The 144,179-nt window shown below is 41.2% G+C and overlaps 1 protein-coding gene and 1 long non-coding RNA gene across 3 annotated transcripts; both read left to right on the plus strand.

Moving 5' to 3' along the window:
• The first annotated feature begins 588 nt into the window (after window positions 1-588).
• LOC137300414 (uncharacterized) lies at window positions 589-59,310 on the plus strand. 2 transcript variants are annotated; one of them, XR_010958083.1, is made up of 6 exons: window positions 589-720; window positions 18,712-18,769; window positions 28,559-28,684; window positions 49,252-49,402; window positions 57,252-57,375; window positions 58,424-59,310. It is a non-coding gene; the product is annotated as an uncharacterized lncRNA (long non-coding RNA). The 2 variants fall into 2 exon arrangements; XR_010958082.1 differs by lacking the exon at window positions 18,712-18,769.
• Window positions 59,311-131,470: 72,160 nt separating this feature from the next.
• si:ch211-243g18.2 (uncharacterized protein LOC559906 homolog) lies at window positions 131,471-141,728 on the plus strand. Its single transcript, XM_067969486.1, has 8 exons — window positions 131,471-132,039; window positions 132,945-133,027; window positions 133,328-133,484; window positions 134,064-134,228; window positions 134,609-134,734; window positions 135,737-135,954; window positions 137,813-137,880; window positions 141,432-141,728. Exons 1-8 carry the CDS (start codon window positions 131,650-131,652, stop codon window positions 141,548-141,550), a joined length of 1,326 nt encoding a protein of 441 aa, XP_067825587.1. The 5' UTR covers window positions 131,471-131,649; the 3' UTR covers window positions 141,551-141,728.
• The last annotated feature ends 2,451 nt before the right edge of the window (window positions 141,729-144,179 follow it).

The raw sequence follows: 144,179 nt of genomic DNA on the forward strand, positions 1-144,179 counted from the left end.
GGAATTATTTAAAATGGCGCATTGCTTCCCCCCCCCCCCCCAAATAAATGAACTAGTGACATCGACAAGGGAAAGTGTGTGAGAGCAATGCAAAGAGAGGAAAAGAATAGAAGGCAAAAAAGAAAGACACAGGAAGGGAGATGGAAAGAATTAGAGTGGAAGAGAAGCAGTTGCAGGGAGAGAGAATTTTCTTTTACTTTTGTCGGCGAACAGTGCCATGTGAGATTAACTGATGTTTATAAAATACACTGAAGTTTGCGATGGGTTTTATTTTACACCGAATTTTTTTTTGTCTGCAGAGGCTGTCATGATGGACACCAATGACCACTGCCCTCCATATAGTTAATGTGATGACATCCATGCTGAAGGAATGATAGTTGTTATTTAATAAACTTCCAGTGATTACTTGATAATCAGCAGTTGATTACCAGGAAATAATTCTGTACATATTACAACTAACAAGGTCTGAACATATTATAAGGTAAAACCTCTTTTTAAACTCATGACCATGACATAATAGTGCACTTTAACAAAAAAAAACCTTTAACTGCCACAGCCTGATCTGCAGATCATTTACACAGATCAAACTCCTGGTTTGAAGTTTGAAACTTTCTCCGTTCTAAAATCAACCCACTTTAGGAGTTTAAGATTTTCTCCTGTAAAAACAGCAGGCATTTTATTACGCGGACCCGGACCAGCAAAATAAAACACAACTGACAAGTATGTATTGATATATTTTATTTTAACAAAAGCATTGTGTATTCAACTGAAAGTTCAAAAGATTTTACTCCAGAACCGTTAGTAGATTTGTACTGCTCTGTATAGTTGTGCCAGTTCCCAGAATGTGACAAGAAACTATTGTATTAAATTTTCAATTAACAATGGGGTTAGGGAGCTAATTAAATACCTGGTCACTTTTCCACAGATGCATATTATTTAATCGACATATTGAAAAGGTTTCCACACATGAAGCACTTAATAGAATAGCTTTCATATTAATTGTTTTATTGATAAGATCTCAGCCATAACTTTATTGCAAAGGGAATTGGACTGTATAAAACTTTCAATAAATATTCAGCATATAAAAAATATATGAAACAAAAATAAAATAACTACAAATAATAATAAACATTTAGGGACTTTATACTGTGATGGGATTTTAGATTACTATAAAACATGTTTCTTAATAGTGCTAAAGTGTTCTGCGTACTTTAAATAAACAACAGTGATTTTAGCATACAGGGACATGAAAGAATGCAGAGTTGTGGTACTTGGAGCACACATGTCAGCAATTTTACTGCCTTGTGTATTTTGGCTTTTATAAAAGCATTTCAAAGTAAACGAATGAAGGAAAATCTTATCCTCCTGGCAGCTGTGTTTCCAAGCAAATTGCTTTCAGCTGATCCACAGCACTTTCAAACTTGGTTGAAAAATGTCAACAGATGCATTTTAATACAGTGCAAAAGCAGAACAAACCCTGGAGGTTCGAATGAAAAGTTGCTCCTTTTATTACTTCTTCCAGCTTTTGGTTTGGTTGCATTAAATTTTAGTTTTGATTTGATCTACAAAACGTGTGAGCACAGGTTTAGTGAAACCCTCTGAATTACAGCTCCAGGGGAAGTGGCTCTGAGTTTTCTCCACCCTTTGTTGAGTTCCACATTTGAATTGTAACATGCTTCCGATACAATGAAATCATTTTATAATAAGCTCGCCCACAATAAAACTCCTTTAATCCCATGAAGGTTGTTAAGTGTTGAAGGAAGTATACCAATTGAACATAATGGCATCCGGGGTTACTTGGGACCTACCAGCAATGAATGTGTGCCACGTGACTGCCTGTCATCTTTTCATGAGCCCTGTGACTACCTGTCGTCCTTTCGTGTGCTTTGGTAACATCAATTGCCTGACATCCATATTTGCATTGATTTTAAAAATGCAAGAAGATTTTGTGGTTATGCTACACTCTCGTAACGTAAATAGAATTGAGATCAGAAGTTTGAGAGATTCCCAAGAGACGCACCGTGATGATCCAGGCACAAGATGACCCACTTGCAATGTTGTTGCTTACAACGTTGTCCTGGTCATTATGAATATTTGTTGTTCCAGGGTCACTCACCATTCACCTACTATGTATAATAAAGAGTTTCAGAATTCACATTACAAGTTGAGTGACTTAATGTGCTGCTGATACATTGAAACTCACAGTGAAAACTCTAATATACTGAAAGGCAATCATAGTAAATGAGCTTTTATCATGATTGGAATTCTGCTTTATCAAAAATAATGTCCTTTTTAATCCTTTTTTGTTATTGGTATTCATTTTGCTTAAATATCCCATTCTATTTCTGCCAATCTTTTGTGCACCCAGTCACTACCAGCAACTCATGCCCTTATTGTGTGCTGCTTTTTTTGCACAAAATAGTGTAAAAATGAATTGTGCAACTTATTGCATTCAAACTCTGAATCAGAAATCTCCAGTAATTTTCCATAAATGAGGGACATGTATTTTTTTCTTGTAAATATGTTAATAACCATTTGGAAAGAAATAGGTGTTACTGTTTTTATTCATATAAATTAAGAATACAGCCTTTATATTACTGGTTCCCATTTCACTTTAATGATGACATTCCAGGTAAATACTGGCATCACTGAATTTGGAATGAATTATTCACTTAGCAGTATGACAGTTCTCACCATTAATTTTGACAGAATAATTTCTACCAAATTTTAACTAGGCTCTACTTTGCAATTTAACATTTAATGTGTTGCTTGCCAATTGGCTGGATCACTTCATATTACTACAATCAGCCAGTAACTCTTTATGTATCGTGCTTCTGATCCTCACAGATTCACCGATGCTACACTATTGGAGATAGTTATTGCAATACAAAGAAAACCAATAATAGAACAATACTAACAATAATTATGTATTCATCTTTTATGCACATGTTGTTGTGTTTTTACTCAGTTCCCTAATCAATCCATCTCCATCTATTTCACACAAGCAGCACACCTCTGCACCGGAAACCTGATGAAAAAAATTGGAGCTAAAAATGCAGGATCCCATATTCCATAGCAAGATTTGAACTACAATTTTCTTTTATGCCAACTATTTCTTAAATTTGAAATGGATAAATTTCTAGCCTGCGTGAATCTAGAATACACTTGAACCTGCATGAACGGTGGTGCATTAAGTTGAGTTTCTAGATTATGTCTGGATTTATGTTCAGGATATTGGGCTCTTAGCTGAATTGTGATTACCAAACTCCCGAGTTAACCCATGGAAAGATGGTGAAATTTCCTGAATCATCCCTTTGGAGCAGCAAGAGTCTGGTTGGAGTTTAATGGAGAGAACTGAGATTGCATAGCAATTATCAGCTTTTGTATATAGAAGCAGGCTACATATTTATTTTTAATAATAGGGCTTTGATATAATATTTAATAATATGCTCCATTTTTAGACGCCAAGGAAAAATCTTGTTCCTTCTTGCCATCACATTGAATCTGAAAGTACCAAGAAGCAGTGACTGAGATGTAATGCCCTGTGGATATATTGAGAATTCATAAAGACTGGAGGAAGCTATGGGGGAGAAAAAATAGTGCAGAGGTAAAGGATTGAGCCAATGTACCAATAGGTCATAAAACTAATAAGAAAAAACTTACCAGAAATATTTGCAACCAGTTAAATGTTAGTTTGTGAAGGTTGTCATTTTCTATGAAGTTAGGGATGAGCACTTTAAAACTAAGCAGGCAGCTCTGGAAAAAAAAATCTCAGACTGAGCTGGAATGTAAACAGCAATTGACACTACACGGAAGAGTTAGGCAGACATTAGCAGAAGTCTGAAATATTTACTGGTGTGCTTTTGTCGTGGAAAAAATGCCGAGTTTTCGATATTTCCGGCAGGCTTTAAGTATCTTTGACTACTTAACATTATTCACTTTCTAATTTTTTTTAAAACCATAACGGCTTAAAAATCCTGTAAATACTTTGAAATTTCTTGTTCATTATGTATAACTAACATAATATCCACTTTTAGTCATCATTGCTCGGGGAGTTCTGCAAGTGTTTTGTATTGGAAAAATCCCTGGGATTTTTCAGCCTTATTCTTCAAGTATTTATAATGTTACACTTAATTATTCAAACAAGTAAACATAAACTTTCTGTCTTCATACTCTGACACTCAACACCATGATTCTAATATATGCCCTTCACATTTATTTTAAATGATTTAGGATTTTGGAGATGGTACACTGAAACCACCGTCCCGTGATCAACTCTAGATTTATTCACTGGTCTCAGAACTACCTTCTGTGCTGCTAGACCTAAGTCACATTATTGTGTTATGATTAAAAATTTCAGATGTTAAAGGTAACCAGTGACATTTTCAAATGTTATCAGGAAAATTGGGAGGGTTGGACTTCTAGATTAATAAACTAAGACAGCCAAAGCTCAGATTGTAGGTATGGTTCAGTTGAGAATCAGTTGAAAATTGTTCCCAGACAAGTCAGACAAAACTAGGAAGTGATGTCATGTGTTATGATGGGTTGACCTTCTGGATGGTGTCTGAGAAGATGCAATTGACAACCAAGCACACACACTTCAAAATATATGAATTTTAACACAAAATGTTGATGTAATTGTGTAGAAAATGGTTTCTATTCAGTAATTGGGTTGCTATAAAAATGTTTGATATTTCTGACTGAATTATACTTATAAACTTAAACCTGCTTCAGGTTAATTGAAAGTCAGAAATACAGCAGTCATGGAAAGAATGGGTCAAAATCTGAGCATCTATTATGATGTAAGTACGATAAAATCTATGAACAGAAAGTAATCATTTAGCAAGAATTTGTAGCTGAAATAAAATCACTAATGGTCAATGTGGTAGGTCTGATAGTACCATAGATGTTTATAGCACAGAAGGAGGTGATTTGCCCCATGGTATCCAAGCCAACTCTTTTCTAGAGCAATTCCCACTGCCCTGTGCTCTTCCCATAGCCCTGCTATCTTCCTCTTCTTTAAATATTTATCCTGTTTTCCACTAAAAAATACAATGTCTCTGCCTCAACCGCTTCCTGCATGCTCCACTCAGGCTTTTGGGTTCATCAGTAGCCTAACCAGTGGTCCTAAAGGGACGGCTGGAGGCTGCCACCAAAAAGGTAAGTATTTTCCTTTAAACTTATCTTCACGTAGAGTCGAGTTGGAGAGCAGGACTACCAGCCTACGCTAGTCCTTTCCCCACCCCTTGCAAGATTTACCTGAGGGCCGCTGCTGACGAGGCAACTGGAGCATATTGGTCCTTTTCGAGCTGCCTCTGGACGTCCTAAGCTCGCTGGAAATATGCATATGAGGCTTGAGGCCCAATTTCGGTTGGGGTTCGAGCCTCTGGCTACTGGTGTGCGCTCCCAGAGTTCCAACCGTTCCATGCCCGAAATCAGGCCGAAATAAATTTCTAACCCATTGTGTTGCTGTCTGCCAAACAACTTTTAATCCATGTTGCTCCATTTCCTCTTATAGCATACGTCTGAACTTTTCTTACAAGCTGCTTGTTTGACACCTTTATCATAAGCATCCTGAAAATCCATATACATCATGCCTACTGCATTTCCTGTTTCTATATAATGGGTCATTTGTTTTTAAAAGAAAACTTGACTTGTCTTTAACAAATCCATGCCGACTATCCTTGATTAACCCATATGTCCCGGTTGGGGATTTTTGAGCACTCTTTTCTCTGCACAGAAATGATCTGGCAATGAATTATGTTTAAATGTTGTATTTTAAAATAAAGTGAATTTCAACAGGTTTAAAAATAAGCGCAGGCTACAGGCCTTGACGTTGTGTACAAAGAGAAACCAACCAATTTGTCAAAAGTTTCAGCTCAACGCGTACTTCAAGCTGAGACAATGAGGGTCAATTGTCTCATCGCTGGCCCATTAATCCAGGATGGTCCTTACTCATTTTGAAAATAGTAGATGTTTTCTTAAAATTCATACCTCAAGGTTTTGGAGGGGGCGGGGTGGGGGGTGGATTTTATTGACAAGGCCACTGACGCATCACTGGGGAAGAAGTTCGAGGAATTGCACTCCCACTGGCTGGAAACATAAAGAGAAAAGGACAAAGAGATCCATGGGCAATCGGTCAGCCAGCTAAGTTTGGGGAGGAAGCTCATCTCTAGCCCAGAGCTAGTCAGGGTCAGAAGGTTGACCAGAAAAAGTTAAGTGAGCCCACTTATTGGGATAGTATGGTGTATTTTTAACATTATTTTTCTTGTTCCTGAGGAAGGTTCTGTATTGAATTGAAGCAAAGTGACATTTGATTACATCGGTTGCTCTGTACGTTGACTGTAAAATAAAGCAGCTTAATGATTTGTGTCTGGCTTTGTCTCACTAAGTGTTTCAGTCCACATTCAGAAATATTGGAGAAGTGCACATGTGGGCACATACAAAAGACATTAGGGTAATTTTTCAATTGGCCGCCTGGGCAAAAATTGATGCTGCAGCTTGGCCGCCCGTTATAGAAACCACCTGATTTTCATTTCCGCTGAAATTAAAGGGAATGAAGATCGGACGGTTTCTATCGCGGGTGTCTCATCACAACACTGGTTTTACACCTGGGCACTGCATTGAAAATCTATCCCATGAGATCCAGTTCATATCACAAGGTGATCCTCCTTTTACACCCTTGGGTTTTGTTATTGTATAATTAGACGTTTGGCAGTACGTAAGGACCACGTATGAAAGTAACCAGCGCTGCTGTAGCCAGGAGACTATCTAAGACAGACCCAAAATTTGTAACACTCTTGCATTTTTAAATGCTCACTAACTTTGTCTTGAAATAGTTTGATTTGTGGTTTTATCTTAAATGGAGGAGGATGTGGTGATGAAGTTGTCCCACCTCCCTGTCTCTCCCTTCACATTGAACAAGCTCAAAGATTAGACAGATCAAAGTTTGGGTTGAGACTGATTAAAAGTCAAGATAGCAGCCGGACCATTTTGAATTCCAACAGTAAAATACCAGAAGTTAATTTAATTCAGAATTTACAGATCTGAACTACACTGGTAAACCCTGCAAAACAAAACTGTCACTGCTGGAAGTACACAGCAAGTCCATCAGCAGCTGAGAAGAGGAAAGGGCAGGCTAAAGTTTCAGGTACAGACCCATCCATTTTGGTGCATCCAACATTTTCTGTTTTATTTCTGCAAACTCCTTTCTTGGTCTGATTTTAAAAACAAAGATATTGGAGAAATGTTGAATGGAATTTCAACAAAGCAAGGATGGGTATCTGTGGGTTTTGTTGTCACTCATCATTCTCCTGCAGTGTTTAACCATTCATTTCACTAGTATTTACCTTTTTAAAGAACAGTCGCGATTGCTTGAATGACAATATGGTGGGTGGAAGCTGTCACATATTTAAAGTGGTTATGACAGATTATAATGCAGGGGGAGGGACTTCTAAAATCTTCCTGACTGGTCACATTTGGACTCTGATTTGCAAAGTGATATGACAACTGATTGGAGTTTGGAGTTTGCATATCATTTTATTTAAGGCCTCCTCCACAGCCTTTACAGATCTGAAAAATAAATAGCTTGGCTGATCTCTATTGTACAATCACCATCCGAGATCATTTGTACAGTTAGAGTATGTTGTACCTCAGTGGAAAGTGAAGGTGAGTGGAATATTTACTGCCCAAGCTGGCATTTCAACAGGTTTCGACTGGTAAAAGCTAGCCAGATGGATATGGCCACTATCAAGTAAATATCAAATCCTGGCAAGTATTTGGCTTCTTACTAAAACACAATATTCAAAAGTCTGAATTCATTTAAATTCTAAATTTGCTCTTTCCTCTTTTTGTCACTGTCCCATTGCATGACATCATGAGCTGAACAGTTAGTGTAAGGGACCAGATGGTGTCAACCTGTGACATCAGTAGGAAAAAGAAAAAGAAAGACTTGCATTTATACAGTGCCTTTCACAACCCCAGAATGTCCCAAAGAGCTTTACAATCAATTAAGTACTTTTGAAGTCTAGTCACTGTTGAAATGTAGACAATGCGGCCGACAATTTGCACACATCAAAGTCCCGTAAACAGCAGTGTGATAATGATCAGATCATCTGTTTTATTGATGTTGGTTGAGGGATAAATAATGGCCAGGACACTGGGGAGAACTCCCCTACTCTTCTTCACAATAGTGGCATGGGATCTTTTATGTCCACCTGAGAGAGCAGACGGGACCTCAGTTTAACATCTCATCGAAAGACGGCACCTCTGACAGTGCAGCACTCCCTTAGTTCTGCACTGAAATGTCAGCCAGGATTTTTGTGCTCAAGTCTCTGGAGTGGGACTTGAACCCAACAACCTTCTAGTGTGCTGACACCATGACAGTCCACATGATGCTCGTGGAGCAGCACGAGTATAGCCGTAAAATGGAAGCTGTGTGTTTAGATTTTTAAATGTTTTAATATTGTAAAATTTAGTGAAGGATTTATTATTGTCAGAATTGTATCATTAGTAATTGAGCCCAAGGATTTACTTATGATCACAATACAAATATAGAAAGCCAATAGCTACCATATAAGGGAGTTTAACTGTATGCTTATCTGTGAATCTAACAGTCCAGTTAGGTAGAAAATGTTTCACAGATGTATCTTCAGGAAAGTTTGAAGATTATTTTACAGTTTTTATTTTAAACCTTGCCAAGGCATATAATTCTAATTAAAAACACAAAACATCTGAATTAAAAAAAAACCATCTGTACTATCAAATTTATAAATCTTTTTATCTAACTGCAATGTGTTGAGAGAAAGAAAAACAGCATGAATTACCACAGAATATGGAAGGTGTTTGTTAAATCTCAGATTACTTAATAATGTCCAACAGTTGTCCTCATTTTCAGGCCTCACAAGATCCTGATTCCAGAGAATACTTCGTAAACGTTATTCTTCTATCCATGAGAAAAAAACATACTAACCCGAGCACGTTTATTAACTCCATTTATAAGGTGTGGTAATTGGGATCTCTTTTTTTAAAACACAAGGAACCGTGCGCTCAAATAACTTGTCCTGCAATTTTTTTCATAGAGATAATACCACAAAGCAGTGAGGTTAATCGGAGGTGAGATTACTGCTAATTGAATGTTCAGTCTAACTGCAGTGCCAACACAAAGAAAAGAATTACATTAAATACCATGTAAGATGGGTGCTGATTTTTTCAATGCCAGAGTCCTTGTAGAACATAGATCTTAAGCAATATTTACGGTATATTAAATCTTTTTTTTTCCTGATTGGTTGAAAATCCTGTGTCCTGGGCCGTTTGTTATCAACCCACATTTAATCCTAGGTATTAGGTGATAGTCTCTTGTGAGAAAATATTTTTCTCTAAAATTAGTAGCCAACTCGGTTACAAAGGGATAATACACAAAATATTCCTTTTCTTAGAGTTATGGTGAAAAATGAATTATTTTGGACTCATTTCAACAGACTGGGAACAATCAAACAATTTGTTTTGAGATTTTTTGAAATCAATCCTTTAGAGATTAAACCCACTTGACGATTTCAAAGCTTGACTGGCTTTTTGCACTGAGTAAGCAGAACAGAGTAAAGCTTTTCTAAATCTAATATATACTTCCATGGTACAAATTTGGTCTTAATCAAACTTATTAATTTTTTTTTAAACCAAAGAGGCTGCACCTTCAAAACAAGTAAAACATTGCAGTAAAATCAATATAGACGCTGTCAGTAACTATGTCCCAAAAGCAAACTTTAGAATATGTGAATTGGGCCTTTTTTAAAAAAAAACACTGATCCAATTTTCTCCTGTTTATTCCTCTTCTGAAGCTATTGCTAGGGTACGTTTCCACGGATACCAGGCACCCTATGGTACCTTGACCTTTACGTGCATGAGCTAAACGAGTTTCAGTTGACAATTCGACTCCAGGGGGTGAGATAATCATAAGCCTGTACCTATCCTCACTTGATATGCACACAGGGGAAGTGATCACATTTGGGAACCCTGGCTGATTTTCCCCTCCCTAACCTGGAGTGCTAAGACTAATTGTAGCATCTCTAAGGTTGCCCCATGAATTCAGTCTTTGTAAGTGGTGTACACCTGTAAAAATTGACTCAAATTGATAAACAATAGGTTACTCATACCATAGATTGATTCCTTATTCTACAGTTAGACTGTTTCTGAAATTGATATTCATTGCTCTATAACCAAGATTTATTATTAAACAGTTAAAGTGTAGAGGTCATTTTCTTTTTTGTGCTAAGATGTTATTTTATTCAATTATGTTCTTACTTTCAGATGATTTTTAAATTTCATGTTTATCAATCATAAACTTGAAGACTGTTTAGTCCATTTAGTTCGTTCTGGAAGAGCTTTAGTAACATTATCCCCTGCCTCCCCCAGCCATCTATAGTGAATCTAGAGTTAAGAGCATTCTCTGCTGTAATTAATTCTACCATAACAGAAACCTGTACAGATGGATAGGCACAGTATTAACTGCACAGGGTAACAGCCTCTTCCACATGCCACTACTTCAGAATTTTCAGAAGTTTCTCCCTAGCTCAAGCTCAGCTTATGGTTTTCAGTTTCAGATTCATGTGCTTAAGTCCAGGCTTTAACTGAAAGAATGTATCTCTCATATCATCAAGTGCATTCATTTACTTGGATCTCGGTCATTATCACTCTTGCATGTATTTTCTAATGAGAACAATCTGAGCTTCAGAATAGTTTGTTTGAGTCTGTGAATCATTAATGTTTCTCTCCTTTCTACCTTTTCAAGTGCGTCCATGTTCTGTTGAAGGTAAGGTGAGCAGAACTGGATACAATCGTCATACCAGCGATTCTAGATGTTTGCCATTAGTTTTATGACTTCTATGTGCATTAATTTTCCAAAGTGACTTGTTTGTTGGTTTCCCAAAGCCAGACATGTTATAGAAAGAAAGCAATCATGAACAGCAGAGTTCAGCGGTCAAGGTTCCAGGTCTGAGGGGAGTTCCAGCAGCACCTTTAACACTGGCAGTCATTTCTATTTTGTTCCAAATGTCAGGAAATCCTGTCATTATTAACTTTGCCCCTTCCAGCCACAACGCAGCACCTTAGCATTACTAGAGTCCAGTTTCATGCTGCAACCACTTAGGGAACATAAACAAACAAACATTGCACCAGCATCGGATTCCTACGATTATAGCAATTCCGGCCACAAGAACTAAGACTTGAACTAAAATCCAAAAGTAAGTCTTGGACTTAAGCACATGAATCTGAAATTGAAAACCATGAGCTGCGCTTGAGCTAGGGAGAAACTTCTAGAAAAAAGGTTTTAATAAACACGAAACCAACAAAGAACTTTCAAAAGTTTAAATGTTTCGAAATGGGAAATAATTAAAAATCAGCCTGAAAACAAAACACTCATAGACAAAAAGGTGTAAGTAACTCCCTACTCTCAGTACAATCCTGATTAGAAAGGACATATCATTATACTTAGTGTTTGAAGCAGCTATGTAAAGAGAACAAATGACATTTGCCACCCTAGACAGTTATTCATTTCATTTGGTGACCAAACATCAGGTGAACCCATCATTACAATAACAACAACAACTTGCATTTATATAGCACCTTTAACATAGTAAAACATCCCAAGGCGCCAGCAAACTGGAGATCAAGGGATTGTTAAGTAGAACATCCAGGCTATAGATTCAGTAGGTGTGGTAGATTGTGTATGATCTGTGGAAGGAGAGGGTTTTATAGGCAACCTGGCCTTTTCTCACTTCATGCTCTTAATGGAAGTTAAATTCCAAAATGGCTCCATTTTCAACCAAAGGAGTGGAAGATATGTAAATAAATATAGCTGTAATCCACCTGACCATATAGAAGATAAAAGGCTTGCAAACTGCTTGCTTCTTGCCATTTTGGTTGTGGGCTATGTTCTGACAGTGGCTGATACTCTAAACTACGCTGTAATAATTGCAAAACCAATTCTCAGTTGGACCACTAGCTGGTGCTTTCCACTGACAAAGCTAACTCCATCCATTTGAATCCCTTCCTTTCCATTGTATTGCTCCCCCATCAACTACAACGTTTCACACTTGTGACGTACCTACACTAAGGGGGCAATTTTAACCTAACCCGCCCATCCGGAAACAGATGGGATTGGGTGCAATGTTGTTTTACACCCTGCCCGATTCCACTCTCCACTGAAGTCAATGGTGAGTAACATTGGGCGGGGTGTAAAACCGGCATTCCACCTGATCCTGTGGGCTTCCTGCCTGGTGAGTTAAGTTAAAATTACCCTGAGTGTCAGCTTGGATCAGTTGGTAGCTCTCTTGAGTCAGAAGGTTGAGTTCTGAGCCTTATTCCAGGACTTAAGCACATAATGAATGCTGGCTCTTCGGTGCGGTACAGAGTAAGTGCTGCATTGTTGGAGGTGCAATTTTTTGGATGTGACGTTAAACCTGATCAGCTGGACATACAAGATCCCATAGCACAATTCAAAGAAGAGCAGAGAGTTCTCCTAGTGTCGTGGCTAACATTTATCCCTTAACCAACACCACTAACACAGATTACATGGTCATTTTTCTCATTTATGCTTGTGGAACATAAATTGCAAAGGGTGCAAATTGGCTGCTGCAGTTGCCTACGTAACAAGGTCTACGTTTCAAAAGTAATTAAGAAGCTCTTTAGGATAGCCTGATGAAAGGTGCAATATAAATGCAGTTCTTTATTAGCTGAAATCAACAGAAATGACTGATGGAGTACTGCAGAAGAAAATGATGAGATAAGGTAATTTATAATAGAATCAATTTTAATTCAAATTGATTAACCTCAAAGAAGGTCACTTGTGGTAGTTGGAATTTTTAAGCTGACTTATCTACCATAGATGAGATCTTTTCAGTTAACTTAGAACATTGTATCAATTTGCAGCATTATAAATGCAGCAAGGTGAATCAGATGGAAACTGGTATGCCTAATGCATATAAATGTGATTTCTTTTATATATATATATATATATATATACACACACATACAAGGTGGGTCAAAAGAACTGAACTACAATATTGGTCCCAGAGTGTCTAATGACACGTAGAAATAGCAAAATAAAACTAGATTATATATATTTAAAAAGTAGGATTAGTCTTGTAGCATGACAGTTGTATGGGAAAGGTTTCTGAACTGACATTTTTAGAGGCAAGTGATCTGAAATAAGGTTTCTGTGCCACGTGCTGACATCGGCTGTGATTAATGACAAACTACTTCACCCTTCTGCACATGCTGGAGGCCTCTATTCCTATAAGTGGTCAGTACACTAAGAGTCCTTTGAGGCCTCTCCTTGGCAGGCTGCACAAACAGAAACACAGGGAATCCTCTCCCATCGAACAAAATGTCAAGTACTTTAGCTTCACTGAAGATTAATTTTATTGATGATTACAATTTCTCTGTCTCAAGAGGCAAATATCCCTCAGTATTATTGATGATCGCTCAGCATCTGCCATGCTTGGATTTACAGTAGATTGAAGTATTTGCAAGTGTTTATTTTGTTAAAAGTATAAAAATGTCAAAAGCACAAATAAATTCTTAGTTATGCCATTTGAATGGAGCTACATGGTTATATGTGTATTTTTCGATCATAAATAGTGAACTCATTTTGCCAAGAATATGTAAGTGACTACTTTACTTCCAACAAGCCAAATGTTTGGAAATAATAAAAGCTTCCCTAAGACACCACAGGCATTGTACATCAAGCAGGAAGAGATTTATAAAGTGCCTCAGACAAATATCTGTCAAGCTGACTGACCATAAATTCAGAATCTTCTCCAATATTTGGGTACAGTGTGGCCTGTTGCAATCTTATGCATAATACCACCTGGGCATACACACAATCACTGGAGGTGGGGGGGTTAAGGGAGATCTATTTTTGCCCCCCCCCCACATTCTTTGGCATGAATTAATTCCCCTCTATTGTCCTGCTCCAAATCCTGTAACAGGCCTTGACATGATCCCCAACTCTTTATAAGTAGTTGCTCCTTTGTGCCATTTGTAACCCGTCACCCGTGGCCCTCGGTTCACTGTTCCTCACATCTCTGTGCCTCCATTCAAGGCCTTCCCAGGTACGAGAGTTTGGGTTTCAGTGCTGTTCCTACTCCCTTTTGTTGAAATTCAGTATAAGAAGAGCATGGAATAAGGGTGCGATTTGGGGGCGGGGGGGAGGAATTGCCAGCTTTAACTCAACATTTCTCCTAATGGCACAGCCAAAATTGTGAAATTGATGTGTGGGGAATCACAAAAACAAATCCAGGTCCTTGAACTCCCTGGTACAGCATGTCATGTAATATCACTTTAAAGGTTTTTTTTAATGAAATATCAGAAACAGGTCCGCCACCAAAGTTTAATGGGTATATTACAAAAATGATCTCGAAGAGCTTGTTGGTAACCCACTTCACTTTCAGCAGAAGTCCTGGTTTCAGTCATTAAATTCCAACATTTTAGTCCAGAGAAAACAATTCCACCCATTTGTATACATCTAGCATTCCATTCCCATTAATTAGCACCATACGTTGTGACGGTACAACCATGTCTGCCAAAGGAATCCTCCCTGTGGAGAATGGGGTATCCAACAGATGTTTGAATCTAGTATCACAAAGGAAGCTCTGAACTTGAAGGTATTTTTATTAGTGCAAATGTTGCAGGATAGTACCACTCGTGGAGACCCACAACCTCCGAGTGCTCCTCACATGGTTCTACTTTGCCAGTATGCCAGTCACTAGCAGGGCTTTGGGAGGTGCAATCAAAGGCGTTTTCTACACCTCCAATGGCTGCTCTCAGGGTCCACTCAGGTTCTGGGTGTAATCAAACAGAAGAAGTTGGCCTCCTTTATATTGTTGGGTGCTGCTGGCAGGAATGCAGTGCTCCTGTTTCTGCTGGCACATTATCAATGTACGTGCACCTTTAGAAAAAGAAAATTGAATCAGAGGATACTTTCCCCTGTTGCTGCTCTTAACTAATCTTACACTAGCTTTGAAATATATGAAGAGTATTTCAGTTTGACCTCCATTCTACGTGAATAGGTGCTACCTCATTCTGAACTAGGAAGCTGGGAATCCTTTCAAATAGCATCTGTGTGCCTACTGCTTGTCTGACCATGATTGTGGCTAATAGTCACTCCCTGCCGTCCTTCACCTCTCCACTCCACCCTCCTCCACCTCCATCTCTGTTGCCCCTGTCCCTTGTGGTTGCACTCCTATCCACTTCAATGAAACCACTACATCTGCTTACATGGTTTCTCTTTCAATTCAGTCATCTCAAGTGTACACAAGGACTCCATTCTTTGCCCCCTACTATTCATAATTTATACCCCTTGACGACATCATTCCCAAGCATAGAATCAACTTCAATATGTATGCTGACATACCACAAATTAACCTATCCACTACCAAGGCCTGGATGAATCAAAATTTCCTTCAGCTCAATGTCGATAAAACCAAAGCCATCCTTTCCAATTTGTACCTACATGCCTCCAGCTCTGAATCCATCTACCTCCCCAGCTGCCCACGGAGGCTGAATCGGGTAGCACAGAATCTGTTCTGATCATCCCTGAGTGGAGCTTTTTACTCCGTGTCCAGTCTGTCGCCAAGGTCTCATTCTCTCTTGAACTGTGCCTGCTTACATTCCTTCCTCTTCTCTAACACCACTGGAACCTGATTCCACACCTTGTCCCCTTGAGGATCTCAAACGCTGTCCTTACCAGGTTTTTTTTTTACTTCCACCCTTCAGAAGTTTCAGCTAACCCATAACTCTGCTGCCTGACTGCTCTTCTGCACAAAGCCCCTTCCCTCCCCGATCCTTGCAAAACATCTCCGGCTCCTTGTTTTCAAGATCCTTGTACTCATTTTTAAAATCATTCTAAGGCCGCATGCCCTCTCGTCCACCTCAGCAACCTTGTCTAGCCCTACGTTCTATCTACACCAACTCTGAATAACTACTTCACCATCAGAGGCTGATCATTTTATCACTACACCTTGCTCTCTCGAATTCACTGTCTAATTTATCTCATTCCCCCCCCCCACTCCAAAACTTCTAAAACCCCATCTCTCAACTCAGCTTTCAATCTCCTGACCTAAATTCTACTTTTCTTACTTAGTGTCCACCTCTCCCCTTGTGAAGCAATCTTTATGTGAGAAGTCATATGTAAATGAAAATCGTCATAATTATCAAAAAAACAGAAGAGTGAATTTTTCTATGATAGATTTTTCAATTAGAAACATTTCATCTGATGTTTCATATTGGACGTAAATTTGTCACAAGTCACCTGGAGATAGTGATGATTTTTTTTTCAGATCTTTGATATTGTGAGCAGGATTAGACGGGAGGGAATATATGTCAGATGGCATTACAGCAAGGCCTGATTAGAATTAGCAGTTTGTTGTGATTTAGTTTCACTGACAGAACCTGCCAGTCTCACTAGTTCTGCCATATTTGTTTTAGACAGATTAATATCTACTTTAAGGGTGTAGGAACAAGTCACCCAAAGTCAGGACTGTACTCTGACTGTACTTGGAGCACAGGAGTGCTCCTCTGGGCTCCACAGGAATAATGTGGGTCCCTGCCGCCCCAGGCTCCCTCTTCTCCCCGCTCCCCGCTCCCCCCCCCTCCCCACTCCTCATGATGGGACAGCCCCATACATGCCTGCTGGCTGGGTCAGCCCCTGGGCCCCTACATATTGCTCGGCCTAAAGCTGGCAAGCTGCAGTGGGTGTCCATTTGAGACATGCAGTTCACTGGTAGCATGGTAATGAGGTCTGGCCCTCAAAATGGACCGGGCCTCACCCCAGCAAGAGTGGGCGGGCGTTTTGCTCACTACGCACTTGTTCTGTGCCTGGAGTTAAAATCTACTTTCATAACTGTCCAGTTAACATTATATCTTAACTCAGCGGCAATTATATCCCGTTGCCAATAAAGTTACCTCAAGGATTTCAATGCACAATTTTATTTCACCGCCAAGACCAACAACAACAATAACAACTTCCATTTATATAACGCCTTTAACATTGACCAACGTCCCAAGGCTCTTCATAATCAAACAAAAATGGACACCAAGGCAAAGAAGGAAATATTAGGAGAGGAGACCAAAAGCTTGGTCAAAGAGGTGGTTTTTAAGGAGGGCCTTAAAGGAGGAGAGGGAGGTGGAGAGTTTTGGGGAGGGAATTCCAGAGCATGGGGCCTAGATGGCTGAAGGTATGACCACAAATAGTGGGGCGTAGATAGGGGAGATGCACATGAGGCTAGAGTCGAAGGGTGATATCAATTGAAGAAATGGAAAGAATGATAAAATTATATTCTGATGCCCAGCTCAAAAACAGCTGGTTTATGCATTGGAGTTTATAGTTAAGACACCAGATGGAATTTTTCATAGTTTATATCTAGTTTACAATCTTTGAGTAGGGGCATACACTTCACAATTGATAACGGCTGAGTACATTGATTTCTCAGAAACATTTCCCATTTATAAACTCCAAAGGAACCATGGACTCTTTTAAAAGTTGTTGATACTGATCCAATTTGTACAGAAGGATAGTTACCATTTCAAGAGATGAAAAGTAAAAGATATAAGGAAGATAGAATATATGTGTGGTCTGTTTTATATTTATATGTTTTATGTTTATTTTCCATCAGTTTATTGGTGTCATGCTGACACTGCACAATGGAACACAGAGGGATTTATACCTTCAAAATAATGTTTTTATTAGATTTATATATTTCTTCATTTTTTCCAAGTTGATACATTAGGCCAAAGGCTTTCTTACAAGTATGTCCTGATCTAAAATGTTTCAGCACACAACAAACAAAATTACAATTCAAATACACAAAGCCTCCAAGAAAGGCCAACTTGGCTATCTTCCTTGGGTTCTTATAGATGTGAAAGATTAAGTAGTTGAGATTGGAACTGGAATCCCACTTTGAGCCCTTCACCGACAGGTTCAAGATCACCCCTAATTGAGTACAGTGCTGGGTAACAAAGCAAGGAATCTTACAACACCAGGTTATAGTCCAGCAGTTCTGTTGGACTATAACCTGGTGTTGTAAGATTCCTTACATTTGTCCACCCAAGTCCATCACCGGCATCTCCACATCGTAACAAAGCACACACAGATCTTGATCCATTGCCCTGCTAATGTTCCTATACCTAATCCCCAAATTTGTACTATATTACTTTGATCACATTTCCTTTCACCATATACACACTGCTCTTCCAGCTCTCAGAGCAAAATGAAAAATTATTGACATTTAGTTTAAAATCTGAGGCATTTGATGCTGTGAAGTCTTGTCCACTAGGAACTGGACTGAAAGTGCATGGCTAAATCCTTAACAGCCTGCAGAGTCCAGAGACCTTTATTCTACCCATCTGGACTAGCTCTAACAACATTCAAAAACCAGAAAGTTGGGGTCTGAAAAGGAGGTGTATTTAAAATCTCTCAACATGTTTATGAAAAGCACAGGATGGACAGCAATGAGTTATGAGGCAAACATTCAATTGTACAGTTCTGCTGATATTTAAAATTGTGACAGGAAAGTTCAAGAAGCTTATGAATGTCACCACAGTCCCCTAATTGAATCATTCACTCCCAGGCATTTGCTGTTTTTGAAAATATGTAGCCTGTAATTTTTGTTTATTTTTAAACCATACAAAAAGACTTTTATTTTAATCTTGTTGCAGGCATGCTGACAGCAAAAGAGGAACTGCAGCTCAGGTCAAAGATAGTGATGTAGGAGTGGTAGGTATAGTGTCATGATGCCTCGGTTCTGCACCACTATATATAGTATTACTAACCTGCTGCTGCAGCAAAAGAAAGAAAGACCTTCATATAGCGCCTTTCGTGACCTCAGGACGTCCCAAAGTGCTTTACAACCAATAAAGTACTTTTGAAGTGTAGTCACTGTTGTAATGTAGGAAACGCTGCAGCCAATCTGCGCACAGCAAGTTCCCACAAACAGCAATGAAATAAATGACTAAATCATCTGTTAAAAACAACCGGCAAGTTTTCTGAAATGTGTACTCTGAGATCTAAAGAAACTGAGCTTTTCCAATGGCTGCTGTCTCTAGAGCAGTGTGATAACATCAGTGAGGTTAAACTTCATCATGGGGCTACTTCTGGCTGTTGCAAGCTGCATCATTGAACCAGCTGTAACCCTGCTGTAATCACTCTCTTAAACCCTATATTATAGTGTTGCAATACTGTGGAGAATAATCATTTGAGTGTTTTGTTGAAGGGCAAGGCACGTATTTAAGGATTGTTGAAGTGCTTCTATGTTAGTATGCTCGCATGTATTAATTTGTTTAATAGAGTGATAAAGCAGTGTGAGAGGTTGTCAGATGATGCAGCTCCAACTACCAACTACCAAATGTTGTTCCCTGTCAGTGTGGTACCACATAAGTGTTATTACATGGATCTGGAGGCAGTGGCCAGTCTGTATGTGGGAGTCTTTAGATCACATAGTATACGTTTCAGAAAACCTGCCAGTTCTTTTGTCAGCGATCGCAGAAATTTAATTATTTTTAACTAGGATAACGCTCCTCTTTTAAAAGGGAACTGAAGACAGCAGATAAGTGAGAGGCTATTTCCTTCCCTCTTGCAGCACATTTAGGATCACAGAGAGTTAATTACTAAAAGAAAACAGTGTTCCGTTTGTTTCCACCACATGTGTGTCATTACACATTGTAAAGGCAAAATCCTTTATTGGATTAAAGACTTTCACTTGCTGAGGATTGGATGACATGAAGAAAGCAATTTGTCTCTTTTCTAGCCTTTAATAAGACCAACTTGCTATGGCTAGATGGCTAAATCACTTCCTTATTATAATATTGCATATCTTAGAATCAATCGAAGGCCAGAGATTGCTATCAAACACAAATCCAAGTCCACATGTGTAACATAGGAGAATGCAGAACAATATTGAGACTTCACTAAGAGGAAGTTAGATAAGTACATGGGGGAGAAAGGAATAGAAGGATATGTTGATAGGGTGAGATGAAGTAAGATAGGAGGAGGCACGTGTGGAGCATAAACACTGGCATCAGCCTGCCGGGCCGAATGGCCTGTTTCTTTGCTGTAAATTCTATGTAATATGTAATTCTATGTAATAGTAAATGAAGAGCAAATGCATGAACTGTGGAAGTATATATACATCCTATTGGCTTAACCCTTTCCATCATGGCCTGGCTGAAGCCAGCTGCAACACCCATTATATTCAATGTCATTCTTCGAGTTCCAGTAACTAAAGCATAAATCATTCATAAAATTGCAAGATAGATCCAAATGAGGAAGGTCATTTTAGCTCATCCAAAAAGAAAAAGCATGTAGCTCTCCCGTCACAGCATCCAACTATTTCTAGGGTTCTGCCTCCACTACCTGCAAGTCCCATTCCAATCTCGATCATTCTTCGTATGATACAGAACTTGCCTACAATTGTACGTCAGCTTGGTTAGGTTGGTGGAACTCTCGTCTCTATGAAGGTCATGGGTTTGAGTCCTACTCGAGAGATTTAATCATACCAACTAGGCTGACAACTGAGTGCAGTACTGATGGAGTGCTACATTTTTATAGGCACCGTCCTTACAGATGGGACATTAAATTGAGACTCCGTTCAGGTGGACATGAAAAATCCCATGGCACTTTTTGAAGAATAGCAGGCAGTTCGGCCTTCAGAAGAGGCTACATTAATATAAAGCAAAATTGAACTGGACATAGGAAAAACAAATAACTTTTTATTTTCGAGTGGATCGTAGAAAAACCTATTTTCTGATGAGTTGCTTGGTACCATACAGTGCAAATACAATGGAGGAAAATGAAATTTTAGGGCAACTACAATTATTTGGTCTGCATCGCTGTTAAAGGATGAAGATTATTCTCATAACAGATTTTCCTCAGTTCTCATTAGCAACTCTTCAAAAATCTGGATCATTTTCAAATCAGCCTGACCAGTCTGTGGGCAGCAGTGTTCTATTTTAATCAGCCATTTTGATAATTTTCCTGTCTTCATTGAATGTCAGAAACACTTGCTTTGACTGCCCAGTCACATTTTAACAGTGAGGTGTCAATACATCTGTCTGCATTCAGGCTGATAACAATTATAACAACTACATGAGTGAAATGCTATATCAGCAGATGCAAATAGTCAGTTTTCCCATTGCAATAGAAATCCCAGTCATCACAGTGTCACCAGGTGTTGCAACTAAAAAACGGTTAAAGAACTAGCATGATGTTTATCACCACAGCATTGAATGAGCTGCAGTAATGTGATACTATTGGTTTAGTAATAGGGGGACAATTCATTATAATATTACTGTTGCAACAAGAGGGAAGAGTAGCCTACCAGCCGAACAACCTGACAGGCCTTATTTTAAATAAGTCTGGGACTAGACCAGCTGAGTTCTTCTCACAGATGCTCCTCTTCATTCCACCCTGCCCAGCCAAGAAAGCACGTTTCACTTTCAACCAAGAGCTTCCAGCATCAACACTACACAGTAAATAATGCAAGGACGGAATGGATAGTCTACACAGTGACACGAAGCGACTGAGCTATGAAAGTTTCATCTTCGGACATTTTGCTACATGGAATAAAGAAGATTAAAAGGCGATCTAATGCAGGCATCCAAAGGGCTCTCGATAAAGTAAATAAGGAAATAATATTTCATTCCTTCCTTCTGTTTAAAATGCTGACTGCCCTTCCTGAATTTTCTGTTTTTACTCCCGCAATTATACTTTTGTGTACTTACAAAAAGGTATGAATTTGTTTTTCATTCCTAGTAGAGAGACATGTACCACTTGCTGCTGAAATAATTGTCAAAAATAAAGGCTGCAATGGTTCAGAACAAAACTGATTGTGCTAAAATTGAAGAATTAAGTTGTGTATATATTTCATTCTTATCCAGATTTTGTCCTTTAATACATTGACAGTCTTTGTTTGATCGGATCTACTTTTGATAAATGAACGTACAAGAGTCCATGTAATTTTACTGTTGCCATGAAGGCTCCAACAAAAGCAAGTACATTGATTATTTGGGTTTACCCTGTAAAAGGAGCTTATTAAAGCAAATGCGTATGGAGCCCCCACTCACTCACATATACTTTACTTCTATGTAATGCTTTTTGTAGTAATATAATCTTCACACATCAGGATAAAATGGGAACAGTCTGTTATCTGAGATATTATGAGGACAGCCTCCCATATTACAGTCTCTCATTTCACCGTTCTGTCCCCTGTATTGACGCATCTCTGTCCTTTATGGCTTTAGTCAGTATTGGTAAAGTCAGTCCTCTTGTATGTAAATGCGACTGTGCAACCTTTTCTCTAATGTACGTAACTGAATCCTACTCCAACGCAGGTCTATCGAGTGAAATTTAAAAAACAATTGGGTGATTGATTTCAGAGAAACCTTTGTATATAGTGAAAGAAATCAGTCAGCTAAAGGAGCCTGCGGAGCCAGAACTAATTTGTGCCTTTAGAAAGTCTCTAAGAATCATCTTTTTAATGTTTTATTTGGAAGAATGAAACAGTTTACAACAATCAAGAAATAATTGCTGAAAACGCTGAAGGGATTATGGTGCTGTGGAATTTGAGGTTCTGAACAATATTTAATTGGCTATTAAAAAGTGCTACGAGTAACCCACAGCCAATATGGTCCTTTGCTACTTGAAGCATCCATGTGAGAATCTGGGTTCTTGATTTTCACATCATTGAGACTTCACATTAGTTTCTTTCCCATTTAAACGAGCAAATGTTCATCACCAGGCAATAGGCATTTGGGCATTAATATTAGAAATTTATCAATATAAAAATCTAATTGAGAGTAATAAATATATCAACTTCAAATCAAAAATTGTTTTTATAGGACAGATATGAGGGAATAAACTACTGAGTTGTGTCAACTGCGTTACTTACAAGTGACATAGGTGCAAATGAGTCATGATGCTTGTAGCACAAGTACTTTACATGAACTATTGATTCCTGATACCTGTAATTCTATTGATACAACACTTAATCCATTATTTTTTATTCCCACATTTTGCCGATAACGTTCTCCCTGAGAACCCTGATTCCTGCTGGGATATAATTCCACAGGCACCAGCACTCCTCCAACAAGTGACCGTCTATCACATGTGGGCCTGGGCAGTAGGTCTAGAGCTGCACAGCTAAACCCAGTCCTACATTACAACAGTAACTACACTTTAAAAGTATTTCATTGGCTGTAAAGTGCTTTGGGGCGTCCTAAGGTCATGAAAGGTGCTATATAAATGCAAGCCTATTTTTTCCTTTTCCTAGTCTCACCGCAATTTCCAGCGGGAGTCACTGAGACTTCGGGAAGCTCGAAATGGATTGTTTTTGTTTGCGGTGAACATTAATAGGCCTTTCCTAGGGCTTCTTTTCCTACGTTCGTACAAAATGCTCATGGTGTACACGTAAGCCAACAAGAAGAAAACCACTGAGCTAAGTCACCAGTACACACTGAGCAGATGTCGTATCAAAAGCAGTTGAAAACAGGAAAAAAAAACTCGGAATTTTTAAGAAAGTGAACTTGATTACATAAATAGACAGTTTCTGTTTGGTCCTCCCTACATCCTGATAATTTAACAGAAACACGCTTCTGCTCACTCAAACTTGTCTCTTACGATAAAGTGGATGAATGACTGTGACTGGTGAACTGCTAATGTAACAATACAGTTCTTCAGTGTGTAGTGAATTTGGATAAAATGATCGAAGCAGTTATTACTACTGCAACATTACTTCTTATAACCCAGATAGACATTGGTCTCAGTCCAATATCCTTCAGATCAGATTATTCACAGGATTTATGCCAGTTGCTATCAACTCCAATGCAAAACACAGAATCCTCACTTTACTCTTGATTTGCTTTCCAGAATTTTAATGATTGTATTTTTCCACAAGAATGCTGAACATACTGTTGCAATTATTACTTTAAACATTAATAAGTCGGTAAAGCTATATTTTGGACATTGTTTTATTTCATTTTTGATGAAAATAATTTAAAATTGTAATTTTGCTTAAAAGTTTTGTTTATTCTCTGATCGCTGCATTCTCGATCTCGTGCAATCAAGTAGGTTGCTCAATTTTAATGTATTGGAAAGGAAAGTGGGGAATCATAGAATTTTACAGCAAAGAATGAGGCCAGTCAGCCCATCACGCCTGTGCTGTTTCTCTGAAAGAGCTATCCACTTATTCCCCCTTTTTCAAATAATAGTCCACTTATCTATTAAATGCTACTATGGATTCTGTTTCTATTTCCGGTAGGGCATTCAATGGGCTAAATTTGGCCACGTAGCCCTGTTGTGTAGGCGCTACGTGGACACCTAAGCCCCGAAAATGGCGTCTGAGATGCGCGCGCACACCTCTGGCGTGATGTGCGCAGGACACCGCCTTAGTAAAGGCTTTTACGCACGTGCACCCAACGAATGCTGGCAGCATGTAAAGTAGGGAGATTATGATGTTAATCAATGTGCAACGCTGATTTGAAGCAGCTGGTGCCATTTTCCCCGCTCCAGACAATGCACCGTCCTAACCTTGCACAACTGAACAGGAGTTAAAGCGCTTGAAGGACCCCCCACCACCGCGATTAAAGGGATCATGTAGGAGTTATAGGTTAGTTGCTGGATTAGTTATTCTGGCTGCTGGTACAATTGTGGGTGCTTGTGGAAGTTTCCTGCACTTGGAGAAAGTCGCAATATTATATAGAGAGGGGTCTGGCTGGTTGTGCAGTACTGTTAGTGGCATTTAAAATAGTGAGCTGAGCAATGTTGCTGCCAGACATGGATGGCCTGCTAGGGCTTCTTCTGGGAATTGAACATGACTGGGAGCGTGCAGAGAGGCCACGCAGAGCAGGACGAGCTGCGAGAACAGGGAGGAAGAGGAGGAGGTGCAGGGCACTCAGCGGGAGGCCACATCCAACGTGGGCCTTCAGGGACTAATTTTCTTACCTAGACGTCAGCGACGACTGCGGATCATGAAAGAGGTCGAGACTGAGATTTGTGAACTGCTTCAACCACAACTGCAGCCTCAGATCAGGGCAAGGGCAGCATTGCCTGTGGCTGTCAAGGTAACCGTGGCGCTTAATTTCTACGGCTCTGGCTCCTTTCAAGCTGCTGCTGGCGATATAAGCAACATCTCGTAGTTTGCAGTGACCTGCAATCTGTTATCTGAGATATTATGAGGACAGCCTCTCATATTACAGTCTCTAATTGCACCGTTCTGTCCCCTGTATTGACGCACGTATGAGGGAGGTCACGGAGGCTCTGTACACACTCAGAAACAGATTCATCACGTTCCCTCCGGACAGAGACAAGTAGCATGAGTGAGCACGAGGGTTTGCTCACATTGTAGGCTTCCCCATGGTGCAGGGTGCCATTGACTGCATGCACATTGCCATGTGTGCCCCACATCTGAACTCGGCCATATTCATGAACAGAAAGGGATTCCATTCCCTCAATGTGCAGCTGGTGTACGACCACACGCAGCGCATCAGCAGGTCAATGCCCGCTAACCTGACAGCAGTCATGACTCCTTCGTTCTGTGGCAGCCCAACGTGCCACCTATATTTCAACCAGCACAGCAAGTCAAAGGCTGGCTACGGGGCGACAAGGACTATCCCTTCACGAAGTGGCTCATGACTCCGGTCCGGAACGCACGCACGCGTACACGGCAGGCGTACAACGAGAGCCGTGCGGCCACACGAGACGTCATAGAGCACACCGTCAGCCCTTGCCACCGCCCATCCGGCGAGAGGAAGAGGCGGAGGAGGAGGGAGTGGAGGAGGAGGAGGAAGTGCAGCAGGAAGTGGAGGAAGAGGCAGAGAGGCAACAAGTAGACAGGCCCTGTCTGCCAGGGCTCTGGGTGATCAGATTAATGAGTGACACCAGTAACCTCAACGACACCTCCCCATTCACCAACAGCCCCACATTCCTTACCTTTCAACTCCCACATGACCATCAAATTGTCCTCCTTATGATTACACATTGCTTCCTCCCTCAGCCCATTGCAGAAATGAAAACCAACACCAAATGCAAATTCAAATCAAAATTTTTAAATTAACACATGTAAGAATTCAAACAAAATGAGACTATTCACCCTTGTGTATTCCCTTAGTGCCTGTCTCTCATGTGCCTTTACCTTTCCTAGTGCCCCTACGAGGTGCATCCCCAGTGGTTGGAGCATGGGTGGTGGAAGGCTGATGACTTTCAATTGAGGAGAGTGCAGATGGCCTTGGAGGATGACCCCGAGTAGCTATGGGCTGGGAAGGCCCGGCTTCAGGCTGCACCATCTCGGCCTGGGCTGCAGCAGTCTGGCCTGGCTGGCTGACAGGCGATGACTGGCGGAGTGGCAGGGGTGGGAGCAGGAACGCTGTCACTCTGAGAGAAGACAGCAGGTTCGTCTTCCATGGCGTCACTGCCACTCTCCCGGGGCGGTGCCTCAGCACTCCTGGTGATCTGCTGGAGAACAGATTGCTGGACTGCTGTGATGCCCTGGAAGCCCCGTTCCACAGTGGTCCCCAGAGCCATGATAGCAGCAGTCTAAGCTTCCAACGCAGCGGACAGACCTTGGATGGCAGATGTTTGTGCTGCAATGGAAGCTGTGACATCGGTCATCAGCCGCTGTATCATGGTGGGTTCCACAGTGGGTGTGCTGATGGAGGTGACCACCCATTCCATGTGGGAAATGATGGGCTCCAAGCTCTGCGCAAAGCCCTGTGCCAAGTTGGAGCTGGGCTCCTCCATGTCCCTTGATATTGAGTGCAGGCTTTCCAGTGCACCAAGCATTTGGTTGTGTGCGCCCATCAGCCTTCTTCTGTAGCCTGGCCCATCAAAGTCATCATCTGACTCCTTGGCAGCAGAACCAATGTGAGACCTCGCCCTCCGGCAAGCTGACACCTGCGGTATCCATTCACCCCGCCCCGGCACCTGTGCACTTGTGCCCGGTGTCTCACCGTGTGCAGATCGCTCCTCTAACCTAGTCTCTAAAGTACACGCAGTGTCTGTCTCTGAGCTGGTGGATGCAAGTGTCAGATCGAGTGTCGATGTGCCTGCATCATCACTGTCATCATCCTCTGCCTCTTCTGACGCTGCCGGTTCCAGTTCTTGGGTATCTGAAACGACAAAGGGAGGCGGGTTGAGTTGTGGAGCGGGGAGAGGAGCGAATAAGATGTGCGTGCTGACACCATCTGCAGCACGTGAGTCAGAAAAGATTGTGGGATAAGGGAGATGTAGGAAGCGAGAAGGAGGATTGGGTATGCAGAGACCCTTATCATCGATACCTCCAGCACCGCCAGTGGCCACGACTGCAGTGATGGCCCGTCCAATGATGGCCAGCATGGTCTCCTCCATGTAGGCGTGCCTGTCCTCCCCCAGGTCTTTCCTGCTGCCTGTTGTTATGCGCCACCTTCTCCTGCAAGAAAGAGCGAAGTGTGTCAGTGAGGGTCCTATAAGAAGTTTGGGTGATGTGGCTGTTATGGTTGAATAGCTGCCAGTGAGTTTGACCTGTGAGTTGTGGGTGTGCGGCTTGCAAGAGTGGTAATGTGTGAGGGTGAGATGTAGCATCTAATTAGAAGGATGGAGTACTGATTGAAAGAGTTTGTTGGTAGGCGGGTGACGGGGGGATGTAGTGCATAAAGCAGTGGATGAGGCTATTGGTGGAGTTGGTAGGAGATGCCACTTCACTGTTGAAGTCACTCATCTTGACCACTTGTGTCAAATCATTGAACTTCTTCCTGCACTGCATCCATGCACGTGTTGCGATGCTCCTGGCATTTACCTCGTCCACCACAGCCTCCCACTACCTCTTCAGCATGTGTCTGGAGGGCCTTCTGCCTCCTGCACAAGGCCTTTAGTGCATTGTCGGAGAACCTTGGTGCACGCTCTCTTACAGGCCCAGCCATTCCTCAGTATAGTCCAGCTCAGAGACCAATTCCAGGTCTCCCTGCAGTCACAGTACACCTCCCCTTTAAGAGGTGCAGGCTGCCTTTAAGTAGTGCTAGCCACTCCCAATATCGGGCCCCCTGCTGGTGTCTGCAGCTGATCAACAGTGCAGGTAGCGCTGGCTGCACGCAGCAATCATAGAAATCATCAGGCAGCACGAATGTTACGTGCTGCCTGCATCTCAGTGACCGGGCGAGGGTTAATCGCGCAATGCGATCCCAGCGCCCATTTTCTGGGGTTAACCAATTTAACCCCCTCTATGTCTTAACCGCCTACTGTGAAAATAATGGGATGGAAATTGTTTTAGGCCCGTTTTCGCAATTATTATTTTTGATGAGTCAAAAATTGTGTGGAAAATTATATGCACAGCAAGTGCAAGGCTCCACCAATGTCATATTACCCAGAGTATAGAGCAAAAGTTAAAAACATTTCTCCCCGGCTCCAAACTCAAAGATGAAAAATTGCAGTGCAATTGGGGACTTTTCTGCACATGGTTGAGAAAACCAGGCAAATGATTGTATTTGCATATAGACTAATGTCTGTCAGATAATAAAGCCTATTGTCTCTTTGCGTCCTTAGCAAGATGAGTTAAACCTCTTGTCGTTTTGTATCAACTGCTCCAAGACATGCAAAAGTCATCAGAAGGAAATTCCTTGTGAACCAAGCACCAGGAACAAGCAATCTGACTCAGCAACAGCACCAGATGTGAGTACTGTAACCACAATATATTTCCACAGTTTAAATTACTGATGCTTCTCAGGGCAGCTTCACAATCAAAGGTGCCCACTTTTGCATCACCAGCTCCTTTGATCACAAACCAGTGCTGAATGTAGGAAAAACTAAACCAGCAAAACCCCACGTAAACCATCAGATATCGAGAGCCATCAGACACAAGGTCCTGTAGCACAAGATCATTTTTCAAGAAGTGGCTTAAACGTTTCAGTGTTGACATATAAGGGAGCAGCATGAGGGAACATATCTCTAAGTTCAGAGAGTCACATAGTTTATAAGAATAGTATAACACACATTCCCAATTGGAGGCCATAGCATGTGTATGTGATCCAAGTTTACTTTGGTCTAATGATCACTAATTTGCATCGTATGTAACGTGCATTTGTCTTGGCAAGACAAACGGTTATCCGCACACCAATGGAATGACACCAACATTCATGGTCATCTTTCTGACACTATCCTCTCTGGAATGTCAGTCTAAATCAATTGCAGGCTCACAGCTGCCTTAGAATATAATCTAGTAACCGGACAAAAAGGGCCACAGTCTGTCATCGATGGGAGAGTCTGTCATAATGCTGGATACGTGGCATCGCACTAAAATTAATTCGTGGTGGATTCTTTCAAATTTAGTCAAACACCTCAAGACAATTGGAAAAGACAAGCCCGCCAGCTAAAACAAATGACTTTTTTTTCAAAAGCCGTGCTCCCCCCATGTAGAAAACCTTCCGCGCATTAATCTTTTTTTTTTATTTTGACAAATTTTTTGTTTCCAGGAAGTAGCTGAGGTCAAAGCAGCATCTGTTGCCAGTTAGTTGGACGATGCAGAGCTGCTTTGAGCTGGTTTCCAAGGAGACAGCAGCTGCAATCAAACCTAAATCAGAAATTAACAATGTACCAGCTCTGCGGCAACTTCAGATCAATCCCTGAAATGCACTAGGACAAAACCTGGATAATTTTATCGTTCTTGTTATATTCAGAAATCTGATTCTCATTGCATGCAGTACCTTGCACATGGTTTTGGATTTAAAAAGAGACAGACTAAGGCTAAGAGCATTTCTTTTTATCATATTAACTTATGGATTCCTTCAGTTAGACTTTAAAGAAACAAGTAACAGATTGAACCCGTCTCTAGCAGTTCATATATAGCAGTGGGTAAAGACAGAGCTCAAACTTATGTCATAAACCATGGCACCTGAACCCTGAGACGAGTTCACGGGCTTTGCTGTGACTCGTTCTCTGGTGTTTTAAAAAGTAGCGTAGAAAGGCACTCATTGCTTCATTACTGACCCTCAAAATAAACATGTAACGCCCAGGCATGCCTTTGTATCATTGCAACCTGGCTTCTGCAAGTCAGGAACAGCTGATGCATTCCCTTGCTCACTCCACTACTGACCAAGAGCATTTAGAAATCCGAAAATAGATTACTTAAAAATCTGAAAATAGTTAACTTAAAAATCCCAAAATGTATTTTCAATAAATGCCATTTCCATTGCAAAAAAAATAACATGCAACAGGAAGGGCTAGAATCCAGTACTGTACTGCTCTAGTACGGTTCAGCTGGCCTTATAAGCTACTCCCAATGGGTTATGATGTTATCTGAAGCACCCAACTGTATTGCTTGGCTTGTGCTTTCTGTTCCCGGGCAGTACTTATTATTTAGCATCACACTATTTTACAATGAAAATGTTTCACTGCTGCAGCATTTCTTGTTATTTTCAATAGATTCCCAGTATCATGACAGAGCTGAGTGATACTGACTGGGTTTAATTTTAATTGAGAAACCGAGGTGAAGGGTCATGGCCTGTAGTGAAAGGCACCACAAAGGTCAAAAAGAGTGAAAGAGAAGATGCATTTAATTAGCATTAGGTAACTCCAAGCGGGTTTTAAAAGTCTGACATGGAGGTAGTGCTAAAACCATCCCAGGGGACTTAGTGGTGTCTATTGAGGTGGTCGTGGTACCATTCCAAGTGTCCCTAGAAGATCTACATTCTTTCACTTCAGGTTTTCCAGGAAAGATCAGCATCAGTTTCTAGGAGTTACTGTGTAAGGTATTGTGTACCATATTACAATTACAACTTCTTCCAGTGACCAGACAGCTTTTCACAGGCAGCCTTCTGCCTGCTATGATCTGAAACTTAGAAATCTCATGTGTTGGGTTAGCACGTTGCAGACCTACCCTTTTTTAAAAAAAAAGAGTTACACAGGGGAACGATATATGAGATGCCACATTACTCTCCTGATTACTTCAATAGATGGGAAAGTACCATGCATATATTTCGGCCTAAACTCCAAATAAAGTTTATTGCTTAGGTTTAAATTACAAGGGAAGATGGCTGTGGTTGTTGGAGGTCAATCATCTCAGCCCCGCAGGAGTTTGTTAGGGCAACGTCCTAGGCCCAACCATCTTGAGCTGTTTCATCAATGACCTTCCTTCCATCATAAGGTCAAAAGTGGGGATGTTCGCTGATGATTGCTGAGTGTTCAGCTCCATTTGCAATTCTTCAGATAATGAAGAAGTCCATGTCAGCATGCAGCAACATCCAGGATTGGGCTGACAAGTGCCAAGTAACATTCGTGCCAAGCCACGATCATCTCCATCAAGAGAGATCCTAACCACCTCCCCTTGACATTCAATGTCATTATCATCACTGGGTCCTCCACCATCAACATCCTGGGGGTTACCATTGACCAGAAACTCAATTGGACTGGCCTCACATAAATGCCATGGCTACGAGACCAGGTCAGAAACTGGGTATTCTGTGGCAAGTGGCTCACCTCTTAACTCCCCAAAGCCTCTCTACTACCTACAAGGCACAGGTAAGATGGGTACAGCTGCAACAGCACTCTGGAAGCTCAACACCATCCAGGATAAAGCAGTCCGCTTGATCAGCACCTCATCCATTAGCCTAAACATCCACTCCTTCCGTCACCATGGCTGCAGAGTGTACTGTCTACAGGATACACAGCAACAACTTGTCAAGGTTTCTTTGACAACACTTTCCAAACCCGCGACCTGCACCAGTCAGAAGGATAAAGACAGCAGGTGCACGGGAACACGTTCCCCTCCAAGTCACACACCATCCTGATTTGAACTTATATCGCTGGGTCGAACTCTCTACCTAACAGCATTGTGGGAGTACCTTCACCACACAGACTGCAGCTGATCAAGAAAAAGGCCCACCACCACCTTCTGAAGGGCAACTAGGATATGGCAATAAATGCCAGCGACGCCCACATCCTGAGAATGAATATATTTTTTAAAAAGCTCTATTTATTTTTATAAGTGAGATAGGTCAAAACAGGTGACAAACTACATTAAAAAATGTGTGAATCTCACTTCAAACTGAGTGAGATGTGGCAGGTCTGGCAGCATTACTTGTGGTGTGTATGCCACTAAGCAGCTTTAATGTATGGACTGTGCTGCTAACACTATGTGACAGCACTGCAATGGTAATAAAATTTAGCCCATGATCTTTTACACAAAGCAGCTGAACCTAAGCTAGCCCTGGTGAATAAGTTCCATTCTGTTGGCTCAATAAAATGCTCCAAGAAGCGCATTGAGGTTAAGTATGGAAAAGTTCTAGTGGGTAACTAAGCCAGATTAGATCACTTGTCTGTGTTGAGTTAGCTGGCCAACAAATGTGGTAATTTGTGGGTTGGCACCAGAATAAAATGACCATGAAAGCTGCCAGATTGTCGCAATAACCCAAATGCTTTACTAATGTCCTTGAGGGAAGAAAGTCTGGCCTACGCTTCTCTCCAGTCCCACCCTTTGTGGTTGACTCTTAATGCCCGCTGTTGTAAAAACAATCTCTAGAAGGATCACCACACAGAATATCAATGTGGCCTTGCCAGCGTCACCTACATCCCAAGAACAAATAATAACAAAACATGGCATCAGGTGAGGACAGGATCAAGGTCGCCCATGATGGCCACCAGCAAAGGGGGACAAACACGGCTTTAGTAAAGAGCCAGCAGAGATTAGATTATCTATAATGGATACAGAACAAGGAAAAGTAAGGATATTTAACAGGAGAAAAATATACAGAGTGAATAAGAATGGAAAAAATTGAAATAAATGTAAATAGACATATTAGTAAAAAAGAAAACACAATCAATAAAAAAATTAGAGTTAACAGAATAGAAAACAGAACAAACAGTGTGAAAATAATGAATGTTCATTTTTTAAAATTTGAAGTAAAGATACAGGAAATATGCTAGTGGAGCAGAAAAAAGGTGAAGAGACTTGAAAATTTAAAATAAAGAGATAACAAATATTAAGGCCTTGAAATTACTCATGGAATGGTGGGAACAAATGTTTTATGTGCTCTTCTCAAGTTTCGCTTACTGCTATTTTGGACAGGTTATTTAAATTGACATTTATTTTAAAAGGGCTAACGCTGCTAAAATAGCAGAAGAAACAGTTTCCGAATAACTTGTTAAGGGTTTGTATTCTAGTGTCCCACAAAGTAACCAGGGCTTAAGGGAATTTTCTGATCCACAATGTTCAGATTTCATACCTGAACTTCACTGATCAGAACCGATTCCCCCAGAAAGTAGAAATAGATTTCGGGCACTTTATCGACTGACCACTAGAGGGCACCACAGAAAATAATGATGAAGCCAGGCCATTACACCAGCAACAGTTACCATAAGGGCAGAGGGCAAAGGGCAGAGGGTCATGTTGCCTGAGAATCCGCGCAATCTATTTTCCTGTGGTTAAATAAGAGAATGATATTGGTTTACTCCCAGTCCTTCCTGTCGACTATCACGGAGGTTTTGGATGATGCAAGCAGGAGAGTCTGGATCACCCACTAACTCTGGACGAACTGACAAAGGCCGTCCGATCCTTCGAGACGAGTAAAACTCCCGGAAACGATGGTTTAAGGTTGGAGCTATATTTGGCTCTGTGGGACTGGATAGGCCCAGACCTGCTGGAAGTGTGCGGGGGTATGCTTCTGGCAGGCAGCACGTCAGACTCCATGAGGGAAGGCATCATCACCCTCATCTACAAGCGGAAGGGGGAGAGGGAAGAAATCAAAAATCGGCGACCTATTTCATTACTTAATGTGGACTACAAAATTCTGTCCAAGGTCATCACCAATCAGGTCAAGTCAGCCCTGGAGCTGGTGATTCACCTGGATCAGACCTGCGCTGTACCCGGCAGGAAGATCTCTGATAGCCTGGCACTACTTAGGGATATGATTGCCTACATACAGGATGGGGGGTGTGAACACCTGCCTCATCAGCTTGGACCAGGAGAAGGCCTTTGATAGAATATCGCACACGTACATGATGGACGTGCTGTCAAAATTGGGTTTGGGGAGGGAATCTGCAATTGGATTCAACTGATCTACGCAGACATCAGTAACGCAGTTTCAATCAACGGGTGGGAATGGGAAAGCTTTCCGATCAAATCTGGAGTCAGGCAGGGCTGTCTTGTTTTGGTGTTGCATCGAACCCTTTGCTGAGTCCATCAGGAGGGATGCGGGCATAAGATGGGTGACAATCCCAGGCAGGTCAAGGCCTCCCTGTACATGGACGATGTCGCATCTTCTGCTCAGATCAGTGTCGGTCTGCAGATTGATGAGCATCTGCAACCAGTTCGAACTGGCCTCGGGAGCCAGAGTAAATCGCCACAAGAGCGAGGCTATGTTCTTTGGGAATTGGACCAATGGATCCTTTGTCCCCTTCACTGTCAGATCGGATTACCTGAAGGTGCTGGGGATCTGGTTCGGGGGGGCCGGGGCTTGCACCAAAAACTGGGAGGAGCGTATTGCCAAAGTGAAGCAAAAACTGGGACGGTGGGATTGACAATCTCACTCAATGGTGGGTAAGAACCTGGTCATCAGGTGCGAGGTGCTCTCGGTGTTGCTGTACGTGGGCAGGTCTGGCCCATACCTCGCTCCTGCGCCCCGACAGTCACCCGAGCCATTTTCCACTTGATCTGGAGATCAAAAATGGACAATGTCCGCAGGGACACGATGTACAAATCTCCAGAGAAAGAGAGGAGAGACATACCCAATGCCGCCCTCATCCTGATGGCCATTTGTGTGCGGCTGCATCAAGCTGTGCATAGACTCTCGGTACGCAAACACCAAGTGTCACCACGTGCTGAGGTTCTACCTGTCCCCAGTGTTGCGGAGAATGGGCCTGGCCATGCTGCAACGTTCCGCCCCACCTGTCCTTCGTAGAAATGTTTGTGCAGAAAAGTACCTTTGACCACAAGTCGATCAGGAAGTGGTTTGCACGGAATGTCCTCGAGACCCTGCGGAAAAAAGAGATGGTGGATCCTGTCGGTTGGTTCCCCGAGCAGACTGTCAAAGCCATTTGACAGAACACCTCATTGCCAGAACATTCAAACAAGAACCAAGACGTAGCTTGGCTGGTGGTGAGAAGGGCCCTTCCCGTCAGATCCTTCATGCACTCCCGGCATCTCAGTGCCATTGTGCGCTGTCCCCGAGGGGCTGCGGTGGTGACGAGACCGTCACCCATCTCCTTCTGGAATGTGCCTTTGCAAAGAAGGTCTGGAGAGCGATGCAATGATATTTGTCCAGGTTCGTCCCGAGCACAGGGACGCACACCGAGACAGACCATCAACTCGGTGAAAAACGCCCTTTGGTCTGCCCGAAACTTGCTGGTCTTCCAGTGCAAGGAGCTGTCCACGACCGAGTGTTGCAGACTGACACAGTCCAAGGTCCAGGACGCACTGAAGCTTGGTGCGGCCACCACAAAGGCTCTATGGGGAAAGGCCATTGTTTAGGGCCCTTATATACCGAGGGGCTGGAATCTGAGAAAACCCCCCTCGGACTTAATGTGTAAGAACTAATGAATGTAATGTAATGTACTGAATCTGTAATGTATCTGTAATCAATAGGCTGTATTAATTGTAATGCAATGAAGCACCCTAGAGTGACATGAACTGTAATTATCATGTATGATGTGTAACTGTATTGTTTGAATCATATTTGAATTGTACTGTATGTATCTTGCAAATTGTATGACCTGTATTGTTTTTGTTTGAAAAGTGATATTGCAATCGTATTGTATGTACCTTTACAAATGTTATGAATAAAGTATCATTTTGAAACAAAATGGAAAATTGGTATATCATGTGATGGATAACCGAACCAAATATGTGATTGCATCACTTAATGTATATGCATTCGCTTCCTTGGAGGACTGTAGCTCTTGGTGAGATCCTAAGATGTTTCAGCTTGTTTTCACAGTGATATGAAGGTCCCAAATAGTGCATAAGATAACCTCAGACTTTTGAAAGAATCCTCTTTCTTGTAGTCTCAGGAATTATTTAGCAATTGAAAATATTCTAGCATTTCTCTTAATCTTTTAAGTGAAACCAAAACAGCCCGGCCTGCAATGACCTCCTTTCTCATTAACTAGAGTTGCGTCAGCAGCACCCAACACTTTCAAAACTCCCCCCGCTGCACCACCAAGCCCCGGCAGGTGGGGGGTTAGGATTAAAATCGGCTTGTGCTTATTATTTGATTGAATTTCTTGGATAATAGCTGTTTCATGTGTTCTTTATTCACAAAGTACCACACAGATGAAAAATATCACTGACTGAATGAGAACGAAAATAACACTGTAAATCAGTACACTGCCAACCTCAAGCTATTGCTGCCAAATCTATAGACAGGGCTCGCCGACCACTGAAGGACTACAAACTCCCACCACATACAGCAAGAGCTACTCAGTACCGGGTTATAACATACTTCTGTATAATGTGGCTCATTTAAAACTATTCTCCTCATCAATACGCATTAAAGAAGAAAAAACTTGCATTTATACAGCATCTTTTGCATCTTCAAGATGCCCCAAAGCCTTTATCAGCCAATCAATTACTTTGGAAGTTTGTACACTATTGTTTAATGGGAAAACACAGCATGCACAACAAGATCCCACAAATGAGGCAAACGAGCAGCTATACAGTTGGTTGAGGGTGTGGGAGCTCGATTTAAATATGTTAATTAATGTCCCGCCTCTACCCAGGTGCCCCGATATCCGCCGCTGTAACAAAGGCGGCTGGCGCATGCGTAGCATGTTGGGGTCATGTTTTCGTATTTAACTCTTTAACGCACCCCCCACCCGACCATCATTGTGGGAGGGGGGGGTTTAATATCGAGGCCTATATTTCTGTTGTTTTAGCTACAGTTTTGTGGAAGCAAAAAAACAACTGACGTATATCTTCTCGTCCTTGTCAGCCTGTGATAGTGAGAGCCAGCATCTGCGAAGCAAACCCACAGCTTCTCCCCAATGCTGCTCTCTCGTCATTCCAGAAATTGATTTTGAGATATGTTATCTGTTTAGAGAGAGTTGCCGAGCTGCATTTCGTAATTGTGAAACTGGCAGTTTTCAAATTCTTCTCCCAATCCCTGACACTGGTAGTTATGTGTCACGAGAGAAGTTAGTTGTTAAGATTATTTTTAACAAGGTTTTAGAGGACGAGGCCTTGAGACAGTCCCTTGTGCAGATTTTTGCGTTGAAATGGCGCTATGCTATATTAATGATGAGGGCAGGTATGAAATTTCTTTGTCTGTTGTAGAAAAGGGTTAGTAGCCTCATTAAAACAGCAGACAGAGGAACTTCATTCACCGAGCTCATTGTTAATATCAATGTGATTTCAGCCCTTTTTCAAACGTTTATTCCCCATGTACCTTTTTCTTTACATGTGACAAGAATTTGCTTTTAGATAACTTGGCCAGTAGTTGTCTATTATCTGAAATCTGAAATATAACAGGAGAGGCTGGAGATACGGTCAGGTAGGATGGGAAGGAGAATGGGAGGCACCACCCCTGTTTGCTGCTGCAGATTCATTTTGTCCTTTAGATGCATATTCGTCCATGTTGTCTCCCCTTCCTATATGAGGTGCATCCACAGGTCCAAAGGTGTGGGGAGTCTGTCAGCTCTTTTACAGTATATCAAAGGCCCCCACTGTCCAGCACTGACAAAGGATGGAGTACTTTTTTTTTATTCGTTCATGGGATGTGGGCGTCGCTGGCGAGGCCAGCATTTATTGCCCATCCCTAATTGCCCTTGAGAAGGTGGTGGTGAGCTGCCTTCTTGAACCACTGCAGTCCGTGTGGTGAAGGTTCTCCCACAGTGCTGTTAGGAAGGGAGTTCCAGGATTTTGACCCAGCGACGATGAAGGAACGGCGATATATTTCCAAGTCGGGATGGTATGTGACTTGGAGGGGAACGTGCAGGTGGTGTTGTTCCCATGTGCCTGCTGCTCTTGTCCTTCTAGGTGGTAGAGGTCGCGGGTTTGGGAGGTGCTGTCGAAGAAGCCTTGGCGAGTTACTGGTTTGGCATGCAACAAAAAATTAATTATATATCAGATGCATTTAGTGATGTGAGAGTCATGTAGACTTTTAATGTGTCTCCTGTAGGAATGAATAAGTTTCTGCATCTGTTAAAGTGACAGTACTACTTTGAACCAAAATGCAGAAATATAAAAAAAATACATTCCCTATTTATAGATGACTATACTTAATACCTTGTACAGCACTGTGAAGATTTAGCAAAAAATAGATTAAAGTTACTGATATAGCAGCAGGCAGCATGCCCTGCAACCCATTTAGAAAGAAACAACTTGCATTTACATTGCACCTTATCCCAAAGTGCTTCATATCCAATGAAGTGTAGTCACTGTTGGTGTGTAGGAAAACAATTTGCACACAGTAGGATCCCACAAACAGCAATGAGATGAATAAGCAGTTAAACTGTTTTTTGGTGCAATGTTGGCCAGGGCACTTCCCTACTCTTATTCAAAAAGTGTCATGGGATGGTTTTACTTCCACCAGCCCACACATACGGGGAATCAGTTTACTATCTCATCTGAAAGATAGTGGGCGAGATTGTCAACTTGCCACTCTGGCATACAACTGGCATTGCGAGCCGACTGCCCATTATAGAAACCGCCCGGTTTTCGCGCCCATCGAACGGTTCCTTTAACCAGCGGCCGATCCGCAATGCCAGTTTTACGACTGTGTCACAAGTTGAAAGCCCACCCTGGCACCTCCAGCAATGCAGCACTCCTTCAGTACTGCAGTCCTTCAGTGCTGCTCAGATTACGTGCTCACCTCCTCGAGGGGGGCTTGAACGCACTATCTTATGGCTCACAGGTCAGACTGTCAACCTGACACTTGCAATTTAGGCCACTTCATAATGTTTATGGCAAGATACATCAATATGTCACCACACTGCCTTTCTTTCATTTAAAAATTTTTTTTTGGCCAATTAAGAGGATTCAGGGATCAAAACAAGATTTTTGAAGCGAAAAGGGAGAAAAATAGAAAAAAATAATTTCTCCCTCCTCACCTGAAAACTCTCCGCCAGAATCTGTAATCCTCTAAATAAATTCACAGATGCTGTAAAGAATAACTAAAAATTGGAACTGCCTGGAAATATAGACATCAGCAGGCTCAGCTCAGACTGTATCATAACACAATGCAGCTGCAAACTATTACTACAGGATTTTAAATTGCTAATTTAGGGCAGGCTGGTGGTACAGCATGGGAGTGTGTGGAGCCAGGGCCTGTGAGAGCCTCACAGGGACCTTGTGTGTGTAGAGTCAGGGCCTGTGATAGCTCCGTGGGGGCCTTGTGTATCTAGAGTCAGGGCCTGTGATAGCTCTGTGGGGACCTTGTGTATCTAGAGTCAGGGCCTGTGATAGCCCCATGGGGACCTTGTATGTGTAGGGTCAGGGCCTGTGATAGCCCCATGGGAACGTTGTGTATCTAGAGTCAGGGCCTGTGATAGCTCCGTGAGGACCTTGTATGTGTAGAGTCAGGGCCTGTGATAGCCCCATGGAACGTTGTGTACCTAGAGTCAGGCCTGTGAGAGCCCCATGGGGACCTTGTGTATCCACAGTCAGGGCCTGTGATAGCCCCATGGGGACCTTGTGTATCTAGAGTCAGGGCCTGTGATAGTCCCATGGGGACCTTGTGTATCCACAGTCAGGGCCTGTGATAGCCCCATGGGGACCTTGTGTATCTACAGTCAGGGCCTGTGATAGCCCCATGGGGACCTTGTGTATCTACAGTCAGGGCCTGTAAAGCCCCGTGGGGACCTTGTGTGTGTAGAGTCAGGGCCTGTGAGAGCGTCTCAGCGACCTGTGTGAGCAGAATCAGGGCCTGTGGGGTAGGGGTATTGGGAAACCTGCATATTGTAAACAGTTGGGTACAGTTTTAATTCAGCATTGTCCCAGCGATGGCTCATTCATGCCATTTTGTTTTCTCGTGCTGATTGAGAAGGTAGAAATAGCCAGGTACGGGGTTATTATAAGGTATGCGTATGTGTTCAAGTCCCAAAGACACCAAGCCAAGGTGGAGATGAGGCAATGCATTGGCTAATGTGTGCACAAGTTTGAACTGTTAGCTACACCATCTACCTCGGGGTCCCGTGTGTTAGTACTGGGGGCTACCGACAGCGTTGTGCATCTAATCCATGTGAGTGAGATGAAGTCCTCAGACCTTCCACCTCACGAAGCTCTCTCCCCACTGGATCATAGAGGCAACAACTACAGGCAGGTGCAGTCATCCTCCCCAGTTGGAAACTACAACGAGCTCTAGGAAGCACAAGTGTGGAAATGGAGATGAAAGCATCCACACTAAAACTATAATGAGTAAATTGCTGATGTAACCCTGTCTCTTTATCTACTTTTCAGATTCTCTCCACATTTTACATTGGAAGCTATTAAGCAACCTTCAAACTCTTTATAACCTATACAGCACAGGGCTTCTTCAATGAAATCTGGTTGGGTCTTAACAGATAAAGGTGACTGTACATTATGCATTCTTCTCATTTTTGGATGCTTCTTTATGCACCAATGTGTTTTTCCGTTTTCCCCTGTAGCTGTAACTACCGGTCTTTGATTAGAGTTGCACAATCAGATCATTTTGTGGCAGCATTTTCCTGGGCAGTAAGGGTCTTATCTTTCAACAGCCAGAAGAGAAGGACTGGCTGAGTTAACTCCCCCGTGAATGCACAGTCTCTTGTGCTCTGCATTGCAAATTTCCGTGCGCACGTCACATAAAGCTGCTCTGGCCAATTTTGCTGGCCTGCCCTGGCTGTATGATAAAATTACTATAAATAAAGTACACTCCAAAAAGATGACGTCTAACAAGCTGCACACATCTTTCATGGAGGAACATTATCTGACCCAGCCCTTTGGGACTTTTTTTTTCCACCACGCATACAGAATACAGCTTGGGACACAGCCTGGTTCAACATTGACTGGAATTTATATTATTGCTGTGTTGAAAATACCTGAGGTCCTTTAGGAAATGTTCAAGAGCAACTCTTGAGTATTGCCACAAAGCACAAGAAAATGATTAAGATTCTACATCAGTGCAGATGTTGCGGAGAACTGGAGAACTTCATGAATATGGAACACCTACCTGTCTGGCAGCTGTGAATATTTTGGGAAGGACCGACTCCAGAATGTTTTGTTTAAGGGGAGGGGAAGGGCTTGCAAATACAATCAAATCTCATTAGAACAAATTGGGTTAATATCGACCTCCTATTGCAATAAAACCTTTCCCCTTATTTCAGCTGAAGGCCCATTTAATTTCCTTAAAGTTCAACCCTTCCAGTAACAGTCTTGTTAGGAAGTTCCTGTGCAGGGCCGTAGGATATGTAGAGAATGGTGAATTTACCAGGAAGTGAACTGCAGAGTGACATCGGGCATACCACCTAAGAAACCTCTTCTGAATTATAAATCCAGCTTAAGAGTGATTTAATCCTGTAAAACCTTGATTACTGCGGTGTCAGATTTATTCCACACAAAGTAAAATGGGATTCTGCAAGCACCAACTTGTGACAAAAATCAGTAAAACAGATGTGTTCTCCCCCAGTGGCCTTGTAGGTAAAAGCACTGTCTGGTGCAGGACTAAAGCCATATGGACCAGAGAGTCCCAGCTTCAATCTCTAATCTATGCTTAAATAGCTAGTCTCAGCCAAAAGCACTAGTTAGGGTGCTGAGATTAACTTCACTGTCCCTGGGCTAGGGTGGAGAAAAACCACCCAGGGTTTCCACTTCTAACTGTTCACTGACTCCAGCTGGAAAGTGCGTATGTGGATGTGTGAGGTAACGACACGATCCTGCTGGGCTGTAATGCTCTCTGTGGTTGAATAGCAATACCAAGAGGTTGCTACAAAGAGTAATAAACTGGGGGAGGGAAGGTAACACTCTGGTTCACTTGTCTGCAAGCCACGTTTTACCAAAATATCCCTGCTGAGGCTTTAATAGGAACAATGAAGCAAGCTTTTCATAACCTTAATTTTATTTAATGGTGTGTAGAAGCTCAACTATATGTCAAATCCTGTGAATTTTCTGACACTAAAGTCCTGATTTTAACCTAACCCGTCTACCGGGAATAGGACAGGTTAAAGTCAAACGTTCATTTTATACCCCATCCAATGTTAGCCAATAGAGCGTAAAATTGGGCGGGGGGATAAATCATGCTTCCGACTCAAACCCTCCCCATTCCCACCAGGCGGATTGGGTTAAAATCGGGACTTAAATCTTGGCTATACAATGGTTTTGATTTGTGACAACTTTTTAATTGAAAAAGATGAGGTAGAAAGGGAGGGCAGGATGATAGTGCAGGGGCAGCCCTTGCAATCACAGCACATGCGAATGTTTATCAGTGTGACAGTCATTGAGTTATATGCTGCCTGGCTCAGAAAAATTATGTCAAAAACAATGGACATGGCAGGTTCACACGTAGTAAAGATATGGTGACAGACGAAGTGTCCAGCCCATTAAAACATGGTAAAACTGATAAAAGAATAATTTAAGAACTGTACAGTTTGAGCTTGTCAATTTTCTCAGAAAAGTAAGAGCTTTGAGATCAGGCTGATCTCATTAAACTGAATGATATCGGCCCAGAATTTACTGGGAAAACAACGTCGAGTTTAACGCGGACATCATTAGTCGTGCATGAATCGTCCAGCGATTTGTGGTGAGGGAGAGATAAGCCATGAGTTGGACAATTTGCGCCATTCCGCTGTTAGCCTCGCGAAAACGGGGAACTCACTGTCAACCTCCCCATGAGTTTCAAGAAATTGCTGCATTTGTGCTGTAAATATGAATTAAACTCGCTTCCAAAAGTTGGGGCTGGTACTTAGCAATGTAAGGACCCTTTTAATGACTAGATTTATGTTCCTGTAATGCCACTCAACCTCTCCAGCCCAGAAAGGGAATAATTGAAACTGTGGAGTCTCACTCTTGCAGGTAGTAAATTATTCCTGGAGATTTTTAAAATTTAAAAAATGTTTTCATACTTTTCCTTTCTGTCTCTTTTCTCTCTCTTAATCCAATCTTTCTTTCCCTCTCTTTATTTCTCTTTCTGTACCTAATTTGACAGTCATTCACCGTGTTTCCTTCTCTATCATTCCTCTGTTTCTTTCTCTATCCTTAAATCTCTTGGTTAAGGAGATAAATGGTTGGTCCTGTCATTCACCAAGGTCCCAGATGCCCTGTTGACCTCATTATCAGCTCACACTTCCAGAAATTGCATCGCAAAATATTTTCGAGTTGAAGGGTGAGGAAAAGGAATCTATCGAACGGGGCAAGCTGCGAGATGCCCCACTCCAGCAAATTCTGAACCATTGTCTTGTTTAAAACCTTTATTCATGTTACTGACAAAGCTCAGCAATAACCAAAAGCAATCGCCGCAATGAAGTTTCAACAAGGTCAAACGAGGTCTCTGCAGTTTAATCACAGCTGGGAGAGTTGCCAAACTCTGGTTCTTAACCCCTCTCCATCACTTCGAACAGTTGAGTGTTAGCAGATCTCAGCTGGGTCAGCAGTAGGAACTTTACAATTGACCACAGCGCCTTTCGGCAAATTCAGCCCAAGGTTGCTGCTCCTGATCACCATACAGTGATCTCTACTGTGAATACACATGTGTAGTGGTCAGGTGTGGGTAAAACTGACCTCAGCTGTGATATTCTTTACACAGAGCGGTGAGTATATGGAAACCGCTGCCACATGGAGTGGTTGAAGCAGATTGCATTGACACATTTCAGGGGAAGCTTGATGAACACTTGAAGGAGAAGAGAATAGAGGGATACAGAGCAGGGTGGGAAGAGATAATTAGAGTGGAGGGAAGCTTGTGTGGAGTATAAACACCGGCATAGACGAGTCGGGCCGAATGGCCTGTTTCTGTGCTGTCGATTCCGAGTAGTAATTTATGTAGTTCCCAACAGTTGGACAGCTGGTCAACATTGGTTGTCTAGGCTAACAGATGAATAGTTGTCCTCTCATCTCTCATGACTTGGAATGAATCCAGTCCAACCTAACAGATCAAAGATACCTTCCTGTGTTGGTTGAAAGGGTCCTACATAAAATGGGTTTGGACAACCTCAGACCAGTTCTTAATAAGCGTAACTTAATAGCACAAGGCGGTTTACATTTTATTGCAGATTGACACTAAATTGGTGATATAAGGATGGCCAAGAACATCTCAGTGGGGTGTGTACACCGGTGTTTAAATGGAGTGAAGATGATTGAAAATGAGAAATCTCCTGATACCTCCATTGACAATTCCTGGCAAATGTCAGTCTCTTTTGTTCTTGGCAGTTTCGAAGGAACGCATTGTATTACTTTTCTTTTGACGAGGTGTGGGGTTTGGTTCCCTTTGGGTAATAGAGCAATTCATTTTTTCCTTGCTTATGTCCTTTGTTTGCCAGCTGATGTTTTACATTACACGAATAGCAGATGTCAGGTTAACTGACCCTCGGCCGCCCCCACCCACACGCAGCAATGTGTCACACAATGTGCCAGCAGTCACCTCTTCCTGGCTGTGGAATGCGGGACCTGAGGTGAAAAGGGTTTTACCTAAAGTTGAACCTTTGATAAGGAGCAACATTCCGTAGTTCAAGTTATACTGGAACTATTTAGGTGCTTAACAGTCTATAATTCTTCAGGCAGCTTCACTTGAGAATAAATTTCTATTAAATAAATTGTAATTCAAAATCATTTTCATGTGTGCCCATTGCATTCGGTCCTATTAACTGAACAGCCGTAGCTATTTAGATTACACATTTGACCAGAACCATTTCTGCTATTTGAATAATGAACCAAGTTACAGCAAATTAAAAGTAATAACAACAAAAAAGTTTACATTTCCAAAAAATCCACCATTTCAATCAAAAATTTGAAAGAAATAACATAGTGGAGAATTCGTCTGTGAATATTTGATTGGGAGCTATTACAATATTGTAGAAGGTGATCTGTTAGCAGCAACTGATTGTGTCAGGAAAGAATGGGATTTGCTAGGGAGTTTGTGTATGTTTACTTACGAAGCAAACTCAGGCCAAATGGCAGTGCTTCATGACTTTTCACATCCCCAGTTTGTACAACTGCCTCACTTTCTTAGACTATCTTCCTCATAACCTAATATTGGGCTCTACAAATATTACAGTACAAGCGCATTTGTATGAAATTTCTTTGGTTTGCTATTTTATCGGCTGTACTAACTATGCCTTCTGGAGCAGTGCATCCTACATTCTCATTACCCTTTGTTCAAAGATTTTTTAAAATGTTTTTTAACCTGCTTGTTTCTAGTTTTAGGATTACATCCCCTTGTTCTGAATTTCCCAACTAAGAAGGTGTTGTTCCTTGTCCACCTTGTCAATTCCCTTCATTATTTTAAATATATTTCTAGAATTGTCATTACAAGCATATTTAACAAATATAAGACACCTATAAGCTGGCTAGAATAATATTTTTTCTAAAGTAACAAACCTTATTGAGGTTCTGTACATAATACCACTATAACACTTCACTTACACAAATTGCAACACTAGGAGAAGGGGACCTTCACCTCTGCATCCTGAGTTTGAATCCAGTCCATGCTATTGGGGTGAAAACCTCAATTCTCTGTCAGGTATGAGCATCTTACACAAAAAGAGTTTTGATAGTCTCAACCCAAATCCTGGTAGAGGAAGGTTTGAGGGCAAATCTGTCCATAATGAAGCGCAGATTGCCATTAAATGGAAATCTCACTGAGAGAGGCCAAAAGGAAGGTTGGTGTAGAAAATGCAAGTGTTAACAGTGCTACAATAGGGGGCGCTGTTGTTGAGGTTGGGTCTACCTGCTTAGTACCTCGATGAGCACAAAAATTCTCCAGTTCTGAGGAACTTTCTTGGGCCTGAAACATTGACCGACGGACTTCTGTTTCTCCACAGTTGCTGCCTGACTTGCTGAGTGTTCTGTTTTTGTTTACAACAATTCATTGTGTCGGAGTAGAGCATTCAGTTGAACTAGGAGATTGGAGACGCACACTCCTGTGCGTGCAATAGTCACTTTTTCCTTCAGATTTTGCCAAGGAGTGAAAAATTCACAAGGGGGGCCAACTAACTGCGGTGACAAAGTTCATCCTTAATCCTTACAGACTCCCATTCAGCAAGAGATAGGAAAAAGAAGCTGTTTTGTGTGGAGTAATCAAATGATCCTATGAATTAATGGAAAAAGTGGATTGCAGAATCTTGCATGGGGTTATAGCACTGCTCTCATTTAACCAAATAAATCAGTTCATTCACAAAAGAAATAATCAAAAAAAACAGCATTGTTTCACTAAAAATAAAGTAGAAGAATTTTGATTGGATCCATTTTAGTTTGTCATCACTCAGTTGAAGGGGACGAAGTGGAAATCAGGGGGAAAATTGTCACTGGCCTACTCCCAGGCACTTTTTAGTTACTCATTGCCAAAGGGCCAGGAAGAGGTCATTGTCTTTGGCACAGTTGGTATGTGGGCCACGGAGACCAGGATAAAAGAGGGAGGGAGAATAACTTTAAAATAAAAGTAGGGCGTTTACACACCAGAGGCAAAAACAAAACCACCTCCATTCATCTGCGGCACACCATAATGGACAACATCTTTAACTTAGTAAAATTTGCATTGTGTCGACTCTAGTGTTTGGTGTTGGAGTAAAAGGAGTTTGCTTTACAGTGACATAAAACAGCCTTTGTGAAAACAAGTGTTTAAAGATAATAAAACAGAATCCTCCAGTTGATGCATGGTGCACCTGTGAAGATGGTATTCATTAATCAGCTGTCAGACCCTGGCTATTCATTGGTGCTCACCTACTCAGGGCATTCATTATCCTGAGCGTAACACACTATTTACGAGAGAACATCAGAGGGGTAAGGACACAAGGCTGGTCTGCAGAGAGCTAACACTCAGGAGGCTGAAAGCATCAAACCCTGTAGCATTTAGGTTGAGCATCTGCCAGCCATGTGTATTTATTAGATTGGAATCCTAAAAACCAACTGCAAAGCAGGAAGTGGGAATAACTGGAGTTTCCGAATGCAAAGTAGTTTACCTCAGAAAAACAATCCCAATGAAGTACTTCATAGGAAAATCCCCACTAAATAAAAAGTCAGTGGCTTTTTGCAGTTCATGATGTTAAAGGATCTTTCTTTAAAAAGTTGATTACTTTGTGGATCTGAGGCAATTAAACATTTACATGTCATCAATAGGACTGGTAATAATAAAGTGTGACTGAGTGATGCTAAGCAGGAGTTGGTGATAAAAATAATAGTTTTCACAGTGGTGCATGGCACTATCATGCTTTGCCATGCACTGGCAGCATCAATTTTTCTTGCGGTCAATTCCCAACATGGTGAGTTCCCAATCTCATCCAGAACCATCTGGAATTGTGCTAACTGGAGGTGCACCATATCCTTTAAGGAAGAAGAGGAAAATCAAACAATTTGGATTCCAAATGTATAATTTTCTCAGCAGGCATTGGTGGGACCTGGGAGTAGGTTGATGCATTCCTTTTCAGAGATACGATATGAGACAACCTTATAGAGGAGTGAAAATGCATGAAAAACAGGGGACGGAAGGCACATTGAATTCAGTCCTTTCGTCTCTGGGACCTGGGATTAAAATTAGCACAGACCGATGCAATGAAGACCCCTCTATCTCTTACTTGTAAACGTCTTAATGACATGAATTGAGATGGCCTCTGACATGCATCAACCTACTCCCAGCTGCTAGTGGATGGAGGCCTACAAAACTGCGCACAGCAAGCTCAACATTATCACCTAAATGGACAGTCTCATTCAGTGGTTGGTGTGAAATGGAAGTGTCATGCTGCTATAGGAGGGGGTGCACTCCTGAGGTTGAGCCTAAAATAGATTGTTGGGGTAGAGTAGAAGAAGCTTTGCTGAATATTATATCAGCCTGAACTTGATGGTAAAATGGAAAAGTGTTGTATTCCCTCAGAGCTAACATGCGTCAACTTGTTGAACACCAGGTTCACCAAAAGTATAATTTATTATATTTAGTAATAAGTGGAAAAAACTGGGGATCGATTCAATTGATCAAATTGAATGGAGACCTAAAGGATTGGGGTTTTGAAAAAGAAACATAGTAAGAGGGAGTTCCTTCTGTCAGAAGAACTGTTAGGATGAGTTGCTGAGGATAAGAAAGGTGCTTCACTGGGCAAGAGGAAAACCCAGGGGACAAATCAACCTGGACCACTCTAATGCACTTCCTAGTAACCAATTCAACAGTAGCAGAACCCTGGGAGCATATTAGTTATCCACCCTCTTGATGTGCATCACGGGACATTAATCTAAAGAATAACTAAAAACAGGGGGGAAATATATCAATGAATTTTTGTTCAGAATCTTATTAATACACAGCAGCTGCCATATTAGCTCAGCGTCGATCCATGTTCACATTTAAACTTTTGTATTTGTACAGACTGATCCTCTGAACCTCCTGTCACAGTTTCTAAGCCACAAAAGCGATTTAATTGACATAACATCTGCAGAAATATTCTTGTAAATTCCTAGTTGGTTGTATTATAAACTACGAAAAGAAAAAACTTTTCTTTAAAAAAACTAAGGAAATATAACACGGAATGCTAATTTGAATAAAGTAGTAAGTCTGAATCTTGATATATTTAATCCTAGGTGTAAGATATTGCTGCAATCATCAAAAAATGAATAATGATCGAGGGTGAGGTGCTGGTGTATTGGCCGCACACGTTGAATACAGCTGTACAATTGGCTTCACTACAGCAGTGAAGCATTTCAGTGTCATCACAATTGCTTTCCTGTTCACATCAACTGAAAATGTTCTTGGAATAAATGAACAAAAATAAATTCTAAAACATGATTATTATGCGGCACTAAGAATATTAATTGCAGTTAACTTTGGATAAAACATGTGCCAATAGATCAACTCATTTCCCATTCAGTCCCATTACACTCAGATCATGATCCAGGTCTAACTTTTAAACATGTAATCCTAATCCAAGAAGAACGTGTTCCTAATTATTCATACACACCAAGCATGATCATGCCAGCACATTTTTACAAAATATGTACTATATTTATATAATGAAGTGTTTTAATTTAGACTCTAGCAGCCTGAGTAATTACATGGATTGAGATACAAATATTATACAAAGGTGCTTTCTTTAATAAGCAGACTATAGAAATCTTGATCCAAGCAAAATAATATATAATATAACCGGCCATGTGTTTATTACAGGTCAGAGAACAAAACCAACTCTCCCCAACCAAAGGTGGATTACTAAATGTGGAACTTCTTATCCAAGAAATGTTATTGGTGGATCAGGACTTCCACACAATGGGAATGGACAAGAATAGGATATTACACACTGAATAATGGCTGATTTGAAGTGAGTTACAAGACTGAACCTATTGTAATAGACGGAAAGGGCAAAGCACAAGCAATTTACAGTCACCTGGGCCGTTGAGACTGTGTTCAGACTTGTAATATGATAGAAGCTGGATGTTATTGTATGTAATGTCAACAATTTGCTCTGTATCTCATAATATAAAATTTCACTCAAACTTTGTCAGTCCCTGAGGCCAGTCATGGTCACAGTGACACCTTGTGGTAGGAATGACAATGGGGGCAGCCTTAATATAAGTGTTCACATTATGCGACAATAGAAAATGAGAGAGAAACATGATTTAGTTTGCTCCATACAAAAAGAAAGACTTGCATTTATATAGTGTCTTTCACAACCTTGGGACGCCCCAAAGCGCTTTACAGCCAATTAAGTACTTTTGAAGAGTTGTAATGTAGGAAATGCAGCAGCCAATTTGTGTACAGCAAGGTCCCACAAACAGCAATGAGATAATGACCAGATTATCTGTTATACTGATGTTGGTTAAGGGATAAATATTGGCCAGGACATCGGGGAGAAGTCCCCTGCTCTTCTTCAAAAGAGTGTCATGGGATCTTTTATGTCCAGGGCCCCAGTTTAACATCTCATCTGAAAGACAGCACCTCTGACAGTGTAGCACTGGAGTGTTAACCTAGATTTTGTGCTCTAGTCTCTGGAGTGGGACTTGAACACACAACCTTCTTGACTCAAAGACAAGAGTGCTACCAACTGAGCCACAGTTAACACCTAAAATATACTATTTATACATGTATATATTAAATCTAGGACTTACCATTTAATCAAGTGGTGCTGATCATGCTGTAAACTCAAATAGTGAACTTCAAGCATTGATAAATGCCAGCCAAACCTTGAGATTGCATTTCTGCACTAAGGTTCACTGCTATAGTTGTGGGAAGCTTTGGCCCACATTCAATTGCTGCTGCAATGAGGTGCAGGCTGTACTGTTAGCACAGCTTAAACACCATGTCGATTGTCTCGCAGAGTCGGGACACAGCAGATGCTATTTCTGAAGTACTATTGCAACGTAGTTTATACATTTTGATTTTAGTTTTTAAATAAATTCTTTCTAAAGTTAAAAATGTTACTAACAATCGATGATATTATTGTGTCATCAATCAAGTCCTCATGGATTTATCTGTCTACTTACCTGCTAATGTGTCTTGCAATTCATGTTTCCAGGATGACACTAAATTTAGTGCCAGCAATTTACCATTTTTTACAGCATATACTCTATTTAAGAGTATAATGACTATTTCTCACTTTCCCTACCATTAGGTGGCATAAAAGAGACACAGTGAAAGGTCAATGATGTGGCACCTGGGATTATGTCATATCACACTCCAATATTACTCAACTTCCTCCTTTAAATAAAAATAATATTTGTACCTGTATGAAACGTTATCACATCGAAACATCTCAAACTGATTCACGCAATGATTCGCCGTTGAAGTGCAGTAACTGTTGTTATGTATGATTTGTTCTATTGGTAGAAAGCCACTGTGAAATACACCTGTAAATCTATGCTGGGATTATTATGCTTGAATCAGGAATGCATTTATCCATTTCAATCTTTCCTGGGGAAAGGAAGATCTAATTTCAGGTTTGTTCCTGTTGGGTTGTATCATGCGCTGAAGAGATTTGATTGTTGTTGTCATGTAGCCGATACATTTAAATGCAATATTATACTTAGAAATTATTGACCTTTTTTTGATAATGGCGATCACCTGGAAGGGGGGGAGTGGCACAGTTTTTAAAACAAAGTAAATAGAGTTTCATTTCAGATAAACACAAGTCTGTTCCAAATAGTGAATTCCAATATAACAAATGCCTTTCCATTCGCGCCCATTGTGTAGCATTCCTGATCAAGCCATAGCCGTCCAAAAACATCACTCTGGTCCAAGCATAACATTTCCCCCTAATCATTTGTGCTTTTATTGCAAAGCACTGAATTGTGTCAATCTGTTGGCTAATTTCATTTTAAAGGCATAAACTCATGTTAGATGTCTAAGCTTTTGAACATTTAATCCGCGAGGCGTTTATTGCAGCATATTTTGAGCCTTATATTCATTCAAAACGTCTTATTCACTAGGGACAGGCTCAGGGTTTTATTACTATTGTGCCACGGCCACATAGTGTTAGCATTTGAAGCTATTTAGTGGCATGCAAACCACACACTTGATTTTTGCAGCACACTATTATGGAGGTGCAGCAATGTCACCTTCATTATTGGGTCACAGGAAATAGTAGCAATAAAGCATTCAGGGTTTCTCAGTTCTGCCGATCTCACCTCCTCAAAGACAGTGTGCCAGTGTTGCTACCCACTACAGTGCAGCCTATACTTACAGCCATATCTGTAAAGCAAATTACCTATGATTAAAGCCAAAGTACAATTTCCTCAAAAATATGCTGCAATAAATGCCTCGAGGATTAAATGTTCAAAAGATTAGACATCTAACGTGAGCTTATGTCTTTAAAATGAAATTAGCTAACAGATTGACACAATTCAGTGCTTTGCAATAAAAGCAGAAATGAGGAAATGGACACCTGTGGTGTTCCATACTTCATTCACAAGCTTCTTCACACAAAGGGGAGTGGAAACCTGGAACTCTCTCCCCCAAAGAGCTGTTGAGACTAGGTCAATTGAAAATTTCAAAACTGAGATTGATAGATTTTTGTTAGGCAAGGGTATTAAGGGTTACGGAACCAAGGCGGATAGATGGAGTTAAGATATAGATCAGCTATGATCTAATTGAATGGCGGAAAAGGCTCAAGGGGCCTGCGTGTTGCACCTGTTTGAAACAGTCAACACGGCAGAAAGAGAATGCGTAAAATTGTGGCAGACAACTTTTACTGCATACTGCTTTTTAAAATGGCAATCTTAAAACAACAATTTTGATTTGTTAGTAGTACTTAGCCCTTCCTTTTACCACCTATTTCACTTGCTGCACACAATTTGATGCGCTCTTGATGGCCCCATTTCTTTTACCTTCTCTAGGTATGGATTTTTGACAACCCTCCCCTTGATTTGTTAGCACAGATTGACCCTACCCTCAGTTCAGTCATTCGATTTATTCCGGTTTTTTTTAGACACGTCCAGGGTGTGGAGGCCTGACTGCATATGTTTGCTGCTCTTAGTTTGGTGGATGTGTAGGTGGAATGCAAGGTGCTTTATAAGATGGTTTTAGTAATGTAAAAGAAAAACTGTCATAGAAAAGACTCTCACGTTCACTTATCAGGCAGGAAACACAGATTCCATAACTTCCAATGTTTGGCTGGATTCGTTTAAGAAACATTTTAATCTTATGTTTAGTATGGATGGAGAAGGTGCAGATTTAGCAGAGGATGTTTTGAGTGAATAAAGGGAGAAATTGCTATCCATACTTGGTGGTTATGACATAGGTGATGTCTTTAGTATGCATGAAACAGGTGTGTTCTTTTATGCACTCCCAGACAAAAGGATGGTTTTCAAAGGGTAACATTGCAAAGGCAGGAAAATAAAAGATGAACTACTTAATCCAACATCAAAACCAACATCACTAAATCAGATTATCTGGTCATTATCACATTGCTGTTTGTAGGACCTTGCTGTGCACAAATTGACTGCCACGTTTCCTACATTACAACAGTGACTACACTTCAAAAGTACTTCATCGGCTTTGGGACGTTCTGAAGTCATGAAAGGCGCTATATAAATGCAAGCTTTCTCTTTCTTTTTAATGGTTTCATTTCTGAAAGGGAGATGGCACTAGCTGTTGTTATTGGAAAATTCAAGAATCCTCCCTGCTCCAGAAGCTTTTAAATAAAGACATTTCTGATGACCTAATGCGCAAACAAGAAAAAGAGACATTTGGAGAAATTTATACATCGTGGTCCAAGGAATTCAATCACGAAATGATTGGATAGAAATGATAATCGAACACTTTCTGAAATTCCATATACATGGGGCATAATTTTTATTCGGAGCCGGGTACCCCACACGTCACAGATATTCGAGTGGGAAACCCGGAATCAAATTGAGTGTGTCACAATCTGCAAGGAACCCAACACTGAGCCCTGTGGCACATCAGTGGAAATGGAGTTCCATTCGCAAAGACATCCATCGACTTTTACCCTTTGTTTCCTGTTACTGAGCCAATTTTGGATCCAATTCGCCATATTGCCCTGTATCCCGTGGGCTTTTACCTTTCTGACCAGTCTGCCATGTGGGACCTTGTCAAATGCCTTACTAAAATCCATGTAGACCACATCCACTGCACTACCCTCATCAATCCTCCTTGTCACTCCCTCAAAGAATTCAATCAGATTTATAAGGCATGACCTTCCCTGAACAAATCCATGCTGACTCTCCCTGATTAAACTATGCCTTTCCAAGTGACAGTTTATCCTATCTCTCAGTATTGATTCTAATAGTTTGCCCACCACCGAGGTGACCGGCCTATAATTGTTTGGCCTTTCCCTCGTCCCCTTTTTAAACAATGGTACTAGGTTTGCAGTCTTCCAGTCCTCCGGTACCTCCTCTGTATCTAGTGAGGATTAGAAAATGATCCTCAGAGCATCCGTTATTTCCTCCCTGGCTTCCTTCAATAGCCTGGGAGACAATCCATCCGGCCCTGGTGACTTATCAACTTTCAAGGATTCCAGTCCTTCTAGTACTTCCTCTCTCGTTATGTTTACCTCATCCAATATTTCACACCTCTCCTCTTTAACTACTACGTCCGGATCATCCCTTTCCTTTGTGAATATGGAGACAAAATACTCATTTAACACCCTACCACATCCTCTGCTTCTACACACAAGTTACCCTTATCATCCCTGATAGGTCCCACCGGGCTCAAAAGCAGTGCAATAAGGGCACTCGCCTCATGGGGCTCGATTTTCAGATGTCCGAGCGGGTGCGCTCATGGCGGGGGGGCTCTGAAAATTGGGGATTCCCGGGGCGGGTCCGGATCCCGGCTCCAACCCACCCACTTGTGGGTTTCCCCAGTGACGCGCATAGATGCGCTCTCAGCCCCCGCACGCGGGACTCCCGCCGGCTTGATCCCACTTAAATCAATTAATTGGATACTTCAGGTCATTAGCAGACCTGATTTGTAGGATATTTTAGGAGGGGTGGGATTTTCATCTCAGCTGAGAGTGTTTCCCATACTGGGGGAAACACTCCCAGTTGAAATGGACGTGTTGCAGCCACCAGCCTGTGGCAGCTGCAAAGGTCCATTTGACAGGTTGGGGGGGGGGGGGTGGGGGAGACCCTCACTCATTGCAGGAGGCCACTCTGTCACTTTGGACAAAGTTTGGCCTCTACCACCCTCTTCGTAACACTAAAATTCATTAACTTGTAACCTCAACCCCGGTCTGCAGACACATTTACCTATCTTGCGGACCCTCTCAAATGTACATCTTCTGGATGGGGGCAGCCATAGCTGCAGTCATGACCTCCTTGGAGGACGAACAGCATCACCAGCCTCGCCGGCCACGCAGTCCACCTCTGACATGTGGAGCTCCACAAAACAGTGCTATGACACATCCACCTGCACAGCAGGAGGAAGGGCAACGGCAGAGAGAGATCCGTTGCAGAGGGCACTACCCTCGCCACAGGGTCTACAGACCGAGGCTCAGCTTCCTGGAACTCTCTGAGCAGCAGTGCACACGGAGGCTCAGAGTCACTAGACATGTAGTCATGGACATCTGCAGCCTCCTTCATGCTGAGCTGCTCCCGGCTGGCCCGAGCACCATCTTCTTGCCTGTCGCTGTCAAAGTCACCACTGCCCTCAACAACTTCTCCTCCGCATCCTTCCAGGGTGCCACCGGGGACATCGCCGGCGTCTCTCAGTCGTCTGCACAAAAGAGCCCTGTAAATACACCTACATCCACTCTGCAGTGACACAATGGGCGGCATCAGATGTGGGTCTTCATAGTGATCCTCAGGAAAGGGCATTATTGCACAGACCAGACAAGATTTGCAAAGATGTGGCAGTAGTGGTGACAATATAATATGTAATGGGAGTTGATCAGAAATCAAATATAAGTAAAAACCATGACAAACCCTCTAACACCCTTGTGCATCCCTTTCATGATCACGACATGTTTGCCTTACTCTGCCTACTACACATATGTGCCCTGTGGCTGCAGCACAGGTTGTGGTAGGTTGGGTGAGGCTGACCGTGAAAGAGATGCATGAGAGGGTGAGTATGAGATAGAGCCATGAGATCGTATGAGGATTGGGTTGAGTGTTAGTGGTGGGATGAGTACTGGCAAGGTGAGTAAGTGCAGGTAAGATGAGGATGAGCTTTGAGTGGGTGTGAGGAGTGATGTGATAGAGTAGTGTTGGCAGTGCAGAAGGAGATATGGGGTGGGGGCAGTGATGTGGCAGACGGAGTGTAGGGGAATGAGTAAGTGTACTCACTTCGGCTGACCTACTTAGGTCATTGAAGCGCCTCCTGCACTGTATGCAGGTGCGCGATATGTTGGTGGTGCTGGTGACCTCCTCTGCCACCTCGAGCCAGGCCTTCGTGATGGCAGAGGCAGGCCACTTCTTCCCGTCCGCCGAGGAGAAGATCTCTGTCCTCCCCCTCCTCCTCACCCCATCCAGTGGGACCTGGAGTGAGGCATCATTAAACCTGGGAGCAGCCTTCCCTCTGGGCTGCTTCATGCTGTAATTTTGGCTCCTCTCTGCAGCATCAGTCAGTGGAGGACTGCCCCTTTAAATAGGGCTCCTCCAGCTGACAGCCTATGATGCGGGTGCGCAGTCCGCCCGCTGCGCAGCTTTCCAGCGCGAAACCCGGAAGCCAAGGTGAGTGCTTTCAATTAGACTGCGATCGCGTGCGGAGCACCCCGAATTTACTGGGCGCGTTACCCACGCACCCAGTCGACCCCCCGCTGCCACCCCGCCTCCCTCCTAATATTGAGCCCTTCCCGCCTGCTTTCACTTGACGTGAACCGGAAGCGATGGATTCCCGAACAGGATAGTTAAATTCATTTATGTTTTCCAATACACAAAGTATTAAGTACCTGCAGTATCTCAATGTGGTACATTGCCCATTTTAAGTATCGGCCCGCCGGCTTTAAGTGGGGGCGGGACTTTCTGGTGTCTGCTGTGCACAGGCAAACAAACCTGCCTGGGTTAAACCCAGAAGTGGGCGCATTGGAGCTGGGATGCGGTCCCACTCCAAAAACTTATTACTTTAACCTCCCATCTGCCCCCAACCCACCTGCTCTTGGGGGTTAAAATTCCCCCCGTGACATCTACTGCATTCTCTTTATCTATATAATCATTCAATCTTTAATAAAACTCAATTAGATTTGTCAAGCACGACTTGCCTTTAACAAATCTGTGCTGGCTGTCCTTTGCATTTCTAAATGCTTACAACTTTTATCTGAAATTAAGCGTTCGCACACAACTGATGTAGACTAATTGGCCTATAGTTACTCGATTTATCCTTCTCTCCCTTCTTGAACAAGGGTGCTAAATCAGCTACTCTCCAACCCCACGGCAACTTTTGCATATTTAAGAAAGATTCAAAAATTTTAGCCAGAGCCTCTGCTATTTCCACTCTGCCTTCTTTCAACAGCCCAGGGTGCAGGCCATCAGGGGCCAATGACTTATCCACCTTGGGTTCTGCTGATCTTTTTCAGAACCAATTCCTTTTCTACAGTCGGTTCTGTCACAATACACTTTACACTTGCACGAAACCAGTGATCAACTGTGAGGAGGAGGAATTGAACCAACAGGACTAACCTTACTATCTGTGTACACTTTCTTTCTAAAATTCACATTGCTAATGTGTACAAATGGACCATGGGTTTGAAAACACAACAATAATTGTTCTTTACACAGATGCAAATAAAGGTCCAGAGAGGAAGAGGAAACACAGCTGCACCTGAGCAAATTGTAGATGAGCATACATACACAGGCCGGTGACCGATGGATAACCTAGGCCAGGGCTTTTAAGTCACTTCAGGTAAACAGAAGAATACTATAGCACTACAGACAATCCCTGGTCAGAAAGCTGTACAAGCTGTTAATGGGCTGAACAACCTTAAGCTTTGCAGCGCACATTTCATTTGGTCAATGGTTAATTGGGCATTTAATTTGGAATTAAATAGCTGTAAAATTGGAGGTGCTGATGTTTTAGTTGTATTATTCTAATCCTAAAACCTGTAGATGTTATTACAGCTGCATTGACCCTTCTCACTGAGTGCACTGCCAGCTTTTGTATGAAATCGTGCACAGATTATTTGGTTGGCCTTTCGTCCCCTAGTACTGGACTTGGACCCTCATTTTATGGAATTAGGCTGCTTCTGTATGGTCTGGCTTACACTTGTCTAAACAACATGGTCAGTCAATTGTGTCAGTTAGTTATATTAACAAATGTGTTCATCATTTGAGCTCACAATTATTCATATGTTTTGGTCTCTGATTTCTTATTAATTAGCTAATTAGCCTATTAATTATTCTCACCAGACAGCAGTTATGGGATGCAGTTAAATTCCTGCTATAAAAAGGGAATGATTTCTTCATTTTGCTAATTAGTGTTTGAACATACAAATATGTTGAGCTATTGTCCTCTAACATTGTAAACAATCACTTCTAGACTTTAGTTTTTTCACTAGTTATCACCAAAACCATTCCTAGCTCCAATAGGAAGGGTTGGAGCTACCTGTCACCTCCTCGCACATTAATTCACACATCACAGGAATGTAGGTATTGCAATATTTAGGGGTCATTCTTTTAGAGCAAGGCCCTAAAATAAAAATCCCCAATACATTAAGCTGCAACAAAACAGAAAATGCTGGATCAAAAGCAAATTAAAAACAGAAAATGCTGGAAACGCTCAGCAAGTCAGGCAGCGTCTGTGAAGAAAGAAACAGAGTTAACATTTCAGGTTGAAGAATGCTGGAAATGTACATGGGCATGTTAGCATTCAAAAGAGAAAGGCAGATTAATGTTGGCTGTCTTACTTCTGGAAAGAGTTACACCAGAAAAATTGACCTATCTTTCTCTTTCAGGTACCAACAGACCTGCTGTCCCTTTCCAGTTTTGTACAGAAATTGCTACCATCAGCAAAAATTAACATCTTTATTCAAAGCATTCTTTTGGGGGGAAAAAGAGGATTGCCACTCAAGAGAAATACCCTCTCCATGCAGTCAAATATACTTGGATACAACACCTGAAAATGTGCAACAAATGAGTGTAAGGAAATAACACAGACAACATGGTTAATTCTTAAATTAATTCATTCGCTATTTATATATATTTATATATTGTTGGCCAGGGGCTGCAGAAACTACTGAGTTTATTCCGAACTGCTGACACACAGGCAAAAGCAACTTTTGAACTGAAGTAACCTGAGTTCAGTAGCTGGCCTGAGCTGGCTGGAACCGGTTTGAATTAGTTAATTTTTGTGAAAGACAAAGGAGATGTGATAAGACACAAGTCCTTATTTAGAAAAGGAGTAATGAGGTAATGCTACCTAAGTCCTTGGGACAGAGCCAATAAGGAGAAGACACAGACTAGACGAGCAAGCCTAAACCAACAGGAGAGACAGCACAGCTTGAAGAGATAAGATTCTGAATAAGAATGAAGAATCTGGGGCGTGGAGCCAGAGCGAAGACTCCAGAGACCAACCGTCGCGGAAGTGGAAGAACCTACGTCAGGGACGTAGAGACGACGTCGAAAGAGAGAGAACGGAACGCCTGGCCAGCGTCAGCTCTCCTTTTCGGGTATTATCCTTTATATTCTGTGACCACTCAGGGAGTGTCAGAGAAACCTAGTGGGTGTGCGTTTAGATCCTAGTTTGGGTATAAAATTGTATAACCTGGTGCAAATTGCATGTCTAAATCTAACCAGATGTATACGCTATATATATATGATCTAACGGCGTGAATAAAGCGAGTTGAGAGTTAAGAGAGAATTGACTCTTCTCCTCTTTGTACTAAGCCAGTAACCGTAACCGGTGACCTCCGGTCAACTATATATATATATATATATATAAAAGTCCATTTATATATACTTTATATTCAAATAATCTATAATTTATTATTATTATTCCTCACCACTTACACCGTCCATGTTTATCATGGGCCGCGGCCCATATCGGGCAAATAGCACCAACCCTTCGCCAGTACCAGAGCAGTCGATTATAAAGGCGCCACTTATAAAGTATTAAGCGGCTGACTATTTCATGCCACTCAATAAATTCTTCGCACCTCCATGGGAGAAACCAAATGATGATGATTCGCCCAATGTGTTAATCCCCTGTACTTACCGATTTAAAAACTCCACTGATTTCAGGCAAAGTAATTTCTTCAGGCAGCTTCAATCAGCTGTCCGCACTGTTAACAATTACAGGAGGCAGTTGGAGAGTGGAGACTTCAGGTGTTATCCATCAAGTCTGATTTTTTTAAAAATCTGCATGTGAAATATTTCCACTACATGCAGTGAAATATCCTGACGGCCAGATGTGGTTTTCGGTGCAGATGTGCTGTTGGTTATGTTGGACCACGACACGCTGTTTCATTGCTACAACCTATTACGGTTTTACCGTCCAGCGTGGAGAGCGGTCAAATCACACTAGCACGAATGCACCCGTTATGCTGATAGGATTAAATGAAGAGAAGTGGGAGGAGGCTTTTGTGGAGCATAAACACCAACATCGACCAGTTGGGCCGAATGGCTTGTTTTTGTGCTGTAAATTCTATGTAATATATGCAGTGTTGACTGCATTTGTTAGTATGAGAGTCTATGCACAGTTTTGTATGTAACCAGTCACTTATGTTCTTGCTTTTTATCTAAATTGACATTTTTAATCATTAAGATATTTAAAGCATGGCTTTACTGGAGACATGACTTGAGATAGTGGCTTACTGAAAAGTAAATCACCTCCTGACCTGGTTACTACATGACTAACACCCTTCAACTCAAGGTCTTAGGCAGGCTGATGTCACTCAATAGTATATCTAAGGAGTAATGCCAGGAATCCTCACATTTATGAGGAATTAAATGGCTGCTGTATGTTGCATAAATATCAAGGCTACAGACCCGTATATATTTATTATTGTGCTAGACCCATTGATTGTCAATTAGACTCTGGAAGGATTCGTAAGGTCATCACCATTATGCTGCATGTTTGAGAACTGTGATTAAACAAGATAACACACGTTGTTTATTTTAGATTTTTTAAAGGAATTAATCTACCATACTGCAGCTCCATTTTCCATGTAATGATGTCCTGCAATCATGTGCTGATTACTGTGCGATTCCCTAGTCTCATTTTGTTGTTGGTAGAATCTATGTAAAAGCAACTGCTCGTACCCCAGTGATTTTATATCTTTCACCTAAAGCAGACGTTCTGCAGTGACTGGCTTACAATGACATCATGCAGTATATTTCTCAGTAAATCACCACTTGTCATCATTTATCCCCTACATGTCCAGTCTCACAAGCTTTATTGAACCATTTCAGCAACATAAATTTGTTTTAAGTTTCAACAAGATGCCCCAGGGATAGAAGCAGATTTTGCTTTGTGCTGCTCTTATTGTTGATGCGATCAGTACAATTGTACTTCTGGGTGGCATTCTGAGTCTGAAACAAAACTCCTATCTGTCAAGTACACAACTGTCAACTCTAAATTTAGTGCAAGACCAGCTTATTTTTGTCTCTCCATATTTAACCCCTTCTCTCCTAAATTTGATTTATGTTGCTGACTTTGCAGCTGTTGCAAATGATCGAATAAAGTGTTGAAAAACGAAGACGTTATTTAACTCAAATTGTGTTCACAGGGTAAAGAACACAAAGACAAAATTGGAAAGCCTAAAAATGAGATTAGTGCTGTGTCAATTAAGTTTTTTTTAAAGACAAACAGGATAAATCTTTGTTTAGGAAAGCAATTGAAGGTATTAGGGATAAGTCTGGACACAAATGATAAAAAAAAGGCTCCAGCACTATCGAGACCACGGGAATGTCAGTCACACATGGATGAATGGCGCAGATTGCAATGTTACATTGGTATTAAATTGTGTGTGCAGTTAAGTTGTTAGCAATCAAAGATCTATGGCCAAACTATGTGATAAGCTAAGACATGCGGCTGGATTTTTATATAGTTAAATGCAAAGATATGCACATTAGAACAAGGAACAAGAAAAATGCGTACACAGTAGGGGTGATTCCGCAATCCCGGTGGACAGTGGCACTTGCAGGGGCCACAGCTCATCAAATCACAGGCACCAACCCATGATTTGTGGTTCATTCATTTTAATGGATGGAAAATCATGGCTGCGAGACCGTCACTTCCCAAAACGCCGTTACCTTCAAGTACCCCTCCATGTCACACACCATCCTGACTTGGACATATATTGCCATTCTTTCATCGTTGCTGGGTCAGGATCCTAGAATTCCTGATCCAACATCATTGTAGGAGCCACAAAGACTGCAGCAGTTCAAGGAAAAGCCACCGGCATCATCCGTTGGCAACTAGGGATGGGCAATAAATGCAGCCTTGCCAGCAATACTCACATCCTGTGAACTAAAAGAAATAATTGAAAATTGCACTCCATCAGTACCGTTCCCTTCAAATCATCCCTAGTGTAGGAATGAACATTAGCAATGGGGAGGATTTAGGATTGAATGGTGACCAGTTACGAAAACTGCTACTGATCCTTCACTAAAATTATCCAGTCAATGTGAAACTATCCACAGGGCCAATCATCAACTCGGTTGCACCTCAAAAGCATTTTATTGTAGTCAAACAAGACCTGTAATTCTAAGCTTGTATAGATCAGTGGTAAGACAATATTTGGATTAATGTGTGCAGTTTTGGACACCTCACCTTCAAAAAGATAGTGATCTGTTAGAAGCTTCAGAGAAGAATGATGAGGATGATTCTGTAATTGTGGAACCACCTCCTGAAATGGTTGTTTGTAACTATTTAGCCGATATCTGGGAAAGGTCTGACCAGGCCAGCAATTGCAAAGTTGCATCATTGGTCTCTGCAGGCCTGGTGGGAGCACTTAAGACACTCTTGCTAATCACTAGCAGTCATTCACAGTCCTGCCAAAAGCATGGTCACCGCTATTATTTTGCTTGACTTACCAAGAAGAAACTGTGCAGAACTTTTTCTGAGAAGGTGAGATGGCTGGGCTGAGTCTATGATCAAGCAGAATGTACATGGTCTGTGAAAGAAACAGACCTGAGGTACTGAATTACCTTTTCTTGCTTCATGCTTTCTTATGTAAAGGATAGGTTGTTTGGAGTTGCCTCCAGTACAAGCACCCCACTCCTCCAGGTGTTCCAACCAAACAATACTGTGATTAGCAGAGTTTCCAGGCACTCACCTGGAGACCAGTCTGGATGACATGCCAAATGACTGATAGTCCTACATGCCACACAGGCTGCAAGCCATGCCTGTTAGCAACTGAATCAATGCTCAGAACTGAATGTAATCCAGCCCTCATGTCAACTGTAGTAACTGCAGAGTGGACTGAAATCCAGCAAAGAAGAATCTAATACCCCATGCAAATCATTTCCAGAGCCATACAAATGTAGCATGCCTGATTGAACCCAACCTACACATTAACCACGTCAGTGTGTGTAATTCAGTGCATGCAGAGCACTGATTTTATTGGAGTCTAATCCCTACTTCCACGTCCTGCTGATGCTTTAGTAGGGGCAAGGAGGTTGTGTCATGCTTCCTGTCCCTCTGGCCTTTGTTTCCTTCAGATTCTGAAAGATGTACCTACTTTTGCTTCCTCTACTGGGAGTTCCACATCCTCAGAGACTGCGACTAAGAGCTCTTTTGCGCATGAAGATGCTGTGGATTGTGTCATGACGGAGTGTGTTCCCTTTTGTTGGTGTTAGTGCAGGTTCTTCCTGAGGATGCCTCAGATTCAGTTGATGCCCTTAGAATCCCTGATGGTCAAGGCTGATCTTCAGAGATGGACTAGTTCTGGTATTTCATTATCAACTTTCACTTATAGTTGGGCTTTTATAAGCAATATTGTACACTGGGTTCCCACCTTATAACTGGTTTCAGCACTGTGTGGAATCTCTTTCAGGATGTTTTGACTCACAGTTTTGAATCCTTCTCAGCTTTGTACTGAGTTACAATAAGAAGTGGTGCGGCCTGATTGTTTCAATACACTCCCATAATATATTAGAATTCCTATGTGATAAGGTGCAACTCCAATGACTTTTTTCATTGTATAACATGCTTTTAGTTACTGGGCCTAAGTAACATTGTGTATCATATATCCATGCATGAATGCAATAACAAACAAACAGAATTTAATTTATAATGTCTGCTGCTAAATGGACGGAATAAGTTTTTACAGAAAGCTCTCTCTGAATGTTCTGAAATCTAAGCTTATCCAAAATTTCTGAATATTGTGATTTCATCCCTTTAACATAAGATTGTCAATACAAACTGCTGCCCACTCTTTACAATTTTCATTTCTCATTGTCCTTTCAATGCTTTTCTTCCAACATTTGCTAATATTATTTCTGTATGGTTTCAGTGCAGAATAGTAACATTGGCGCCAGACAAGTGCCAGGCAATGACCATCTCCAATAAGAGAGAGTCTAACCACCTCCCCATCATTCAACGGCATTACCATCGCTGAATCCCCCACCATCAACATCCTGGGAGTCGCCACTGACCAGAAACCTAACTGGACCAGCCACATAAATACTGTGGCTACAAGAGCAGGTCAGAGGCTGGGTATTCGGCAGTGAGTGACTCACCTCCTGACTCGCCAAAGCTTTTCCACCATCTACAAGGCACAAGTCAGGAGTGTGATGGTATACCCTCCACTTGCCTGGATGAGTACAGCTCCAGCAACACTCAAGAAGCTTGACACCATCCAGAACAAAGCAGCCCGTTTGATTGGCACCCCATCCACCACCTTAAACATTCACTCCCTTCATCACCGGTGCACCGTGGCTGCAGTGTGTACCATCTACAAGATGCACTGCGGCAACTCGCCAAGTCTTCTTCGACAGCACCTCCCAAATCCGAGTCCTCTATCACCTAGAAGGACTAGGGCAGCAGGCACATGGGAACAACACCACCTGCACGTTCCTCTCCAAGTCACACACCATCCTGACTTGGAGATATATCACCGTTCTTTCATTGTCGCTGGGTCAAAATCCTGGAACTCCCTACCTAACAGCACTGTAGGAGAACCTTCACCACACGGACTGCAGCAGTTCATGAAGACGGCTCACCACCACCTTCTCAAGGTCAATTAGGGATGGGCAATAAATGCTGGCCTTGCCAGCGAAGCCCACATCCCATGAACAAATAAAAAAAGTTATAGAACTATAAGGAACTTCTGAATAATTTTTGATTTGCAGAATTTTCTGAATTAAATAAATTGGAGAAAGAACATTCTCCCTTTGCATTATTCCCACCTTTTAAAGTATTTTCCTCCTTTCCCTCTTACTTGGTCTGAAATAATTAGTCCACAGTAAGGTAGCACCTCACTGGTGATTACCTTTCCATTGTAACGAAGCTGAGATCAGCAACTCAGCACATGTGGCTCATAAAGCAAACCCATATCCTGTTAATCTGGGACTTAGTACTATTGCTCCAAATAATGCACAATTGCACTGTCCAAAATACTACTTCAAGCCTCAAAGGGTTAATATACCCTTGGAGATATACCTAGGTCTTAGAGGGCTATTACATAAACATTCTGCCTTCCTTTGAAAACAACTAGGGTAACACCTAATGTCAATGGGAAGAAAATGAAGGGGCAGCACAAGATTTATTGCAAAGGAAACACTTTCTCCTCTGAAGCCTGACAGTTTAAGTATTAACAATAGAGGATGCACAGCGTGAACTGTCTCTATGACAAAAAGCTCCAAAAAAGATTTTTTTATTGATCCTCTCTGTTTCCTTATGTTAACTCCCTTCCTGTAAGTTTTGAGATATTATTTCCCTCAAAGATCATGGTGATGTATAATCAGCAGGAATAAGAAGGTGCACTGTATCCTGACTACAAATATAGCTGTGAAAAGGGTGTCATCCTCTGAGATTTATGACTCTGATTAACAGAAACAATGACCACTGAAATTCTGTAACTTTGGATCCCAGTCAAAATGCATGTGTTTTGTATAACCTGAAGTAGAAGACAGTGCTGCTGTCTTTGAAAGGAAGCCAGACCTCGACATGTTGAACAGACATATTCATTAACTATGACAGACTGTTGTGAATTTGCCATATGGTAACCAACAAATACTTCGTTACAGTGTGAGCAACAACCTTAAATCTTTGGATGACTAGGGTACACTTTTGGACTATTTAGAAAATATGGAATATTACTGCAAAAATCACAGTGTAATTTATTCTGAAAAATGTTTAAAAGAAAGAAGATGTTTGAGAGAGGGCAGTAAATATTTTCCCACTTTTTGTCAATATTTTAAGTCAGGAACAGCATGGGTTAGATATGGAGGAAAGCCTTCTCTACCCTGTCCCAACAATGTGATGTGACATCAGCCTCAGAAGTATATTCCCAGTATACACATATTCCTGCTGCCTATGTAAGTGAGAAAGCCAATTTAGTGATGAGCTTTGTGTATTTGCATTCACTAATGCCCACTTTCATTTGAGAGAGGGAAGACTTTTATTTTTGGCCAGATTCAGACCCAGGTTCCAGCACTGAAAAAAAACATTTTGTGCAATTTGTTAAATTCCCATCAATGATTTTCAAAAGAATTTGCACAACCATTATTGAAATGAAATTATTCAAAGCTGAGTTCATTGGTGAGGAGTACTTTTAGAAATGCATTCATTTATAATAAACTCAACTTCATAGATTCATCTGTTTGTCTTGTAACAAACTATATTTTAAAGTCATTTTATAATAGTCTAAAGTGAGACCATGTTGCTGAAGTGATGATGCCATGCAGACTCCCTTTTTCCATTTTCTACAACCCTACCCAACAGATACTGTCCATATAATGGAGAAATGGAAAGCTGAATATTTATTTAATGATATTTATATGGGTAATATGCTTTCCTTTATTGATTCTATAAGGAGTGCTTCTCCTACTTCTACCCTAAAGCTGTGTCTATGTGCTCCCTGATTAGGGAGAGGAACTCTGGTGGTAGGTTATGATATGGTGGTGTAGCCCTGTTGGGATGGCTGTGGCCTTGAACATTGGAAAGCAATGTCCCTGCAACAAACAAACATACGAAATGGACAGGCAGGGAAAGACCAGCTGGTCCATCAAGCCTGACCCACACTCACGATGGCTGGAGCATCATGACTAAAGACTTCCATCCCCCACCCCCTCTTCCCCCTCCTCCATAATCTCCCGGGAGAGTCAAAAAAGCAGAAAAAAACCCAGGGTCAATAAGGGGAAAATACTCTGGACAGTTCCTCTCCAAACCCCCACAGGTGATCGAAATCAGTCGAGGAGATCACATGGGCTAAGTGTTATCTATAAAGACACTTACCTTCTATATGATGCGATCTCTGCCCCAGTCAAGAACCGGTCCAGTTCCCTCTTGAAGACATACAGAGCCTGCACCCACCACACCAGCTGGCACTGTATTGCAGAGGCTCACTATTCTCTGGGAAAAGAACAGCAACAGCTGGAACCACATCCAACAGCATAATGGCTGGTGGGATTTTCCAATATTCATGCACTTCCTCAGTCCTTTGAGGGACCTGGCTGCAGTGGAAGATTATTTGGCCACTATGAGAGGAAGCTGCCCCATCAGACCCTTCTCCTGCCATGCCCCATGGGTTGTACACAGCAGGCTACATAAGAGTAGTCCACAGGGTGTGAGTAAAGCCTGCTGTCACTGTTCTTTCCAGTCACCCAATATGTCCAATCCAGGCCTTGGGCAAAAGGGTGCTCAAGGTTTCAATGACACTAGTTACAGCATTCATGAGGGAACACTGATCAACACTTGTTCCCTCACAGCTTTGGGGATTCCATGCAGATGGTGGCGAAGATGACACTTGCTCTATGGTACTCTCATAAAGCCTCTGGATACTATGATTTTGTACGAGCTATTTCTTGCATTGTCCTGACTTTACAGAAGGTGGACTGAAAAGTACGCTAGCGTGACAAATCTTAACTACAAACTGGTTTATTGTATAAAATAAATAAATGAACAGAATACAATTTTCGCAATGAGATTCAATCAATTCCTTATTGCTCAATGTACCAAAAAAATCAAAATATGTGACTCTTATTATAGGCTACACTCATGTAGAAGTTAGCTGTCCCTGAGCTAACTGGCACCTAGCATCCTCTGTCATGGGCTGTAATTGTTGATATCTAGACCTGGACTGTCTCTATCTCTCTCTCTCTTTTATCAACAGAGAGCAAGATTTATTTGTGTCTCTGATTGCCTCAGACTACCTTTCGAAAGGAAGAGAGAGAAACAAAGACTGTCATCTGACCCTCCCTCAATGCTGGGTGTTGGGGATCAGTCTGCTGAGCTGCTAAAGTTACCCCCTTGAATGAAAAGCCACTCCCTTTGCGTGAAACCTTATGGCATCTGCATGTTTGTTCAGCTAACCCCCCTTCCGAGCACAATGAATGAAAACAAACTGCTATGGGATGTGCACAATAATTTAACATTGTTTCTTAATTAGTACTCCAAATGGCTCTAAATTTTAAGTTTAAAAAGTATTGTACCTCTGGGAGTTAACCCTTTGTAACCTTATAGCAATAACATATCATGGCTCAGAATTATCTTCACATCTCTATACACCTGTCTACGCTGCAATTTCCCCAGGTAAGCTATTGTTTGACTAAATATTGGGCAGTCAATTAAAGTAATCATTTATGGTGATTGTGCTTTCTTTTACTATTAAAATCTCTGAAATTCTTTCAAATATATGCACAGAACTTAATTCTGTTCTCCACGACAGAAATTACAATCTAAGATGGAACTAAATCATTATAATTGTTGGCAACAGTTTTGATTTTATAAATATTCCATTATTCCATTACGATTGGGAATGATCCTGTTTCTGAAAGCTTTGGAATCTTCTGATGGTGTGCTAAAAGTTCAGGGGCCTTCTTGAGCACAGAGGTAAGTGTTCCTGACCTCGAACAGCTTTATTGTGTATAAAGAAACTATAACATGTTGAGAATCTGCAAAATTATGGGCCAACAAAAAATAATTTATCACAGAGTACAACAGAGTCGGAACAAATGGAGGCAAACTTTCTCCAAGAGGACATTTATTCAAGAAGTTGAAGATATGTCCAGCCCTCAATTTTAATTGCTGCCTTTAAAATGTAAATCCAATGTAATAAAATAAGCATTTAACTACAATGACTGTACCTGGTGTAAAACTCATGCAAGAAATCTCAACCATTAACAAAAAAGTAACTTTACTGAAATAAACATCATGTACACAAAGCCTTAAAATAGTCAGTATGTTGCTTCTGTACAGATTTGTTAATAAATCATTGCTACCCTGCACTTGCGGCACTTATTAGCATCAGTTTCATAAAGTACAGTTAAGTTAATGCATGACATATGAACTGCGCTGTTTGAAATGAGTGCAGTGCTGTGTCATGATTGACGCATATGAGAGTCCAGAGATGTGAAGATAATTATGAGCCATACACTAATGAATGGAAGCTTGATTGCAGCACCATCCATCAGAAATTATGGCTCTGTACTCATTGTTATGCAATTATATTCAAAAGACTGCATACTAATATCATGTCATTTTGCAAAGATCAAATTCTTTCAGAAATGGTGAAGCTGGTAGATGTTACCAGACTATTCACAGATTGAAAACATTCACAGCACACAAAAGAAGCCATTATCAGTTCTCATTTATCCAGCAGATTTTTGCGTAGGATTTTTCAAATCAGACGGAGTATAGATTTAAAGGCATTGGCCAATTTTGCTCTGCGTAAGTTCTAATTGCATTTTAACATAGCAGTTAAGTGCAAAATAAGAAGACATTTTTACATGTACATCTTTGTTTATTAATTTTAATTTTAAATTGCAGCTGTTCCAGGTCTCAATAAATTCAATAATGTTAAAGTAAAATGCGAGTGGATAAGTATTTTGCGTGTGTAGTAATTATATATGTACCATTACCAAATTATAATTTTTGGAGCAAATACAGCAATATGAAACAAAATTAAAAGCATGAGCACCATCCTTGCTTTCTAAATCTTTATAACAGGACAGCGCTGTTTCAATGATTCCTCCAATGAATACATGCAGAGCGTTCAGGTTTCTGTTGTTGGCAAGGAGAGATGAGTTTTCAACCATTGAACTGAGATAATGATTCCATTGTACATCAGGGTTGCCAAGTACACTGATGGAATTTTTTATTTCAGTCCATGAGTTTGAGAATGCAGTGATTTGTGCTGACGGGGAAGAAAGGAGGGTTAGGGGTGTTTTTCTATCTCAATCCCACCATTGAGAACAGATACCAAGAACAGAGAAACTCAATGATTGTTCTTTGGTGGATTTTACATTGGAGTTTAAAAAGGCATACAGGAGCTGATTTTCCTGCCCCCCCCCCCCCCTCACATGTCCTACAACATAAGTTGGGGGATTTACTGCTGGACCAAGGCCATATTTCCAGGTTCAGGTGATTTACCTTTTGTGTACACGCGCCAGGCATGCCAAGTCTTGAAAATTTCAATTGACCCCCCAGCCTTTTGGGGGGGAGAGTTCCAGATTTTCACTAACCTTTGTGTGCAAAAGTGTTTCTTGATTTCACTCCTATATGGCATAGCTCTAATTTCAAGATTGTGTCCTCTTGTTCTGGAATCCCCCACCAGAGGAAATAGTTTCTCTGTATCTACCCCATCGAATCCCTTTATCATTGCAAACACCTCAATTAGATCACCCCTCAATCTTCTAAGCTTAAGGGAATACAAGCCAAGTTTATGCAAATTGTCCTCATAATTTAACCCTCTAAGCCCTGGTATCATTCTGGTGAATCTGCGCTGCATCCCCTCCAAGGCCAAACTATCCTTCCTGAAATGTGGCGCCCAAAATTAAATGCAGTACTCCAGACACGGTCTGGCCAAGGCTCTGTACAACTGAAGCATAATTTATTCCTCATTGTATTTCAGCCCCTTTGAGATAAAGGCCAACATTCCATTAGACTTTTTGATTACTTTTTATACCTGTGCACTAACTTTTAGTGATTTGTCTACCTGAACACCTGAATCCTTTTGCTCCTCTGCAATTCCTAGTCTCTCGCCATTAAGAAGATATTCTGATTTGTTTTTCTTGGATCCAAAGTGGGATGACCTCACACTTCCCCACATTGAACTCCATCTGCCAGAGTTTTGCCCACTCACTTAATCGGTCTATGTCCCTTTGTAACTTCCTGTTCCTTTCCACACAACCTTCTGTGTCTCCTAACTTAGTGTCATTCTGTAAACTTGGATACACAACTCTCTATTCCTTCATCCAAGTCGTTGATGTATAAGGTGAAAAGCTAAGGCCCCAATACAGATCACTGGGGAACACCACTTGTCACATCCACCAATTAGTGTACATTCCCTTTATCCCTACTCTCTGAATCCCACCTCAAATATGCATTTCATTTGCATATATCATTTTATCTCTTCTATTTATTACCACAGTTTATCCAGAAACAGAATGACCTAAATAAAATTATGGAGCAAGAATAATGGCTAAGAAAGCTGGAAATTTTGATTGCTGACTTACCCTTCTCGTAATTTAGAAGCTGTGACTTAAACCCCATCCATCCCAAAAATCAACCTCTGCTGTTTCCTCCATCAGCGCCAATCATTCCTAAGAATTTAGGCTATATTCCCGAGCCTGACAGAACGCTTTAACGTCCCTACACAAATATCAGATCCTCTTAACTTTTAAGGTGGTATTTAGTCACCCAAAATACATACAACTCTTTTGCTTGGGTGACATCTTTTATTGTAAAAAAACATTTCTTTTCATGTTTTGCCATCTCAACCACCAATAATTCCACCTTCTCATCCTTCCTGAACCTCTCCTTCCTTTTATCTCCTGTCCCCACCTTTATCACCACGGCAAGGCAGCTTTATATTTGGGAATATTTTCTTCAGGTTGCTAATGGGAGTGTGAAATGTGTTCCCCTGAAGAAAATTTGCCACATTGTGCGCAGTCATGCTTTCCAATATTGTTAATATCATTATCTTACATCTCCTTCCAACCTATTTCAGAGTGGCATTGACAGAGACCTGCATGCTAGTTCCCTTCCCAATTCAAAGGGGAGTAACATTTAATGCAGGAGGACCCAGGATTAGTGCGAAAATATTTAAATATTGGGGGAGTAATAAAATATACAAATTATTATGATGCCACATTAGAATGGATTAAGTCAATCATATCAGAACAAGTAAAATGAAGCTGCATAGCCTACAAAAGGAAGTGAAAGGATTATATGAAAGGTCAGGGTAAATTGAGTCACCCATGGACAATGACCCTGATAAGTCTGTTCATGGATTTAATTAATGTAATCAGGAGGGTTAGTTAATGTTCTATAAATATGATAATGTAATCAGCGACCAATTCATTATATACTTCATAATGGTATTGACACGAACGCTGGGTGTGAAAATATTGAAATGTGTTTGCTGGTTGAATTCAGGTAAATTGGAGTTAACTAAGGAGTTTCAACCTTGGAAAAATTAGGATAAAAGAGCAATGTTGCATTTTCAAAACAGATTTATTAAATTAATATGGAAATAAAGATGTGGATTATGTTAGCTACAAATATGATGTCAAATTGGCTCAACTGTCCTATCCAGTCATATCTTTAGACGGTAAAAATACATTGAACACTATGTACCATTCTTACAATTAAATAAGAAAAATATTGACACAATCTCTGCAATAGTTCACTAGGAATCCGAGTGGATTCAGATACAGGTATCCCAGTGCATGCTGTGTCCCTTAATGTGATTCACGCAACTCTGAATGATTGATTCTTTTTTTATATACATAGAAAGAATGGGGGTAACTTTGACTTTGGGTGATAGTGTAAAACAGGCGATATTGATTCAGGCGAACTGAAGTCAAATGGAAATGAAAAACGGGAGAGATGTATAACGGGAGGCTGATCGCCCATTTTACACTATCACCCAAAGTCAAAATTACTCCCAATAATTCACATGATGCACAAGGATTTTTTGCAGCCAAGTGACAAAATGAATTCTATAGCAGATCAACAGCTAGGACAGGTTGCCAGCAAGAATTGGTTGGGATCAGGTCACTGCACTCATTTAAGAATCAGCCAGTCGCTTTAATGAGAACAAAGTAGGATTGATAGTTTGGAAGGGTGAGGCCAAATAGGCCAAACAACTTTCTTCACCCAAACCTATCTTGTGTGCTTGTGAACCGAGGAGTGAACTGAGTCTTTCAGGTCTGAAATAGGCCATGTTTGATAGACACCATAGATGAGGATAGATTAGTATTAGATTGTGGAAATAATTATTATATACCTAATGCTTTTCAAAGGCTGCTGGGTATTTTTGATGTCTAACTGAACTACCTGAATCTATTTCATTCCCAATATGTGTAGTAACATAATAATATTTTGAGCATGAGACGGCCATTTTGATCCATGTAGCCGACCCTTCCAAACTCCCATTAGTTTCCTCATTGCGATTCTGGCTCTAATAGCTGCATATCTCCTTTCCTAAAAGGAATTCATCCAGGCCTTTTCAGACCCTGCCATGGATTTCTGTTTACTAGAATTTGCATTTCACGAGACTTTCTCAACATTTGTAACTCTTTGGCAGGTTGAGGGAGGCAGAACACCAGCACTTTAAACCATTCTGCTGTTTAAAATTCAAATGCTGGTGAGCAGAGAAACTGACAAGAAAGTTTGCGCTGTTGGTAGGATTGGTTGAAGGATGCTGTGCCTCAAAAATCCCTTGCCCTCATTGCCACACTGTACAGTGCACCTACACACTGGGTCTTCAGCCATACATGATATCTCTTGTGAATGCAAAAGAAATCCCAGCGATCTTGATTAAAGGCCTGTATTGTTTGAGTACAGGGGTGGGGCCCAAACATTGTTGGTTAACATTGTATCTGTTTGCAATTTATTACTGATTGCATCATTAGGTCGTAGCAATTTGTTACAAATATTAAGAAACTCTCGTGAAATGCAATTTGGAAACAAATCAAGCAAATTCAGACAGGTCTGCTGTGAGCAACTCTGTGCACACTCCTGCATCTATTAACATCTGTACTGTACATTTGGCTTTGTAGAGCAATTATTTTAACCTCAAACATATGGTAGGAACAGCAACACGCATGAAAAACTGACACTTGAAGAATGTTGTTCCTATTTCAAGTGAACTTTGTTTAAACATCAGCAGTTTGAATTATACAAACTGGTTAATATGAAAATTGAACACTAAAGGTAAACTTTAGCAAGCCTTTAATTGGTAGTCACACAACTTCATGTACAGATTGTTTGATGCGCACTGAAACCCCCTTATTATTTTCATACATAACCCGCCTCGTGATGCCAACTTTCTCTTGTGGAAGCATGGAACTGTTTTATTGTGAACAATGACCCTTGAAGCCCAATTACCTCATGGTGTGTGTCCATCATGGTTTGCCTGCAAGGAGCAGGAGTTTTAGTGTTTTTAGTAAAGGTGTGGCTGAGTGAGCGTAGCCTCAAAGAAGCAAAATGAACATGTGGCAGGCAAATAGACAAATATGCAAATCAACTGCCAGTTGATTAATTAGTTCATAAACTGGCAGTAGACCCCATCTACTTTTAAAGGCCAGAGTTCAAAACATTGATTTTTTTTCTTTAGTTGGTTAGTAAGATTGAAAATTGATTGACAGCATAGGATTCACATTATACCATCCACAGGATTCAGCAGCATTGAAATCAGCTTCAGGGAAGTCCATTTAATTTCAGTTTTTTTTACTTAATTTCATTTTCTTATACCTTCTTCCTATTTATGTTTTCGTACCTATATTCTTTCTTTCATTTTCACTCTTTTTGTGTTGGGGGTAGAGTATATTGCAAACTCTACTTCATCTCTGTGCGCTGCGATCTACTCAATGGCAGTATACTGCAAACTCTATTCCATGACTGTACACTGAAACCTCTATTCCATGACTGTATACTGCAAACACTATTCCATGACTGTACACTGAAACCTCTATTCCATGACTGTATACTGCAAACACTATTCCATGACTGTACACTGAAACCTCTATTCCATGACTGTATACTGCAAACACTATTCCATGACTGTACACTGAAACCTCTATTCCATGACTGTATACTGCAAACACTATTCCATGACTGTACACTGAAACCTCTATTCCATGACTGTATACTGCAAACACTATTCCATGACTGTATACTGCAAACACTATTCCATGACTGTATACTGCAAACACTATTCCATGACTGTACACTGAAACCTCTATTCCATGACTACACTATAATGTACACTGCCAACTTTACTCCATCCCTGTACACCGTTAGGCTGATACAATAAAACACATCATAACTGCTGCTTTACCAATGCTAATTCAATCTTCATTTGTACCTTTACACTTGATGCTAACTGTGTAATCTTATAATGTACTATTTAAGCGATAATGAATTTGCAGAGCTACAGTGAGTTGTAATTAAGAACAGGCAGCTTGATTGAAGGATGAAACCATAGACTGAATCTTTTAATCAAACTCTAATCCTCAGTCATAACCTACTATATGACCCCAAGTTCATGAATGCAATTTGAGAATTCTTCGTCTTAAAGCAATATTTAAATGATAACTTTGTAGCTTTTATTTTGCTTTTATAATTTTCCTTATGAATTGTGGGTTCTGAGGCAGATCTGTGGTGTTGTGGCAGTTTGACGAGAGCCGTAAGTGGCTCATTGGAATCAGAGTCAACCCGACAGAACCAGTAAAGGTCAGTTAGGATCATTTGACTTTAGACAACAGTGGAAAAAGCACCATATCGGCTCGGCTACCACCCGGTAAACACCTCTCAAGTCAATGGAAACGAAAATCGGGAGAGGTGTTTAACGGGCGGCCAGGCTGATAATGCCCATTTTACGCTATCATCTAAAGTCAAAATTACTCCCAGTGGATCAAAGGCCTGAGATAATTTTCTTGTATATCTTTCTTTCTATCTTCCTTTATTCTATTGCCCACTAACATGACCCAGTAACATTAATGTCACACGGTAGCAGGCCAATTATCATTAGGGTTATAGACACTGGATGTGTGCCAATAGAATTATTATATTCACCAGAGGAGCATTTACACCACTCAGCTCAATTTTAAGATTGCCATTGCGCTGACCCAGCTAGTTCTTCCATTTTTAGATGAATTGCTTGTCCAGCTTTTCCATTACTGCTAACTGCATATTATTTCCTTTCAATCGCGGGATTTAAAACTGTCATCTGTTAAAAAGCCAAAATACTGTTCACAGCTTTTTTTTCTGGCTATACAATTAAAGGGATTGGCTAGGATCTGCTGCAAATGTCGATGTCTATACACTTGCCCTGAGCAGTAAAGTTTGGTTGCTCTTTGTGTAAATTAAGCCAAACTGCTAGGAGGCTTTGCAACTCATCCTGACACCCGAAATAAATCATTTACTTTCTCTTGCACTGTTGCGAAGATGTAAACAGTTTCATTTACTTCACCATCACCCGGTCTCTGCAGTCAGCGATAGAAAGGCTGGGATGTTCCTGTTTTTCTTTTTAAAATCCATATTGCAAAGCAATTCCTAAAATAACCCTAGTTTGGAAAAAACAAAACTGCTTTCACTTCTTTTCTCACTCTGAGTTGTTGTGATTTAAGGTTTTGTTTACCCTTAGAGCTGCCAGTCCGTCACATAGGGATGTGTGAGTATGACGAGGGCCACAGGCTCTAGCAGCCCAGGCTCATAATCACATGCACATGAAGCACTGACCACAGTGTAGGTAGGACAAGTGATTTGTTGCAGCGAGTAATGTTTTTTATCACTCCGATCTGTTTAGAAGCCAACATTTTCATTGCCTCTGGGGCTGTTTATGCAAAGCTGAGATACTCGAGCAGTAAATCACACTACATGCAGCAAGTGCAGAAATTCTTGGATTTGTCATGAGATGACACACCACACCAATTCACTTGCCATAACTATAGGTATAGAAATACCATCAATATTATTTAAATATATCTCAGCGACTAAAGAGAAGTTGAGTTTGAATTTTGGCAAGTAATTAAGATTAAATTAAAAACAGACTGTAGAACTGTATCTTTGATACTCCTTGTGAGGCATGAATACGGAAATATGCATTGAAAACTAATACTTTATACAATAGTGCTGATATGAAATATGCAAGTGTACTACAAGTATCAAAAATGCTACTACGGCATGCCTGTATCATTTTGTTAAAGGTTTTGATGACAGGAAAAAGCAGAATTTGCTTTGTTTTTCCTGTAACAGCCCCAACTTCTTCCAACATGTTTACATAGCTGTTTTTATAATGCCCTAAGTTATATTGGTGCCAGTTTCTAACATGTCATTCTGATACAACTGCCAGTCTACAAGAAGTAAAGGTTGCTGGGATTCCCTGCAGCAATGGTGAACCAACGCGCTGGAAGCTGGAGCTCATTCACCCCCTGGCGCCCATTGTTCTTAGACTCTCCCAATGTGGACATAACAACGCGAACATCACGAAAAATATTTTTTTGATAATGATATCGTAATTCATGCCAAAGCAGTGAGAAGAACTTTAAAAATAGTGACTTAACGAGCTCGTGGTAAAATGAACAACAGAAAGTTGGCACTGAAGTTGCGTTCTTAGGATTAGGTCCTTTGTTCTGAGCATTAAGCAATTACCCAGAGGAGTTCTGTAGCCTTCAAATCTGTTACCTGATACAGGCTTTAAAAAGTCAAGTATTTCAACTCGCAGCACCTTATATGGGATTTCGGGTATCTAGATTTCATGTAGGATTTCAGGAATCTGGGAGACTTGAAATTCCTCTTCTAATGAAAAAGGAGAGAATGCCAGTTTTTCTCCATAATTAATGACCCACTAATGAAATCATGGGCCAGAAATTACTTAAAAAACAACAGCGAGCTCAATAACGCTCATATGACAGCTTCACATTAAAGGGATATCACCGGCTGAAGTCAATGGAATCAATGGACCCATGCCAACTTGCTCTTCTGCCCAGCTGGAAAGTAACTAATATCGCCACAAAACAGGTACACTTAAAAATACCAGTTCCAAACTACGTTTTAACAACTGCCAAACAACTAAAAATTAACTTATTAAAATGTGGAGTCTCATTACTCCTTATTTTAATACTTTTTGGTCATTAAAAAAATTTTAATTAAAAAATTTTTGAAAAAATTTCCACATTTTCCTTCTGTTTCTTTTATTTAATTTGATTATTTCTTACCCTCCCTTTTTTTCGCTGTCTATAACTGTTTTTACAAATGATTTTAATGTTGTACCTTTCACTTCCTGGATTTTCCTTTCCAGCTTGCAGGAACTCTTCGCAGCTTGTCAAATCTGACTGGTCGAGGGGAGCGATCATTGCTCTTGCGTCTCCCATGGGTGCTGGCTTCACAAGAACTAACGCTGCGCTCTCCTTCACTTCCTATTAGAGGAAGTGCACCCAGTAAGGACCACGGTAAGTTAGTGGGTTAGTATAAATCTATGGAGAGGCGAGCACTGTTGAGTCACCGCTCGGAGCAATTTCTGGGCCATTCTGTTTCAAAGCCACACATTCCAAAAGGTTCATGAGCAGATCTTTAATTACGGAGGAAAACAAGCAATGCCCCATTTTCATTCAGGGGAATCTCACTCACTTAGAATCAATAAAATATGTCATTTGTTTTCCGCAATTGCATTTTAGGAACGTAGGAACAGGAGTAGGCCATTCAGCCCCTCGTGCCTGCTCCGCCATTTGATAAGATCATGGCTGATCTGTGATCTAACTCCATATACCTGCCTTTGGCCCATATCCCTTAATACCTTTGGTTGCCAAAAAGCTATCTATCTCAGATTTAAATTTAGCAATTGAGCTAGTATCAATTGCTGTTCGCGGAAGAGAGTTCCAAACTTCTACCACCCTTTGTGTGTAGAAATGTTTTCTAATCTCGCTCCTGAAAGGTCTGGCTCTAATTTTTAGACTATGCCCCCGACTCCTAGAATCCCCAACCAGCGGAAATAGTTTCTCTCTATCCACCCTATCTGTTCCCCTTAATATCTTTATAAACTTCAATCAGATCACCCCTTAACCTTCGAAACTCTAGAGAATACAATCCCAATTTCTGTAATCTCTCCTCGTAACTTAACCCTTGAAGTCCAGGTATCATTCTAGTAAACCTACACTGCACTCCCCACAAGGCCAATAAGTCCTTCCGAAGGTGTGATGACCAGAACTGCTCACAGTACTCCAGGTGCGGTCTAACCAGGGTTTTGTATAGCTGCAGCATAACTTCTGCCTCCTTGTACTCTAGTCCTCTAGATATAAAGACCAGCATTCCATTAGCCTTATTGATTATTTTCTGCACCTGTTCATGACACTTCAATGATCTATGTACCTGAACCCCTAAGTCCCTTTGGACATCCACTGTTATTAACTTTTTACTTTATATATTAAATTTGTTATTTGCATTTATCCGGTCTCCAATTTGCCATAACACCTATTATTATCTCATAGTATTTTTCGAATGATCTTGCTAGATTGAAAGTCAGTCAAGGTGAGGAAGCTGGATCTGTATAAATAGATGACTCAAAAAGCAACCTCCCAAAAAATACCATTTCCCTTTTTTTGAATTTCAGCAAGCTATTCGACAGTGGTGGGCATCACAGCTGAGCCAATGCCAGCCTCAGCTGACACCCATACACACACTTTCGAGCAGGCATCACTGGATTGAAATCAAGAGTGGGGACCTTCACTAATTTTTGTTTCTCTCCCTTACCAGCCAAAGGCACATTTTAGTGACCCTGTTGCTTCCTTTCTGCAAACAGCTAACTGGGCACAGACCAGGGACTGAACCTGGGACCCTCATTACTTGTACAGCTTAGTACCGCACCACATTTACCCACTAAGTCACTGGAGGAGTCATTTCCACGATACACCTTTATAGCTAAACAGTAGAACTATATGGGCATGACTTAAAGGTTGAAAACTGTGTGCTTGAGCCTAACATGAGTTCTGTTGGAAATAGGATTGCTTCAGACAGGATTTAGCACATGTGCCTATTTTTATTGAAAGAACCAAATGACAATCTGGTTAAGTGCACGCAAGTGCCACTGACACATTACAACATCGAATTCATATCAGAATCCAATTTACTTATTCATCTCCAAAAAGCTATTTGAAGTTCTGTAGAAATATTTCTTCATTTTCATACACAATTATTATTTCTATGTTTGAGAAATTGAAAACTTGAAAGCAGCAAGTAGAGATGCGATTTACCTTAGAACAGTAACTGTGCTGTAATGTATAGAAGCCACAGTATTTTCCTGTATACGGGAGCATTATGAATTCCAATATCACTAAACCATCCATAACTATCTGACATGGCACCTGCCAATAAATTTTTAAAAATAGAAAATGATAAAGGTAAAAATCTTTGTTTCTATACAGCATGCACTGGTTTGTGTTCCTGGGACTGGGATCTATATAAGGGATAATTCCCAGCAGGAAGATGTACTCGCAGGGAACGAGGATGGGTGAACTTGGGGCTCCAGTGTTGTGGGCCTATTTCTGATCCACATTCCCTTTTGAGTGTGGCTTCCCCACTAGGATTGTGGGATAGTGAATTTATCTCAAAATCGACTTGAGTTTTGCATTCATGGTTTATGATGCTGACTGAACTCCTCAGTAAGTTGCAGCCTTGTAACCCACTCAGAACATTGTAACACCCAGAATATTGTGGGACAGGAAACACAAGCTCTGCCTGTTCCAATAGTTGAACTAAAATTTTAACATTATTTACTCTGTCCATCGCACATCATGTGTAAAGGATATTAAGATGATGCATTGGACACATTTGGAAGCCAGATGTATAATGTTTGTCCAGACTGATCGAAACCTATTGCAGCAAAGAGAAAATAGTGCATTACGAATATCGAGGCACAATTAATGTAGGAAATAATTAGAACTGCGCGTAAGTTAAAATCTTTAAAAGTAACAATTAGTGACACAAATATCGCCCTTCCAGGTGAAAAACTAATCAACTTGTCTTTGTTGCCTGTAACGGTTGAAATCATTTGCATAATTTATTTTTTTTTTACTTTTAAGGCTTTCCTTTTTTTAATGTTCCTTTTCCCATCTGGTTTCCATCTGTTCAAGATTCCACTGAAGCAAAAATTGAATCGTTTTGAAAATTCCTTATGGGGGTCAGTTTTACATTGGACCCCACCCCCTTTTTTTGAGCCAATTTGCCACTGGTCAAAAAACAATCCGAATGCCTGGTACCTACACAAACCAAACCTTAAACAGGTAACAACCAGCAAACATAAAGTGCATCAAGTATTCGCATTAAACACCTTTCTTATTGCTGCAAGTCTTTTGAAAAATCTAGGCCATTGGAAGACTGACTTTAACAGGAAGACATTATATCAGTTATTGATAGCATGATTAACTCTAGATAAACACATTCCAGTTCCAAACATAGAATGCCAATGGACCGAATCATTCGCATTCACTTCTATTGCATAAAATTCCTGAACGAGGCATTAAATTTCAAAGCTGATCCAACCAGAAAATGTCCCCCCCACCCCACTCCCCGGCAAATTGTTCATGCTTTTGTTTCTTTGTACAGTGAACATTGGCAGTCCAGGACATGGGACTTATCTTTCACACAATAGTAACTTTTTTGTAAAGATCACACTTTGTGTGTAATAGTTTTAATTTATGTTTCATTGCTGACTGCGTGATTAATATGAGCTAGGGTATAAAGATGATAAATTAGAATATTTTCTTATGTGTGTACTATGGAGATCCTGCCCCAAGCATGACATTTCCTGGCAAACTAGTTGTGCATTAATCAGGATTCAGTTGTATGCTGACACTCGCCAGATATCAAATAGCTGCCGTTCACAGGTCCTTGCACTTAGTGGGTTCAATCATCAGTGTTTAAAGAGGGACTCTCGCCATTAGCATTCATGTTAAAATCAAACAGTTACAAGCAATTCTAAGAAGAGAAATGTACTGGACCATATAGTGCTGCTATTATTTTAATAATAATGTTTTAAAGTATCTAATCTTATTATATGTCTGACTTTGTTTGGGTAAGCAGAATGCTGTATTTGGAAGGGTCTTGTTTCCCTATCGAAGAAATAGGAATATCGACACCTGGCAAGGGTCTTTTTTTATTCAAGCTAATATTAAGAAATTTGTTGCTGTACAGAATTGAAGAGACATTCCTGGCAAACCCTCAGAGCTGATGGATTATGCATCAAATTACAAATATTTTCTATCATTTAACAGAAATAAGAATTATTTTCTGTCATTCTCTGCAGCTAAATATTGTAAAGCAGAACAGGTTAAATATGTAGCCATGTCAAATATTTTCTATGGTTTTTGTCTCCAATGTGAGCTTTTACTCGAAAAACAATCAGTTCAACAGGAGAGCTCTTTTTTGTGAAGGCGAGGAATGTGTCCAAAATGTTCTGTGAACAAACTAGAGCAATACTATAGTCTTCAGATAAAAATACAAAATGCCATTCAGTCAGCATCTGAAAGAGAAAAGGCAGGCTAATGTTTCAGGTGTATGCCTTTATCAGAACACTGTGGCCTTATTATTTTTATTTGGTGCATATATTGGAATCTTTGGGTTATAACTTAGCATATAAGTAGAGCTATTTCTTGGCTGAGGTAATACTGCATGTGTTAATAGTTAATAAGTTTCCAATCATACATAATTGACCCAAAACCTACAATAGCTCACAATCTTCACATCTGAAATATAGGCTTATCAAGATTATTCTACGATTTCACTATTCAAGGATATTTTTTGTATTCTCTGTAGACTTCTTCACATCTCATTTCATCCCTTACTTCAACAAATACCATCTCAGTCAAATGCAAAGTACGCATTGTAATGGCTGCTCTGAAGAGTTAGTAGCTTGGCTTTGAAAGAACTGTTACTCATTACCATTCACAAGAAATCTTTGCTTCTCGGATGACAAATTTCAATTTTGAATTACCTTTATAAAATATTGTTTCCCTTGAGGGCACTGTTCACTTTAGAGATTATGACAGTTATTACTATATGGAAATCAAAATAAAGCATCCTTTTGCAGCCCAAGGTCCTTTTTATAAACAGAAACTTTAGATTGATATATGCACGGTCTTTTGCTTCATTTTATTGACCCTTTTACTGGGTCAGAAATTGCAAAGACCCTTCCAAAGTAGCAGCTCTTTGAAAGTCACACTGGAGGGAAGTCCAGTAAATCTGAACTGGGTTAGTTTGTTCTCATTCAGGCATGTTAAATGTGGCCTTGCACCTTTTTGTCACTAAAGTTAAAGATATCATTTAGTTGCAAAAGCCCTAGAGCGAGCTTCCTTTTTATATCACAAGCAATGAACTTTCCTCTTCACATATAGTTAGGGTTGCCAAACCTCCAGGACTGCCCTGGAGTCTCCAGGAATTAAAGACTAATCTCCAGGACACTGCTGTGATCAACCCAGGAGAAAAATCATTAAAACAATTGTATTTTTAAAAAATGTTCTTTGAACATTTTTGTTTACTAGTTTTAAAAATATTGGACATGGGAAAAAAGTGCTGTTTGAATGACAGTCAAGAGTCATCCAATTAGGTAATGAAGAGTCTATTCACTTTCCGATTGGTGCAGGAAGGCTGTGCAACATGAGGATAGACATGTCGGGCGACCAATGCGAGAGTGTGGGGGCGGGGCGATAGGAGGCAGGAGGTCATGTGATGAAACCTCCAGGAAGATGTCCAAACAGAGTTGACAACCTTACATATAAGGATGGATATAATGCCAAGAGCTGTACTGAAGCCCTTTGAAAGGTTGATGGCATTTTGAATTTTTCTGCAACTGTCGTGGATTTGTGACGACAAATTCTCTTTTGGAGATTTATGGAATTTTCCAAGCCTGAGAGGAAATAAACACAAAAGGCTTGTGAGGACAGTAGCTCACGAAGCTTCTGGGATTGATGTTGATGTATCAGGTTGCTCACAGCGAGAGGTGAAGGGCCTTCTGCTCCCCTAAAAGTAGAGAAGGTTGTTTTTCAGCCACATGACCATGGCAGGCCCTAGCAGCAGCAGCATATAGAATTACATTAGGGACCACAACAGGTCGGGGCTAGATTATGACCTTTCGCACTTGGAGGTAGATTAGGGACCACAGCACGTAGGGGTAGTTTAGGAACCAAAGGTTTGAGAAGGAGTATTAGGACCTCAGGATTACAGAGGTGTGCATGCACACTTTAAACTTGGATAATCAAGAGATATGTTGATGAAATAATGGTAAGATCCTGGGCAACATTGAGAAGCAGATTGAACAGACACCATCGCACTCAATATAAGACAAATACAGAAGATGTCCAAGTACAGAAACTCAAGAGAACAAACCAGCAATCAATTGCTTGCAGACCTTCTTTCTTAGGAGGCAAATGTTGTTCTTTCTCATCCTCCTCTTGTATTGGTGCCTGTTGATCATTAGTCAACTGCATGCTGATGGCCACCTTTTCAGGGGTATGCCAGAGGCAGCTGCCAGAGCCTATCTGAACACATCAGAGTTTTGCTTGATCTACACCCTGGTCCAGTCATTGGCCTCATATCATAGCCCAGCCCCACTGCGCAAGTTGTACAGAGGCATCGTGACTTGCAGTTGCAACATAAAGCCCATGTCTCCTGGCAACCCTCCCCTTGGAAGAACTTGGTAAAGCTAAACTGGGGCAGGGTCAACATGAATAATTCTGTCACAAATCACACACCATCTGGACAATAAGGAGGTGAAGGCCCTTTCAGTTTGCTGGATGTTGACTAATTGATGTGTGGGTGTAATTAATTATTCCTTGAACCGATGGGAAACATGCAAATTAGTAGACACCCAGGTGTCTTTGGGTTTACAGATGTTGTCCCATTGCTAAAGTTTATGTACTAGTGGCCGCAGCTCAACAGTACATAAGTCATCTATTCAATAGCTATGTGGACCAAGTAGCATTTGACCCTGAAGTCTCCAGTTGGGGCATGGAAGTCTCTAGTGACATAAAATTGAGACATGTCCTTACCTTAACTAAACTACCACAAGGAGGGCAGTGATGACTGAAGACTGTCCCTGCAGTTCATCATTCTGGGGATGACACAGGAGGTGGTATGACCTCCTTGGACAGTCTCAGCCTTGCACACACTGCTCCTCCATTAGGGACAAGCACCTACTTGTTGATCTGTACACCTTGCTGAAGGTGCAGTTGGTGCAGGTTGTCTGAGTATTCCATAGCCTTTGCTCCCACTCTGCCCTCTGTCTCTTACCTTTGGAATTCAGTCCCTAAACATCTCACCTTTGGAAAGGCTCGAAAGGTGTCTCAACCCCTTGGCATTCCTTACCAAGGTTGAAGGGGCAGGAGATTCAGAAGTGGCAGGTGAAAATGAAGGGAAAGGGAACTCTAGATGCAGGCGTGATTCTGCAGGCAAGACAAAGAATTGGACCCTGATTTGATGGCCGCTGAAGTGGAGGTGATGCTACATGAGGTGGTTACATGGAGGATTTTCCTCTGTTCCATCCCACGGCATCATTCCCCTTAACTCAGACTGTAGTGTGTTTGCGAACAGGTGGAGCCACAGCTGACCATTACTGTTACTGGATGTGCCTGCAGCAGATGACAAAGCATTGCATCTGGCTGTCTAATGACCCAAACCCAGTAAAGACAGGTTACTGTAAAGCAGCCAACATTGTGGTTCGTCATGCAGTCACATATTAATAACACCAGCTTGCTTTGAGAATAGGAGCATCTGCATGGACTCTTCACCTACCCAAAAAGGGTATGTTCACTTCTATCTGTAGATATGGGGGTGCAGGTACCAGTGCTTAGGCACAGAGCACCTCTCCTGCAGCGTGCTGTGATCAGGCATCCCTTAATTGGTGTCCTTTATCCCCCTCTTCAGAGAGGGGGATTCCCTTTAGGAAATGTTGTTTCTTCACACAAAGGCTAGTAGAAACCTGAAACTCTCTCCCCAGGCTAGGTCAATAGAAAATGTCAAAACCGAAATAGATAGATTTTGGTTAGGCAAGGGTATTAAGAGTTATGGAACCGAAGCGGGTAGATGGAGTTAAAATACAGATCAGCCATGATCTAATTGATTGGCGGATCAGGCTGAAGGGGCTGAATGGCCTACTCCTGTTCCTACGTTCCTTGTTCCTACAATGCCAGAAATAGGGCTGGGCGAAAAGAAAATCGGAACAATTGGCACAAAGTCTCATAATCGCCCCAAGTGCCAACAGAAAAAAAACCTGTAAGAAATTGGTCGAGCTGTATTTATTGTAACATTTCTGTATCCTTTCCACAACTTTGCATATACTTACCATTACTTAACAACTCTGGATGGCCATTTCACATGGGCATGATTATGAATAGCTGAACACTGGGAAATGGCTGTAGGACATCTCTGCGCTAAATTAATATTTAAATGGAACTCCCACCAGTTTCTAGCGAGAACTTTTCCACCTGTAGGAAATTGCATGTGACACAAAATGGGCAGAGATCAGGCACGGATCAGATGTCCACCGAGTATTCCAGTCAGTGCTTGCAAATCAGGTAACTTGATAGGAAAATACCCACCAATAATTTCAATGCAGGTCAGGTGCCAATAGAAATTTATTACACCCAACAGAAAACAGCACCACTCAGTGGTATGAGCCGTTAACAAGCCTTTAGTTGGCATTATTAATAGGACTGTTTGAAGGCACATATACACCCACTATTAGTCCCTCATTCCCAGAAGTTAAGAAAAACTTAGCTTGAAGCATACAATTCATGCTCGATCTATTGTTGCTGCAGTTGGGTCATGGATAAAGTTGCTATAATAATGGCACTTTTATGTTTAAAAGCTGCAGCAGACAGCAAATGGCGATCTCCTCGCCCTCAACTGCAGTTAAGAAACATAAATTGCTGTACTTTCCCGGATCCGGTGACAGCAGAAGGCTTTTCTTGGGTTTCATGAGCTGTTGCTGGACTCGCCTGCTCCATTTCTGTTCAGCATTTTATGGCGAATGATGCGGTAATTAAATTAATATTTAAATGGAACTCCCACATGTTTCTAGCGAGCACTTTTCCCATAGGAAATTGCATGTGACACAAAATGGGCAGAGATCAGGCATAGAGATCGCCACCGAGTATTCCAGTCAGTGCTTTTTGGGGGAGAGAGTTCCAGATTTCCACCACCCTTTGTGTGAAGAAGTGCACCCTGACATCACCCCTGAATGGCCTAGTTCTAATTTTAATGGTATGCCTCCTTGTTACTGGATTTCCCCAACAGAGGAAATAAGTAGTAGGCATTAAAATAACAGTAGACGTTCATTCTGTTAAACTCTTTTTTCATAGGGTGGAAAACTTTGAATAGCGCTACAACTGCCCTGCTGACACTATTAGTGTTTTTTCCCTGATTTTTCATCATTTTTAACACCAACTTCCATTGGCACTGGCAGCAGGAAATATACCCCACAAATTCTTGTGCAAACATTGTACAGATAGGAAGTCAGCAACTCTGAGTGTCACAGTCAGAAGGTGCTAACTACTTGCAGTAGTCATGCTGACTGCTACCCCCACCAATTCGTTCCTACAATATACCCAGCAGCTCTGTTAAACAGGCCAGTCCGGGAACTGTTGCATTAGTCAGGCGAATAACAAGGCGTTTGTATACTGCAATGCTGGTTTTCAGCAGTGTGGTACTATGACAGCTTTCTAGCACAACTCTTCCCCCATTTACATTTCCACACCTCACCATTCTCGATAAGACGCTGAACAGAAGTGAAACAGGCGAATTCAGCAACAGCTCATGGGACCCCTCTGCTGTCACCGGAACCAGGTAAGTAAAGTGGCTAATGTTTCTTAACTGCAGTTGAGGACGAGAAGATTGCCAGTCCACTGTAGTTTTTAAACTTAAAAGTGCCATTATTATAGCAACTGTACCCATGACCCTGCTGCAGCAACAATAGATCGAGCATGAACTTTATGCTTCAAGCTAAGTTTTTCTTAGCTCCTGGGAATGAGGTGTATATGTGCCTTCAGACAGTGAAAACATTTATGACAACAGAAAGAAACCTTCCCTTAAGGAATATTCAGCTGCTGTTGGTACTGAGGCTGCTTTGACTGTGTTTCAGTCGTGCCATATCCAGCACACCAGTAATCACCTCAATACAAAGACTAAAATCCTGTTCTCTTATCCAGTCAGTGTTTCCTGTGTCGACCACTGCTTCCCAGCCCCTCCCTCTTCCCCTCATGCCCAATGTGTGCCTGATATTTCTAGCCATCTATTCCTAGGCTTTAGCATTTAGGTCATAATATATATTTCTTAGATGCACGGTGTTTTGTTGACACAGATTTTATCTTGGTCCCAAATTGCTGCCATATCTTTTTTTGTTAACTGCAGGGTTAACTGTTTCTTCCTCTTAGCAAACAGTTTACCCTCGCACTGAGGGCCTCCACCAGCAGCCCATCAATTTCTTGCTCTGAAAATCTGACCTTGGGGAAGTTTTCTCAGCCATGTCTGAGTCTGTTTCAAATTCGAGCTGGCGGAACACGCTTTCGAATGTCTGATACATGTCATTAGTACGCTCAGTGCTGAGAGCACCTTTTACAAAAAGTCGCATTTTTCTCAACTTTTCTGCAAGTCATTCGAAAATAGCAGACTGGAAGAAAACAACAACTTTTGTCCCATCGCAACCCAAGCTGATAAAAAGTTTTAAAAATCAAGCACCACTCTCCTATTTGGATAAATCAGTTGACTTTACCGACTGGTACTTAACACCATTGGCAAAGTTCAAATTTCACCACATAATGTCTTGATAGATACACGTTTCATTTCAGATGTGAAGGTTTTCTCTTGTATAATGCATCTTAGTATTGTAGCTTATTTCTGATAAAGATTAAGTTGTACTTTACCATCTGGAGCTTACATTACATAAGAACATAAGAACATAAGAAATTGGAGCAGGAGTAGGCCAATCGGCCCCTCGAGCCTGCTCCGCCATTCAATAAGATCATGGCTGATCTGATCCCAACCACAAATCTAAAGAACACAAGAAGTCGGAGCAGGACCCGGCCACATAGCCCCTGGACCCTCTCCGCCACCCACAGGGCATTGACCGATCCGAACTCAGCTTCATGTCCAATTTCCTGCCCGCTCCCCATAACCCCTAATTCCCTTTACTTCTAGGAAACTGTCTATTTCTGTTTTAAATTTATCTAATGATGTAGCTTCCACAGCTTCCTGGGGCAGCAAATTCCACAGACCTACCACCCTCTGAGTGAAGAAGTTTCTCCTCATCTCAGTTTTGAAAGAGCAGCCCCTTATTCTAAGATTATGCCCCCTAGTTCTAGTTTCACCCATCTTTGGGAACATCCTTACTGCATCCACCCGATCAAGACCCTTCACAATCTTATATGTTTCAATAAGTACTTTTCCGTCACAGACACAAACACTGGTGCAACATCAGGAGTAGGTCAGCCTAGTAGGATATAAATGTACTTTTTTTATGCCAATCATCAGCGTCTTTGACTTCAATGGAAATAAAAATGGGGACTGATGTAAAACTGCTGATTCGCTATCACCCATTTTACACCATCGAACAAGGTCAAAATCTATGTGATCCACCCTCTAAGTGATGATAACTACGTTGCGTGTTAACAGCGTTAATGTCAGAACATAACTTCAAAAACATCTGTGACATGGTTTTGGAGACACCTTTCTTAATTTCAAAAAGTTAATGTCTGCTTGTCAGCCTGTAGCATCCATGTAATGATTATTCAGTCCTGAGGAACAACTACAACTTGCAGTTGTATAATGTCTTTAATGTAGAAAAATATCCTGTGGTGCTTTACAGAGAATCATTAAATCAAGTGAGTCACATTCAATTCATTTAGAAGATTTATGTTCCAACTCTGCAATTAGGCCAGATGCTCAGTTCTACTTGTGCTGCAAGTTGAATTTTTCAGCTTCTTACTGCATGTAACATAGGTTCCTAAGTAGGATTCCAGGACATAGGATGTTAAATCTTCATGGTCATCAACAGGAGAGAAAATGAAACTAAAAAGGGCAAGCTTAAACCACTAGTAGTAATAATCAACAGCGTGTCCTTAGACTGTCGACTCAAATAAAACACGGGGCCATCAGACAGAGAAAAGGGATGCAGTAATTTGATGATCTCATGGGAATGATAATTGACCTTTGACTCTCTATCGGATTTTACTTTAGAAAAACTAAGTGTGTGCCCCTCCCCCTCCCCACACACACATTCTAATGGCGCTCTGACATTGTGTGTGTTTTACAAATGTTTTAATTCCACCCACAGCATTACACTTACCATGCTTCAACCAGAAGAACTCTTCACCTGAATTGTAGTAAAACCCGTCAGCTGTATATTAATCAAATTTACTTTAATTTGATTTGATTTGATTATTATTTTGATTTGAGTATTATTCTAAATAGGGTAATTCACAATTACAATGATATATTTGATTGCAGAAGCCTGTCTTAGCTCATGGCTAATTTTCATTAGGGCTCAGTGTCCTGTGCAAAGATGCCAAATTAAAAATATATGAAATATTTCAGATGATTATATATATTTTACAGTTTGGGATTTTTTAAGTTATATGCCCCTTTCGGTCCTATTGTTTCTACCTTTACATAGGAACCGGAGTAGGCCATTCAGTTCCTCAAGCCTGTTCCGCCATTCATTTAGACCATGTCCCTGTCCCTTGATACCCTTACCCAACAAAAATCTATTGCTCTCGGTCTTGAAAATTTCAATTGATCCCCAACATCCATAGCTTTTGGGGGCAGCGAGTTCCAGATTTCCACAAACTTTTGGGTGAGAAAGTGCTTCCTGATTTCACTCCTAAATGGTCTAGCTCCAATGTAAAGATTATGCCCTCTTGTTCTGGATTTCCCCACTAGAGGAAATAGGTTCTCTGTATCTAGTTTATCGAATCCAAGTCTTCCATTTCCTTATTATCCATTATAGTTTCAACTGCATCCATCTTGAATAGGCTCACATTCCTCTTTACCACTCTCTTTCTCTTAACATATTCATAAAAACTTTTGCTGTTAGCTTAAATATCACATGCAAATCATTATTCATGTTCCCTTTTTGCATCTCTCATTACTTTCTTTGTATCTCTTTGTTGCTTTTTATAGTTCTCCCAGATCGCTGGATTTCCACTTTTTCTTGCATTTGTATAAGTCTTTTCTTTCAGCTTGATATTGTCTCTTACCTCATTTATTGACCTTGGTTGTTTAACTACACAAGTGGAGCCTTTGTCTTTTAGGGGTGTGCACTGATTTTGTATCGTACCAAATACTTCTTTGAATACCTCCCACTGTTTGTGTGTAGGTTTACCCATTAGCAGTTCAGTCCAGTTTACTGCGGTTAATTCAATTCTCATCCCTTCAAAGTTTGCCTTACTTAAATTTGGAAGCTTGGTTTGTGATTCTCCCTCTCATACCTAATATGCCCAGGCTGTGCAACCCCTACCTTCACTCCCATACCACTAGCAGTCCTCTGATGGACAGCCACCAGGAATTGTGTGAGAACTACCTGGCGCAGACTCCTCACCTGATCTTTCCTCTGCACGCAGGGGGATGCTTAACCCCTGCTCGGCACCTCCCTTTAGCAGTGCATTGTGATCAGGAACTCAGTGCAGTGGGGGATCGATTACATGCCCAGACCCTCAAGATGCTGCTCAACCTGCAGCATTGTCATACAGTTTACTATTTTAAGCCAATTATTTCAGGATTTTCTGTGAAAGAAAGAAGGAAAAACTTGCATTTACACAGCGCCTTTCACAGCCTCAAGACATCCCAAAGCGCTTTACAGCCAATTAAATACTTTTGAAATGTAGTCACTGTTGTAATGTTAGTGGTGACAGTTATAATAAAACAATCAGCACTTACCCAACTGTCATCTAAAAACCTACACTGGGTGTAGAAGTGTGTTATTTTATATCTGGTCTCAGATTCAGAAAGTCTACCACTATTTGCAGGGCTATGAGGAAAGAGCAGGCAAGTGGGACTAATTGGATAGCTCTTTCAAAGAGCCAGCACAGGCACGACGGGCCGAACAGACTCCTCCTGCACTGCAATTCTATTAAAACTTGGCTTAACAACTGAATGCTGCACATCACACACCTCTCTCCCTTTAAGCATCTAGTAGATGGTTGGGTAAAACTGCAGGTTCTGATTGACTGGTCGACAGTTCAATCCTGGAAAAGACATTCTTAAAGTGAGTAGAAAGTCTTAAATGACGGCCATAAGGGAACAGAATAACACAATCCACTCCAAAATACTGATTCAGGGAGAAGCAGAACAAGTAATAGTATACTGTTGAGGGGAGACTTCCTCTGTGTACTAGGATTGGCAAAATCACAAACATGTTCTTTAAAAACATATTTACGAATTCTCCACATACAGCAGAGAGCTCAAAATTCTTTACTGTCCATTGAAAGAATGCAGGACTTAAGAAAGGCTTTCCTAAAATGAAATGTGAATGGTTCATCACTGTTCCATCACTTTAATGCCTGCTGTACTATACTGAGTAAGCTCCAATGTGGCAGGCAACATTGAACTCCAAAGTGCCCATGTATCAGTGATCTTATCACATTGGTACTTGCTTGGTATGCGGTGAAGCTGATTAACAAACAATGAATATCATGGAAACCGCTCCCCGCTGTACACACAATCTCACTGCCGCATTGCTCTCCCATAATCCATTCACTGATCTGTGTCTAAAAGTCAACTACAATTTAGAATTTGGAAACAAAAATGTCTGAACCTCTAAATATGGAGCTAAGCAATTTTAAAGTTCGAGTGAGATCCATTAGGGACCAATTTTTTTCTGCCGATTGCACAGATTATAATTAAAGGAGAATACTACTGCAGGAAACAAAGCACTTCTCTCAGTGACCTTGAAAATATGTTTAACAAATATGCATCTTTCAGCCCAGGGCTGTGCCTGCTATCGCAAGATGTCATTTTGCATCAGGTGGAGAGATAGATTTCCACTAAGCAGACAAACAAAATCAGCAAGTGGTTGCTCTGAAACTACGGAGGTCAGCATCCTTTACTACTTCCCTCTCCCCTCCTCTCTTAAAGGCACTGATTCATGTTGGGGCTCTGTTCCGCAGGGCCTAGCCCCTTCCTCTATCTTACCCAAGTGGCTGTTACACATGTGTGAACCTCAGTTTGTGAGTGCAGGCAGGCCTTGACCATGGGGTATCATGGCCGAGGCCGATACTATCCTTACACAATGTCTGCACAGCATGAGTGACTGAATAGTGATGAGTGGCGTGAATCGTTGCTGGTTTTCTCCCCTCTTTAGCCTAGTAGCCAATAATAGTACCTCAATTGCCGCCCCAGCTGAGTTAGTTGATTTCAAAAGCTGTCACCTTCTAGGCTGTAAGGCTCAGTAGCACACGGGCAAGCAGCGTCCAAGGTGTTTGTGGTCTTTTTCATTCCTAGATAATAAACCAGAGCTCATTCCCAAACACATTCTACTCAGCTAAATGTGTGCACTTAATTAGAGAGAACCATTAAACTGAATTTTGCAGTGTGTCAATCCAAATAACACATTAACAATTACAATCCATCATCATATTGTAAAACGATTACTTCAGTTGCATGTACAATAGCATTCAAGATGACCCCATTATAACTCATTTGTCTGTTTTATGTAACAAACATGCATTTAATGCAATAATGAGACTTTATTTTTTGCAATCTGATCATATTTAGCAAAAACAAAATAACACACAGTCAGTGCAGCATTCTGACAAATTCTTCTCTTTACGAGGCTTTTTTAAACTCTTGACCTGCAGCAATGACATTAATTTTAAAACTGTGTCTCGGAATGATTTCCTGCAGCAATGCTGGTACGACAGCGCCCTCTGAAGGCAAATATCAGAATTAGACATAGAAGCTGTCAAAACAGCTCGCTGAATTTGATACTCACTGCCTGCATCAATTTTATCAAATACTGTGTTATGCACTTTGATATTTAAGCCATTTTTTCATTCTGTAGTCCCCAAAGTATGGTCATGTGGGAATGACCAAAATGCACCACTCTCATGTCGGCCATGGATCAGTTGGTAGCACTCTTGCCGAGAAGGTTGTGTGTTCATAGTTCCCCTCTAGAGAATCTAAACTGACACTGCTAGTGTAATACTGAAGGAATGCTGCACTGTAGGAGGTGCTGTCTTTCAGAAGAAACATTAAACTGAGGCCCTATCTGCCCTCTCGGGTGGACGTAAAAGATCCTTTTGACTTAAAACTATGGATCGCCAGAGGTGAATTTTAGATAGAATAAGGGATGGTCAGGGATGAATTCTAAATAGTCTAACATTTAGGGATGAAGTCTGGGAATTAATTTGTCATTAAGTTGCTTTGGGGTCAGAATGTAATTAAAGAGAATAGCTATAAATTCACATTCTTGTACAATATCAGCTTGGCTCAAACTATTGATTCACTCACATCTGCAGGTTACTTCTGTTGTTTCTATTATGTAAAATAGCTGGTGTTCAGTGCAGGTTAAATTACTGCACAAATGAGGACATAGTTAATAAAATAGAGGGATGGCAATACAGCAAATCAGGTGCTGTTAAATAAAGGATATCCTACAGAAAGTGATCTGCACATTCTCTTTTATGCACATGCAGTACAGATTTTATGTTTTTCTGCTAATACAGCAGATAAAGCACCTTCCCTACATAAAATAAAGGTCTCTGGGTTACAAAGCTTGTTCGAGGCTGTAATACTCGTACACAAATCCTAAAGTTATGAGAGATCCATCTCTTTCCTGTAGTGTTTAAGTATATATGCAATTGCGTATGTATCTAGCAGATGGAGCTTGTCAAGGACATAATGCTGTCATTTATTACGCAGGCTCCTGAACGAGGAGATGTGTGGTGGTCAAGGTCTTGTACATACCAACCATCCACGTTTGAAGTGAACAGTCAGTGTTTCGGATGCCCGGTCACGTCCCCCATCCTTCCCTCACTGCCCCTCCAGGGGGGTCCTATAAGTCCTGTTATTGCTACTGCAGTAAGCCAAAGTGATTGAATGCAACTGCATAATGTTGGCAGGAATTCTCACGAGTTCCAGAATTTCTGCTCGCAGTACGCAGCCGCATTCAATCAGTTCAGTTTACAATAGCAACATCAACATCAGGACTCGGGAAGTAGCCCCACGTTGGCTCTGTGAGAGGGAGAGAAGGGCGGAGGATGAGTGCCAACTTGAACTGGGGGACGGAAGGAAAGTATCAGCATGAACTGGGAGGGTCAGTGCACCTCTGTGAACTCAGTCCGGAAAGAGTAGAGGGACTTGGGAGAATTGGAGCAGGTAAAGTATCTAACGAACTGTGAGCGAGGAGCATGGTTGGAGAGGAACAGTGACTATCGAGATAGTTTTTACGAAAGTGAATGGTCTGTCATCTTTTTTTTAATATTAAAAGTATATCAAGAATGTGGATAGGCATCGATTCTGTTTTGTGCATGACTAAGATAGCTAATGATGAACAGGTCAATTTCAGAATGTGGATTGTGAGCTCCAAATGTAGATTATCGAAGATTAAGTCTTAAAAGGAATTCCATGAATGCGAATTAGAGAAAGACTATGATGTAAATAAGATCAGGAGCTAACAAGGTTGATTTTAAAAATGGGAGATGTTATAAATGAGGGTCACTTTATCACAAATGAACAGCACACAGCAGAATTATCTGATCTAGAAGAAATACAGACAAAAGGCAAGATGAAGGAATGTTCTGATGAGGAGGTATGTCTGGCGGTTAAAGATCATGTAGGCAGAAAAACTGTGAGCAATGAAAAGTATCTCCCCAAACAAATACAGTGACATACCAGAATAGATCAGCTGTGACTCCAAACTTAGATGATCATAGGGTTGCAAGGAATGTGTCTCACTAAGCCTGATGTAATTGGTATGAATGATTCCAAAGACAGTGAGAATGAGATTGTTGGGTGAGAATGAGGAGACAAGTGTAGACTCGCTAAAATCGAGATGCTATTGCATCTCATCAGAATCCATTAAAATGTTCTGCTTACCTGAAGGATTATGTGATCAACAAAATATTTAAGTTAGACTGCATGATATAATGATTTTGAAATATGATTTTATGACATATCCAATCTCAAGCCATGTGTCAGTACTGTCTTCATATAAGTGTGTGCTGTCACTGGGAGCCTCACCTGTATGCAATGTTAGAATCATAGAATGATAAAACACAGAAGGAGGCCATTCAATCCATCGTGCCTGTGCTGGTTCTTATTCCCCTGCCCTTTCCCATAGCCCTGCAAATGTTTCCCCTTTAAGTATTTATCCAATTCCCTTTTGAAAGTCATTATTGAATCTTCTTCCAGCACCCTTTCAGGCAGTGCATTCCAGACCATAACAACTCGCTGCATAAAAAAAGTTCTCCTTGTCTCGCCTCTGGTTCTTTTGCCAATTACCTTAAATCCGTGCCCTCTGGTTACCGACCCTTCTGCCACTGGGAACCGTTTCTCCTTATTTACTCAATCAAATTGTTCATGATTTTGAACACCTCTTAACACCAGACTTGATTTGCAAAATTAGCCTACGTTATTATCAGAGGGTTTAGTAATAGGATTCACTTCAATAAATCTGTTAATGTGTGCTAGAGTTAAACTAGTATTAGCATTACAGTTTCTTCTAGAAGTTTAGTGTTCAAACCACGTATATTACATGTGCTGTCTATTTTCTTAATGACCTCAGTCAATTGTCTCAATTGGCATTACATGTGTCAGTACAGCTACTGCAGCCGTTTCTTGCATTGGTGAAAGAGATTGTTACCCACTCTCATTTAGAGGTGGATTCATGGAGGAGTCCAGCAGAGGAAACCAAATACTGAAACAAGAATCAGATAAATCACATTTTTTAAAATGCGATTTATTATTTTCACCACTAGTTCTGTTGATGAAGGAGATATTAGTAAAATATAAATGGTGGGATATCACATAATAATTAACAGAGAGAGCTCAGAATGATGTACGCTGACAGCATACAAGACAATGGGTTTGGGCTTCCCAATGTTACACGTTAAATTCGTTTATGATGTCTCATCTCTCCCAAGTCATCTATTATGGTAATATATCAACAACACAACATGCATTTATATAGTGCCTTTAATTTAGTAAAATGGCCCACAGTGCATCACAGACAAAATTTGACACTGAGCCACACAAAGAGATATTAGGACAGGTGACCAAAAGTTTGGTCAAAGAGGTAGGTTTTAAGGACATCTTAAAGGAGGAAAGAGAGGTAGAGAAACGGAGAGGTTTAGGGAGGGAGTTCCAGAGTTTAGGGCCTAGGCAGCTGAAGGCCCATCTGCCAATGGTGGAACGATGGAAATCGGGGATGCACAAGAGGCCAGAATTGGAGGAATGCAGAGATCATGGAGGGCTGTAGGGCTGGGGGAGGTTATAGAGATAGGGAGGGGTGAGGCCATGGAAGGATTTGAACACTAGGATTTCACATGAACGTGATGTGAAATAGTATATTAGAATATTCTGGCAAACAAGGATGAGGATACTCATGACCTCTGCTAGCAAGAGGTGATGTGATGTTAGTAGTCGTTTTTGAAGGTCAGACTAGCTCACTGAACACAGCAGCACACTATGTATATGATATAAAAGTAAGTGAAACGAGAAAAAGGGGAAAGTTTTGTGCGTGATTAGCATCTGGCATTGCTTGCTGGTGAGGTTCACAAGGCTCTAATGAAAATGAGCCAATGGATCTTTTTCATCCATATTATACATGCAATTTTATGGTTAAAATGAAGATCACGCCTAAGTAAATGATCACTACAAAAAGTAAAGACAATTTGATTATTTCAACCAAGGGACACTAGGGGGTGCCTCCTGTTCACGTAAAGGACATTAAATAGATCCTGAATCTTAGGCTGTTTACCTCAGTACATGAGTGGCAACTGGAGCTCCGGCTCTGAATTCTGGGTTGACATCCAGCGGGATACTCGCGTCCGGTGGGTGTGGGTGACCCCTGCCCACTGTATGGGTTGTGAGAACCCATAAAACCCTCCTGCTGTATAGGACTAATCACCCACTCGGCCAATATAACAATGGTTATGGCCATGGAAGGAGCCTGTCAGACTGTTAATCAGCCTGCGAATCCTTCCAATACTTCACACTGTTCTCCAAGGGAAGAGTGTGAAGATACAAAAAGAACAACAACCTCAGTATATAAGGATTTGCAGAAATTCTGAGTGATGATAAATGACACTGATGTGAATCTTTCTTCAAGCAAACTCTGGCCACTAAAAGCACTGCAGCAGCACTAGTAGAATTACTTTTGACCCTGTCACATGAAGGCATGACATCATCATGTGCACAGCACCATTGTGATGACATCATAACATAACTCTTTTTATTCCATTAGATATTTTGTGCATCATGGTACAATTTGATGACAACACAATGCAAATGCATTGCACGCGCAGGGTGTGAATTTGTCATGGCCAGACTATGCATAATTTTGCTTCAGGAATGAAAACAGCACAGTGCCACACCAGTGGACAACCTGGATGTCAATAAGAGCCATTTGTACCTTTCAAATACAAAATTAAGTAACAAGTCTAGGGTGTACCTGTCAGTCAGGCAACTGTTGCATTAGTCAGGAGGCAAGCTCGTGATATCAGTTTCCATTATCCAGTAACAACAAACAAAACATGAGCTTCACTGGTTTTGCCAGGGTTTCTGATGCCCTGGAAGTAATAGGCCCACACATGAACACATGCACAAGACTCTGAGCACTTTCAGGAACTGAATACATTTATGCGAACAGCAACGTTTTCATTCACTGAATGTGCAGGACGTTGCTGCTGGTAGGGCTGAAGCAACTGATTGTGTCACTGATTATTGACTGCCGATCAGTTATACAGAATCCTTCTAGTTTGTTTCCCACAATGTTTTTGTTTGTCACAATTTCTCCCTAATTGCTCAAATGGAACTTAAGTGCAATGCAGCAGCAGTTGTGACATTGTGGGAAAAACTGAATGTGTTAAAAATTTGTTCCATAATTTCTGTTAAGGTAAGTATTCATTTTGTTCAGCACATCTCACCAGTAACAGGATAAAAACAAACAGAAAGCACGAGAAGGTTATCTGATGATGGTGAAACACTCAGGTACAATGCCTGCATGACCTACAGCATGTTACTGTGTTCAGAACAGTAAGTACCATGAAGATTTAAAAAAACAGTCAGATGGCAAACCTCACTTCAATGTTTGGAAACAAGCAGAGCAGTAAATTTACCATTGGCTCTGTCAGCTTGTGAGTGATTAATTGATGCAATTATATTTGATTAGCTATGTTTATATTCACAACATCATAACACATGATAAACAAACATAGCGTAACGGTGCTGGTGTGGTTTCAAGCCTGTGACTATATCTCATATTGATTGAAGTCACAAGGTTGCAATGACCTGTTAGGTGCGGAAGCATGTTTTTTTTAATTAAAGTTTTTGTTAATGTTCATGAAGAAGAGTTAGTCTAAAACTAATAATGCAATTGCATTACAGCACTACCAATGTAAGATGAGAACGCATTGTTCATAGAAAGATCAAGCAAAAGCCCAAACATGCTCACCCGTCAGGACAGCTAACTTGACTATATTTGTCAGATGCCTCCTCCACAATACATGGGGGTGGGATTATTTATTTTCATCTGCTCACCTCTGTCATCCAGCTGAAATTACATTAAAACCTCAGGAACTGTGGTTTTAAATTATAATCTGGAATGCACTGCCTGAAACGGTGGTGAATGCAGATTCAATAATAACTTTCAAAAAGGAGTTGGATAAATACTTGAAGGGGGGGAAATTTGCAGGGCTTTGGGGAAAGAGAGGGGGAGTGGGACTAATTGGATAGCTCTTTCAAAGAGCCGGCACAGGCACGATGGGCCGAATGGCCTCCTTCTGTGCTGTATCATTCTATGATGCTATGATTTAGGCAGATTTGACTTTTTAAGCTCTCCCACAGTAGGTCAACCCACTACTACACTTGGCAAAGTGTACTATATAGATACTATCTGAGACTGGAGCTAACCAATGTTTCTGGTCAGGTTTAACAGTAAATTTGGATTGCTGAGGTACAACCCATCTTGGGTAAAGATGGGGGGCAAAGAACTGGGAATCCCCATCATCTCAACACACGGAGCTGTTTCTCTTAGCCACCAAGCCATTGAACAGCTTTGACATGCCTAAGCGTGTTGAAGATGACAATCTCACTTCAAAATCAATTGTATATTGAGCACTACGTACAGTTACTTTAGGTAGCTGTGCTGGTAGTTTAACTGGACAGGCTTCAGGCTTCTATTAAAATCTTCACATGCAGGTTTTGTAGATACAGATGTTGCTGTAAACACTTTATTCCATGTCTGGGCACAGTTAGAATGATGTAATTACTGTTTGCACCAGTGGAAAAATCAGGCCTATTGTTTGTGGCTTCCTTGCTAACAGAGAAACCATCTAAATTATTTATCTCTGTGACACGCCCCTCACTATTACCATCTCTAGCTCTCAACATTTTGTGTTCAGTTTATCTGTTACCAGATACAGTACTCAAAAGTCTGTTTTAGTTGGAGTGAAATAAAGGCGTGAAACAACAGAAGGGAAATTTGAATCTGTGCATTGTTTACATGGAAAGCTGTGGTAATTTTTAAAAATTGCTTATGAGCTTATAATCAGCACTGTGTTCAATGGGACTGCCCATCAATACTAAGGAAAAATGGATCTTGGCACAAAAATGTGCTTCTTTCTTTCATGGATCGCTAATATAACATTTGCATAATTGTTATTTTCAAAATGGAGCTGGGAAATATAATGCAAATTTCCAGTTAGCATGCAAGGACATGTTGCCACTTTGTAATTTGCAAAATAGGTCACAACATAATAAAAGAAAGAAAAAATGTATGTAGCATGGAACTCCAACTGAGGCGTGGGAATAGGAGATTAACCACAAAAATCAAAGCATTTTTGAAAGTTTTCAGAAGCAATTTGTTCTTAAGCAATGTTGCTTGTATAAGTCTCCAACTGTAATTTTTTTATTTCATGTACTGCATGCTCTCACTATGTAGTGATATTCCTACTTGTGTACCTAATACAGCACCTACTGAAGAGAGGGTTATTTCTCTCTAGCTTGAAGAATGGTTGCAGATCTTGATGAATGTATGGGCAGGTCATATGTAAGTATATGGAAATGGGTCTGATTAACATTTCACAATTAACAATTTAATTGTCGGTGAATTTCTGACCGATAATGTAGCAATCCAGGATGCATATGCTTACAATATCTTAAAGGGGTATCATTGTCCATTTCTTTAGAGGCACACAATAAAATGGTAGCCATGATGTGGAGATGCCGGTGATGGACTGGGGTTGACAATTGTAAACAATTTTACAACACCAAGTTATAGTCCAACAATTTTATTTTAAAATCCACAAGCTTTCGGAGGCTTCCTCCTTCCTCCTTCCTACAGGGCCACCGAATATACAAATGGCCAGAACTAAAAAAACAGATGATGTGGAGATGCCAATTAAAAAAACAGAGCGAGAGAGGCAGAAACATCCGGAAGGAAAAGACAGCAATTGACCCGTTATATTAAAAACAGATAACATTTGTTCGATGGTGGGGTAACGTGTAGTGTGACAGCATTGTTCTGTGATTTATAAATGCGATAGGTTCGAGGATTTCATTTCCACATTCACCTGAGGAAGGAGGAAGCCTCCGAAAGCTTGTGGATTTTAAAATAAAAATGTTGGACTATAACTTGGTGTTGTAAAATTGTTTACAATACACAATAAAATGGCAGCGATTGCTTCTAAGTATATCATTGCATGCTACTTGTGAGTGATGCTATCGTGCTGAAAAGTGATGCAAAGTTATCCTGGTTCTTTTCTTTCTCTGAACAAATAAAAGGTTTGCCAAACACTTGAAGAAAAATTCATGGGCCAGCAATCCCAGCAATTGTGCCAGGCTCACACCAGCCAGGAAACTCCACCACTAACCCCCCCATGGACTTTGCAGGATCAGGGGGAGGTTCCCTAATTTTACTGCTAATGGCAGGTGCCCACACCACTGTGGGCACATTCACAGCACCCGCCTGCTGAAGAGGCTGGAAAGTCTGACTGACGACTATTGCCCACACCTTCTTCATACCAATAGAGATGTGCTCCCCAAGGCCATATAAGAGCTTTATAAGGGCTGCTTTAAACCCCAGCCTGGACCCCAGTTGATCTCCATTTCTGCTGGTGATCAAGGAAGCGTTTCTGGTTTGATGAAGCATAGCTCTGCCAACCAGAGCTGGGTCCCAGTGACAGTCCAGGACACAGGAAACCCCAATGGAGGTAGTTTCTACTCCTGGCCCCATCCCCACTTCCGCTAATGGCCATGTTTGGGGTGGCTGGAGACTCCACCCTCAGCAAGCCATGGAGGAAACTCTGGGGGACTCAACGTAACCAGGTCTAGGCCTAGTTCATGGCGGTTCCAGAGGAATTCCTCCAAAGTTACAGCAGGAGTCCGCTGGAAGATTGCAGATTTTCAGACTCAGTGCTCTTTTAAAGCATTTATACCAAAGTGGGGCTTGCTGAGGCAAACAGCAGAAGTTGAACTTAACTTGAGCATGGTGTAAGCTACCTGTCAACTGAATAACCTAGAACATTGTTTTTTGTGCTCAACAGGATGAGAAATGTTAGTACTAGGTAGTGGAGTAGTTTCTACTTCAGGCATCAAGCACTCACAGGTAAGGTTAGATACGTAGTAAAGCTTCTTATACTCTACCCCAGCCATGTCCAGAAGAGCATTCCTTACTGCAACAAAATTACATTTCCCTTTTCTCTCAGTAGCCATCCTGTGGCCTCTTTGAGTGAGATTGCCAATTTGGTGCCAAATTAGAACAGTTTGTGCTTTGGGCTCATGCCCACTAGGAACTCAATTAAGGAATGACATAATGTGCTTTCCTTATGTATTAAGTGAACTGTGTTGTGTCCTGCAATCCATCTGATTTTTTTATGGTGGTGGTGATGAGGGGGGTGGGGAAAGAGTTATGATGACCAATAAAGTGGAGCTTGCAACCAATGCCAGGTATGAACTTAGGATTCACCTCAGTTACTTAATGACTGATGAATAAAAATTTCTGGGGAGCTGTTGAACCGTGAAGAAAAGTGTAAAAAAAATATTAATTCAGCCAATTCACACCCAAGAATTTTCTCAACATGTTGTTCTACTCATGGCAAAAAAAAATTAGATTTGCTTTGGCCATGTCATTTACATTCACATCATGTAGATATTTGTGTTTGATTTAAATTTCTCCCAAATTACAGAAGATGCAAATCAATGGTGAAGTACATTTTCTGCAGGAAAAAGCAATTGTGTAAATTATCAAAAAGGTACAGAATTAGGAGCTAGCATTTCTTTTTCTCCTTTTCCTCTTTAAGGTCCTCAAACATGTCCATTCTCACCTCTCCCATTGTTTCCCATTTGAATCCCTTCAATTTGGTTTCCATCTGAGCTGCTGCACTGAGACCACCTTAATTAGAGTCACAAACAATGTCCTCTGCACTATCCCCCCTTAGCCTTTTCATGGAATTTGACATGACTAACCATTCCATCTTACTTCACTGTCTCTCCACATAGTCCATCTTTGAGTCACCACCCTTGCTTGGTTTCACTCCTACCTCTCCCAATGCAGACAATCCTTCTGCTCTCGCACAGTCATCTGAGAAGAACCCATAGTTCCATCCTTCATCCACTCCTCTATATGCTGCCACATCATCATCATTCACTGCCACAACATCATCATTGGTTTTCTGACAAAACTCACCTCCACCCCTCCGCCACTGTATGTCCAATCTCAAGTGATGAATGAGCCAGAAATTTTGCCTATTTAACATCAGCAAGACTGAAGACTTCCAGTTTGGGTCCCAACAAAAAGTCCACACCTAGCCCTAGCTGCTTGTTTAGGTGGGACTCAATAGTTGGTAACCTTGGTGTTCTGTTTGTCCCTGAGCTGAACTGAACTTCAAACCCCACATCCTATTCATTACCAAGACCACCTATTTCTACCTCTGCAACATTGCTTACTTCCACCTTATCCCATACCTTCATACACTCCACTCACCAGCTTCCATCTCATTAAAAACTCTGCTGCCCATGTCATAGGCTGTGTTGAGTCCTACTCCTCTATCATCCCCATTCTTGCCAACCTGCACTGGCTCCCATCCCTCCAACACTTGAACGCAGAAGTTCAAATGCAGAGTAATTTATCATTAACTACATCAAGATTGTTGGAACACTGATTAGGCTATAAAAGATCTCTGGTGAAACTATTAACACCCCAGTGCAACCTCTCCAGATCTTTGTTGTGTCCTGAGCAACTGCCAGGGTCAGGAGATTTTCATGCTTCTTACAATTGCTCCCAGCTGCACCCTGTTGTTATCAAATGAAAGATATAAAATCAGAATAGTGGGCCCTTCCAGTGACTTTGGGAGTAAATGGACAGTGTGTACTGAGTCAAAAAGATATTTGGTCTCTGTTTATTGGCCTTCATAGTTAGCAGCAGCAGCAGCAGCAGCAGCAGCAGCAGCAGAAGAAGAAGAGCATTAAGAGTTAACCACCTGTTGTGGAACTAGAGTCATACGTATCCCAGACTGGGTATGGATGGCAGGTTCTCTTTCCTGAAGTACATTAGTGAACCAGTTGGCAGTTCTCATGGTCATTGCTCTGGTGGATGCCCACAAATTGCCATATGTATTGAATTCAGTTTCACAACTTGACCTAAGTCAGTTGTGGGGGAAGAGAGATTGGATTCTAAATTCCTGAACAAGAGGAGGCGAATGATTCAAACCCATTCCTGCTCCTGATTGCTTTCTAGTGATTCCAACTGAAAAATGTGTGAGACAATTGGACGAGGAGAGGATTGGTTTCAGCTCTGATAACCCCCACGGATTTTCAACAATTATTGTCAAGGCTCCCCACACAAAGAATGGCCATTTGGACGAGGCGTCTGATTGACCCAATTGAAGAGCCATAGTCTTGCATGTTTTCTTGTACAATTCTAAAAGCATTAAATGAAAGAATGATCCGATTCCATAAATATATTTAGCAGGCCGTGGCTCATAAGTGGCAAGTAACATTCGCGCCAGATAAGTGCCAGGCAATGACCATCTCCAACAAGAGAGAGTCTAACCACCTCCCCTTGACATTCAATGGCATTACCATCGCCGAATCCCCCACCATCAACATCCTGGGGGTCACCATTGACCAGAAACTTAACTGGACCAGCCATATAAATACTGTGGCTACGAGAGCAGGTCAGAGGCTGGGTATTCTGCGGCGAGTGACTCACCTCCTGACTCCCCAAAGCCTTTCCACCATCTACAAGGCACAAGTCAGGAGTGTGATGGAATACTCTCCACTTGCCTGGATGAGTGCAGCTCCAACAACACTCAAGAAGCTCCACACCATCCAAGATAAAGCAGCCCGCTTGATTGGCACCCTATCCACCACCCTAAACATTCACTCCCTTCACCACCGGCGCACTGTGGCTGCAGTGTGCACCATCCACAGGGTGCACTGCAGCAACTCGCCAAGGCTTCTTCGACAGCACCTCCCAAACCCGCGACCTCTACCACCTAGAAGGACAAGGGCAGCAGGCGCATGGGAACAACACCACCTGCACGTTCCCCTCCAAGTCACACACCATCCCGACTTGGAAATATATCGCCGTTCCTTCATTGTCGCTGGGTCAAAATCCTGGAACTCCCTTCCTAACAGCACTGTGGGAGAACCGTCACCACACGGACTGCAGCGGTTCAAGAAGGCGGCTCACCACCACCTTCTCGAGGGCAATTAGGGATGGGCAATAAATGCCGGCCTTGCCAGCGACGCCCACATCCCGTGAACGAATAAAAAAAATTTTTTTTAAAATTAGGGAAATTTCCCGAGCGCCCTTGTTAATAGTTTCTTAGCACCCCCTCAACCTTGACTGCTGAAACAGCAAACTACAGTGAAATTAGTACAGCCTCACTTCACTTTCAGCATGAAGACATTTTTTTACAAAAAGTCTTTTCTGGTTCTAAACATTGGAAAGTGCAGTCTAGGTACTTTATAAAGACACCTTGAGGATGTGTATGATTGTGTTTTGGATGAGAAACAGTTACAGGGCTGTGAATTAAAGGCTCCTGATGGTGCTGGCAGTGAGAAGGAGGGAGGTCGTGGGCTCTTAGTGAGAGGTAAAAGATTTAACAGGATGGGTGGGAGTAATACGATCCCAGCACAGGATGTTTACTGAAACCTAATGAGCAGCTTCAGGCTTTCATTAATTTTTAAATTATAGTGTCCGAGTGTTTTTTGTGGCTTTTACGTGTTATTAAAAAAATGTAATAATTGTTTTAAAGGCTCCCTTCAGTTTTATTTACTGTATGTGTAAGAGTAGCACAATCTTTTTCTCCATGAGCAATAACTGTGTTAAATGACTTGATAGATTTTCACTAATTATAATATATTTAAGTGGAGATAACCATTTTACAGAGAATGTACAGTACAGAAACAGGCCATTCGGTCCAACTGGTCTATGCCAGTGTTTATGCTCCACAAGAGCCTCCTCTCCCCCCACTTCATCTAACCCTATTAGCATATCCTTCTATTCCTTTCTCCCCCATGTGTTTATCTAGCTTCTACAACTGCCCGGTAGAGGAAGCGGCCTCTGAAAATTCCTGTGCAGCCTCCGCCGTCGTTGCACCGATGTTGCCGCAGTGACGGTCGGCAGCACCGGGTAGGAAGCGCTCCAGAAACAAGGACCAACCAGCAAGGCGGGATGGCGGCAACAGATCGCCTGCAACAGTTGCTTCACATCGTGTTTAAATCGCACAAGGCCATTTTTCAGCCCTGCAGCCTAACCAAAGCGTGCAGTGTCAGTGCATTAAAAGTGTGGCAAATAAAAAAAAAAGGATGGGACATATCAGGTCAGTCAGTATCTGTCAAGACAGAAGGTAGATTAATGTTCTGGGGTGTAGACTTGTCTGATTAAAGTCTGCCGCTGCAACGTGCAGTATTTTTCTTTCATAGGATTACTAGCTGGATTGCTCTTGCGTAGAGCCGGCGCAGACTCAGTGGGCCAAATGGCCTCCTTCCGTGCTGTAACCTTTCTATGATTATCAATGATATTCTGGTAGATGCTTCAAAAAGCTGGTCAATTTTCTCATTCTCTCCTATTCGACCCTGAGCTGAGCTTCCGACCCCATGTCCTCTCAATTACAAAGGCAAAGAGACCTGAGGGTGTATGTACACAAATCTATGAAGGTGATAGGACAAGGTGAGAAGGCTATTAAAAAAGTTCCCTGGCTTTATTAATAGAGGCATAGAGTACAAAAGCAAGGAAGTTATGCTAACCTTTTTAAAACACTGGTTCAATTCTGGGCACCACACTTTAGGAAGGATGTCAATGCCTTAGAGAGAGAGAGCAGAGGGGATTTGCTAGAATGGTACCAGGATTGAGGTCCTTCAGTTATGTGGAGAGACTGGAGAAGCTGGGGTTGTTCTCCTTAGAATAGAGAAGGTTAAGGGGAAATTTGATAGAGGTGTTCAAAATCTTGAACGGCTTTGATGGACCAAATAAGGAGAAACTGTTTCCAGTTGCAGAAGGATTGGTAACCAAAGGACACAGATTTAAGGTTATTGGCAAAAGAACAAGAGATGACACGAGGAAACATTTTTTTTACACAGACAGTTCTTAAGATCTGGAATGCACTGCCTCAAAGAGTGGTGGAAGCAGATTCAATAGTAATTTTCAAAAGGGAATTGTATAAATACTTGAAGGGAAAAAAATTACAGGGCAATGGGGAAAGAGCAGGGGAATGGGACTAATTGGATAGCTCTTTCAAAGAGCTGGCAAAATGGGCCAAGTGGCCTCCTTCTGTGCTGTATGATACTGTGATATTTCATTCTCCATAACATTGCCTGCCTCTACCCCTGCCTCAGCCCATCTGCTGCTGAAACCTCCATTCATGCCTTTGTCGCCTCCATATTCAACTATTCCAATGCTCTCGTGACCAGCCTCCCACCCTCCACCTTCCATAAACTTCAGCTCATCCGAAACTCTATGTTTTATGGTTGGCCTTAAAGGAGGAAAGGGAGGTAGGGAGATACAAAGGCTTAGAGTGCATGGGGCCTAGACACTGGTGGCAATGCTACCAAAAAGGCCAGAGTCGGAGGAACACAAGAGTCCTGTTGCTTGTATCCTATTCCACACCAAGCTCTGGTCACCCATCATCCAAGTCCTTCCTGACCAACATTGGCTCCTGGTCCCACAACGCCTCCAATTTAAAATTCTCATCCTTATGCTTAAATCACTTCATGGCCTTGCCCCTCCCTAAACTGTAGTTCCAATGTGAACTTTTCACATTTCAGGTGAATAGTGTAGTGAATTCTTTTGTCACCCAAGTGATCAACCCATGCAGCTTTTCCTAAAAGGTTTACTAACCCTCCTACTCCTACGAAGTGCTGCCCCCTTGACTTCAGTGGAGTTGGTGACAGGCTGCTTTTGCTCATGTGGGGACCCTTGAGGTGCTTGTGGCCGGCGACTTCTGGGAACTCGAGCCTTTGAGGGCCCGGCTGCAGACTGCCACACTTTAGCTAATGCTGAGGCAATCAGGCCCAGTTAGATTTCTGACGCCATGATTGGTATTGATTGACGGGTGGTGAGGAAGCAGACATGCTGACAGTCTAAGAGAGGGCAACGTGCGCTACTCCCGCTGAGCCACTGTTACTCCCGTGGGGTTGGCGCTCACACAATTCCACTCATCTGCCGGACAGCAGACTGCAGAAGATGAGTGACGTCTTGAAAGCCCCTATTCATTGACTCCATCAATCTGTCAAGGAGCCCAGAGTCTGCATGGCAGCTATTTGAGCTTCCACCAATGCTGCAAAGCCTGTGAATATTGACTCTTGTTGTGACGGCCCAGCTGCAGACTCGCTGGAGACGAGCACACTCTCCAAGGTGGACTGCAGAGTGCTGATACCATGTGAGATGACACCACACAAACTGGAAGTGGACTCCTCCACACTTTCTGCCACGGTGGTGAAAGTCCTTGGCAGGCCTGCCCTGATATAACTGCTTGTGTGAAGCAAGCAGTTTTCTTCTCATTGCTGGGCCCCTGAAGTCCACATCTCTTCAGCAGAGCTGGGAAAGGACCTCACCATCCAACGAGCTGTCTACTGGGTTGTCCCTACCACCAGTACCTGCCACTGCTCACTAGTGCTGGGCATTTCATCCCACACAGACCCCTCTATCTTACTCTCTAATCCAGCTGAGGCATCAATCTCCATGCAGGTTTCAGGGAGGGATGGAGCGAGTGACGGTACCTCCTGAGAAAGATTCTCCTCATCTGAGGTGTCTTTTTTTTACACGACATTCACCTGACGAAGGAGGGAGCCTCCGAAAGCTTGTGATTTTCAAATAAAATTGTTGGACTATAACTTGGTGTTGTAAGATTGTTTACATTCTTTTTTTTACAGGCCATGGCTGTTGAGAAGGACCTAGAGGAAAAAGAAAAGGGACGAGAGTTAGGATGACAACTAGAGACAGTAGCAGATGACAGGCATCATAATGCAGCTTGATGTGATGGAATCAAGCTGCATGATTGTGTGTTTTTCAGACATTCATGAAGGGTCCAAGTAATAGGAGCATAGGAACAGGAGTAGGCCATTCAACCCCTCAAGCCTCTTCTGCCATTCAATGAGATCATGGCTGATCTGTATCCTAACTCCATTTACCTGCCTTGACTCCATATCCCTTAATACCCTTGGCTAGCAAAAATCTATTGATCTCAGATTTAAAATTATTAATTGAGCTAGCACCTAGTCCTTTCTGTGGGAGGGAGTTCCCACACTACTACCACCCTTTGCCTGAAGAAGTGTTTCCTAACTTCTCTCCTCAATGGACCGGCTCTGATTTTAAGGTTATGTCTCCTAGAGGCCCCCAGCCTTGAAATCCTTTATCCTGACAGCTCTGAAGGGGCCACACTGATTTCCAGTGCTTCTGCTCCAGCTCCAACAGCACGCCTGAAGTTGGGTGGTCTTCCCTAGTCTCTCCCTGGTGGCGTACGTCGTTTTATCCTGCAGAGAGAGAAGGCGAGAATTAGTGGGTGTCTCCGACAAAGGAGAGTGCAGATGTGTGGGGTTCTGCCTGTTTTGCAGATACTGAGAGGGAGAAAAAGCAAGAGCCAGTCAGGATGTGGAGGTGTTGAATTGAAAGCAGAGGTGTGGACTGCGAAGTGAGGAAGTAGCCACGAGAGAAGTTGGTTTAAGAGGTACATTACCATTTTAAATAGCCCTTCGTGGACCTACCGAAATTGTGCTCCGGAAGTGGGCGAGTTGGAGCCGGGTTATGGTCGGGCTTCAAAAAGCTGTTATTTTAACCTCCCACCTGCCCCCAACCCACCCGTTCTTTGGGGTTAAAATTACCCCCTGTACTTCAAAAGCACTTCATTGGCTGTGAATTGCTTTCGGATGTCCTGAGGTTATGAAAGGCGCTAAATGCATGTTGTTTCTTCTTTACAGGTAACTTGACACAGAGCGCTGAATGAGCAATGCTGATAGGAATGTTACCCACTCCTTCGGTGCTACAGTAAAAGGATTCAAAAATGTTAAAATTGATGGCTTGTTCAACTGATGGATTGCTCAATCTAATTGTTAGTTTGTTTGATGGATCTATCAAAGCAGTTGGAATGCCTGCAAAACATTAGCAGCCTAGTCTAACAGTTGTTGATCCCACCGCTCCTCCAGCACTCATATATAAATGACAATTCAACCTCTAGCTCCCAGTTCCTGATAGTTAGCTATAGAGAGGTGAAAAATGAAGTTGGGGCTAAGAAGAATGGTTAAATTAGTGAGTCATAATTCCCATGGACAGTATGGGGAGATTTTCCTGGATCTGTACTCAGATGCACTGATATGCCTGGGCAAAGCAAATATTAGAAAATCAGGCACATTTCTTAAAGGAACCCACCCGATTTTCTAATATTCCCCTTACTTGTTTTACAAATTGAATTCTAAAAAATGTATGACTTAGCAGGATGGTCAATTTAAAGGGCTGGTCCACAGGCAGGGCTCTCCTGTATTTCTCTCGTGATGGATGTGCTGCAGAGCATGCAAAAGGCATGTATGTGTAAATTGACAAAACTGTGGCTAATTGCACTCAAACTGACGTGAAACAATAAGCTGTCATTAGGCAAGGAACAAATTCTTATTTACAGTAAAATATCTGGCACGAATTGAAGCAATGAACGCAGAATGCTTACACCTGAACTATTCTGGCAGCTGTAACATGCCAACTGACTGTCATCCTAAATATCTATATGTTGTATTAAAACTCTTTGACTGTGTACATTTACTGCTCACAAACCCCACTTCCTCTTGTTATGACTTTTGGTCACAATTTTTATGTCAACAGTTAATACTGAAAATGCCTATATAATCAATTATAATGGAAATTGCAGGCTGCGGTCGCTAGGTATTCACTGTATCTTCTGATATACAGTTAGAAATGGCACAGGTGACCTACTAGTACCATATTATCAATTTTGAGAAATAGTTACTTCACCTTTAGATCATAAGTGTTGCGGACCGTTGGAACTATAAAGGCTACTGCCTTAATGGAACATTGTTTGACAATCCCTTTATGTTTGAGGGAGAAGAAATCTAGATAAGTTTCATAGCTGTGGTAATGTGCAGTCGGCACAATTATGGTGTTTCAGTGCAATTTAGGCTGCACACCAACAAAAAAAACTTTTAAAACTCTTTACGAAGAATGTGTGAAAATAAATTTACTGCTCTTATTTGTACGTCAGTGAGGCCCAAATAAATGACATAATCAACCCAGAAGGCCCACTAACATTTACGTTTTTCCACTCTCAGCATTGCCATTGATGGCTAACTTCACTGGGTAATGGAAGCACATTTTCATTGTATAATCCATTTTTAACTTAATGTATATACTTTATCATAAAGTTTTTTTATTGTTGTTCAGGTTTTAGCTTTAATCCCAACCTCACAAAAACAACCCCACCTCACACGCACACAGACACCTATTATCTTTTGGGTTTCTCTGCTCAAATATTGCCACATTTTGGGTTGTTTTGCTGTGGAATTATGTTACTCCAAATTAAGATTGCCCCAAATTCATTTCATGTAAAACCCCTACAGCCAGTAGAGAGAAATCTGTAATTCTTCATAGCTAGACTCGAACGCAAGTCTCAGCGGTGAGAGGACAATATTCAAACTCACTGCAACGCTCAGTCACCCAAAAATATTCACAATTGGCAAGGATCAGAGAAGAGCAACAAGGATGATTTACAGTTCAAAAGTTATGAATAAAGACTCAAAAGAGTTGATCTTGGGTTTTATTGGAGAAGAGTTTGGGGGAAGGAGAATACATGATGCAGTTCTTTATACATAAGCAGCAGCATAGATAATGTAGGTATAAGGAGGCAATATTATTTGGACTGTGAGCATGTAACTAGAGGAATTAAGTACACAAAACTAGCAAGCTTAAAACAAGACTAGAAATGAAAAGACGCCTATTTCCTCCACACTGCACTTGACACATGGAACAGACTGCTGGCATGAGAAATGGCAAACGCACATTGGTGCAGTTGGGGCTGCCCTTCTGAGATCAGGGACTGAGCCACAATGTTGGGGTAAAATAGAGAGAGCCACGTTGTACCTGACCGAGGAACAGTGGCGGACCCAATGGGCAATGGGGGAGTGGGGTCATAACCCCCCAATCACCTTTGAGGTCAGCCAATTTTGTATGTCAGGACTCGCCCAAAACTGACAGCAAATAATTTATTCACTTAACCTTTAAATTTCTGATCGTGGCCCCATTGCTGTTTTGAGTCTGACACGAACAACAATGCAGCATCAGAGGGCATCATCGAGGCTGGGCTGTACGCACAGCTGTGAAACATCAGCTCCCCAGCTCCACAAACCCCTCGCCTAAATGCTTGGCTGTCGGGGCCAAATCTGGACTTCACTCTCCCAATCTTTCAACCTTGGCTGTGCCACTGCTGAAGAATACTTGATGCTGGCACAATTTAAAATGGGAAAGTGTTTCATTTCCTAGTGCTAACATCCTTTATCTTGATGAGTGCAAAATTAGTCAAAACAGTTTCTCAGAAAACAGAAACCTTTAATTAATCTTTGCATTAATTGGGCATTACCTGCAGTGCTGCAGGCCAAAGGGTGGATTTGGTGTCAAATAACATCAAAGGATGAATTTGGATGATGTTTAAAGGTGGCACTTGTGAGGCAACCAAAATATAAAATTACATCATGAGGCATACGTTAGTGCCAAGGTCGTGTCAGCTCCTTTCAAAGAGTGAAGTCAGGACTAAAATAAAAACAGAAAATGCTGGAAAACACTCAGCTGGTCAGGCAGCATCTGTGGAGAGAGAAACAGAGTTAACGGGCCAGATTTTATAGGAACGGGTCATCTCGCGGTGTGCCCCATTAGTTAGACTTGTTTCGTGCACATTTAGGTTTTAACTTTTTTTGCCCATAAAGTTGTTGGATGTGTGAGCTGATAATGGCGTGGCCAGGACAACGGGACATCTGGGACCTCCGTGAAAAACGGGACAAACAGTGGATCTCCTTAACCAAAGAGATTTAAGGATTGAGAAATAAACAGAGGAAGGACTGAAAAGGAGGGTGAGTTAGAGTGGGTGAATTCAATGTCAAATCAGCTACAGAAAGAGAAATAAATAAGGGCAAGAAAGATTGGATTTTGAGAGAGAGAAAAAAAAGACAGAAAGGAAAAGTAAGAAAACAAAGGTTAAATTTTAAAATTTGATATTTTTAAAGTTTACTAAAACAACTCAACTTGAAGGAATGAGACTCCACACTTATGATTGTTCACTTTATGGACCAGAGAGGTTGATTGGCAGGCATTAACAATTATCACGTTGTTAAAAGGGCACTTACGCTGTTAATTACTAGACTTAACTTTCTGTGGCATGTTTAATGGGCAATTAATGTGCAAATGCAGCAACTTCATGAAAATCATGGGGTGGTTAAGCGCAAGATGCCGTTATCATGAACCTAACAACAGAGTGATACAAATCAGCCAGCAACTGGTGGCAATTCGCAATTCACGGGGTATCTCTTCCTCGCTACAAGTTTCTGGCCGATTTGCGCATTAATAACGGCGTGCGTCATTCATTCAGCAAAATCTGGCCCATCTTTCAGGTCGATGACCTTTCAGATGGCCTGCTGAGTGTTTTGCAGCATTTTCTGATTCTATTTCAGATTTCTAGTATCCGCAGTATTTTGTTTTTGTTTTAATGAATCAGGGCCATGTTTCTCATAGGTGCGTGTATTTCTCTGATCACACCCATGTTTATCATCGTTCCTGTTTTTCCTTGAACAATCCTTTTATTTGTACAGTTTATCTTCTGTTCCATTGAGGTGTTTTGTTCTACATGAGTCATTGCAAGAGAGCTTGTAAACAGCATCAAATGCTAAAATAGCGTTTTCATCTTCAGCTGCTTTCAAATGTTTAAAAAAATAAGTAAACATTCTAGGGAGGCATATTCTCTGCCTCCACATGAACTCCACTAGGACTAACAGCTTATTTAGAACTGCTTAGCATATGTAATGGTGCCTGTGCTGACTCAAAAGTCACGCTGTTCCAAAGTAGAGGTGCTGAGGCATGGAAATGGGAGGGGTGCACTTGTCCACTGAAACAATTTGGAAAGATATTTGTAAGAGATTTCCATAGAGACAGTGAAGTAAGTGTGATTTGATTGACTCCTGGAAAATAAACAAGGGTAGAATATCCACGTAACTTCAGTGGAAGATCAGCAGAAACCTCGGAGAAATGGCAAAAACAGCATTTCTCCGAGGGTTTACGCGGGAATTAATGGAGACAGTGGTTTCCTTACCCACTGCTGTTGGACAGATAAATAACACAGTCAAATAAGGAAGTAGATCTGCACGTAATATGTGGGAGAAGCTTTTTACCTTTATTATCCATCTAGTTTGGGTATGGGTTTTATAGCAAATGCCAAGACATTTTTAAAACGTAAGATTAAACTAATTTTTAAATTTCCTTCTTTATCAATATCTCTGAGGCAGTATTTAGTGTTAACAAACAGTTCTACTTAAATATATCTGTTTAATTCAGGATTTTTTATTCAGAACTTCCCTGCAAACTTGAGTAATGATACAGTTCTTCCAGAATCATTGCTGATAGTTTGTCTCAGAACTTAAAAAACGATCATAAATAAAATAAATGCGGCTGGAGTAACCATTTAGAATGCATTACAAAATATAATCAGATAATTGAGGTCATTGGCACACTTGTAGGTTTTATCCTATTCAATATTTGATACAAGGGAATGTAGGGGGTTGCAGGACTTGCTCTGAGAATGGTTAATCTCACTGTCAATCAAATAAAAACTCTGCAAGCTATAGATGAGCTATGAGCTATAGTTTACAATCTGGTCGCTTCAGCAAAGAAAGAAAGAACTTGCATTTATGTAGCGCCTTTAACAATCTCAGGATGATCCAATACGCTTTACAGGCAGTGAAATACTTTTGAAGTGTAGTCACTGTTGTAATGTAGAGAAATGGAGCAGCCAATTTGCACACAGCAAGGTCCCACAAGCAATGAGATAACTGATCAATTAAACGGTTTTAGAGATGTTAATTGAAGGATAAATATTGGCTGGGACACTGGGAAATCTCCCCAGCTCTTCTTCGAATAGTATCAGGGGAGCAATGGCTCTGTGAATCCTGATGAATTCTTTGAGACTGAGGCTTCTCACAAAGGCACATGCTTCAAATGGAAAACTTTGTTGCAGATATTTGAAGCACACAAACTATTGCAAAGATTAAGTTTAATATTTTTTTTGTAAATGTTTATGTCTTTATTATGTTACAGTAGTAAATCCTCAGTTTAGTAGAAAACCAAAGCTTGCTTTCAAAAGAATTTTGTTGAATGCCTATTTTTGTTCAGTTTTTTAAAATTCTTTGCTGATTTATACATCCTGTGATTTGTTATAGTTTGAACAGGAAACTGGTGCCAATCATTTTGAATTGTGATGACAAGCACTATTTGTAAGGACATTTGGCAGTTTTGGCTCCTGTGTTAAATGACTGCCTTTGTTTTTGAGTCTAATTAGTAACTTCGCAGAGATGACAGACAGCTTCTGGAGAGCATCAAAAGGCATCTCAACCCATCAGCAACCTTTGCCAAGGATCAAGGGGCATGGGATTAAGAAGTGGCAAGCCAGGATGAAGGGAAAGGGACCCGTAAAGACAGGTGTGAGCCTGCAGACAAGTGAAGGTTCAGCCCAGCACTTGGCTTCTCTGATGGCTACTGATGTCGAGGTGATGCTGTATAAGATGCTTGTGCAGAAGGTTTTCCTCTGTGGCACTCTACAGGGCAATCCCATAGGTCAGCACGCCTGCAAGAAGGTGCAGCCAACCGCTACTATCCCTGCACATGTGCAAGCTCTGTGCTGCATGGTGACTGCTGACATCATTACACAGATGACAGAGCTCAGCATCTTCCTCTCTGTTGACACCGAGAAGGCAAGTTACCACAGTCATTGCCAGATGGATTTGCCAGGGCCCACAGAAATGGTTGGTGGCATCTTGGCAGGTGTGGGCACAGACAACGCTGGCTTCCTGATCACCCTGACAGGCCTTTGTTCATGCAATGCCGCGTAAAGCATGGCGTGTTGCAATTGGGATGCTTCTGAAGAACCTTCCTGTCATGTGAAAACTTGTTTTTAATTAGTGTTTTTGTAAAACAAAAAATCTGGTCAGCAGATCTAACTAGTCCAACATTGCTTATTTCCTAATATCACCCCACCTTATCCTTAGAGTAAAAGACTTCTGCCTTCAAGTTTAATTATAATGTGGTAAGGGTTTATATCAGAATGACTGAGAATAATCCAGGGATAGGCAATCTGAAGGATAAGGTGGGGTCTCTTTATACTTGATCCAGTTGACGTTGAGGAAGATAAACACATTTTACCAAAGAAATACACACTGATATTTATCATTAGAGATCTACCAGGTACCCAAACTAAAAGAGGCAATCGTTTTTAAAATATGACAATTGTTGATTTCATTCCTAACTTTGGAGAGTTATTGACCTGAAGCAGTCCCAAAGCGTCAGAAAATACTGGGCTTGTATGATGAATACATTTTTAATAAAGTCAAGCAGTTAAAAATACAATTTTGTAAGAAGGAAATGAAACTGTAGTTTATGAGTTCATCCAAAAAACATCTTGATCCATAGAGTATTTATTGTTTGTAAAACAATTTTTACAATAGTTTATAAAAGGTTATTTCTTAGGGAAAAAAATTTGAGTTGTCACTTTTCTGAGGTATTTTCCTGAGGTTGGTTTTCAACAAGTGTTACATACGTAAAGATTTACATGAAACGCATTAAACCAGCAATTTTTCTTAACATTGATCAGTTTTTCTTGTTCCAAAAAGATCTATGTTTCCAATCAGTTTCTTTGGAATTTAATTGGTCTTCACCAGTAGTTCCAAAGTGACTTAATAGCGAATTGGTAGCCCGTTTTTACACCCTGCCCGATTTTTCTTTTCCATAGCCTGTTTCATGGTACTGGCAAAGACCAATTTCACCCCCATTGTTTTTAAAAGGTGTATTGATGGGTATAATTTATCAGTCCTCATTCCTTTCACTGTCCAGTGTCCCTCTTTCATTATGACATCTCAGAAGCATATTACATCGATTGTGTGGTATCACAGACACAGTAATGAACTAATAGTTGTGGTAATTTGAAATAGCTTAAATATTTTCACATGTCAAACACATCACAGAAAAAATAAGTTGTTTTGACTGTCAAAGTCCGTAATGAGCATTAAACTACCCAGAAAAATATTTATATTATTTTAAAATATTGAGTGCCTTAAATGTCACTATTGAGTGAGCTAATTGATCTATGTTAACCATGTGACATAATACCACATGGTTCCCATAGATCACAACAAAGAAATTAGCTATAGTTGTGCCTGTACCTGACTCTGGACCCAGCCTCTCCCACCCTGGTTATCTCTGGACCCAGCCTCTCCAACCCTGGGCTAACTCTGAACCCAGCCTTTCCAATCCTGGACAAACTCTGATCCCAGCATCTCCAACCCTGGGCTAACTCTGAACCCAGCCTCTCCAATCCTGGACTAACGCTGATCCCAGCATCTCCAATCCTGGGCTGACTCCACACCCTCGCTACTGGATGCACCCTTGCCACTTGCTGCTTTGCAAGTCATACAGGCTTATTTAAAATGGATTACTTGGCACAATTGCAGGAAGAAGGTTTTTTTATACTTTTGTTTGTAAGCAACTTATGAACTTGTTATATATCAAAAATATAAACTGACCAAAAGTATAGTTGGAAATTCTTCCCTTCGTGTCTTACAGACAGGATTATTTCTTGTTTTATGATTTTTAGACCTTGTAGGTTTTCTGATGTAAATTATTATTTTAGTCAAACTTTTACTCAGAGGCAGGGGTGGGCTAATATTTTTTTTGGTCAGTTGGGTCTGATATGCATGGAAGCCCATCACCATGCTTAAGAATCTCCAAATCAAGTGATTGAGAAACCCATACACCTCGTCTTTATGTTTGACCAATATGGAGTGCATACTCTATCCCACCATGGACACACTCCAATTGCCTAAATTCAAAGAACTTGAATGCAGGATGGCAAAAGCTAAGGTTGAAGGACACCAAAATTTGTCTGACGTGCCGTTGGACCAGCTGAAACCACCCAGCCCACCAGTACAGAACACAGGTAAGCTTCCTGCTGCTTATCCAGACATGAGCAACCCAATGAAGGCATTGGCTTTCAGCAATATCTAGAGCCAAATGAGGAAAATCTCAGTCACCAATGACAGGTCTACTCTTGCAGATCCCATAATAAACCAGGTTGTGGTCAATCATCAACAGTAAAGAGAACCTACTTACCTTTCCCCAGGAAAGAAACTTTTTTTCTCCCAAAGTTGGGCCTGGAATGACTAAATTAAAAGAACATGACGCTCAACAAGGAAAGTCTAGTTGAATCGAAGTAGGGATTCATGTTGCTTGGTGGAGCTACCCCTAAGGCAAGGGTGAGTTTTGGTGCTGTTAATGAAGAAAGGGTGGAACATAAACCAGACAGGAAACCTTTCCTACGTAACTCAAACACACCTCTTCAGAGACCAAACAAAGGGTATTTTTGAAAGCATCTATGATGTTTTATCGGCCATGCCTGCAGATCGAAATAGGGAGAAATGTAAATAAGTAAAGAATTTTATTTCAAAAGGACAGCGCTAAAGTCATACCACACCCACCTATGTTTTGAACAATTAGATATTTCATTATCATTTTCCAAGTAAGATATAAGATTGCACGGGACAGTTTGTTAATTGTATGATTTATATCAATTAATGTTAATTGTATTCAGGTGAACCTTTATAAAACACTGGTTTGGCCACAACTGGAGTATTGTGTCCAGTTCTGGGCACGCACTTTAGGAAAGATGTGAAGGCCTTAGAGAGGGTGCAGAAGAGATTTACTAGAATGATTCCAGGGATGAGGGGCTTAAGTTACGTGGATAGACTGGAGAAGCTGGGGTTGTTCTCCTTGGAACAGAGATGGTTGCGAGGAGATTTGATAGGGGTATTCAAAATCATAAAGGGTCTAGTCAGAGTAGATAGAGAGAAACTGTTCCCATTGGCAGAAGGGTCAAGAACCAGAGGACAGTTGTCGTGGTGCACATAGGCACCAACGATATAGGTAAAAAAGGGGATGAGGTCCTAAAAGCAGAATATAGGGAGTTAGGAGGTAAATTTAAAAATAGGACCTCAAAGGTAGTAATCTCAGGATTGCTGCCAGTGCCACGTGCTAGTCAGAGTAGAAATAGGAGGATATTTCAAATGAATACGTGGCTAGAGGAATGGTGCAAGGGGGAGGGATTCAAATTCCTGGGACACTGGAAACGGTTCTGGGGGAGGTGGGACCAGTACAAACCGGACGGTCTGCACCTGGGCAGGGCCGGGACTGCTGTCCTAGGAGGAGTGTTTGCTAGTGCTGTTGGGGAGGGTTTAAACTAAAGTGGCAGGGGGTTGGGAACCTGAGCAGGGAGACAGAGGAAAGCGTAACAGGAAGGGACAGAAGGTATGGAGTAATAGGTAAAGTGTTAAAAAAGGAAAAAGCAGGAACTAAGCGTCACAAAACAGATTTGAAAGTTCTTTATCTGAATGCACGTAGCATTCGTAACAAAATGGACGAGTTAACGGCACAAATAACTACGTATGGGTATGATCTTGTGGCCATTACAGAAACATGGCTGCAGGGTGACAACGACTGGGAATTAAATATGCCAGGGTATTTAACAATCAGGAAGGACAGGCAGGAAGGAAGGGGAGGTGGGGTGGCTATGTTAATAAAGGAAGGAATCACTGTAATACAGATAAATGATATTGGGACAAAGCATCAAGATAATGAAACAGTTTGGGTGGAGATAAGGAATAATAAGGGGAAAAAAACACTAGTGGGCGTAGTATATAGGCCTCCTAATAGTTGCAACTCTGCTGGAAGAAGTATTAATCAGGAAATAGTCGGGGCATGTAATAAGGGAACAGCTATAATTATGGGGGATTTTAACTATCATATTAACTGGACAAATCAAATTGGGCAGAGCAGCCTTGAGGAAGAGTTCATTGAGTGCATCAGGGATGGATTTCTTGAGCAGTATGTAACTGATCCTACAAAGGGGGCAAGCAACCTTGGACCTGGTCCTGTGTAATGAGTCAGGATTAATTAATAATGTCCGAGTGAAGGATCCCCTTGGAACGAGCGACCACAACATGGTTACATTCCATATCCAATTAGAGGGTGAGAAGGTTGATTCTCAAACAAGCGTACTGAGCTTGAATAAAGGAGACTATGATGATATGAGAGCGGAATTGATTAAAGTGGACTGGGAAAATAGATTAAAGGGTAAGACGGTACATGAGAAGTGGTGTTCATTTAGGGAGTTATTTTACAACTTTCAAAATAAATATATTCCACTGAGGAAAAAAGGGTGTAAAAGAAATGACAGCCATCCGTGGCTAAGTAAAGAAATCAAGGATAGTATCCGACTAAAAACAAGGACATATAAGGTAGCCAAACTTAGTGGGAGGACAGAAGATTGGGAAGTCTTCAAAAGACAGCAAAAAATAACTAAAGGATTGATTAAGAAAGGGAAGTTAGATTATGAAAAGAAATTAGCAAAAAATATAAAAACAGATAGCAAGAGTTTCGATAGTTATACAAAAAGAAAAAGGGTGGCTAAGGCAAACATAGGTCGTTTAGAGGATGAGACTGGGAAATTAATGGTGGGAAACATGGAGATGGCAAAAATGCTGAACAAATATTTTGTTTCAGTCTTTACGGTAGAGGACACTAAGAATATCCCAACACTGGACAAACAGGGGGCTCTACGGGGGGAGGAGCTAAATATGATTAAAATCACTCAGGAGATGGTACTCAGTAAAATAATGGGACTCAAAGCGGATAAATCCCCTGGACCTGATGGCTTACATCCTAGGGTCTTGAGGGAAGTGGCAGTAGGGATTGTGGATGCTTTGGTGATAGTTTTCCAAAATTCCCTGGACTCAGGAGAGGTCCCGGCAGATTGGAAAACTGCTAATGTAACACCGATATTTAAAAAGGGTAGTAGGCAGAAGGCTGGAAATTATAGGCCAGTTAGCCTAACATCTGTGGTGGGTAAAATTTTGGAGTCTATTATTAAGGAGACAGTAACGGAACATTTAGATAAGCATAATTTAATAGGACAAAGTCAGCATGGCTTTATGAAGGGGAAGTCATGTCTGACAAATTTGCTTGAGTTCTTTGAGGATATAACGTATAGGGTGGATAAAGGGGAACCAGTGGACGTAGTGTATTTAGACTTCCAGAAGGCATTCGACAAGGTGCCACATAAAAGATTATTACTTAAGATAAAAAATCACGGGATTGGGGGTAATATTCTGGCATGGGTGGAGGATTGGTTATCGAACAGGAGGCAGAGAGTTGGGATAAATGGTTCATTCTCGGACTGGCAACCAGTAACCAGTGGTGTTCCACAGGGGTCGGTGCTGGGTCCCCAACTCTTTCCAATCCATATTAACGATTTGGAGGAGGGGACTGAGTGTAACGTATCAAAGTTTTCAGATGATACAAAGATGGGAGGGAAAGTAGAGAGTGAGGAGGACATAAAAAACCTGCAAGGGGATATAGACAGGCTGGGTGAGTGGGCGGAGATTTGGCAGATGCAATATAATATTGGAAAATGTGAGGTTATGCACTTTGGCAGGAAAAATCAGAGAGCAAGTTATTTTCTTAATGGCGAGAGACTGGAAAGTACTGCAGTACAAAGGGATCTGGGGGTCCTAGTGCAAGAAAATCAAAAAGTTGGTATGCAGGTGCAGCAGGTGATCAAGAAAGCCAACGGAATGTTGGCTTTTATTGCTAGGGGGATAGAATATAAAAACAGGGAGGTATTGCTGCAGTTATATAAGGTATTGGTGAGACCGCACCTGGAATACTACATACAGTTTTGGTGTCCATACTTAAGAAAAGACATACTTGCTCTCGAGGCAGTACAAAGAAGGTTCACTCGGTTAATCCCGGGGATGAGGGGGTGGACATATGAGGAGAGGTTGAGTAGATTGGGACTCTACTCATTGCAGTTCAGAAGAATGAGTGGCGATCTTATTGAAACATATAAGATTGTGAAGGGTCTTGATCGGGTGGATGCAGTAAGGATGTTCCCAAAGATGGGTGAAACTAGAACGAGGGGGCATAATCTTAGAATAAGGGGCTGCTCTTTCAAAACTGAGATGAGGAGAAACTTCTTCACTCAGAGGGTGGTAGGTCTGTGGAACTTGCTGCCCCAGGAAGCTGTGGAAGCTACATCATTAGATAAATTTAAAACAGAAATAGACAGTTTTCTAGAAGTAAAGGGAATTAGGGGTTATGGGGAGCGGGCAGGAAATTGGACATGAAGCTGAGTTCGGATCGGTCAATGCCCTGTGGGTGGCGGAGAGGGCCCAGGGGCTGAGTGGTCGGGTCCTGCTCCTACTTCTTGTGTTCTTTAGATTTGTGGTTGGGATCAGATCAGCCATGATCTTATTGAATGGCGGAGCAGGCTCGAGGGGCCGATTGGCCTACTCCTGCTCCTATTTCTTATGTTCTTATGTTCTTATGACATAGATTTAAGGTGATTGGCAAAAGAACTAAAGGTGACATGAGGAAAAACTTTTTTACACAGCGAGTGGTTAGGATCTGGAATGCATTGCCCGAGGGAGTGGTGGAGGCAGATTCCATCATGACTTTCAAAAGGGAACTGGATAAGTACCTGAAAGGAAAAAAATTTGCAGGCCTACGGGGATAGGGTGGGGGAGCGGGACTAGCTGGATTGCTCTTGCATAGAGCCAGCGTGGACTCGATACGCCAAATGGCCTCTTTCCATGCTGTAACTTTTCTTTGATTCTAGGTGGTGGGTATCAATTGGGGACTCTCTTGTATCCTTTTTATAGGAGAGCTTAGCTCGGGTGTGGTATGTGTGTAAGGGGAATCTCTGTGAATAAAGGTTGGAAGCAATTAAATACCAGGCTCTAGTATTCCATCCTTCCCCACATGGCTATCCAATTTTAACACAGTTGACTAATGCAAGATATATTTTTAAAAGATTCATGTTATGTAGTTAATAATGATTCACTGTCAGTCGAGATATTCAAATGTTTCAACTACTTCACCTACCAATAGCCCTGCCCTTGTAATATCTATTGCCAACATTCTGAAAAATTTTATTAATTTTAATATGTTAAGCACATGTCCTTGAGTATTGCTCTGGGAACCGTGGCCAGGATATTTGTTCATTGAATACTTTAAGCATCAGAAAGCACATAAGCCATTTGTGAAATGCATTTATACAACGGCCGATGTAGAACCTAATTGTGTTTTGATGAAATTGTTACCAGTTATAATCTCCTGAGAATGAAAGAGTTTCCCCAAAACATTTCACTGGGATATACAGTGTACTCCTATTATTTCAAAATCATTTTTGCTCAAAAAAAATTAAAATTAAGAATAAATGTATATTGTTATTTCTGCTGCACGTGGAGCACTTGCTCCTGCATTTGGTTTCTACATTCTAAATTTCTACCCCACTCGCCCAGTGGCACTGACATATTGGGATATCATACTGGGTGCCCACAGTACCTCGCCCAGGTGGCCATTTTTTGTCAGCCCAGATATTATGTGTTTGTAAGTTAATCAACATGGAAGACATCAACTCTAAGCCCAGTTTTCTCCTCATCTTATGTCCTCGTACACACACTTTCCAGGAGGAATCATTAGATAATTATAAGGAGTAAGGAACTCGGCTTATTTATTTATGTTTTCACCCAGACCCATCTCCTACCCAGGGGGCTGAGGCCAATTGTGACAACCTTAGTGCCACATGTGCTGATATCATCTAACTCAACATAGACCAGGAATCAAACCTAAGACTTTCCTGGTCTGTATAGTTTTGTTCTGGACTTGGAAGTGGACTTACCAACGAAACTATTGGGGTAGCGTCACTCTATTATAAATTCTCAAACTAGCCTGAAAACTGGGTCAACCCTGACTTCATTTGTTCACAACAAAGTAGTCCAGAAGCAAACCAATACCATACCAATGTGCTTATGAAAATGGTTTTCATTCTCTGTGGCTTATAACGCTCATGTTACACTGCCACAACCACTTTGTGTATTTGACTATATCAACACGACTGTGTATTTTCCAACCTTCTCGCAAAAGGTTTCTCCTTCCCTTTTCGCACCTTGTTCCTGTTACGGTATTTAATTCTTACTTCTGTGCTTATCTTTCCTGGCTCCCTTCCTCCCTACTGCTCTCTGTTCTGGTATCATTTTACAAGGCTTTCCATACAAATAGAGGAACTCCTGAAACTCACACAGAGGCTTCAATGACACTGACCTCCAATAAGACTGCAACAGCGACATAAACAATCAGTCAAAAGTCCCTTCTCAGTGTAACAAGATTCTTTTTTTAAAAAAGGAACGAATATTATCTTACAGCTTTAAACAAAGGCAAAGGCTAAATAACATAAACAAAATACATGCCAGGATATTGGATTGTGGAAAATTAACCATTCATGGCCAATCTGAAATATTGACTGTCTTTACTTGACACTTCACTTTCCATTTCTTCCTGTTGTGTTTCCTCTTTGAACCCAATTTAAAAGCTCAGTATTGGTCCAAATACAATACAAATGGAAGACAACAAAGGGAACAGCACCATCATGGGGAAAGGATTGCTCTGGTCATCATATACAACTACATTACAAAGGCAATCAAGAAGAACATGTTTGCAGTGTTGCTACACTAGAGCAACCCCCGCTTCCACCCCCTCCCCCCCCCAACTCCCCAACCCCAAATGTGTTGGGAATTCTGGTCAAAGGGTAACATGATTGTGGTATGAATACAAATCCCATGGCATCAACTACCAGCATTAATTGCAAAAGGAAAAATCTAGCTGATGCTATTCCTGATTTTTTAGAATTATTGGTTTCTAATTTTTGCATTGTATTGTTGGTCTCTATGTTTGAACCTCTCGATGCCTGAGGTCTTTATCAAAAGAAATCTTTAATGAATGCTGGAAAATTTCTTGGAATGGAATCTCAGCAACAATTAAATAGCTCCATAATTACATATATTTGAGTTATTTATAGCTTAAATAAAAAGTTCTTAAATTAGGCCAATACTATTCCTCAATATAATGCCCCAATGGTATTCATCGGCACCTCAATATATGGCCGTGTAATGTTAATGCCACCACTACTCTACTCACTCACCATTTTCCTTCTCCTTTGCATAACTTGGAAATTCTAGCCCAACAGCTGCTCAAAATAAATGAACTTCACCTCTAAACGGTGTGTCTCATGTAGGTTAACTTTCAGAATGGCACACTTACAAACTCCAAGTTGCACAAGATGCTACTGAATTATGTAGATAACAACTACGTCTTAGAATATCTTCAGGTATAGCACTGGGCCATGCAGACTTGAAAGCCTCGGATTCAATTCCTGGTCTGTGCTGAGTTAGCCAATCTCAAGCAGATCAGGGTGGAGTGCTACAATTGGCCTCAGCCTCATAGGGAAAGAGCATTTACCATCGAGAGCCAGCACCACCAGACTCCAGCATGTGCCACTGCCTTGAGGAAAGGAGGGGGTAAAGGGAGAAAAACAGATGGAAAATATATTACTTTATAACCTTACGTATATTAGTTAAATGACCATTTATGCTGTTTCTCTGGGTTTTCCGCTGATCTTCCCCTGAAGTTATGGCAAGAGATTAGCAGAACACCCGTAGAAATTCCAGGCAATAAAGGTTTTTCTTCCTCTTTAGGTTAAGTGGTATATCTTGTATTGATTTGCTGTTTCTACACATGCACTTTCTGCAAAATATGTGCTTTAGGGAGAAGGTATACTTTGATGCTTCATTCAGTTCCAGTGATTTTATTATTTTTAGGAATATTCCAATTGTGGGTAATATTAGTACAGTCCAATCCCACTAATATAAATTACTTTAGGTCAGATGTCCATTTTGGTTAAATCCATTCATCCCACAATGATACAATTCCATCATCCTGACGCCCTTTGATTTTGAAATATGTTTCCTCATAGCATATTCATGGAATCCAACTGTTTCTTAAATGATTCCAAGAGGATCATCTTCACTATCATACTCAGAAATCAATTTCATATGTTGCTGTGTGAAGAAGAATTTCCGGACATCAGTCCTAAGTTTGCCTTGAACCTGCATCTCCTTGACTTACGACCCAGTTTCAATATCACCTCTCAGTTTCCTCTTTGAGTCTGCAGAGCACAAGTTTTTCCCTCATAGCTCAGTCCTCTGACACTGGGGGTAGAAATTGGTCCTCATTGCACCCATTTTCAGGATGGAAAACTGGGGGCAAAAAGAACCAATTTCAGGGCACAACATCCCCCACCTGATGTGCACCTGCGTAATAATCGTCGCCATATTGGTAAAGGTGGCTTTGCTGGCATCTGGGTAGCCATCTAAAACAGGCATTAGGCCCTTTACATATGTAAATGAGAAGCCTAATGCCTGTTTTAGGTCCCATCACTGAAATGGCGTCCACCAACGAAATATAAGTGATTCATTTTTTAAAAATTGAAACAAGAAATCATTGCTGTGGAGCCAGGGTGAGCTGAAGTGCTTCCCTGACTCCACAGCACTCGAGATTGGCTCCCAGTTAGAAAATTTAACTTATGGCTGCCCTTGCTCCAAATTTCACATTGCAATCTGTTGCACCTGATCTGGGCCAGAAATGCGCCAGATGCCATATTGGCTCAGGCGACTTTGTCATCCAGGGTGCCTGCCTGAAACAGGCAAATTGGGGCCTAAGCGGGTTGTAGGATGCTGAATGCGAAATTCAAGTACAAATGAGCAGTGCATGCAATGTATGCCTAACCATACCAGGTATTGCACAGCCTAACGAGTGTCTTTAAAGGGATTGCTGGAGACCGTTCAAAGAAAGGCTCACAAAAGTTTCTGTTTTTATTTTTGTGGGCCCAGGAAAAGCAGAAGTGCTCCTCCTGGGTCCACAAAAGCATTCTGGCCTGTTGCCAGGGTATTATTTGACTTCCCCTGGGTTCGCCTCTATCCAAAACTAGGTTCCTCCAAGTATAGAAAAAATACCTCCACTAAATCCTGTCAGATACCTTCTCCACATCCAGGGAAATTCCTGCCATTAGACTATTTTCATTGATGCTTTTACATGTTGCTGATAATCTGCTTTGTTATTTCTGGAGTAACAATTTTATACCAATCAAAGTTGTTCTGAATTTGTCAGGAATTGTTAGGCCCCCTGCACCTGACAGTCTCTTGTAGTCTACATAAATGAGAAATATCGGCCACTTGCAAGCACATTAGTGGCTGACCACTGTCCCTTCTCTTGTACCTCTCTATATAACTCTTGTAAATTTTGCATCAGCTGGTTTCTCTATTGTAATACTGCTCACTATTATATCCCCAAGCCATTTTTGTTGGTAATTTGCCCAATAAGCTTTTAATCTCATTCTCCTTTGTGATTCCTTCTGTGAAATCTGACAGATCTAGACTTTAAAAACATTTGGCAACATTGCCCTTCTCAGACTAGAAGGTGGCTGCTTTCGACATCTATCAGGGCCCATTATAATAAATTTAGCCATGTGTGACCGTGGCTTTTGCCAGAGTACTGAACTATAATAACAAACACTGCAGATAGATATCAGTGCAGCTTCTATAAATACGATAGATGCTACCTCTTCTTAATTGCAGCAGGAAACCCAGTTCTATAGAGAAGCATTCACTATCCCCTCTCCAGTTTTAGGTGCACCAAGAACGATATTATACCAGTGGACAATCGAATAGAGACAACAAAAACATAAATGCTCATCATGTTCTAATTGTTTTTAAAGTAATAGTTACTTTAGGGAGAAGGGATACACGAGCCCTGCCATAGCAGAGCAGATTAAAGGGGTGTCACCTTCCGAGAAAAATGTTTAACAATTGCTTTTATAATTGCATCTTATCAAGTCCCAAAACACTTTACATCAAATGTATTACATTTGAACTGCAGCTACTGTTGTTATGTAAGCAAACTCAGCAGCCAAATTGCACACAGAAAGGTCACACAAATAGCAGATGAAATGAATTGTTAATTGTATCCATGTGATTTATATCAATTAGTGTTAATTATATTCAGATGGTGGGTATCAATTGGGGACTCTCATATCAATTTATATGCGGGAGCTTATCTAGGGGGGCTGTGTGTGTAATTGGGATCTGCGAATAAAGGCTTGGAAGCAACCGAAGACTAGGCTCTAGTATTCCATCCTTCAACACCTGGCTTTCCAATTTATTACACGAATGACCAGTTAATCTGTTGTTTTTGTGGTGTTGTTTGAGAAAGAAATGCTGACCAGGACACTGGGAGAACTCCCTGTTCATCTTTGAATAGTATCATGGAGTCTTTTGTGTCCACCTGAATAGGTAGATGTGCCCTACTCTTAACGTCTTATGTGAACGACAGGACCTCTGACATTGCAACATTCCCTCACTATTATACTGAAATACCAGCCTAGACTGCGTGCTCAAGTCCTGGAGTGGAGCTTGAATCTGTAACTTTCTGACAGAGGCAAAGGTGCTACCAACTGGGACAAGCTGACACTGCAATAACATTATACTAACAATGTGATAATGTAAATTATAAAAGCAGATGAGCATCATTTGCATGCAATGCCTTTGTTATGAAAATGATTGTAAACAATTTTACAACACCAAGTTCTGGTCCAACAAATTTATTTTAAATTCCACAAGCTTTCGGAGGCTTCCTCCTTCCTCAGGTGAATGGTGTGGAAATCACCTGAGGAAGGAGGAAGCCTCCGAAAGCTTGTGGAATTTAAAATAAATTTGTTGGACTATAACTTGGTGTTGTAAAATTGTTTACAATTGTCAACCCCAGTCCATCACCGGCATCTCCACATTATGAAAATGATGGTACAGCTGGCTGCCTCTTCTCTCTCCACAAACAAAAAATGACGTGCCAAACACAAATTCTTGAAGACAGTGCCGCTGTAATGTTCCTGTACCTGCAGCTTACCTTGAAAACTAAAGCAAATTATTTCCAGAGTAAGATCCATTATCAATGGTTACTGCTGTTGTTTTTGCTCTGAGCACCTTCAGATGATTTACCGTTCACACCTTGAGTCCTCGTGAGCCAGGAACAGCTGTGCAATACCCATGTATTACCATAGTAATGCTAGTTTAGAATGGACAGACAGCAGCTTAATAATGCTGTAATCAAATCTGTGGCGCAGTTGCGTTACGTGAAAATACTGAACCATATTAAGATTACTCAAGGTGCTACTTTGCAAACCACGATGTATTACTAAAACATGAAATCAGGCAAGTCTTTTATTAAACTTGTGAGTTGAGATAATATTGAATCTCAATGATAAGTGTACTCCCAATGGCAATACTTGATCGCATTTGGAAATGTTTTACAAGCATTCATGCACGATTACTAATTAACATTTCAACCCATTCACCCGCTCAAACTTGCTGAGTTTTTCACAACGCCTTGTGTATACGTAATAAATCAAATCATGCGTGGATAATAGATGATTCAACCAAGGCAGTAATTCAAATACGCAGTTCTGTAGTGTCGTAAGACTCATGAACAATGTTGAAGTAGTTTAAGTCAGCACAATTGTGAAATTAAACTATTTCTTTAAACTCACCACCAGACATTTTTATATGGTATCAATTTTATTTTAAAATATAATTCTTTTTTTAGTTATTATCTAATGAGCATGGCCGAGACAAGATGTTATACAATAGTGACATAGATCGTGAATATAAATATATGTATATATAGCATCACTTGACAGGGACTATTTTACCATTATGTTCCAGCCAGTGGATGACTGAAAAATACACACAGTATAAGGTATACAAAATCTCACACTGAAAAATACATAAAGGATACTACACACAATATAAGATAGGCAGGATACTATGAGCGATGATAGGATACTGCGCAGTATACGAGAGACAGGATGTACAAGGATGTACAGAATATTGGATGGTGACAGTGAATTATTCGGCAGAATCCAAATGAAGATGTCATAAACTACAAGAGCAAAGCATGAGTTATTTGTTGGCTGAACACCACGATTAGATCAGTGGGAATGTTCTGCTAGGCACCCAGTTATGTATAGGGAGTAGTTTTAACTGTTACTTTCTTTGATGTTGCTGGTCGGGTTATGATGTATAGCTTCGCAGAGTACACGGTTAATCTGGCCGATAAATTACAAAAAAATTCACCTTCCTCCTATGACAATATAAAGTTTATTTCATTATATGAATGCCAACGACGATCAAACTCCATTTATATTGCTTATTTTGTGTGTTTAAATCTATCTTTTAATTCACCAGTATCAAGAAAAACAATTAAATATTAGACGTTACTGCATTTCATTAAAGAACATTTTCATGCGTCAATTGGAATTGAATCACCACAAGAAAATGAGTTCGCGGTTAGATTGGCGTGATCTGTAGACAGTGAAAACCTTTCCGTCTTGAATGACACCGACGATTCCACCTAATTCAGCGCAACCCCAACCTCAGCCACGCAGTAACCATGTGATGTAATATATTAGAACAAATGCAAATATTTAACGAGAAGCCTTTAAAGGAAAAGAAACTGAATTGTATTGCCGAATGCCCTCGCTTAGTCCGTCACAAAAGGAATTGGTGGAAGCGCATCAGTTAATCACAATGCAGGACCTTTTCGTTCAGATTTACAGCATTCAGTTTTTTTTCTTTGAATCTTATTGTGGTATTCCCAGTCCTATGCGGTGACTTTCAGTAAAATGTGATGAGAATTTCTTCACGTTATTTGAAGGGAGCGGGTTTACTCTTCCTTAGCAATTACGCTACGCCTATCTGTCCATTTAAACTGTTAATACATTAGTTTAAAGAGCAGATTATATAACATCCGAAGTTAATAGTGGCTGATTTCAATAAAACCCGGTAGCCCTGTCTATATTAGAACGGGTCGCTATTATGGATACAGAGAGGTAATGTTAACAGGTGCATCAATGCACTTCGTGAAACTGTAACTGAAGCTCCTCCTTGCAATATACACTCTAGACAATAACATAGACCAAAACAATCTGATGTTATTATTTGGATAAATACCGATTAGCTGATAAAAGCCAGCGGCTGGTAGGTGCAGCTACCAGTTGGGTGTGGTTATACCGGCTTTTAACCTCCCCTGCTCCCTCCAGCTATATATATGGCTACACCACTGAGTCCACACACCCAGCTAACCGTGAGCGTCTCTCAACCACCGCAGCCATGCCTAGCATCATCAGCGGCTCGTCACAGCGCAGGGTATCCAGCCGAACCGTGCCCAGCTTCTCCAGCAGATCCGTCCAAAACAGCTCCTGGTCCAGGAGCCCATCCAGCAGGGTCTCCGTCGTCCTGTCGAACAGCCCTGGCGCCTTCAGTGCGAGTTCTGTCGTTGGCCCCTTGGTGTCCAGCGGGATGATGAGCGCCGCCAGGGACGAGAAGGAGACTATGCAGAGTCTGAACAGTCGCCTGGCCCTTTACCTGGAGAAAGTCCGCTCCCTGGAGACCAGCAACCATAATCTGGAGATCAAGATCAAAGAGTTGCTAGAGGAGAGGAAGCCCACTGAACGTGACATTAATCCCATGCTAGCACAGGCACGGGCCCTGAATAAACAGGTACAGTTTAATACTCTCAGATGGGAGCCACTTTAGTTTATTATCATATTTTTAAAAATTAAACCGTTGAATATGAACTTTGAGACACTCAATAAAAATCACTTTGACTCTCACTGTGTAATACCCGTTTTAATCATTCATAAAACAGCCGCAAAACAAATTTTACTTCCATCAGGTGCTTTAAAATATGCTTTCAGTTTCGCTGGAAAATTAAAATCAGTAAACAAACGTGATGTTATTTACTCGTTGGGTGTAATACCCAAACAGGTACTACCTCACTGTTAGACCCTGGACAATGATTAAACCCAGCTCTAAATTGTGATTAATTATGTTCATCAAACACGCAAACATTTTTACCGGGAACATTAATCAAAATTTGTCAGCTTTAAAAAAAATCAAGTAAATATCTGATCCACTCAGCAAACCACTGGCCTTGAACTAGTTGTCGCAGATAAATCGGCTTTTCAAGATCATTCGTCCTATTCGTGTTGTGTTTGTTTTGCCAGGCCAGAAGTTTTGAAAATAAAATGTTATTAGGGCGGCATTACAGGCACTTTATATCCCTGAATAATTTCCCTGTAACGGGAAGTAGATTCTTGTTTAAATACAGGAAACGACCTATCTTCAAAACAACCAAGTCAAACTCGATAACGGGGTTAGACTGAATGCAGCCGGTCAAACAGGCTCAGTCTGACTGTCTGTATCCACCCTGAGTGCTGCCGAGAACCATCAGACTTCGGCTCCACACGTGGAGAAATGCATAAAGGACAACAATTAAAATAAACAGTCAGCTGCTTAAAAAAAATAAACAAATCTGTAACAAAAACCGCTACAATTTTTTTTTAAATGGAAGGCACGTTTGAATATCCGATGTCAAGTTTACCTATATATTGTACTCTTTTTAGATCCAGGATCTCACGCTGAACAATGCCGCAATTTTGCTACAAATGGACAACGCAAAACTGAGCGCCGAGGACTTCAGAATGAAGTTTGTGCCATAAATTTTTACTTCTCTTTGCAATTTAATCCTGTGAAATTCAGTTTTCTGGCTAAATACTCGGTCTTGATAATTGAGGTGCACAAAATAAAGCTTTTACCGTGTTAATCAATTTCTCAATTTGATATATACATTACATTGTAGATATATATATATAATATGTGTGTGTATGTACCGGTTGCACAAATATAACCCATTAGGGTTTAAAATACGACATTATCGGGGTGTTTACGATGGTGTAGTTTAATTTGAAAGAAGGTTTCTAGATCTGTACGTCTGGTTCTCATACAGGATGGAGTCTGAAGCTATGGTTCGGCAAACGGTGGAGCACGATATGGACCGTCTGAGACACATCAAGGAGGAATACGATGGCAACGCGTTCATTCTGAGGAACGAGTGGGAGATGTTGACGGAAGAACTTCTGTTCCTGAAAAAGAACCACCAAGAGGTGAGAGCAGGGAGCTGACCCCACCAGCGCTCCCCACTGGTCATATGTTGCCAATATTAATAGGTGTAGTCGGTGCAGAGGTTCAGTGTAAGACGGTGGCCATTGATTTAGGTGACTGCGTTTAAGTTACATGGAATTCCCATTGGTTTCTTTTCTACTGGATCGAATCCCGTTGCATTTTCCATGTAAATCGTAAACCTGTCGCCTTGCTTAAGACATTTCTTAAGGATTTTGTTTACCAGTGACTCTCAATCCAGGGCAATGTCTGGAGCAGTCCTTTATTGCTTTTCCAGCAGTAAAGCCCATTGCAGTATCATACAACTGTCCAAGTTATTGATTTTAAATAAAGATGTACATTGACAATTCACATTCATAGTCGAATAAATCAAATGGGCTTCCTGTCTTGTGCCCTTGAAGTAAAATCCCTCTAAATGAGCAAACAGGATTAAATACAGTAAGGAAAAGACTTCATACTCATGAGTGATCGTGGATTGCAGAGGTATTAGCACAGAATGAAGAGGGTGCATGTTGTGTGACAAATGAACAGTTAGAATCACACTGTCTGTCATTGTTTGATAGGAACTGAATGCCATCAGGTCACAGTTGAAGAATGAACAAATTACCGTGGAGGTGGAAGCTGAGCAAGGACCTGATCTTACTGTCGCTATTGCAAAGATCAGGGCTGAATATGACGAAATGGTAGCAAAAAACAAGGCGGATGCAGAAGCCTGGTACCAGTCCCAGGTAAACCCTCTTAAAGCTGAATGTGGTGATCAAGACTAAAAGATATTGATTGCAAAGTCTGTTTCACATGTATCTGTACTTCTGTCTTGTGCTTCTTACATTAGAAGTACAAATTTCAAGGGAAAAAACAGAAATTTACATTTCCAGAATTCTACTAGATGTGTCCCTGCATCAACAAGATTGGTCACACCTGTCAGAACTGTGCATTTGTTTGTAGATATAATTAGCATGTACGCCTGCACATTGTAATTTTTCAAAATTTACTTGCATACTTGGAGTTTTCCGTATGTGTATTTTTGCCTCAATCTCTAGTTGTAACATGTCATAGATATATGTGTATGTAATCTCAGAATTTACAGGGCTTTTATTTTTTGGTACAGGTGCAGACTATCACAACTGAAGTACAGAAAAACACTAAAGAACTTGACATGGCCAAGGCAGAACTCAGTAGTAAACGACAAGCAATGCAATCACTGGAGATAGAGCTGGAAACCATGAGGAGACAGGTACTAGTGTTTTCCCAAATATAAATAATGGTATCCAATAAACCAGAGTGAGATAATTCAAGATCAACCTGATCGATTCTGTAAAAAGGATAATTGCTGGAATAGTACAATGCAATATGGTGATAAATAATTAGGAGAAGAACCAGCATTTACAATGCACATTGATTCTCTTGATGACTGGTCCAGATTTAATCCTTTTAGTAAGTTTTACTGTAATATTCTGGCATCTTGCTATCAATGTCATACGCCTTCCGTTGAGAAAGTGGATAAACTGGTGTGGCAAACATCTAACATCAACATTGTGTTTGAGTGATTGCCAAGAGCTGATGTGACTTGTTTGGGTAATTAGGGATTCTAACCTTTACTCAACAGTTAAAATCTATGGGATGTCCCACCAAGTAAACTGAGAATTGATGAAAGTCATGCTACAAATGAGAGGGAGCTTGATTTTAAATTTGTTGCCTTAAAACAGTGACTGCAGCAGAACTGAGCAGCCACAAAGATATCACTAAACAATGACTATCTTTCAAATTTTAACGTAATAGTCCTTTTAGAATTTTGAAAAGTTTAAAATGCTGTAGATATCTGTGGTTTCAAATTGGTAAATTTTCTCCCTCACTCCGCCCATAGCTTGTTACAGTGATGATCACATTTTAAATGCTTCATGCATTGTTTATTGAAATCATGACATCGATGGTATAGTTAATATGAAAGTAATGTAAGTTTAAAAGTGTAAAATAAGTTGATTAAAATTTCTATTTATGTTAATAAAATAAACACTAGTTGGAATTTAAAAGATGTTAACAAGAGGTGTTACAAGTTTAAAATGATAGTGAACCTCACAAAGCTCAGATGCAGCTTGCTAGCAAATTGAATTTTCACAAATTTGCATATTGCTATTTCTGGATTTTCTAGTTAAAGTGCTGCTCCAAAGCGGTTGTATATTGTGAACCAACTTTTACAGTTTTATCTCATTGGTGTAACTTTTCTTTATCTATACAGAACATAGGACTGGAAAATATATTAGAAGACACTGAAGAAAGATATAGAGTGGAGTGCAATAGCTTGCAAATAACTATCTCCAAATTGGAAGCTGAGTTGATCAAGATATATAATGAAATGTTGCGACACAAGGGAGACTATGAAGCTCTTCTGAAAACCAAACTAACTCTGGAAGCAGAACTTTGCGAGTACAGGCGCTTACTTAATGGGGAAATGAGGTACCAGAAATATTCTGCCTAAAAACATTTGTTAAGGTTTCATTTTTGTCAATGCTATTAGTTAAATACTTCAACAGGAAAAAGAGATTGAGCTTGGTTTCCAAACAACTTTTGCATTGAGAATGAAAAGTTCTGGTTGCAAACAATATAAAAGTATGTGATAGCATAAGTCAATCTGTCCTAAACCAGTAATTTTCATGGGGTTCTGTGATCTCCCACCATAACTTTAGCAGAAATGCTGGAGAAACAGTGCAAATGGCCATTTACACTGTTTCTGACGGGGATTTTCATCCAAGTTACGATGGAAGATCAGGGAACCCCTTCGAAAGTTCTACGAATTGAGTCCACAGACCAAGCTAGTCCTTTCTATTTTCATTTTGGCTCAGTTGGCAGCCCTCTTTCCTTCAAACTAGAAGGTTTTGGGTTCAAGCCTCCCTCCAGAGATTGTGCACATAATCTAGGACTGAGGGATTATGAGAGGTGCTGTCTTTCAGATGAGACAGTTAACTGAGGCCCCATCTGTCTTGTATATTATTCCACAGAACTCTTTAAAGAGGGGTGTCTTGGCCAACATTCCTCTCAACCCCCACAAAAAAACAGTTCAACTAGCCATTCATCTCATTTACTGTTTGTGGGCTCTGACTGCGTGTTTGCTGTCATAACAGTGACTACACTTAAAAAGTAATTCATTGAATGTGAAGCCTGTCCCTCCATCCTTCCTGCTCTTTTTTTCTAAATAAGAACATAAGAAATAGAGCAGGAATAGGCCATTCGGCCCCTCGAGCCTGCTGTGCCATCCAACAAGATCATGGCTGATCTTCTAGCTCAACGCCATTTTCCTGCACTATCCCCATATCCCTTGATGCCTTTTAATATCTAGAAATCTATCGATCTCTGTTTTAAATGTACTCAATGACTGGAATTCTCCACCCCAGAGGGCTGTGGAAGCTCAAAGATTCACCACCCTCTGAGTGAAGACATTTCTTCTCGCCTCAGTCCTAAATGGCCTACCCCTTATTCTGAGACTGTGACCCCTGGTTCTAGACTAAATGTTTCCCATTTCATTAAGGCGTCAAATTCTATACCACCTATAAGTGCTTCCTCATGATAAATGAAAAGCAAGTAACCGAGCTTTATCACAGCCCACTCATAGTTAAGCTCTTACAATGTCAACTTCTTTTAAATCCTGGCTTCCCCTGGTAAACATTCTCAGCACTGAACATCGGCCACCTTACACCAAATACCTTTCTAATCCCATTACTGACACTACCTCAAGTGATAGTAACATTTTACAAGATTTACTTATCTTCAGTTGAAGATGTTAACATTTCACAAGAATTTGAGAACAGAAATGACTTTTTTAAAGGAAAGTCCTATTCTGGTCCAGCTCAATTTGAGGAATAACTTGGGGTGTTCCAATATTCAAAGATATAAAACAAAATTAGTATAATTTCATATATACTTATTGATAAATTTTAATACCAATTGTTGCAGATTGTTGTATCAACTTATGAATTCCTTTGTTGTCCCACTCAGTGCTGTAATTTACCATATCCTACACTGATCCCTCTACCTGAGAGTGCAGATGCATTTTATGTCCTATCCTAAATTATATACCCACGTGATGGCATCTTTTTAACTGTTTGATTTTTGATGAAATACTGAACCTATATAACTTTTTGTTCAGAAAATATTTCAATAATTAATTTTTCAGTTTCCTTTTAGAGTAATCATTATTTAATTAGACAGAGTTTACTCTATCAACTAAACTTCTGTATTAGGTTTACTTCTAGCATCCTAAACAAACTCCACAACTTGTCAGTTTTGTGACTGATAACTTTTTTTTTAATCATTATAGCATAAAGGTTGTTCCTGCTCCACCTCCATGTGCACCAGCTCCTCCTCCACGTGCACCAACTCCTCCTCGTAAGTATTCACGTAGAGAATGTAGGCAAAATTGTGTGCTAGACATTTATCATTGTAATCCATAACCTCCAGTGCGTCATTCCACTAGAATAAATTAATACTGAGCTGGTTTTCTGGGTTTTTTTTATTCGTTCATGGGATGTGGGCGTCACTAGCAAGGCCAGCATTTATTGCCCATCCCTAATTGCCCTTGAGAAGGTGGTGGTGAGCCGCCACCTTGAACCGCTGTAGTCTGTGTAGTGAAAGTTCTCCCACAGTGCTGTTAGGTAGGGAGTTCCAGGATTTTGACCCAGCAATGATGAAGGAACGGTGACATATTTCCAAGTCGGGATGGTGTGTGACTTGAAGGGGAACGTGCAGGTGTTGTTGTTCCATATACCTGCTGTCCTTGTCCTTCAAGGTGGTAGATGTCGCAGGTTTTGGAGGTGCTGTCGAAGAAGCCTTGGCGAGTTGCTGTGGTGCATCCTGTGGATGGTACACACTGCAGCCACGGTGCACCAGTGGTGAAGGGAGTGAATGTTTAGGGTAGTGGATGGGGTGCCAACAAGCAGGCTGCTTTGTCCTGGATGTTGTCGAGCTTCTTGTGTGTTGTTGGAGCTGCACTCATCCAGGCAAGTGGAGAGTATTCCATCACACTCCTGACTTGTGCCTTTTAGACAGTGGAAAGGCTTTGGGGAGTCAGGATGTGAGTCACTTGCCCACAGAATACCCAGCCTCTGACCTGCTCTTGTAGCCACAGTAATTATATGGCTGGTCCAGTTAAGTTTCTGGTCAATGGTGACTCCCAGGATGTTGATGGTGGGGGATTTGGCGATGGTAATGCCACTGAATGTCAAGGGGAGGTGGTTAGACTCTCTCTTGTTGGAGATGGTCATTTCCTGGCACTTGTCTGGGGCGAATGTTACTTGGCACTTATCAGCCTAAGCCTGGATGTTGTCCAGGTCTTGCTGCATGCGGGCATGGACTGCTTCATTATCTGGGGGTTGCGAATGGAACTGAACACTGTGCAGTCATCAGCGACCATCCCCATTTCTGACCTTATGATAGAGGGACGGTCATTGATGAAGCAGCTGAAGATGGTTGGGCCTAGGACACTCCTGCAGCAATGTCCTGGGGCTGAGATGATTGGCCTCGAACAACCACTACCATTTTCCTTTGTGCTAGGTATGACTCCAGCCACTGGAGAGTTTTCCCCCTGATTCCCATTGACTTCAATTTTACTAGGGTTCCTTGGTACCACACTCGGTCAAATGCTGCCTTGATGTCAAGGGCTGTAACTCTCACCTCACCTGTGGAATTCAGCTCTTTTGTCCATGTTTGGACCAAGGCTGTAATGAGGTCTGGAGCTGAGTGGTCCTGGCAGAACCCAACTGAGCATCGGTGAGCAGGTTATTGGTGAGTAAGTGCCACTTAATATTACTGTTGCGACACCTTCCATCACTTTGTTGATGATTGAGAGTAGACTGATGGGGCGGTAATTGGCCGGATTGGATTTGTCCTGCTTTTTGTGGACAGGACAAACCTGGGCAATTTTCCACATTGTCGGGTAGATGCCAGTGTTGTAGCTGTACTAGAACAGTTTGGCTAGAGGCGCAGCTAGTTCTGGAGCACAAGTCTTCAGCACTACAGCTGGGATGTTGTGGGGATCCATAGCCATTGTTGTATCCAGTACACTGAGCTGTTTCTTGGTATCACATGGAGTGAATCGAATTGGCTGAAGACTGGCTTCTGTGATGGTGGGGATATTGGGAGGAGGCCGAGACGGATCATCTACTCGGCACTTCTGGCTGAAGATGTTTAAAGAATATAGAAATAAGGTCTATTTTATAACTGATATTTGCAAACAAATGAACACCAAAATTTCAAGTTATTTATGGTGGCAGTATTTACCCTTAGTTCTCAAATCATTCTCTCCTATTTTTTCCCCCCCTGGGCCACACACCATAACCAGCTGGCTTAGTAGGTGTGCAACTCCTGAGAGTGGCACAGTGACGACTGTCCCTTCAGTTTTCCATTCTCTCTGTTCATGTCCCCATATGGCACAGCTGGGATCAGTGTAGGAAATTGAAGAATGAAGCCACCACTTCATAACAATGCATGTTGGTACTCCACGATGATACAAAAATACTGGTGTTTCAAATGGAAGGAAGAATATTCAAACAATCACAACAGTCCGTTAGATTGATGTTTTTAAATGCCAACTAAGCATAAGTATTCTGAAAGAAAAATCATTGAGATAAAGTGGATGGTAGCCAAAAATATCACCTTCATTTGTGCTTCTGTCAGATATGAAATGGATTATAAATCATGGATTTTAATCCAACTGGACCTCTGACACATTTTTCTGTGTGTGCTTGACTTACACAAGTTATCACGCTAAATGCTGGAGGTGGATGAGAAGAGAAATAAAAACTCTGTTTGTTCTGTAAAGTATATTCTGATCTGTTCTGAATACTGTGATAAGAAAGGCCAAGAAGAGTCTCTTAAGCTAAATGTTCTCTGGTAATTAACTGTTTTATTGCATATAAAAGTACTGTGCACTAAAATGCATGATATGCAGATATCCATCAGTAAATTCTAACTTTTAGTAAATTAATTTGCATTAACTGGTGGATGTTAATATATCTCTCTTGTCAAAGGAACCCCAGCCATCATCTTTATGTCATTCTGTAGCTTCTCCTCCAACTTCCCCCTTGCATTCATCAGACTCATCTCACCCATCAGACACATCTCTTCAATCGCCTCTCAAACCAAGTCCGTTCCACACAGCTTCCTCTTCCTGGCCCAGTGTCCACTGACATTTTCCGCTGATTCCTTTTCCTAGGCTTCAGCCTTCTTTCATTGAAGTCAACAATCCCATCTTCAAAAAGCCTACTCTCAATCACCTCCATCCTCCAATTACTGCTCTACCTTTAACCTCCCTTTCCATTTTAATGCCCTTAAACATGTCCTAACCCCTCAGCTCTGTGCCCACCTCTCCATCTCTCCCTTTTTCAAATTCTCTCTCCCTTTTTCAAATCCTTTCAGTCCGCTTTACCCTGACACCCTAGTCAAAGTTATTACTGACTTCCTTTATGGCTGCAACTATGGTACGTTTTCACTCCTTCTCCTCAACCTCTCTACATCATTCTATATCACCAAATACTCTACCATCTCTCTGTGTTCCATTTACATGCCACTACACTCACTTGGTTCCACTGCTACTTGTCCCAACCTAGCCAGCATATTTCCTGCGATGGCTATTCCTTCTGCCCCCACATGGTCACCTGACATGTGCCCCAAAATTCCATCCTTGATCCTCTTATCCTCATCTATACACTGCCTTCATTGACATCATGGGGTCAGCTTTCATGTACATGACAATGACACCCAACTCTATCTCTCTGCAGTCACCCATCATTGTGCTGTATGATTGCTTGTCTGACATCGTCACGGATGAGCAGCCAGACAATCTTTAATATAATTAAATCCCATCATGTTAGTCAAACATGCCAATATGACTTTTTTTAAAAAGATCAATTTTAATGTCATATTTCTTTTTTACTTAACAGCTGAACCTGAGATCACAACAAGGAGAATTGTCAAAGTCATCACTACCACACTGGTTGATGGCAAAGTTGTTGATGAATCGAGTGAGGTTCAAGAATTTAATGATCAGGTTGAAAAATAAACAACATTAATGCTCATAAATATATAAACTATGGTCTTGTGAAATATCATGTATTTATATGGTATTTGTTACTCGGGTATAATGGTTTAATAATTGAAGCAATGTACTGCTATAATAATCTTGCATAAAGAGTTTGAATTTTCTACCTTATCCACTGTATGGAATGGCACAAGCTCTAATAAATGTTTTAGCTCTTGTCCGTGTTGCATTAGTGTGCAGTCATTACTCTTACAATTGTCCAAGTAACAAGAAGATTTAATAAGCAAACATGAGGAAGGACCTCCATAAGCATCATATTAAAGGGCTCCATTAAATTTCATATCTTTTTCACAATAAGTTTTTACATTTTCTGATATAAAATCTTTTCCCTTTTGCAAAGATTGGTGATAAATTGGTTTATTTACAACAAACCTGCATTTATATAGTGCCCTTAATGTAGTAAAACATCTCAAGACGCATCACAGGAGCATAATCAGACAAAAATTAACACCAAGCCAAAGAAGGAGACATTAGGACAGGCGTGGTCAGAGGTAGGTTTTGAGGAGCGTCAAAGGATTTCCTCTTTTGAGGTGGAGGGATTTACAGAGGGAATTCCAGAGCTTAGGGCCTTGACAACTGAATGTACGGCCCTCAATGGTAGGGTGAAGGAAGTCGGGGATGCCGAAGAGGCCAGCATTGGAGGAACGCAGAATTCTTGGAGGATTGTAGGGCTGGAGGAGGTTACAGAGATAGGGAGGGGTGAGGCCATCGTGAGATTTAAACATCAGGATGAGAATTTTAAATTTGAGCAGTTGGTAGACCAGGAGTCAATGTATGTCTGCAAGCCCAGAGGTGATGGGTGAACGGGACTTGGTGCAACTTAGGATATGGGCAGCAAAGTTTTGGATGAGCACATGTTAATGGAGGGTGGAAGATGGGAGGCTGGCAAGGAGAGAATTGGAAAAGTTGAGGCTGGAGGTAATAAAAGTATGAATAAAGGTTTCAGCAGCAGATGAGCTGAGGCAGGGGTGGAGACAGGTGATATTAAGAAGGTGGAAGTAGGTGGCTTTGGTGATGGTAGAGGATATGGAGTCTGAAGCTCAGGGTCAAATAGGATGGCAAAGTTACCTTGGGGGGGGGGGGGCCTCCTCTTCTTACTCACCAGGTTTTACTGAGCCCTGCTCAGTAGGTCAATAAAATGCCATCGGGGTCCTATTGATCCTGATTTGCATGTATTAATGAGTGTTAAGTGTTTGCACCAATATTTAACTGTGTACCTGCTCCAATTCCCGCTGGGCAGGGTGGCTTAAAATTCCCCCCTCCCCTCCGCACCCACCACCCCCACCCCCCAATGTATTCATCAAAATGGAGGGATGTTAATGTTGGAAAATGGAACTCTTGCATTACAGTCAGTGCCAGCATTAAGCCCACCCAAACCAGGCACAGCATAAATAGAACAAAATGAAAAGCTCCTACTGCATTAACCCAACATTGTATCCTAACCCCCTATAACATTAGTGACATTTTCATTTCCCAGATGAGCAATGCTTGTAGTTTCTCTGAGTGGTAGAAATAAATTATAGGCAATTTTGTGCTATGAACTTTCACGTATCGGAAACTGAACTGACGTTGTACAAATTTATTTCATTTACGACGCTAACAGTGCAACAGTCTAGTTTAGAACCAGTGCTTCACAGGTGAAGGGATATTGTGCCACTAGTCTCTGAAAAGATCTATAACTAAATGGAACTATTCAATGGAATGCTAAACATCTTTGCAGTTCTGGCTGTCATAATTTCATAGAGCAGAATTGGACATGTACAGTTTTTAAGGAATTGATTCCTCCCACCCCCGCCCCATTTCCCACCCCTTTCGTTCCTCACATTCAAACACACAAAATACCAACAGCCCTAGACAGGGAGAGAACAGCTTACTAGGGGTTTCTATGGGAGACAATTATGAAGGAAAAAAAATGGCATTTTCACAGCATCTTATGCAAACTCCTGAAATATTTGAAAACTAACAATTTCACATGAATATATCTCAAATGCAGCTTTCAGTTTCAACACATAGATTTAGTCAGTGAGAAATATCAATGAATGGGAACAAAACATTAACTAGAAGCACAAGCAAACAAACCCTTGGGTGGATTACAGCAAAACTTTCAACTTCTAGCAGAAAACTTGAATATATTATAACACTCCACATAATGTAACTTAATGCCTTAGAAAATGCTATACAGTATATTTTAGAATATATATTATATTACATAGGGTACTAAAGAAAGAGCTTGCATTTATATAGAATCAGGTCTCTCAAAATCCTAAAGTGCTTCACATGCAATACATTGCTGTCACGGTACCATTTTGCACACAGTAATGTCCCACAAACAGTTCATTTACATTTAGGGGATGAAATATTGACCAGGGCACCAGGAGAACTTGCACTTCTTCGAATAGTGCCACAAGATCCTTAACGTTCATCTGAACACACAGCCATTTAACATCTCGTATGAATATATAACATCTCAGTCCCACAGTACTGCGCTGAAGTTTCAGCCCAGATTTTGTGCTGATGTCCTAGAGTGGGGCTGGAACCCATACCATTCTAACTCACAGGTAAAGATACAACCTGAGCCAAGTTGACACTC

The sequence above is a fragment of the Heptranchias perlo genome, chromosome 31 (assembly GCF_035084215.1).
Source record: "Heptranchias perlo isolate sHepPer1 chromosome 31, sHepPer1.hap1, whole genome shotgun sequence".
NCBI classification, from domain to species: Eukaryota; Metazoa; Chordata; class Chondrichthyes; order Hexanchiformes; family Hexanchidae; genus Heptranchias; species Heptranchias perlo.

Coding starts and splice junctions, on each gene's coding strand:
- si:ch211-243g18.2 (XM_067969486.1), top strand. CDS start 131,650: ATGCCTAGCATCATCAGCGGCTCGTCACAGCGCAGGGTATCCAGCCGA. Junction 133,485..134,063: donor TGAAAAAGAACCACCAAGAG/GTGAGAGCAGGG, acceptor ATTGTTTGATAG/GAACTGAATGCCATCAGGTC. Junction 134,229..134,608: donor AAGCCTGGTACCAGTCCCAG/GTAAACCCTCTT, acceptor TTTTTGGTACAG/GTGCAGACTATCACAACTGA.